Source organism: Periophthalmus magnuspinnatus, chromosome 17 (assembly GCF_009829125.3).
Source record: "Periophthalmus magnuspinnatus isolate fPerMag1 chromosome 17, fPerMag1.2.pri, whole genome shotgun sequence".
NCBI lineage: Eukaryota > Metazoa > Chordata > Actinopteri > Gobiiformes > Gobiidae > Periophthalmus > Periophthalmus magnuspinnatus.
In genome coordinates, this window is record NC_047142.1 from 25599351 (window position 1) to 25743529 (window position 144179).

At 42.2% G+C, this 144179-nt stretch overlaps 4 protein-coding genes and 1 pseudogene across 6 annotated transcripts; 1 reads left to right on the top strand and 4 right to left on the bottom strand.

Annotated features, from left to right (window-relative positions):
- Nucleotides 1-11988: 11988 nt before the first annotated feature.
- On the bottom strand, nt 11989-13492 carry LOC129457006 (NACHT, LRR and PYD domains-containing protein 14-like). Its single transcript, XM_055228460.1, has 5 exons — nt 13054-13492; nt 12818-12985; nt 12592-12752; nt 12456-12502; nt 11989-12224 (listed from the first exon to the last, which is right to left on the bottom strand). The coding sequence occupies exons 1-4, from the start codon at nt 13224-13226 to the stop codon at nt 12462-12464; spliced, it is 543 nt and encodes a 180-aa protein (XP_055084435.1). The 5' UTR covers nt 13227-13492; the 3' UTR covers nt 11989-12224; nt 12456-12461.
- Nucleotides 13493-13553: 61 nt separating this feature from the next.
- LOC117385171 (NLR family CARD domain-containing protein 3-like) lies at nt 13554-92549 on the bottom strand. 2 transcript variants are annotated; one of them, XM_055228458.1, is made up of 5 exons: nt 92504-92549; nt 16497-16639; nt 15613-15650; nt 15325-15517; nt 13554-14841 (listed from the first exon to the last, which is right to left on the bottom strand). In XM_055228458.1, exons 2-5 carry the CDS (start codon nt 16627-16629, stop codon nt 13766-13768), a joined length of 1440 nt encoding a protein of 479 aa, XP_055084433.1. In that variant the 5' UTR covers nt 16630-16639; nt 92504-92549; the 3' UTR covers nt 13554-13765. The 2 variants fall into 2 exon arrangements, with proteins under 2 accessions (XP_055084433.1, XP_055084434.1); XM_055228459.1 differs by lacking the exon at nt 92504-92549 and adding an exon at nt 17305-17381.
- LOC117385165 (NACHT, LRR and PYD domains-containing protein 12-like) lies at nt 23818-54301 on the bottom strand. Its single transcript, XM_055228453.1, has 12 exons — nt 54262-54301; nt 52846-52980; nt 50515-50652; nt 46970-47107; nt 43424-43564; nt 30788-30827; nt 30423-30615; nt 27971-29858; nt 27737-27904; nt 25808-25978; nt 25678-25724; nt 23818-24447 (listed from the first exon to the last, which is right to left on the bottom strand). The coding sequence occupies exons 2-12, from the start codon at nt 52968-52970 to the stop codon at nt 23894-23896; spliced, it is 3603 nt and encodes a 1200-aa protein (XP_055084428.1). The 5' UTR covers nt 52971-52980; nt 54262-54301; the 3' UTR covers nt 23818-23893.
- On the bottom strand, nt 86015-93978 carry LOC117384807 (NLR family CARD domain-containing protein 3-like). 2 transcript variants are annotated; one of them, XM_055228454.1, is made up of 10 exons: nt 93943-93978; nt 93307-93556; nt 91807-91908; nt 90541-90580; nt 90252-90444; nt 87934-89719; nt 87698-87865; nt 86946-87116; nt 86810-86856; nt 86015-86739 (listed from the first exon to the last, which is right to left on the bottom strand). In XM_055228454.1, exons 2-10 carry the CDS (start codon nt 93552-93554, stop codon nt 86102-86104), a joined length of 3393 nt encoding a protein of 1130 aa, XP_055084429.1. In that variant the 5' UTR covers nt 93555-93556; nt 93943-93978; the 3' UTR covers nt 86015-86101. The 2 variants fall into 2 exon arrangements, with proteins under 2 accessions (XP_055084429.1, XP_055084430.1); XM_055228455.1 differs by lacking the exons at nt 91807-91908; nt 93307-93556; nt 93943-93978 and adding an exon at nt 90735-90835 and having other exon boundaries at nt 86092-86739.
- Nucleotides 93979-117561: 23583 nt separating this feature from the next.
- Nucleotides 117562-117660, top strand: LOC117385864 (U6 spliceosomal RNA; annotated as a pseudogene).
- Nucleotides 117661-144179: the final 26519 nt, after the last annotated feature.

Sequence of the window (144179 nt, forward strand, 5' to 3'; positions counted from 1 at the left end):
CATGTATGACTTTTTATTTACATTAATCATTGTCATGTGAAAGGAAAAAAATATATATTTACAATATATTAATGTAAGAAGTTTAAACACTAAAGTAACAGTCAAAGTGCAAATGAATAAACCTGAGTGTGCCACTGCCAGGTTTTAATCATGAAGACACACCAGGGACCTTGGCAGTGCTAATCAACCTTCTCTGCCTGGACTGACTCGAGAGTGTTGAGACTGAGGTCTTCCATGTTCTGGCTGGTATGTGGGGCTGTCACACCGGGTGCTAATCCACTGTCAACCGCATCGTTCATGGACTGGGTTTGCAGGGCTGGCTGGGGCAATAGGTGCCTGGCATGTCACTTTAGAGAAATCGGAAAGAATATTGATAGTACTGCTCATGTTACATCACATCTATTTACAGTTGCAGTGATTACAGGTAATCACCATGAAACACTTTCTATAACAATGAAAAAGATGGCCCTGAATTTTGTTTTCATCATTCCAAAGGCACGCTCAATAATTGAACGTGCCTTGGAATGATGAAAATTGAAGCGCTGGGCTCCCACACCGTGCACTGGCCGCTTGTAGGGAGTGATGAGGGGGAGTGGATGCTGGAGACAGGGTCTCCAGCGTCCTCTGGTACAGAGGACTGTATCGAAGGACTCTTGCATCATGGACAGAACCAGGCCACCCCACGTAGGTGTCTATGAAGCGGCCCTGATGGTCACAGACAGCCTGAAGGATGATGCTGGGAAACAGTTTCCTGTTTCTGTAGCTCTGACCATCAGGGCCACTGGGTGGCCTGATTCTTACATGGCAGCCATCTATTGCCCCAGCTGTTCTTCTAAAGGCCGAGTGCCTCGCCAGCCGTGCAAACCCAAGGGTCACTGCCTCAAAGTCATCATTGGTAGGGAGGTGGATGACTTTGTGACGCAGGGCCACCACCTCCCCAGTGACCCTGTGGACAATGCGGTGGACAGTGGAGCGTGGTATCCCAAACACTCGGGAGACCACCCGGTATGATGTCCCACTTGCCACCCAGAAGAAGAAGACCAACACCTCAAGCTCAGCACCCCATCTGTGCCGTCGGTCCAGCTCCAGAAGGCGCATTAGCACTGCCAAGGATTCCCTGCTCAGCTGAAAGTCAGGCCATGTGTCTTCATGATTATAGAACCTTTCCAGCACTGGCACACTCAGGTTAATTTTGCAGTATATTCTACGGGGCTGGTTTGGGGTTACATTCAATAAAGGTATGTGCAGTTATTCCCTGATAAAAAAACAGAAAAATCATACATTATTATCATTATAACTTATTATTGCAGTAATAACAACAATAAGATGACATTAACTGGCGCGGCACAGAAGGTAAACAGCGCCCTGTACTGGTATTAAGGTGATTTAGCCATGGATCAAATCAAACCTGCCCCAAATACCGGAGCATCAAACTACACAACATCCCACTTTGTACAACTAATAAGTGTTGGTTTATAAACTATGAATGTAAAAATTATCTTGGTTACCTCTGTCTCTGTTACAACATTTTAACAAGGTATATTTGGTTAAAGTTATGAAGTAGCTACAGTTGGGAAAACAATCACCTGGAACCTTAGATTTACCTATTGATATTCCACAGAATACATGATTTACTTACTTCATTCAATCTAAAAAGAACTGAACGCCTGCGACGACGACGCCTTAACTCTTCTTCAATTAAATTATGAACAATTAAAAATAAGAATATCGTTAATTTAGTGTCCATTTTACACCTTTCGTCACACATCAACAGCGTATAGCTAATTCATCACCAGCCGTCACCTTTTGTAGGCGTTACGTAAGCTACGTATCGTACGCTCAAAGACAGCGTGGAAGTGCGGTCCGTGGTGTGGGCCTGTGCCATTTCTGCAAGATGGCGGCTACACTGAGGATTACCCATTCTTGCCCGGAAGTTTCAAACTACACTTAGAGGAGTACTTCGAAGGGTCACTTCAAATGGTGCATTTGGCGAATTGAGACACGGCCATGGTGTGTTGTATCAGGCGCCTTTTATACCGTCCCACTAACTGGATAAAACTAGTGTTATGCAAAAGTGATGTTTAAAAAAAACATTTGCTCTTTAAAACTCTTAAACCTCCATAAAACAAAATAAATCCATATACCAAATTAACTTCATATATATATATATATATATATATATATATATATATATATATATATATATATATATATATATATATATATATATATATATATCTGTGTCGTCTCGCCCTCAGCTGATAAATGTAAACAATACAGAGTATTTATACCACCAAAACAATCTTGCCAGTTTAGTCCAATCAAAGCGGCTGGAGGCCGCTAGACACACAGAAAAGACATAACATCATAACATACATAACAGATAGTATTACAAAGGTTAGGTCAAAATGATCCATAATAATACAAATAAAGATTTATGCTAAAGAAAGCCATAACAATTTATATATAGCCATATACAATATATATATATGTACATACACACACATAAACCAAACATCAAATATGTTTAAAACCTATAAACCCTGACTTGGTCCTCCCACAACACACAAACACTTAAAAACTTTCTTAAACAAGCATTGCACTAATATCGCACATATCCAAGTCATTAATTAATTATTAGCAGTTAACTTTAAGTTTGTCTTCTCTTCCCTCCAGGAAGACTGGGTAAAAGCAGACAAGTTAAATAAACATTTTAAAATCCTTTATATGCAATTGTCTTTTTTAAATTGCAAATAATGTTCAAAGTGCTGTGTGCTATTAAAGTGTAAGTGCAATTTTTAAAGTGCATTTAGTGAAGGGGGTAAAGTGCTGTTATTTTTGTAACAAATGGGTTGTTTGTTACAGGTTCCATACTACACATCTTCGTAAAGTATTTTAAAATCGTGGAGTCTTGGCTGGCCAGGCAACCAACATGTTTAACTGGACAAAATGGGGCCAGCATAGCTTTTTACTATATGGTTCCCAAATAAAATGTCTACAATGCTTAGGTGATATCATTCAGGCTCATTTGGCTCTTTACTATCACTACTAGAAGAAATTAAACAGTATTACACTTCTATGGGGTATTAATTGCTAACATGTAACATATTTAGATCACCATGTCACGTTTTATTGTTTTACAAATGCTAAACTCGCCAAAAATAACAGATTAACATGTTAAATAAGTTCAGTTTTTATTTGGAGCTCTGAATCCCCACCTCCTTTGCTCTCTGTGCTAAATCGCTCCCCCTTCAGAGTGCTACCGACGTGCGTTCTGCTAATAAAACTACTGCACATCGGTTCAGGTTTGTGAAGTTGTAGTGTATTATTTTGTATCATGCTTTTGTATTGTATGATTTTGTATTTGTGGAGAATTGTAGTGTCAGACAGGATGATGTCGCACTCACTTAGTCCACTTCTTTATACAGTCTATGGCGCAAGAGCATGGGAGACGCAGGCTTTTGGAATAAGCTGTGGGCAGGATCTTACAGCTAACAGTGAGGAAGATTCAAACATGCATGGATGACAGCTAAAACCTCTTCATTAGAACATGGTAGAACGCTCAAAAAAGCCAATTTTGCGTAATAATCCCTGTTTAAAGTTCTCCACATGCTCAAACACTTTGTCTATAGAAAGGCTTCCGGTATATATGAGTCCACTTTCCTCAAATAGTCATTATACCGTAGTCAAAAGTGGGACTGGATTTCCGTAACAATGGTTTGGTTGCTGCATGAAACCTGGTTGGATTGAAGTTGGAAGTGTGGATTTGTTTACACAGCTAAGGAGGAGCAGGGACAGAGGGAAGGATGTGTGTGCAACAGGGGTCAATCATGCTAGCTCTGTCGTAAACGTGGGCGCAGTCAGTATCTCGGGTATATTTCAAAATTCCTTGTGATTCTGAATCTCTTTTACAGGTGAGTAATTTGTTTTTTCCTATTTTGTTTGCCTTTTTTTATTGATACTCTGTAGCCGATGTAGTCAACATGCTCTGGGGGTGTGATGCTAACTATAGGCACTGCTCTGTCTGAAGCTGTTACTCAAGTTGAGATTCATCTGAGTTTAGTTTTAGCCTAATCTGATGAGAAGGAACTGATTTAGCTGGAGCCGCTCTCACCTTTTTGTTGAAAATCAAACCTCAGTGAATGAATATGTGTCATTTAAATCCACTTTGTATGTTTTTAGGCATGTCCCACCGGGAGGAGCCAAGCAAGGTGTATTCATATAAACATGGGGACTGTTGGGTCCTGGCTCCTCTTATCCACCGCAGATGTAGCTGATTGTGATTGCTTTCAGGTGCACATGGGAGGAGCCAAGTTCTTAGCAAACAAGGGACACCTCCAGGTGGACCCCCAGGCTTATACGGATGGGCGTGGTGAAAGTCCCTGACTAATTCAGGGTCAGGAATGCGTGCCCTAGGCACCCAAGAACGCTCTTCAGGACCATACCCCTCCCAGTCCACCAGGTATTGAAGTCCCCTGCCCCGGACGGTAAAAGCCGGGTGACCATCCACGACCCGGGAGGGAGGAAGGGGATTGGCAGGAGGTCACTGGTACGGACAGGCTTGATTTGGGATACGAGGAAAGTAGGGTGGATGTGGAGAGACAGAGGAAGTTGCAGTTATAGGGCGGCTGGATTAATGATCTTGGTGATCTTGAATGGCCCCAGGAAGCGGAGGAAGAGTCTGTCTTGAGTGGGATGGTCTTGGATGACAGCCAAACCGATTGGGGAGGTTGGTATCTGGGAGCAGGAGTGCAGTGCAGCTGCAGCTGTCTTGGTATGATCCCCCGATTGGAGTAGTGCGGCTCTGGTCTTCCCCCAGACTCTGTGACAGCGTTGAAGGTGATGATGTACAGACAGTACCGCCAGGTCTTTTTCCTCCAACGGAAAGAGCAGGGGGTGGTAGCCAAGGGAGGCTTGGAATGGGGATATACCCGTGGCCGAAATCACTAAGGAATTGTGTGCGTATTCGATCCAATGTAAGAATGTGCTCCAGGCAGAAGGGTTTGAAGATACCACACATCGCAATGCTGTCTCCAAGTCCTGGTTTGCCCGCTCAATCTGTGTTGGACTGGGGATGGAAACTGGACGTGAGACTGACAGATGCACCCAGACCCTTGCAGAAAGCACGCCACACCTGGGAGGTAAACTGGGGAGGTAAACTCCGAGACAATATCTGAGGGAATTCCATACAGCCGGAACACGTGATTAATAATCTGGTCAGCTGTTTCCTTGGCGGTCGGAAGCTTTGGTAGGGCGATGAAATAGGCTGCCTGGGAGAAATGGTCGACGATGATGAGGATGACTGTGTTGCCTTGGGACGGCGGGAGGCCTGTGGCAAAGTCTACTGCCACATGGGGCCAAGGCGGCTTCAGGACCGGAAGAGGATGCAGCAGGCTGGACGGTGGCGAATGGGAGGCCTTACCCCTGGCATACACCTGGCACGCGGAGACGTAAGCCTTGGAGTCATTTCAACAGTGAGAGGATGCGATTGGCTCCTGGATGACAGGCAAACCGAGAGCTATTCCAGTACCTTGGAGGGAACAGCATCTGGAACGAGTGCCAGGTGGGCCATTACCTGGATCAGGGTCATTGCGTTGAGCCTCCAAGTCTACCAAGACCAAGTCTTTGATCTCCTAGTGGATGGCTGCAACAACACACTTAGGTGGAATGATGGGTTCTGGATCGGTGGTGGGCTCCTCCTGAGTGAACTGACAAGAAAGGGCGTCTGGCTTGACATTACGGTATCCCACATGTCTGGGGAAGGATTAAGGACAGAGTTCGTGCCCCCTGCAGGAGACAAGGTTGGGTATAAGAAGTGGGCGTGACAAGAGAAACTCCATTCCGAGATCTTTTCCCGGACCCAGTCCATGACAGGGTTGTGAGCCACAAACCACGGGTAGCCCAAGACAAGTGGAGAGGAAGGGGTGGAGATGACGTGAAAACATTGGGTCTCGTAGTGATTGCCAAACAAAACAAGAGTGATGGGTTCCGTGATGTGCGTAACTCTGGCTAAAAGCCGCCCATTCAAAGCAAGAGCTGTAAGGGGTTGTTCAAGTGGCTCCAGCCTAATCCCTGACTGCTCGACTACCTGCTGATCAATAAAATCCTCCTCTGCTCCAGAGTCTATGAGGGCTAGGACGGATAAGGTAGCTGAACAAAAGCACAGTGTAGCCTCAAGCTGAAATTTATTGTTTTTCTCTGGGATAAGATGCTTCCCCACCAGTCCTCCCAGTGCTACTGGTGGGCGCCCCCTTTTGGCCGAACCGGGCACGTGGCAAGAAAGTTCAATTCAATTCATTTTATTTTTGTAATGTCCAAAATCACAACAACAGTTTTCTCGAAGGGCGTTCATGTTTTGGTTGATGGGGGAAACCGGAGTACCCAGAGGAAACCCATCCAGACACGGGGAGAAACATGAAAAACTCCACACAGAAAGGCCTGGGCAACCCGGGGATCAAACCAAACCTTCTTGCTGTGAGGCATGAGTGTTGCCACTCAGCCACCGTGCTGCCTACACACAAAAACAAACAGGAAAAATCAAACAACAGACAAAACCAGGAAAATCGACAAGGTGAGGAGGAGGGAGGGGGGCGGAGGAGGGCCAGGCGAGAAGGAGGAAGACCAGGTGAGGTGAAGGAGAGCCGGGCGAGGAGGAGGAGAGCCAGGCGAGGAGGAGAGGGAGGCGGGTGGAGGAGGGCCAGGCGGGGAGGAGGAGAGGGTCCAGCTGTCATCGGGGCATCTGAAAGAGTTACACTCCACAGGGGGAGTGGGACAGGGGACAACATGTGAATAGCATTGCTGATGAGAAAATAGGAGGAAGCAGAGGATAGTGCTCAGGTTGCCATACTTCCTCCAGCTTGTTATCTCCTACTGCAGCCTATCTTATCCCGGGTTTTAATGTCACTCCCTAACTCCCTCACTAAGTAACCCGGTCATAAGCTATACCGAAGAGGAAGGTTTTAAGCCTGGTCTTAAATACAGAGACTGTGGGGGCCTGTTTAACATCAGCAGGGAGTTGATTCCATAGCACAGGAGCTTGGTAACTGAATGCTCTCCCTCCCACTGTACTTTTGGACACTCTAAGAACCACTAATAGTCCTGCATTCTGAGAGCGGAGTGCTCTGTTTGGCTGGTACGGGACAATAGCATCTTGCAGATAGGATGGGGCCATACCGTTTAGGGCTTTGTATGTCAGGAGGAGGACTTTAAATTTGATTCTAAGCTCGACAGGAAACCATTGCAGAAATTTTAGTACAGGACTGATGTGGTCTCTTCTTTTAGTTCCTGTTAGGATTCTGGCCGTTGCATTTTGGACCAACTGGAGGCTCCTTATAGTACTTTTGGGGCAGGCGGCGAGCAGAGAATTACAGTAATCAAGTCTGGAAGTAACAAATGCATGGATGAGTTTTTCAGCATTGTTTTTAGGTAAAATATTTCAAATTTTAGTTATATTTCGCAGGTGAAAGTATGCGGTTTTACAAGGTGTACAGAGTAAATAGGATTGGACCAAGCACAGATCTTTGTCACAGGCTACTGTAGAACAGGGAGAGGTGCACTGGTTTATACTAACAAACTGGTCCTATCTGATAGATAAGATTTAAACCATTTGAGGGCGGTCCCTCTGATTCCAATGTCACATTCTAACCTCTGCAGTAGAATGTTGTGATCAATGGTGTCAAACGCTGCACTGAGGTCCAGTAGGACCAGGACTGAAGCCAGCCCATTATCAGCAGCTAGTAGTAAGTCATTTGTTACTTTAAGCAGTGCAGTCTCTGTGCTGTGGTGAGCTCTGAATCCAGATTGAATTTTTTCAAATATATTATTGTCCTGCAGGTGGTGGCAGAGCTGTTTCACCACCACTCGTTCTAGAATTTTTGAGAGGAAGGGAAGATTAGAGATAGGTCTGTAATTGGCTAGTTCATCAGGATTTAGGTTAGGTTTTTTCAAAAGGGGTTTAATCACAGCATACGTAAAGGACTGAGGAACGTAGCCATTTTCTAATGACATATTTATTATGTTATGGATGGAATCTATTATTAGGGGGAGGGCTTCTTTGAGGAGTCTGATTGGAATATGGTCGAGCAAACAGGTTGATGGTTTGGACGACATGATGGCTGAGGTAATCTTCACTTAAATTATTATAAATATAACAGCTTTTTGGTTTTTCCAATTGGGGCATGTAATGGAGAGTGCAAGGATTTCAAAGGAGAGGTAAGTATAGTTGGGTTTGGGGCTGAGAATTAGACTGGAATGAGAGATGATGGCCACACCACCACCTCGACCTGTGCTCCGGGCACTCTGAAAGTTCATGTGACTTGATGGTGTAGATTCGTTTAGTCTAACATAATCATTTTCCCGAAGCCCTGTTTCAGTTAGGGCTAACAGATCAATATTACGGTCGCCAATTAGTTAATTTATTAAAAGAGATTTGGAGGAAAGAGACCTGATATTTAGCAGTCCACATTTTACACACTTATCATTTTGTTTATTTGCGGCACATTTATTTATTTTTATTAAGTTATGAGATCTGACAGCTTCCTTGTCAGAGTTTAGAGGTGTTTTTTTTTTTTTTTTTTTTGTGCTTTTTGTACGTGGGGCACATGGGGCACACACAGTCTCTGTCTGTTTGGAGCTGTTCTCGCTGACTGAGCTGTGCCTCACTGGTCTAAACTGCTCCCTAATGTCACTATAACTGTGCTTCCCTGAGCTATTTTGCGTGCTAGTCTTACCTGGTCAATCTAGACTAGCAATCATATTCTGAGCTAACAGGGCGTAGCCAGCCTGCGTGGGATGGATGCCGTCTCTACGTATAAGCCTAGGCTTCCCCTCAAATGCCCTCCAATTATCTATGAAGACGACACCATTCTGCGGGCACCAATTGGTCAACCACTGGTTGACTGCTGAAAAGCAGCTGTACATTTCACAATTGGCGTAGGTTGGGAGGGGGCCAGAGAAGTACACGGACTCCGACATCGACTTAGCCAATTGACAGACTGCAGCTATCTGTAACTTTCTTCTGTCACAAGCCTGTCCTGGTCTGATCCCGGCTGCACGGGTTGCGCTGGGGGGCTAGTCTCGCTAGCTAGGCTACAGCTACTGCGGTCCGCGGTCCCTACTGCTGCTACCTGACTGTAACTTGGGGTCAGAGCCTCCAATGAGCGGATCCGCGTTTCTAACTCTGAAACCGTGGCCTGCAGGACTGCCACTACACTACACTTAACACAGCTGTCCCTATCATCGTCAAATAAGCCAGGGTCATCACTCCACATATGGCAACCAGGGCAGGGAAGAGCGAGAGAAGAGGAGGAAGGTTTAGCCATGATGCTAGTCAGCTAGGCTAGTTCAGGCTGAACCGAGAGATAGAGGGGCTTAATCCAAGTGCGGAGCAATAGATGCTGAATGAAACTTCGGTGGTTTAGCGAAGTATTCAGGCACTAGTGTAGATGTTAGAAACTGCTTTTAAAACTGTAAGGATTCGTGGATTAACAATTTCAGGAGAGAGACGCTAGATATACAACTCGCAAAACAGAATGCACTCACCCGGAAATGACATATCCGTCTGGAAATCAGCCAGAACGAAATCAGCCAGATACGTATTGTGGCAAAGTGTCCCCCTCTGCCACAATACAAGCATTCCCCCGCCAGACAAATGTACTCCACCCAGCTGCATAGGCTCCTCGGCGGGCGGTGAAGAGGAGCATATTTTGGTCCGAAACTGACGAATGGTGTATCTCTCTCTGACGCATCTGCAAGCGGTTGTCAATTCAGTTGGCTAGCGAAATTAAGAATCTCAGGTCAGGGGGTTCATCGCGAGAAACCAGTTAATCTTTTAATCGATCACTGATTCCCTTTAAAAAGACAGCCTTTAACGCACTGTCGGTCCAGTCCACCTTCGCAGCCAATGTCCAGAACTCAACTGTATAATCTGCCACAGACTTGGATCCTTGAGCAAAACTCAACAGGCGGGAAGCGGCGTCAGCCTGATAAACTCACTCACAAAACTATCAAAGGTTATCTGGTCTAATGCAGTGTTCAAGAACTTAGCCTCTGCCCATTGGAGTGCTCTCCCCCTCAGCAATCCACAAATATAACGTGTCTTGGCAGCGTCAAATGTAAAACAGGCTGGACGTTGTTGGAACATGGACAAGCATTGGAAGAGAAAGCCCCGACAGAGGTTAGGCTGACCTGAATATAGATCTGGATCTGTGCCCCTCGACTCCAGAGGACCCGGCGGCGCCATGGTCCCGGTGGCGGCAGCGACGGCGGGAGCCGAGGGCGGGAGTGCGAGTAGTATGGCAACCTGGTTGGTAATGTTAGACAGGTGGGTGCTGGGTGAGGGTCTGGTTACACTAGAGCAGGGTCCAGATTGTCTGTTCGTGTTGTCCGATTATCACTCTGTGATGCGTAAACACCTGCGTTTGATTCGGTCCTGAGTCTGATTGGTCCATATTGGCCAGATTGTTCTGTCGTAACGTTAGGCACGAGGGACCAAAAAGACATAACTTGGGGAAATTTTAGCAGTGTTTATTTACAATAGTGCAAAAAGGCAAATGACAGTAGATCAGACGGTGAACTGGGAGCTAGGAGTTTGCGTGAGTAGCTGAGTCAGAGATGGGGAGAACAGTACAGTAAGCAAGGTAAAAAGCGGGAAAAACATGAACAGAGCCAAGCAAGGTATATTCACGTGAACACGCTGACGATCTGGCACCGAGTGTTGGGTCCTGGCTCCTCTTATCCACCGCAGGTGCAGCTGATTGTGATTACATCCAGGTGCCCACGGGAGGAGCCAAGATCTCCACCCAGCTCCAGAACACGTGAGAGAGGGAAAAGGACAGCAATCAAGGCAGGACAGAGAGGGATCGTGACACAATCAAACCTGTTGCTTAGGGAGCGACCTCAGGGAAAGAATTTGCAGCTAATTTGTCTTTTTTTAATGTTCATATCTTGAGTTACGGACACAATAGCAGAAGAAAAATACTAGGATCATGTAGAGGGGGTTAAGACAAACATTTTAAGACCAAAGTAACAAGCCTGAAAGCAGCAATTACAGAGAGAGGGGCCATAGTTTTTGAACGTAATGTGAAGTGGAGCCAGAGTCAGTGGAGCCGGAAACATGCCCATGATCACTTTCTATTTGGAACGTGGCGGCTAGCAGGTTAGCTATGTCCATTTACAGTATATATACAGTCAATGGACAAAACCAGGACCAGTGCACCATGTGCGATATATTGTCCATGGTGCAAGTAATCAAACGTGAGCAGCCTCATCGTGCTCAGGGCTGTTAGTTGGGAAAAACTGGTTGCTGTTCGAGCATTGAAGTACACAGGACGATTTGATCCGTTTGAAGGAAACTCTCTAATGCTCAGTCTGATCACATTCTGTATATTTTTAAGTGAAGAAACATTAGACTCATTTAGCACATTAATTTCTGTTCCCCAATTTGTTTGTGGATTAAAAAAAAAAAAAAAAAAAAAAAAAAAAAGACAAATGTTTATATAGTTGTTTTTTTGTTTTGTTTTTTGTTAATTGTTCTGTAATTTTAAAGCCATTAAGGACAGATACATGTAGGACCGACGCATATAATTATTTTTTTCTTTAGGACAGATGGATGTGCAGAATCATTAGATCATACAAGAGTCACTTTTGTCCACCAGGGAGCACTCTACTCAGATCCACCACAGACACAGAGGAACTTTTCTTCCACTCTCCAAACCCAAACCCAGGAAACAGAGGCTCAGTGAAGGTGTGGCTGAAGGTGTGGAGGTGGAACAGTTCTCCATCAGAGTGGATGTCATAGAAGGACAGAGATCCAGCCTCAGAGTCCAGGAACACAGACACTCGACCTGAGCGACGTAAGGAGAAGGAGAAGGAAGAGGAGGAGAGGTTTGTGCATCTGTTGTTGTGACAGAAATGATAATGTCCATAATACACCATCAGACTCCAGGACTGATCATTGTTTTTAAATCCACACTCTTCTCTCTCTCCTCTCCGTCTGATTCCTTTGTTACTCACTGATATATCAACCACCTCTCCACGCCAATCCACCTCCCAGTAACAGCGCCCCCTCAGGCCAGTGCAGCTCAGGACCTGACGATAGTCTGTAAATCTGTCCTCATGATCTGAATACTGCTGCTCCTCTCTCACACAGGTCACTGTCCGTGTGTTCTCAGACAGTTTGAGTTTTCTGTGAGCTGTGTTTGGATCCAGAGAAAACTCACCGGAATCTGAGGACACAAACATGTGACATCACTTCCTGTTCCTGTGAATATGAAAGTTCTTTGTTTTATTTTAATTATATTGTGAGCTGTAATAATACATACATGTACAAATACTGTCAAATCTCAAGTCTATATAAATATTTTGCAGCTCAAATCACTCACAAATGTTTCATCTACAACTGTGAAGACTTGAAGCCTGTTAAAGTTACATAATGTTAATGTCCTTATGAGACTCACACTTCCTCAGACCTGGGACCATCCACTGTTCTCCAGCAGGATCCAACCTGAAACACACAAATCCAGTTTAGACCAGACCAGAGACCAAGACCTGGACCAAGCCTGGACCAGAGACCCACTGAACCAGGACCCACACCTGAGAGACTGCAGGGGGCAGTGGGGGTCGTCCCATAGAGCGCAGCTGAGGGTCCTGGATGGTTGTAGCTCAGGTCTAACTCTCTCAGATGGGAGGAGGCGGAGCCCAGAGCTGAGGCCAGAGCAGCCCTGCCCCTCTCTGAGACCAGACATCCAGACAGCCTAAAGACCCAACATTACACTCATGTGGACACAAGGGAGAAGAATAAATCATGGGAGAGCCTAACCTGAGAGTCTCCAGTTTGCTGGTTGTGCTCTTCAGCCCAGAACACAGCAGCTCCACTCCTGAGCCCTGGAGGTTGTTGTGACTGAGATCCAGGTGTGTGAGACTGGAGGAGCTGAGGACTGAGGCCAGAGGACCACAGCTGTGAGCGGACAGGCCACAGCCACAAAGACTGAGGAGAGAGAGGGACATTAGATAGTGGAACCATGACACAAGAAATTAAACATAATCTGCGGTCACAGGGCTTTGGTGGAGGCTTTCACCACCAGCAGCAGACCCAGGAGAGCTGTCTCTGAGGAACAGTATTTCCTCAGGTCAAACTTCTCCAGGTCTGAGTCTGAGGACAGTAACAGGAAGGACAGAGCCGACCATTGAGCAGGAGAATTTAACTTGGAGATATGTCCTTTTCTCATGTATCTCTGTATCTGCTCCACCAGACTGTGGTCATTCAGCTCGATCAAACAGTGGAGCAGGTTCAGGCTTCTCTCTGCAGAGAGACGCTTTTCATTCAACTTCTGTTTGAGGTGTTTTACTGTCTCCTGATTGGTCTGGTCACTTCCTGTCTGAGTCAGCAGACCCTGCAGCAGTCTCTGATTGGTCGGTAGAGACAGCCCCAGGAGGAAGCGCAGGAACAGGTCCAGGTGTCCATTTTGACTCTGCAAAGCCTGGTCCACAGCAGGGCAGTGTAGAAAACTCAGTTCAGTCTTTTTCTTAAACAATCAATCAAAAAGGGAAGTTTGTTGGACCTCCAGCAGGTTGACTCCAGACTCTGTGAAGGTCTGATGGACGTGAAGAGCAGCCAGAAACTCCTGCACACTCAGATGGATGAAGCAGTAGACATTGTCCTGGCACAGGCCTGGCTCCTCTCTAAAGACCTGTGTGAACACTCCGGAGTACACTGAGGCCACTGCAGTGTCCAGCCCACACTCGCTCAGGTCAGACTCGTAGAAGATCAGGTTTCCTTTCTGCAGCTGCTCAAAGGCCAGTTTTCGCAGAGATCGCACCATCTCCCTGGTCTCTGGAGTCCAGTGAAGATCTGCCCCTGATCCCTGGTGATACTTGATGTTGACTTGACTTTGGCCTGAACCACCAGGAAAAGGATGTACATCTGTGTGAGAGTCCGGGGCAGCTCTGGTTTCTCTGTTTGTTCCAGAAGCTTCTGTATAACTGTGGAGAGGATCCAGCAGAAGATCGGGATGTGGCACATCATGTGGCGGCTGCGGATGCTCTTGATGTGGGAGATAACGGCTGTGGCCTGGTCTCTAAACCTCTTCCTAAAGTACTGTTCCTTCTGCAGGTCAGCGAAACCTCGTACCTCTGTCACCATGGAGATGTATTCAGCAGGGATCTGATTGACTGCAGCAGGGCACATGGTTATCCAGAGATGAGCGGAGGGAAGCAGGGTCCCCCGGATGAGGTTCACCAGCAGCACATGGACTGAGGTGGACTCTGAGGGGTCGGTCAGGACCTGAGTACGGCTGAAGTCCAGAGGAAGTCTGCACTCGTCCAGACCGCCAAAGATGAAGAGCACCTGAAGCTGCTGGAAGCTGCAGAGACTTTTGGATAGACTGAAGAAGTGGTGCATCAGTCCCACCAGGCTAAACTGTGTGTCTCTCAGCACATTGAGCTCTCTGAAAGTGAACGGGAACAGCAGCTGGAGGTTCTGGTTGGCTCTGCCTTCAGCCCAGTCCAGACAGAACTTCTGAGTCAGCACTGTTTTCCCTGCACCGGCCACGCCCTTCGTCAGCACCACTTTGATTGGCTCTGGTGAATGTGGGCGGGCTTTAAAGAGGTCTTCACATGTGATGATGGTCTCCGGTGAAGCCGGTCTCTTGGACGCAGTCTCCATGTGTCTGACCTCATGTTCCTGGTTGACCTCTGAGGCTCTGCCCTCTGTGATGTAGAGCTCTGTGTAGATCTGGGTCAGGGGGGCGGAGTCTCCTGCTTTAGCCACACCTTCAAACACTCGACTGAACCTCTGCTGCAGATGCCTCTTCAGTTTATCTCCACAAACTCCAACATTGTTTCCTGAATAAAACACAAACAACTGTCAACTCAAGCTTCTTCTGAAAAGTTCTTTACTTCAACTTTTTCTGAACAAGAAGTTCAAACTGAAAATTAACTACTTTTAATTGTGAAGTTGAAGAGGCAGAATGTGACTTTTCTGGTGGAGTTTCTGAGACCTGCTTGGAAATATAATTTTAGAAAGTTTCACAGTATCCCATTAAACTTCATGGAGACAAAAATAGGACGCCAACAGAGGAAGATACAGCTCACATCTGTGGAGAGAAGAAAAAAGCAATGGAAACACATATAAATTAATAATTGCTAGAATGTTTAATACTGTAGAACATTCCAGGCAAAGCCACAACATCTCCATGTAAGTGACAGACCCTCTTTTCCACCAGAGAAGTGACACAATAAAACTTCAGGTTAAAGAGATTATAGCCAGCAGATGCTCCTCAGAAGGAAAAAGCACCCACCTAATATCATAAGTAACTGAGTTCTTACTGTCCTGCAGGCGCTGAGCCAGCTGCTCCTGGTCCATCCTCCTCAGGAAGTCCAGGGTGATGTTCAGAACCGCCTCTCTGCTGCTCTGCTCCTCCTCCTCACTCTCAGAGCATTCTGGGTAATCTAAGGCCAGGAGCCTGTGGAGCCTCTGCAGCTGCTCTTTGACAAAAGTCAGGACGTCCTCCTCCAGAAGCTGGAACAGAACAATAAGAGAAGAGTTTAGTCAAAGAGGGTACCTGAGGAGCACCCCAAAGAACCCCACACATGCTGCACTCGTGTGGTACTCACCCTGAATATGGCGTCCAGCTGCTCCTTTGGGCCTGGCTCCCTGTCAAACAATAAATTCATCATCATTTATTTATTCCAGACTCATCGTCCATAAAAGAACACAATAAGAGACAACAGTAAAACAGGGTTATAAAAGACAGTCAGTGTTTCCATAAAGAGCAGTGGTTCTGCACAGAACTAAACCTGGGACTCACCAGCATCACCACCACAGAGTTCAGACACTCATTTAGGCCACACATGAATTTATAGATCAGGTTTGTCATGAGAGACTGAAAAGTGTTCAGACAAGCCTGACAGAACAGGAGACTGGCTCTACTGGCCCTGGACTTTTTCAGCAGCATTCTGAGGGCATCATGAGAAGATACTCTGAGCTTTTGCAGCGTGACCTTATATTTGCACCACAGCAGGGCTGTGTACAACAATGTACAGGAGGTTCACACACAGAGACAGTGAACAGGACAGTCCCACAGCTCTTAGCAGGGACCAGCTGTCTTTGGGTGCATTTAGACTCATCAGGTCTGAGGTAGAATGAGTTTAGCCTTAGATCTGCTGAGGTCTAAAATCTGTGTGTACTGTTGGTAAAATATGTTAGAAATGTTGATCTTTGGTTAAATGCAAGTGAAGAGTTAACTGAATAAAAATTAAAGTCCCCAATATACTGTAGCACAGAAGTTTCACATTGGCGATGTACTCAGGTTTTGATCCTGGTTCAAAACAGTACAATCTGTAGAAGACCCTGTGATCCTGTCCCACCTGAACTCGTCCGTCTCACACTGAAAGTAGCTCCATTAAAACACAGGATCACTGTTTGCACTGATGAAGGATGAACAGTGGGTGGCGCTGTCCTGAGAACATGTCCAGACCTCTGGTTTAAGAAGGTCTTACCCTCTGGTCTTCAGGAGGAGCTTCTCTAAAGTCTGGAACATAACCTATGGAGTGGTCACTTTTCAGAGACACAGAGCTGGGAGCAGGTTTAGGTCTGGGTTTAGACCCGGGGCCAGGTCCAGGTGGCTCCATGTTGTAGGAGCTGGAATCAGAAGAAGAGTCCATTTGAACAGAACATACAGAGATGTGTCCTGTTTAGAAGCTCTGTTCTCCAGATGTGGAGTCACTGTGAAATGTGTCTATGTCCTGCACCCAGAGGTCTGATCATCTGTGTTTTCCTCTGCTGGACACATGATGAAATAAGACTTAACTGGGTGCGACTATGTTGAAAATGTTCTACTTCCTCATTAGTTTGGGTTTGGATTAGACCGTGATTAAACCAGGATCATAAAGGTCCAAACAGAAACTAAACTGGACTAAACTATTTCCAAGGAAATAATTAATCTGGTATCAACCAAAACCAACCATGTTTAAAAGAGGTCCAAACGAGGCCCCATTAGAGGAGCAGCTGTACTTGTACTTTTAATTGAGTGTATTTTTTAGCCATGTTACTGCACTTTTACATGAGTACAAATACTCTTTCCATCACTGTTAGAGTAGTTCAGAATTAGATCAGGTTAAAACCAGGACTAAGAGTATCAAAACAGAACTAAACTAGGACTAAGGAAATACTTGATCTGGTCTTAACTGAAACCAACCGTGTATAAAATAGATCAACACCAGGTCCCAGTCAGAGGACTAAAGCTAAGACAACTCATACAACTCACTGCTTCAATATTTGACATGTTAATCATGTGAAATAGTCACTGTGTCACCCTCTTCTCAAACACTTTTCAACAGCACATCTCTCAAACACTTTCAGTTTCAGTTGTGTGGCGGCTGTGGTCCTGCCTCTCACTGACAGTGACACTGAGCTCCAGCAGAGGGCGCCACTCTCCAGGTCTCTGAGACAGCAGATAAATGTTTGAACAATTTTACTGGAGAAATTGAAGAGAATTTTTTCATTTATTTTATTTTATTTTTATTTGAGTAGAGAAATCACAGAAAATGGAACACAACGCAGAGTAAATAAACTGCACAAATAGAATCCTTTGAAAAAAAAATAAAAATGAAATAACTGCACATTTTATAGCGAATGACTTCCTTTTAGTCCAGAGTTTACCAACAAGGTTCATTTTAAAATTAACTCCGAACATATTTTTTCCATTTTTCGAATATGAATTTTAACATTTCTCCATAATGGCCTCTTTTCTGATGCGAAGAGTCAGCTCCAAAGATATCCAACTATTGTTTCCATGGCAGGTGTTTTAGGCTCAGATACACATTTTCAACCAAGTCAACTGGGCAGTGTTAAAAACAGCTTGCAGTGCTTTGTTAATGTCAGCCGAGTCATTACAAATCACAAGACAGTCCCAAAACATGATTGTGGTGGGCCACTAGGCAGATACAGTTTCTCCAGCACACAGTGTTTCTCTGTGAATATTCTGTGGTCCTCCATTGGGACGTACATATATATATATATATATTCCCATTCTTCATCTGTTGCTTCATGTTCTGGATCACCGCAGTACAGTAGAGCTCTGAGTTGAGCTGAGATAAAGTCTTTCTTAAGACAGCGTAAACCCCAGCCACCTTTTTCTTTTGTTGTATTTTCTAAAGTTTGGAGTCAGACTCAAGGTTTTTTGCTTTGCCATATAAATCTTGAGATTGTTTTGTCCCACTCATCAAATAATTGGTTGGGGGTGAAATTGGAAAAGTCTCGAATAGACAAAGAAATATGAACAGAACAGTCATTTTTATAGTTTCAATCCTTTGACTTAGACTTCAGTTTGGAATAAAAGTGAATTTTTCAAGGTCTTTGATTGGTTTATATGAGGCACAGTCCACTTCATCTTTCCTTCTCTAGGTGTTAAATTTATGACGGCCTCTTTCCAGCTCAGAGGAATCTAAGTTTTTATTTGAGTGTCCAGGTGAATGCTGTTAAAAGCAAAGTAGTAATTGTTTCTTTTAAAGCCTTAAACAACTCTGAGGTGAACCCATCGCTCCCTGGAGTTCTGTAATCTCTTGATTACTGTACACCCCTTATTGCAGCCAAGCAGACTCGGGGTTCATCGGACAACATGACCTGCCTACCCTGCTTACCTGTCTGTCTCCTGCTCACGGGCCTGTTCCCCGCCTGCTGTCCTGTCCCGACCGGTCCACTCCCAACCTGTCCTATCCTCGTCAGGACCGTTGTAGCTCCGCTGGACACCGTTTTCCATCCAGGGACCTCCTCGTGTCATCTGCCCCTCTTCTGGACCGTTGTAACTCCACTGGACACCGTTTCCCGTCCAGGGACCTCCTCGTTTCATCTGTCCCCCTTCTGGACCGTCGCAGCTCCGCTGGACACTGTTCTCTGTCCAGGGACCTCCTCGTGTCCTCTGCTCCTTTGCAGGACTGTTGCAGCTCCGCTGGACACTGTTCTCTGTCCAGGGACCTCCTCGTGTCCTCTGCCCCCTCGGTGGGAACCTTGCAGCTCCGCTGGACACAGCTTTCCGTCTAGGGACCTCGTTGTGTCGTACGCCCATTGCCTGGACCATTGTTGCCCCACTGGACAGTCTACCGGCCCGCACCAGTGACATTTTTTTACGAACTATTGACTATTAACTTTGCACAAATTGTAAATAAACTCCGTAAATCTGCCCCGAGTCTGCACTCTTTGGTCCGCTACACCCACCGTTACGACAGAGAGCAAGATAAACAGAGAGAGGGGCCACAATTTTCAACTCAAATTAGAATTTGACTTGATGGAGCTGGAAACGCCCCCATGATTAGTTCCTGTTTGGAACGTGGCAGTTAGCTATTTCCATTTATATATACAATGGACCAAACCAGGACCAGCGCTCCTTGGGCCATATCCGGGATCTGGTTTGTGAAGTTTTCCTTTTTTTCTTATCTCTTTATCACTTGAGATTTTTCTTGTTAAAACAGAACCACTGCCATAATCTGATGAGTTGTTGTGTTTTTTTTTTTTGGTTTTAGATTAAAGTATTTTTTTAATCTGCCCTTTTTAATAAAAAAAATTTCTCTCCTTAAAAATGAGGTTCTTTCATCATGTCAAAATGAGACACATCAGTCCAGTCATAGTGCAGGAAGCTCTCCTCCATCATCTGAGGCCCAGTTCAATGCAGTGTGTATTTGAAATGCAACAATTCACTGGACATGACTGTTGAACACGTGTGCAGTCAGAGGACTGCACTAAATTGAGAACTTTGACCTATTCTAGAAACTAAAGGTGGAGTGAGAGTGCTGACGGATAACTTCCTCCACGCTCTGAGGCACCGGCCTGGACAGGGTCCTGGGCCAGTGAGAGAAAAGAGCAATGAGAGAAGCATTCCTGCTGCATCAGCCAGAGACCGAGCCAATGTGTCAGCACCACCAGCAGCACCACAACTACAACCACCACCTCCCCCAGAGAAGGAGTCACCACCAACACTACAACCATCTCCCCCAGCATAGGACTCATCACCAGCATCACAACTATCTCCCCCAGCGAGGGATTCAGGAGCACCACCACCTCCCCCCGAGAACACGTGAGCTGCACCACCACCTTCCCAAGTGAAGGATTTATCTCCAGGGTCACTTCCCCCAGGCCCCTCATCACAGGCCTTGAACCTGTCTGTGACAGCCCCAACAGAGGTTTCAGTCTGAGCAGCACATACAGCCCTGGGTCCCCTTTACTACATTTACTCCCTCTAGGGACTCCTCACTCTCCTTTTCCTACCCACCTTCACTCATGGCCCTTCCCAACCATCTAGAAAGCCTCATCAGATCAGGAAATAAGATGGCTCCTCTCACACCTAATATAGCGTATAGCTGTTTTATCCCACTATTGTTTTATTTTACTAAGTGTATATGGGCCTATAATTTATCATTCTTGCACCTTGGCACTTTATATAGTTTAATAAAATTCGGGCAATGGTGCAATACGGCGTAGTATAGTGAAGTGCCAAACTATTCTAACATTTTAATTGGATTTGCTGTGTTTTATATTGGATGATATTGATTAGTGTGTACTCTGATGTGGAATAGCACTGGACACTTTACCTGCCTTTACTGAATGGCCGATTGCTTGCCTTAAGTGTTTTAGGGGTGCCACCTTGTTAAATAAATTTGTTAAATTTATGTCCAGCCTCTCTCCAGTTTATTCTGGTACGTGCTCGTCCTGAATACTACATTGACTTTATGTTTTTAACCGAAACATGGCCCGCAAAAACACAGGTAATGCAATTTTAGTGGAATCATCTCCACCCAACCTCAAATTTGAATCTGAAACATCAGCAAACAAAAAGGGTGGAGGTATGTGCACGTTTTTCTAGAGAACATTTAATTGCTCACAGATTGTCATTTGGAGTCTTTTCATCATTTGAGTATGTTCCCATTAAAATGGAGCTGAAACAATCCCCCTCCATACTCTACTTAGTCATATACAAACCTCCCCAGCACTGTCTGAGTTTTATTGATTTTACTGAGGTGCTTTCAGTCATGTGCACAGACTTTGATGGTTTAATCATCACAGGTGATTTTAATGTACATGTGGATAATGGGTTTGACAGAAACGCTAAAGAGCTCAGTTCTGTCCTTGAAACCTTTGGTCTGACTCAGCATGTCAGCGAGCCCACCCACAAAAGAGGGCACACTCTGGACCTGCTCATCACAAAAGGAGTAAATATTTCAAATGTCAATGTGGTGGATGTTGCTTTCTCTGATCATTTGTCTGTGTGTTTTTTGACTTGTTTGTTATTTCCAAACCAGCGGCTGGTCCTGCAGTTGTTCGAAGGAGACACATAAATGATAAAACAGCTGCACTGTTCATGGAAATGATACACTTTGAAAATGCTTCATGTTCTAATGTTGATGATTTGTTGAACTCTGTGACTTCGAGTGTTTTGAAAGTTCTAGACACTGTTAGGAAAAATATTGGTGCTTAGCTATTCTGCGTAACCATTGCCATAGTTAATTATTGTATTGCTATAGTCCATTATTGTAGCGGTGCTTATGGGAAGACGAGGACTTGATTTCAGCTGTGTGACGCAGATATATGTTCAGGACATGTACAACATATTCTACATCTATCGATAAATCTAATCAAATAACTAAGCAGGGAAATGACTTATTGATAGGCATGTACTGACTCATGACACTTGCCTAGCCTATGCACCAATGAAAGTCTAAACCATGGTTGCCTCCCACTATAGTATGCGTATAAAAACTCATTGTATAGGCGTAAACATTTAGTCTCTGCCTGGGAATGTCAGTTGCACAGACTCCGTGTAAAACTGAGTGTTGGAGGGCCGAGCGGGAATGGAGCAAGTCAAAGCTCCAGGTTCATTATGAGATTTACAGAGAAAAGATGCACATGTACAACCACAGTTTATGTAGAACAAGGCAAAGGTATTTTTCTGACATTATTAGAAGTTGTAATAACAACTCTCGTGTCCTGTTTGCAACAGTAAACAGATTAACAAACCCTCCAGCTCCACTGTCGTTACAACTAATTTCCACATCTAAGTGAAATGAGTTTTGCAGTATTCTTTAATGACAAGGTTCAGGGAATTAAAAATGCTATCAATTCCTCAATGCAAATAACAACCCAGCACCCACCTAGACACTTAGAACTGACTCACTTTGCACCTGTAACTGACAAAACTGTCCAAGAGATTGTCACCAATCTGAGTTCATCTACATGCTGCCTCAATGCCACTTAAATCTGGAACATTCCCAAGAACTTTGAAAACTGCGGTTATCAAGCCTCTCCTAAAGAAGAGCAGTATGCCACAATACTGAAAAAGTTGTTTACCAACAGCTTATTAACTTTCTCCAAATGAACAACTTCTTTGAAGTTTTCCAGTCAGCTTTTATGTCCCACCACAGTAGTAAAACTGCTCTTATCAAGGTGACAAATGACATCTGCTTGAACACCAATGCAGGCAAAGTCTCAGTCTTGATCCTGTTAGATCGGAGTGCTGCATTTGACACTGTGATCCTCTTATAGAGACTAGAGGAATGGTAGGACATCTCTGGTATGGCACTAAACTGGTTCAAGTCAAGAAAGTAACTTTCTCCAGCTAAACTCAGAGAAGACTGAAGTCAAAGAGAAAGTGTCAGTAGTCACCTCCAGTCTCTCTCTCTAAAACCTTCAAATCAGGTTAGAAATTTAGGGATAATAATGGATTCAGACTTGAACTTTAACAGCCACATCAAATCAACATCTGCAGCTTTTTACCACCTAAAAAACATTGCAAAAGCTATACTGTCAAAGCCAGACTTGGAACGAGTCCATGCATTTGTCTCCAGTAGGTTAGACGACTGTAACATCCTGCTCACTGGCCTCTCCAAACTGATGCAGTACATTCAGAACACTGCTGCTCAGGTCCTGACTTCAACCAGGAAGTACTTCACACATGTGTCCTGTGCTCAGGTCTCTGGCTCCTGTGGCTCAGAGAATAGACTTTAAAGCAGCTCTGCTTCTGAATAAGTCTCTCCATGGACCAGCACCAAAGAACATCTCCCACATGTTAGAGCCACATGAACCATCTCACACTCTGAGGACTTCAGGGACCGGCCTCCTGCTGGTGCCCAGAGTCAGGACGAAACATGGAGAATCAGTGTTTCAGTTTTATGCAGCTAAAACCTGGAACAGTCTTCCTGAAGATGTGAGACAGGCCTCTACTTTGACAATGTTTAAATCCAGGCTCAAAACGGTTCTGTTTATCTGTGCATACGACTGAAAAGTTTTTTATTCTGCACTCTTCTGTTTTAATGTTAATTTTATGATGATTATTTGTGATTATTTATGTTTTGATTTGTGTGATTTTAATGTCTTTCTTGTTCTGTAAAGCACTTTGAATTACTGTGTGTATGAATTGTGTTATACAAATAAACTTGCCTTGCCTTGCCTATTTTAGCTGTTATCAAAGTTAAAAAAGTCAGTTTTACAGGCTTAAGTGATCAAACGTGAGCAGCCTCAGTGTGCTCGGGGCTAGTAGTTGGGATAAAATGGCTGCTGTTCCCAGCATTGAAGCACACAGGACACTTTGACCAGCCTGAAGGAAACTCTCTAATGCTCAGTCTGATCACACTGTATATTTTTAACTGAAGAAATATTTGACTAATTTAAGACATTTTCCTATATTTTGTGTTGCACATTTCCCCTGTTATTTGAATTTGGATTTAAATAAAAAGACTTTTTATATAGTTTTTCTGCATATTTGTGCTGTAATTTTAAAGTAATTTAGGACAGACACTTAGAACAAGCTCATATATTTGTTTTTTATTTACATTTTTACTGATTTAGAACAGATAGATGGACAGGATCATTATATCATAAAAGTCACATATGTCCACCACAGGGCACTCACCACAGATCCACCACAGACACAGAGTCACCTTCAAACATCACTCCAAACCCAGGAAACAGAGGCTCAGTGAAGGAAGAGCTGCAGGTGTGGAGATGGAACAGTTTTCCATCAGAGTGGACCTCATAGAAGGACAGAGATCCAGCCTCAGAGTCCAGGAACACAGACACTCGACCTGAGCCACGTAAAGAGGAAAAGAAGGAGGAGGAGAGCAGGTCTGTTTGCCCGTGGTTGTGATAGAGAGAGTAACGCCCAAAAGAGACCTTCAGACTCCACGACTGGTCATTCCCTCCAAACTCACACTGCTCCCTCTTTCCTCTCCGTCTGATTCCTTTGTAACTCACTGCTATTTCAGCACAATTGCTCCACTGCACCTCCCAGTAACAGCGCCCCCTCAGGCCAGTGGAGCTCAGGACCTGACGATAGTCTGCAAATCTGTCCTCATGATCTGGATACTGCTGCTCCTCTCTCACACAGGTCACTGTCTGTTTGTCCTCAGACAGTTTGAGTTTTCTGTGCGTTGTGTTTGGATCCAGAGAAAACTCACAGGAATCTGAGAACACAAACATATCACATCACTTCCTCTTCCTGTGAATCTAAAAGTTTTTTTAGGCCTGAGCCCCTACAGGGCGTAGGGCCTATTGCTTCCGCAATTGCAGACTGCAGTTGCAGACTGTCTTCACAAAGTTGCGCGCTTCGTGGCAGCGCCGCCCCCTGCACAGACTCCTGTATCCTAGCAACCCATGCCGTAGGCATGGGACATGCATATTTGTTCTTGCTAGCATGTCAGTGTCAAGCGCTCATGTCCCCAAACAAACTCCTGGCATCGAGCCCTATCCAAGGCCCCATGCCACAGTCACAGCCCCCTGCAAAAGTCAAAATACATCGTGTCAATGGGAGACGTCCCAATGTCAACTTTGGCGTAGAGCTACGAAATTCGGTACACACATTCTTCATGTGTGATGCCAAACAAAAAATATTATTATGCCCACGCCCTCTGACACACCGGAAGTCGGCCACCTTGGATTGAAAATTCCAAAATGCCGAGTCAGCGTTTTCGCTGACCTCGCATTTTCATCAACTCCTCTGAAGGCGCTTCACCTGCAGGGCTGAAAATCACTGTACATCAACATCTAGTTGCCATGGCGATGCGCCAAACTGTCAATGTTATCCTAATGGGAAACCTCCCAATTTTTCCCATTCATGGGAACAATATTAGTTTCATGGAATAATGTGAAATTTGGCACCATGACTCTTCATGTCATCCTGATCAAAAAAGTCAATCAGACCCAAGTCATATTTTTCACTGGGTTGCCATGGCGATGCGCGAAAGCGCCTATGTTATCCTAATGGGAAAATTTCCAATTTTTCGTACATTTCAGGTCGTCCCCGTCAAAAAAGTCCAGGGGGACAAGTTTATATTCTGCACGGTGTTGCCATGGCGATGCCTGGAAAACCCACGTTTTTGCATTTTGTGCATCAGCACTTCCAATGTGTTTTGACTTGTTTGGTGACAAGTGCAGCCCAAAGCCGCAATACAAAAGGGACAAGTGGCACGTCAGCGCCACCCACAGGGAGTGCCGGGTCGGCCGAGTGCAAAGCACGGCCCGCGAGGGCCATTCGATGCCGCTTGCGGCTTTAATTGTATTTATTTATTCATTTGTTTTTATATTATATTGTGAGATGTAATAATATACACATTAACAAAAACAGTCCCATCTCAAGTCTATAAAGTTACACAATGTTACTTTCCTCATGAAATGAATGAAATACAGAGACTCACACTTCCTCAGACCTGGGACCATCCACTGTTCTCCAGCAGGATCCAACCTGAAACACACAAGTCCAGTTTAGACCAGACTAGGATATGGACCAAGCATGGACCAGAGGACCCAATTAACTAAGACCCACACCTGAGAGACTGCAGGGGGCAGTGGGGGTCGTCCCGTAGAGTGGTCAGGAGCTCAGCTGAGGGTCCTGGATGGTTGTAGCTCAGGTCTAACTCTCTCAGATGGGAGGGGGCGGAGCTCAGAGCTGAGGCCAGAGAGGCCCCGCCCCTCTCTGAGACCAGACATCCAGACAGTCTAAAGACACACAGCATTATACTTGTGGACACAAGGGGGCAGCATTACTCTCATGTGGACACTAGGGGGTAGAGCTCCACTCCTGGGCACTGGAGGTCATTGACTGTGTCTCAATTCGCCAAATGCACCCTTTGAAGGGTCCCTTCAAAGTACTCTTCAAAGTATAGTTTTAAGGTTCTGGTCGAGAATCTGCCCTCCTCAGTGTAGTGAAATGGGACAGGCCTGCACCACGGACCGCACTTCCACCGCTGTCTTTGAGCATACGATACGTACATTATGTACGTTATTTTTAATTACTTATTATTTAATAGAAAAAAGGTGAAGATATTGTTCTCTTTTTTGCATGGGCGCAGTGCATGATGGGATATAGCAGTGCGTGAAGTGTGCATGGATGCACACTTCAGTTACGTCCGATCTCCATGGAAACGCTGGAAAGGGCAGGGCACGTTTGTCGGGCGCATTCAGTCGGGTGCATTGAAATGGGACAACCCTTGTCACGCCGGAAATTACGTAACTGCCCTTCAAAGCACACTTTGAATGGTGATTCTAAGACCATTTTGGCGAATTGAGACACGACAGACAGTTAATGTGACTGAGATCCAGTTGTGTGAGACTGGAGGAGTGGAGGACTGAGGCCAGAGGACCACAACTGTGAGGGGACAGGCCACAGCCACAAAGACTGAGGAGAGATAATGTTACAATCACTGTATCACCCTACCTGATAATGCACAGGTCCATCTGTACACAGAGGAGACAGAACTACACTACCAGCAAGTGCAGCTCAGATGACAGACAGCCTGTCCATAGAGGGTGGGGTTCTGATTTTATTTTGAAATGTAGAGCACTATAAACTATAAGTTTATTGATCTCTTTGACAAAGTGGGCCTCTGTCCCATTAACATGACCTTAATTTTGTTTTGTATTCACCCATTTGTTCACTTCCTATAATTTTTCAATATGTAATTAAACATTAAACATAACTATCCCGGGTTTGTTTTGTTTTAGTTACTCCACCTTTAATTTAAACGCCACACATACACCCGTTACATTTAGGCAATTCAGTTTAACACATGCATCAATTTTTACCTGAATCTCCACATGGTCCAGACCAAGAGGGGGCCATTTGTCAGCCATTTTTAAAGGCTTGGGTGTGGTCGTGGGCCAGACCATGTGAAGGGGAGAACTTTATTATTTTTTTTATTTTTATGTCATGTATTTTATTTCTATGTTTAATTGTTTATAGTTTATTTTTAAACACGTTTGAGTTAAAGGGACTTAGAACCTGAAAGGATACAGTTGTTGGGGAGATTCTGCTAAAAGTTATACCTACAGCACCTGTAAAGTAGATGGTATATACCTGGGGGAGATGCTTCCTGCAGGAGGGTATTTAGGCCAGCCAGTCAGTCTTTAAGAACATCAGTGTAACCTGGTACACGTGGGGTTTTCCTTAGTTTAGTAATTTCTGTGGCTTTTGCTTTAGTTGAGCACTGTTAATTTTTGTGAATATGTTTTATTTTTCCATGGTAGACCCAGTAAACTGCAATACATTTTGGTAACTTGGAATTTTTCTGAGTCTGACTCCTGCTTTGATCAGATTGGCCAGCTTCCCCATAATGCAAAACATCAGAGTAAAACATTAATGCATGTGAACAGTAAAGAAGTTTTAACATCAGGCTATAAATCTTTAACTCTAGATTCAAATAGGTTTCTCTCTTTATCTGTAAGGTGAGTCTAATCTTGCGCTTCTTCAAAAATCACCTGAGAGTCTCCAGTCTGCAGGGGGCCCTCTTCAGTCCAGAACACAGCTGCTCCACTCCTGAGTCCTGGAGGTCGTTGTGACTGAGATCCAGGTGTGTGAGACTGGAGGAGCTGAGGACTGAGGCCAGAGGACCACAGCTGTGAGCGGACAGGCCACAGCCAATCAGACTGAGGAGAGATAGGGACATTAAAGACTAAAACCACGACACGAGTTTAAATACAATCTGCACTCACAGGGCTTTGGTGGAGGCTTTGACCACCGGCAGTAAACCCAGGAGAGCTGTCTCTGAGGCCTGGTATTTCTTCAGGTCAAACTCCTCCAGGTCTGACTCTGAGGACAGTAAGAGGAAGGACAGAGCCGACCAAAGAGCAGGAGAACTTAATGTGGAAATTCGTCCTTCTCTCATGTATCTAAGCATCTCATCCACCAGACTGTGGTCATTCAGCTCGTTCAGACAGTGGAGCAGGTTCAGGCTTCTCTCTGCGGACAGACCCTTTTCATTCAGCTTCTCTTTGATGTGTTTTACTGTCTCCTGATTGGTCCGGTCACTTCCCGTCTGAGTCAGCAGACCCCGAAGTAGGCACTGATTGGTTAGCAGAGAAAGTCCCAGGAGAAAGCGAAGAAAGAGGTCAAGGTGTCCGTTTGGACTCTGTAAGGCCTGGTCTACAGCAGAATGATAGAAGACTGACTCAGACTCAGGATGCTGAGAGCAGTGTGGTGTCTTCAGCAGGTTCTCTCCAGAGCTGAAGAAGGTCTGATGGACGTGAAGCGCAGCCAGAAACTCCTGCACACTCAGATGGATGAAGCAGTAGACCTTGTCTTGGTACAGGCCTGGCTCCTCTCTAAAGACCTGTGTGAACACTCCGGAGTACACTGAGGCTGCTGCAGCGTCCAGGCCACACTCGCTCAGGTCAGACTCGTAGAAGATCAGGTTTCCTTTCTTCAGCTGCTCAAAGGCCAGTTTTCCCAGAGACCAGATCATCTCCCTGGTCTCTGGAGTCCAGTGAAGGTCCACCTCTGATCCCTGGTGGTACTTGATGTTCTGAACTTTGGCCTGCACCACCAGGAAGTGGATGTACATCTGTGTGAGATTCCGGGGAAGCTCTAGTTTCTCTGTTTGTTCCAGAAGCTTCTGTATAACTGTGGAGAGGATCCAGCAGAAGATCGGGATGTGACTCATGATGTGGAGGCTGCGGATGCTCTTAATGTGGGAGATGACGGCTGTGGCCTGGTCTCTGAACCTCTTCCTGAAGTACTGTTCTTTCTGCACGTCAGCGAACCCTCGCACCTCTGTCACCATGGAAATGCATTCAGCAGGGATCTGATTGGCTACAGCAGGGCGTGTGGTTATCCAGACATGAGCAGAGGGAAGCAGGCTCCCCCTGATGAGATTCACCAGCAGCACATGCACTGAGGTGGACTCTGTGGGGTCGGTCAGGACCTGAGTACTGCTGAAGTCCAGAGGAAGTCTGCACTCGTCCAGACCGTCAAAGATGAACAGCACCTGGAGCTGTTGGAAGCTGCGGAGACTTTTGGATGAACTGAAGAAGTGGTGCATCAGTCCCACCAGGCTGAACTGTGTGTCTCTCAGCACATTGAGCTCTCTGAAAGTGAACGGGAACAGCAGCTGGAGGTCCTGGTTGGCTCTGCCTTCAGCCCAGTCCAGACAGAACTTCTGAGTTAGCACTGTTTTCCCTACACCGGCCACACCCTTCGTCAGCACTGTCTGGATTGGTGCCTTTGCCTGTGTTCTCACTGATTGCTTTGTCTGCTCTGTTTTAATTGGTCCAGGAAGAGTATTTGTAACTATTGTTGAAAGTGTGCTCTTTTTCATAGTCTCCTCAACTCTGATATTTTTGTGTCTGTCTTCAGGCTGTTTAAAGAGGTCTTCACATGTGATGGTGGTCTCTGGAACAGCTGGTCTCCTGGATGCAGTCTCCATGTGTCTGACCTCATGTTCCTGGTTGACCTCTGAGGCTCCGCCCTCTGTGATGTAGAGCTCTGTGTAGATCTGGGTCAGGGGGGTGGAGTCTCCTGCTTTAGCCACGCCCTCAAACACTCGACTGAACCTCTGCTGCAGATGCCTCTTCAGTTTATCTTTACAAACTCCAACAGTGTTTCCTGAATAAAACACAACCAACTGTCAACTCAAGCTTCTGAAAACTTCTTCTGAACTAGAAGTTCAAATAGAATATGAGCTACTTTTGATTGTAAAGCTAAAGATACAGAATGTGTTTTTCTGATGGAGGGTCTGCAACCTGCTTATTTCGATGGAGATATAATTTTAGAAAGTTCCACAGTGCACAGTCATTAAACTTCATGTAGACAAACAACAGACCAAGTTACAGGTCACATTTGTGGAGAGATGACCTTACATAAACAACAGATGTTTTTCAAAGACCAATAAAAACACATAAAAATAAAATAAAACATATAAATAAATGGTAGAATACTTAATACTGTGGAACATTCTAGGCAAATAACATCTCCATGGAGGTGATGGACCCTCCACGAGAAAAGTGACACAGTGCACCTTTAGGTTATAGCCAGATTATAGCCAGCAGGTGTTCCTCAGATGGCTAAAGCACCCGGGTCTGTGAGCCTAAAACACCTGTAGACTTTTGTTACTGTGAAGTCCAGTCTGGTGTGGTCTGTTCCTCAGATGGACAGTAACAGAGTTCTTACTGTCCTGCAGGCGCTGGGCCAGCTGCTCCTGGTCCATCCTCCTCAGGAAGTCCAGGGTGATGTTCAGAACCGCCTCTCTGCTGCTCTGCTCCTCCTCCTCACTCTCAGAGCATTCTGGGTAATCTGAGGCCAGGAGCCTGTGGAGCCTCTGCAGCTGCTCTTTGACAAAAGTCAGGACGTCCTCCTCCAGATGCTGGAACAGAACAATAAGAGAAGAGTTTTAGTCAAAGAGAGTACCTGAGGAGCACCTATCTGGGGGACAGATAAAATGAATATTGTTTAAATACATTTTTTTTGTTGTGATAGCGAGTTCAGTGGTCCAGTCATTAATAGAAATAATCAGGTTCACCATTTGGTGTACTCACCTTGAATATGGCATCCAGCTGCTCCTTTGGGCCTGGCTCCCTGTCAAACAATACCATTCATCATCATTTATTTATTCCAGACTCATGGTCCATAAAAGAACACAATAAGAGACAACAGTAAAACAGGGTTATGAAAGACAGTCAGTGTTTCCATAGAGAGCAGTGGGTCTGCACAGCACTAAACCTGGGACTCACCAGCATCACCACCACAGAGTTCAGACACTCATTTAGGCCACACAGGAATTTATACATCAGGTTTGTCATGAGTCTGAAAAGTGTTCACACAAACCTGACAGAACAGGAGACTGGCTCTACTGGCCCTGGGCTTTTTCAGCAGCATTCTGAGGGCATCATTAGGAGATACTTTGAGCTTTTGCAGTATGATCTCATATTAGCACCAGAGTGGGGCTGTATACAAGTGTGGGAAAATGGACATTTGCATGGGGTTGAATTTGGACCCCCCACGACAGTGTTTTGTTTTACTGCATTTTGATTTGAGATTGATGTGTTTTATTTACTTGAAATGTCTGTAAAGACTGTTTTCAAATTGTAAACTGTAATATACTGGCGCCACCAGGTGGCGGTGGCTGTTTTTGTGAGCAATAGAGAGGGAGCGTGCGCGCGAACGAGAGGAGAACAGAGAGATTAAACCACTGAAAATTCACAAAACCTGCCTCTTCATTTGAAGTGAAACATTTGGTAGCAGAGGATGGTTCAGCTGTGTTTTAAAAGAAGGTGAGTCAAGACGAAAAAAACGGAATGGAGTTTGAGCTGCTACAGCATAAGCTAAGTGAGGCTTTGGTGCAACTACAGCTTGAACAGCTACAGGATGTGTGTTCTTTTGCCAAGTTAGACCCGATAAAGCCATAAAAAAACACATGCTGATAAGATTGGTAAGTGAGCAAGTTGAAAAGATCATTGAAAGTGAAGAAGAGGACGTAGCACGCACGTTTCTGCTAAAGGTAATCGCGTATGCTAACGATGCTACACCAGCCGAACTGCCGCCACAGAACACAGCGGCAGACGTGAGCACCAGTTGTTTGAAAAACAAGCATCCCAACAGGCCCACAAGGGCACCCCTAACGAACATTGTCACTACCTACCCATTTGAACTAGTGTCTGTTGATTTTATACACATAGAAAGATGTAAAGGAGGATATGAGTATATCCTAGTTATAATGGACCACTTCACCCGTTTTGCTCAGGCCTACCCCTGCCGCAACAAAGCTGCCCACACTGCTGCTGAAAAGATCTTTGGGGACTTTGCTCTTAAGTTTGGTTTCCCTACTCGTCTTCACCATGACCAGGGAAAAGAGTTCCAAAACAAACTGTTTGCAAAGTTGCACGAATACAGTGGGGTTCAGGGGTCACGGACACCGTACCACCCCCAAGGAAACAGGCAGGTAGAACGGTTTAATCGCACTTTGTTAGCTATGCTCCGAAATTTGCCTGAAGCAGCAAAGAATGACTGGAAGTCCTTTCTCACTAAGGTGGTCCATTCCTTTAACTGCACACGCAGTGAAGCAACAGGGTAGAGCATGCATTCGAATGGTGCATTTAATGGCTTACATAACTTCAAGTGCGATAAGTGATGTCCCATTTCAATACGACAATCCGATGAATGCGAAAATGTAGAGGTAATAACACACAATCAAGACGTAATCAACATGGGAAACACAGCTTCTGTATGGCACAAAAAAGGAGCACCCCATAACTAGACCACAAAACCAAAAATAAAACAAAAGGACCTGAGACATCAAATACAAAATTTTCTTGGCACAGACAGATTTAAGCAGTTTCATGGAGAAGTAAAATACTTTCAATTCATTCATAAAATGTTGAAAGCAGGGGGTAGAGTCTCTCCATTTACAACAATGAATATGGTACTTAGCCAATAAGAAAACAATATTCACAGAATCAATTACATTTCTATCCACATTGTTCACACAATATAAAATATGATTAACATTTAAATTTGGGAATTTATAGGATAACCACTCTCTAATATCATGCTAGAATTCCTTGGACACAGAACAGGTAAAAAAAAGAGATGCTCTATGGTTTTTACAGAGAAATCGCAAAAGGCACAGCCTGATTTCTCAAATTTAAACCGCTTATTAAGGAAATTGGACAGTGGATACATTTTATTACAAATCTTTAGGTGGAACTGCCAATTGAATGCAATTTGCCTTTTCCGGCATATTGTTTTTCTTATAATCATAGAAAAGTATGGACTTGATGCATCTGTAATAAATTTGTAGTTACACACTTTCTCTAACAATTTCAGATGGTCAGTTTTTAAGCTTGGCGGAGATTATTTAACATTTTCTTTTGGATCAGGCGTATTAATGCTGCTGGAATGGAGCTTTAAATTTTGTGATATTCTCTGTTTGTACAAGCAAAATTTAATCGGTCAGTAAAACACATATAATCCCGTAACACCCCATTACAGTCCATTAAATCAGTTACAAACAGAATTCCATTTTTAACCCAATAAGGCTTGGATATTGATTTTAATATTGACCTGTTGTTCCATAGGACCGGCCCATGTGGAGTGAAATTATGTGTGAATATCATTTTCCAATAACATAATATTTGACTGTGATATTTTGACAGAGCAAATGGAATCTTGGTTATTTCGTACTCGCCCCTCAATAAGAAATCTAGACCACCAAATGTATCAAAAATGCCCCTGGGAATGTGAAACCACATGGAATTGGGTGACGCAAAAAAGTCCTTTAACCAATTGACTCTGAGTGATCCAATCAAGGCCTCAAAATCTAAAGCTTTTACGCTTCCATTTTTATATTCTTTAACCAATTGGGATCTCTTAAATAGTGTGTTGTTTTTTTTCTTCATATAAATTGAAAAATTACTGAACTGGCCTGTTTAATGTTGTTATTTGAGATATCAAGAGAATGACAAGGGTATATTAACTTTGACACACACAACTGTTCCAAAAAATTGTGAGATCTCTTATGAGCTACTGATCAAAAGCCCTCTTCATATCACCAACACACTTACCTTCCACCATTTTTATAGGATCTTTAGAAATCCTTAAGCCCAAATATTTGACCTTTGATTTAACACTAATGGAGTCTATAGTGCTTTCCAGACAGGAATGAATTGGGAGCAGTTCACACTTGTTAAGATTAAAAGATAGACCTGAAATCTTAGAGAAGACAAAGATTAGTTTTAATGCAGTTCTAACCCTAGATTTGTCTTTTTAAAACACTAGGCAAATCAAAGGCAAATTGACTAATCTTAAATTATTTTCCAAAAACTTGAATGCCTTGTAAATTTGGATTATTCATTAATGATAATGTGGGTAGTCAAAATAAATCACTTTGGTGAAATTGGACACCCTTGGCAAATACCTCTTGACATCTTGAAGCGAAGAGTCATACCTGATCCCAAAGAGACAAAACTATATCTGTAGAGAACATTTTAATTATATTACAAAAATTGTTACCAAAGCCCAAACCCCCTTTTTAAAGCCAGCCCAGTGCTTAAACGACTGGCAAAAATAAGACCCAATAATTCATAGTCTGTACACAAAAGGGTTATAGGCTGTCAATTGTCAATACAAAGTGGATCTTTGTTGGCTTTAGGAATCAGGGTAATGAAACCACACTTCATGGTAGGAGAGAGATTATGGTTTGCAATAATTTCACCAAAGGCTTCAAATAACAGTTGGCAGATTGTATTCCAAAAAAATAAAATAAAAATCAGGTGACTTGCCTTTAGCCATCTGATGAATTGCTTCATCTAACTCTCTGATGATTAAATCATCGTTCATTTTACATTTAAATTCATCATTAATTTTTTTGAGATTTTTTTGTGACTCAAAAAAGGGCTTACAATTTGCTTCTGAGTAGTTAGAACTATATAATTTATTCTGTGGCTAAACCCCTTTACCTTCCATGCCCTGCCAGGTCATTAGGCCCAAGCCTGGGACAACGTCCGAGCGAGGGACTTATTCAGCCCAGAAAATGGCAAAAATCAAGTAGTAAACATGTCCCGACATGGCAGTGAGTGGTATCAAAAATTAGAACTCGATGAGCTCTAATTGTCACTGAAGATCCTGAGAAAAAATAACGAAAGATGACTCAGTAGCGCCCCCTCAAACTTTGATTTTCATGTGGCCAATGGGAGCCCTATTCGGAAAAAAGTCAACATAAAAATCTGAAACTTGCATCAAAAAATAGAACATGTCACAACTTGAAAAAAATTATATTATGATCCCACCCTAAAATGTACAGGAAGTTGGCCATATTGGATCAAATGAATGACAAAAGCGCACACCCTCGCATTTAGGACATCTCCTCACATCACGTTTTCATCGTGAACACTTCAAATTTGGCCAAATCCCACTAAACTCATGTGTGATTAAAGATTATCACTTACATTTTGAATATGACTTTGGGTGTGGTCATGGTGAATTTTCAACAAAATCACATTTGAATTTTTTATGCTGTGGATTTTTGTACAAGAAAGTTGCAAATTGATCAAAATAAACTAGACACAGGTAGGATTAAAGGCTACCCTCTTGAATTTTGCCAAGTCATAAATGTGGGTGTGGCCAGCCTGCAAAGAAAAAAGTAATTTTCTGAAGATTTAAATTGTGCATAACACAGACGTGCAGTGTCCTTTTGCCTGGCATTAATAGACTTTTTGTTCAAAATCTTGATCTGAACGCCATGATAAATAATTTACATTAGTCAGTTATTACATTGCTCCACAGTGCCCCCTTGAACATTTGAATGGGGCCAAAAAAATTTACTTTGTCACAAACTTTAGAAATTTGGCATGGGCATCCCTATTACCATACTGAATAAAAAAGACAATGAGAACATACCTCTATTTGCAAGCGTGTTGCCATGGCAACGTCCAATATTTCTCATTGAAATACAAGGGTTTTGGTTAACTGGAATGAAAACAATCAGTTTGTCATAGACAGTTGAAATTTGGTACACGCATTCCACACATCATACTGAACAAAAAAAGTCAATGAAGACATAAGTCTATTTCCAACCATGCAAGCGTAACAAAGTCAGAAATGCTATCATTGGAATGAAGGGAGTAGTATTACATAGATGCTGTTTTGGGGGTCTGGGCAATGTAAGTGGGAACGAAAGGCAGATGAAAAAAATGAAACTTAGCATGAAAATAGCCCATGTCATGACAAGTAAAAAACTCTATTATGACCGCATCCTAAACCGAACAAGAAGTCGGCCATATTGGGCGGAATCCGATTTTTACAAAATTGCCCTTATCTTACTTTTTATATCTCCCTCTTGGTATGTATTTCAAAATACTGGAAAAGACTCATGTGCAATTAATTATTGTTGCTTATATTTTTTTATGAATTATAAAATGTGGGTGTGACTAATCCACAAATCAGTGGGAATTTTGACAAGCATAAAAACGGGTGTATTTCTCACAGCAAATTGAATTGGTCCCCATGAAGCATTTGTGTGCATTGACAACCGGAACACAGTGACGTACAAGTTTGATAGCTATAATATAAAACTGCCCTACAGTGCCCCCTTGAATATTTAAATAGAACCCAAAATAATTACTTTGTCATAAACATTTGAAATTTGGCATGAACATCCCTATTCCCGTGCTGAACAAAAAAGAATTGTGGAAAAAACAGCCATGTCCCATGTAGCACAGAAAAATAAATGTCACCTGCCTTCTCTTTTAGTGTCCACTTTTTATGTAAGGGGCCCTAAGAGAGACTCTAATGACACTTCCTCTCTGTTATTAGAACCAGGCAACACCTACCTGGTGGGGTTATTGTGGTGCCCAACTTCTTACAAGATGATGAGTGGCTCCCAGGAAAAGCTAGGTTAGGTGTTCTGAGCCCATGTGAGTGCCTTGAAAGTGACCCTTATGAAGTTAAATTCCAGCGCATGTCAGTGACCCATGAGGAAGTAACTGTCAGTCAGAAGGGCACAGATAAGCTAGACAAAGACCTGAAGGTTCTGTTTGATTGGCTACAGTTAGGTGGCACCTGTGAGCAGCAAGCAGAGTTAAAGGCACTGTTACATAAGTATTGTGATGTTTTTATAGTATAGAAGGATTCCACCAAATCAGTACAAAGAGGTGAGAGAACACATCTCAGAACTGTTGAGGAAAGGCATTATCAAAGAAATTTCAAGTTCATATGCATTACCAATAGTCCTAGTCCACAAGCCAGATGGTAGTTTAAGACTATGCGTAAACTACAGGAAGCTGAACTTAAACACCAGATGTGATGTATTTCCGTTACCACAAAGTGATGAAAGTCTGGATGCTTTAAGTGGTGAGGAGTTCTTCTAAAGCATTGACTTTGCTAGCAGTTACCATCAAGTTGTAGTCCATGAAAAAGACAGGCACAAAACAGCCTTTACAACTCCCTTCAGCCTTTATGAATATACGCGGATGCTGTTTGGATTATGCAACGTGCCTGCAACCTTTCAGCTTTTAAGGAAAGCAACAATGAGTGACCTTTTTTTCCAGATTGTTCTCCTGTACTTGGAGGACCTTTTTGTGTTTTCAAAAACCTTTGAAGAACACCTTGAGAGACTTGAAACGGTCCTTTAGAGGCTCAAAATCACAGGTCTAAAAGTAACAGTTGAAAAGTGTTGCTTTCTCCAGTCCTAAGTTAAGTTTTTAGGTCATCAGGTTTCGGCTCAGGGGATAAGCACAGATCCCCAGAAAATTAGCGTTGTAAAGACTTGGCCCACTCCAAGCTCAGTAAAAGAGCTTGTAGAGGGCTTTTCCTGGTTTCTGTAATTATTTCAAGAGGTTTATTGAGGGGTTTTCGCAAGTTCCAGGGCCGCTTCATGATGTTGTCAATGTCTGTATCAGGAAGTGTAGTCCAGTTAAGACCAAGCAGTTGTTCCAGTAAGCCTGGACTCCAGAATGCTCTGAGGCATTTGAAGTGCTCAAATCGAATTTAATCAATGAGCCCATACTAGGTTATGCTGACTTTCAGTTACCATTTATCTTAGAGACAAATGCTAGCAACCTTTGTTTAGGTGCAGTATTATATCAGGTACAGGGTGGAAAGAAAAACGTCATAGATTATGCTTAGAGGGGCAGAGAAAAACGACAAGAACTACAGTAGTATGAAGCTGGAGCTTCTCGCATTAAAATGGGCAGTAACAGAGAAGTTTCATAGCTACCTTCCTGGTTCCAAGTTCACAGTCCTGACCAACAATAACGCACTTTGCCACCTGTCCACAGCCCTGTTAGGGGTTATTCAACAGCAGTGGGTTGCACAGTTAGCTGTGTTTGATTTTGAGGTTAAGTACCAGCCTGGTTGTTGTAACTCGACAGCCGATGCCCTTTCCAGACAGCCAGCTTTATCAGAGTTCAATTCAGATTCAGTGGACTCAGAGTTTGATGGTTGTGTAGCTATATGTGACAGTCTTAGGCAAGGCACTGCTTTAGATCCAGAGATGCAAGGGCTGAGCATTGTTAGGTGAGCTAAGTGTTGTAGACACAGCTAACAGGGACAGTGATTTAGTGCAGAGCAATACACCCAGGGGAGGGGGGGAGGGGTTTTGATTTATGTGAAGAACAATATCTAAAGTAAAGAAATTGATCTAAAAAACAAAGCATTAGAATGTGTAGGAGTTACAATTACACTATCTACTGAAATGTCCTTTGTTGTAATTGCAATTTACCGCCCCCCAAATGCCACAAATACATTTTATTCAGAGTTATTTAAAATGCTTAAAATGTTTGAAGGGAAAGAAGTACTACTTATGGGTGATTTCAATGTCAATTGGCTAAATAAAGCGCAAAAGAGAAAACTCAAAGAAACTATGAAATCATTCCAAATGAGGCAAATGATAAATAAACCTACAAGATTATCAAAAACCTCTCAAACACTTATAGACCTAATCTTTACTAATAAACCGGAAAGGATAATCAAAACATATAACTTGGTAACTGGATTATCAGATCATAACTTTACATTAGTTGTAAGAAAGTTGAATAAAACAAGATATAGGGAACAACAACAAAAAAATAATAATAATCAAAATGTGTTTTTTGTTCCAAAAAAGGATTTGTCTCTTTTGGAAGACGATGTAAAACAAATCAACTGCAATGATATAGTGGATAACAAGTCGTGTGAACAAGCATGCAATGATTTAACATTAACTTAAAAAAATATCTTTATAAAGTATACAATGACAAAAAAAATAAAACAAAATAAAAAACGGCATTTGCCATGGTTCAATAGTGAACTCTGGGAATTAATAATTAATAAATTAATTAACAACTGATCACTTAATCTATCGAAGTCTGCGAAACAAGGTCACAACATTACTTAGGAAAACAAAGGCTAATTTCCTCCTCAATCTCATCAAAGATGCAAAAGGAAATAGCAAATTGTTGTGGAAAAATATTGACAAACTTCTTGGAAAATAAAATAAAACTGACCATGAAATGCAATTAAACGTAGAGGGCAAAACTCAAAACAATAGTGAAATTTTAGCTATAAATTTTAATGAATATTTTATAAATGCTGTTCAAAGGCTGACCCAGTTGTTTCCAACACCTTGCATTCCCCATAACTTACTGTGTGATGAATCAGGCTTTAGTTTAACATCTGTTAATAATGTAAAAGTGGAAAATATTTTGGGAAAATTGAATAACAGTAAAGCAAAGGACCTGTATGGAATGGAGAGTGTATTTCTAAAAAGCCATCAAGAAAGCCTGAGCAACTATTTTACTTATTTAGGTGTTACTCTTGATCCAAACCTAACCTTTAAGAATCATGTAAAAAAAACTGTGTAATTCCTTAAAATTTAATATGGCAAATTTTAGATACATACGAGTGTCTCTTACAACTGAGGCATCAAACATGTATTTAAATTCTATGATTTTGTCACGTTTTCTTTACTGCATAACAAGCTGGTCGCATGCTTGCAAAACAGCTTTAAAGCCTCTTGAATCAATGTATAAATGTGCGCTAAAGATTCATGACAAAAAATCCAGACAGTATCACTGTCAGATCCTCTCCAAATATGGTTTTCTAAACTTTGATAATCTGTTAACATATGCAAACATCTGTCTACTTTTTAAAATTATTCATGGTATTGCTAGTCCTCCTCTAAGAAGGTTTGTCTCACTGAGCTCAGAAAAAACAACTCGAGTCACTAGGGCGACCTCTAGAGGAGAGTGCAGTGTTCCAAAACGTAGGACTTCTTTTGCTAAATCGGCTTTCTCGATTGTTGCTGTGAGTCAGTGGAATAGTTTGCCAAATGAGATTATAGCATGCACAAGTTTTCAAAGGTTTGCACAGGTGACAAAGGAATGGCTAATATCAAAGCAAATTTGCACTCATTAGTGAATGTGTATGAAAGAAAGAGTATTTGCATATTTGAAACTCAGTGTTTGTGTGTGTGAATAATTTGGTATGGAAGTGTGTGTGTGAGCTGAATGTTTTTAGAAATGTCGTATTTGAATGTGAGATGTGTTGTATTTGATATATGTATCATAGATTTACAGGTTTCTCATCCATCTACACCAAACTTATTTTTAGTAAACATCAGCCTGTCCAGGGACTACAGGTGGAAATTAGTATTTATGCTATAACCTGGCACCAGACATCTTTCCTGTTTTTAAGGTCAATGTAATGTTGTACACTGTCCCTGTTTCAAATAAAAGTATACCATACCATACCAAGTGTGAGAGGTTTAACAGAACCTTACAATATCTTCTGAAAACTTTGCTCCCTGAAAAAAAGCACCATTGGCCTGAATACCTAGCTCAGGGGTGGCGAACACGCGGCTCTCGAGCCGCATGCGGCTCTCTGCCAATAGGAATGCGGCTCTTTGCCTCGTATAATATTTTCTATATACTGCGGCTCTTTGCATTGTCTCATGTTTCACTTATTTTTTTCTCTCTTAAAACACATTCAAATCCACCAGAGCTTATTAAAACAAATAATAAACAATATATAAAAAACTGATTTATCAGCTTTTTTTACGCTGCATCTGACACGTGACCGCTCGTCATCTGCGCGGGTCACGTCTAATGCTGTGAAAATAAGTAAACATTTCATGCGCGTGCAGACTGTTGCCCTCGAGTCAAAATGGCAAAATGCAAAACTAAACGAAAATATGAGGATGAACACGGGACATTTCTGGAAGAATGGGAAGATGCTTACTTTTTTATTGAACAGAATGGCAAATCACTCTGTTTAATCTGCAATACTACAGTATCACATTTCAAGGCTTCAAATCTTCAGCGTCATTTTAGCCTCTCCAGGCTCATATGGACAAGGAATTCCCCAAAGGTTCTGAACTACACAAGCACAAACTGAGCACCTTGAAAAGCCAGGTAAAAAGACAGTTTCAAATGTTTCAGCAATTGAACAAGCGTGAAGAAACTGTGACACTTGCATCCTATAAAGTGGCCTGGAAGATTGCCCGTGCTAAAAAAAGAGAGAGAGTTTTTAAAACAGTGTTTTGTGGATGTAATTGAAACCTTGGCTCCAGATAATTAAAAAAATCCCACTGAGATTATCATCCCATCACTCCAACAAGGTAAGAAAATCTGTGATGTGGTTTGGAAATAACACCTGACTTATGCTTGTGTTAATATTTTAATAAGGTAAGATAAGATAAGCCTTTATTAGTCTCACAGTGGGGAAATTCCAGTATTGCACCGCACAGTTAAAGAACAGAAGGAAAGTGGTACATGCAATAAAACAAGATAACAGATGAATAGCTTAGAATAATAAAAAAATAGACTTAAAAAATAAACTAAAAATATTCCATCAGTTTATATTATACAGGCCCTGTGTTTCTGAAGTGTGTTCAGTAGTTGTGTGTGTCAGAGAGAGACAGAGATGAAGATAAAGAGAAAATGTGTGTGTGTTTGACAGAGTGAGAGAAAGAGAGAGAGGAAGAGATGCCTGTGTGTGTGTTTATGTGTGTGTATGTGGGGGGTATCTGACCTCTGGGTAGGTGCTGTGCTAACTCTGACTAAGCTGCATTTGATGTGTGTGTTGAGGGTGGACACTTACCTTGAAATGAACAGAAGTACAATGCTTGCTGTTGTTTTGTAAGGAGAGGAGTGTTTTATGGGAAGTAATGTGTGTGTGTGTGTGTGTGTCTGTCTGTCTTGGCAGGTCAGTGCGTCATGTGGCTCTTTGAGTCTTACGGTTGAAAATTTTGGCTCTTTGTACCTAACTTGTTCGCTGCCCCTGACCTAGCTGAACTTGTTTATACCTACAATGTGACCCTACACTCATCGCCTCCCAGGCAAGAGCTTCATGCAGTTCCTCTTGTTCATGAGCCTGAAGCTGGTCTAGACTCAGACACTGAATCCACAGACTCAGAACCTGAATACCTCTTGGTGGAACACGTTAATGAATGTGTTGGTCCAAAGTTGGAGGATCTTGAAAGTCACTTGGAGGATGATGACGAGAATGAAATGGAAAGTGACCAAGTGTTGGATGTTGACATGAGTGACAGGCCCAATGAAGACTTATGTCTTCACATAGAATCCATTGTTTAAAATCTGGGTTTGTCTGAAGAGCTAGAGGAGCGACCTGCTCCACATTAACACCTGGGACAGTATGATAGAAAACAGTGCATGTAAGTGGTAAAATGTTCTTTTAAATGTGTTTTGAGTACAAAAATAATCTTTCATACTGATAAACAATGCTGTAATGAGCGTCATACCTTAAGGATATTGTTCATTTAATTTGTAGGACCAAGAATTGACATAGACCATCCTGTGAAAACTGTAATGCCTCACGTAGGGGAAAGACTGAGCTACGTCACACCCTGAGTGTTAAATACAAATCAGATGCAGCTACTGAGACTGTTTAAGAATGCATTATTGTTTTGTGACCAATTTTGTACATTTTGTTAAACAATGTAATTGCATTTTTATTGTACATTTGCAATTTGAATGGAAACGAAGTAGTGTTTATTCTCTGTTTTGTTAAAGGATAAGCCCACTACAGTTGTCTTTAGTTTTTAGTCCTTTAGTCTTTTATCTTTTATTATTACTATTTTTTTTATTTTTTTTTAAGAGAAACATTTGATTATTACAAAGAGGCTGGAAAAGACTGTGAATCCTAAAATAGGTCCAATACTTGGAATCTGGGGCATTTGTTTATGGATTGTTCTGCTGGGGACAGTTGGGAAATAAAGACTCACATTACTCTTTGGAGTTACTGTTATCAGGTCTATTTATTCTACACCTTCACACATTAATATTCCAACTATTATCTAACATGAGTTCAGAGTCAGCAGACATGATTTTCAAGCGCATGGCAGTAGGGAGTAGGTGATTACAAAAAATTTGGTAACCACTGTTTTAGAAGAATATGATGATGTCACATGAACCTCACCCATTCTCAGCTCAAAGAGAGTGTGCTGTCAGTGCTAGCCCACAGGGGGCAGTGTAGATCCAATGGACCTCAAGTGTTCTGCAGTAATTTAAACTCATGTCTGTGTAAGTCTTACCCTCTGGAGCACATGGCCATGACAAAGCAGGACAGAAGATAAAGAGTGAATAAGGTGTTTGAGTGAGGAGGGAGTCACACAGTAACAGCCCGACTCAGTCTGGTCTCTGTTTATCAGTGTGAAAAGACCAGTTCAGTGACAGACTTACCTCTTGACTTTAGCAGGAATATCTCTAAACTCTTGAAAAAAGTCCTTAGAGTGGTCACTTTTCAGACACAGAGAGTTGGGAGCAGGAGTAGGACTGGGTTTAAACCCGTGACCAGATGCAGGAGGCTCCATGTTGTAGGAGCTGGAATCAAAAGAAGAGTCCATTTGAACAGAACATACAGAGATGTCTCTTGTTTAGATGCTCTGTTCTGCAGATGTGGAATTCCTGTGAAATGTGTCTATGCCCCACACCCAGAGGTCTGATTGGTCTGCGTCTCCCTCTGCTGGACACATGGCAACATAACACTGGGTGTTACTTTGTTTAAAATATTCTACTTCCTCAATACTGTGGGTTAGGATTAAACAATTATTAAACCAGGACCATATGGATCCAAACAGAACTAAACTAGGATAAAACAATTTCAAAGCAAATACTTCACCTGGTATTAACCAAAACCAAGCATGTTTAAAAGAGGTCTACAGGCCCCATTAGAGGGTCGACTGTATTTGTACTTTTAATTGAGACTGGAGGTGACTGCTGACACTTTCTCTTTGTCTCTGTGGGCCAAAGACTATGACTTCAGTCTTGTTTGAGTTTAGCTGTAGAAAGTTGTTTTGCATCCACACACTGATCTGTTGGATGCAGTGGCAGAGTGAATCTGCTGGTCCATATTCACCTGCTGCCAGTGCAAAATAGAGCTGAGTGTCACCTACATATTTATCATAGGGCACATTATTGCTGTGCAATAACTGGCCTAACAGCAGCATATAGGGATTGAACAACAGGGGTCTCAGGGTTGACCCCTGGGGCACCTCACAGGTAAGGGGCATTTTATCTGAGACAGATTTTCCAATTTCAACAAAGTACTCCCTGTCTTCTAGATATGATTTGAACCTGTTTAGTGCAGGACCAGAGATGCTCGTCCAGTCCTCTAGTCTCTGTAAGAGGATCCCATGATCCACAGTGTCAAATGCAGCACTCTGATTTAACAGGATCAAGACTGAGACTTTGCCTGCATCAGTGTTCAAGCAGATGTCACTTGTCACCTTGATAAGAGCAGCCTTACTACTGTGGTGGGATGTAAAAGCTGACTGGAAAACATCAGAGGAGTTGTTCATTTGGAGAAAGTTATTATGCTGCTGGTAAACAACTTTTTCAAGGACTTTGCCTAAAAATGGCAGATTTGAGATGGGTCTGTAATTGTTAAAAATTGTGGCATCAAGGCTCCTCTTCTTTAGGAGAGGCTTGATAAAAAGTTTTCAAAGCTCTTGGGAATGCTCCAGATTGAAGTGACATGTTAACTATGCAAGCAAGTGGTGATAGCAAACTGTTTAGCACAGACTTTAGAAATCTAGTAACACATCGAGGCAACATGTAGATGAACTCAGACTAGTTCAAAACAGAACTTAACTAGGAATAAACTAATTCTAAGGAAATACTTGAACTGTACTGCACAGTACTAAACCTGGGACTCACCCGCATCATCACCACAGAGTTCAGACACTCATTTAGGCCACACATGAATTTATACATCAGGTTTGCCATGAGAGCCTGAAAAGTGTTCACACGACAGAACAGGAGACTGGCACTACTAGCTCTGGACTTTTTCAGCAGCATTCTGAGGACATCATGAGAAGATACTTTGAGCTTTTGCAGTGTGACCTTATGTTTGGATCGCAGGGGGGCTGTATCCAAGGTTATACAGGAGGTTCACACACAGAGACAGTGAACAGGAGAGTCCCACAGCTCTGAGCAGGGATCAGCTGTCTTTAGGTGCATTTAGACTCATCAGGTCTGAGGTAGAATGAGTTTAGCCTTAGATCTGCTGAGGTCAAAAGTCGGTGGGTGCTGTTGGTAAAATATGTTAAAAATGCTGATCTTTGTTCAAATGCAGTTGAACAGTTAAATAAATACAAATAAAAGTCCTCTATATACTGCAGTGCAGTTGCTGTAAACAATCAAACATTTGGCTTTTCTGAATCTTGGAGAGAAGGAGCTACAACGCTGACCTAGTATATCCCACTATTCTGTATCAGATTGCTATTGTGATGTCACATGAACCTCACCCATTCTCAGCTCAGAGAGAGTGTGCAGTCAGTGCTAGCCCACAGGGGGCAGTATAGATCCAATGGACCTCATGTGTTCTGCAGTAGTTTACACTTACACTCACCTGAAGGATTATTAGGAACACCATACTAATACGGTGTTTGACCCTCTTTCGCCTTCAGAACTGCCTTAATTCTACATGGCATTGATTCAACAAGGTGCTGATTCATTCTTTAGAAATGTTGGCCCATATTGATAGGAGCATCTTGCAGTTGATGGAGATTTGTGGGATGCACATCCAGGGCACGAAGCTCCCGTTCCACCACATCCCAAAGATGCTCTATCGGGTTGAGATCTGTTGACTGTGGGGGCCATTGTAGTACAGTGAACTCATTGTCATGTCCAAGAAACCAATTTGAAATGATTCGAGCTGTATGACATGGTGCATTATCCTGCTGGAAGTAGCCATCAGGGGATGGGTACATGGTGGTCATGAAGGGATGGACGTGGTCAGAAACAATGTTCAGGTAGCCCGTGGCATTTAAACGATGCCCAATTGGCACTAAGGGACCTAAAGTGTGCCAAGAAAACATACCCCACACCATTACACCACCACCAGCAGCCTGCACAGTGGTAACAAGGCATGATGGATCCATGTTCTCATTCTGTTTACGCCAAATTCTGACTCTGCCATTTGAATGTCTCAACAGAAATCGAGACTCATAGACCGGCAACATTTTTCCAGTCTTCAACTGTCCAATTTTGGTGAGCTCGTGCAAATTGTAGCCTCTTTTTCCTATTTGTAGTGGAGATGAGTGGTACCCGGTGGGGTCTTCTGCTGTTGTAGCCCATCCGGCTCAAGGCTGTGCGTGTTGTGGCTTCACAAATGCTTTGCTGCATTCCTTGGTTGTAACGAGTGGTTATTTCAGTCAACGTTGCTCTTCTATCAGCTTGAATCACTCGGCCCATTCTCCTCTGACCTCTAGCATCAACAAGGCATTTTCGCCCACAGGACTGGGCAGACTGGAAGTTTTTCCCTTTTCACACCATTCTTTGTAAACCCTAGAAATGGTTGTGCATGAAAATCCCAGTAACTGAGCAGATTGTGAAATACTCAGACCGGCCCGTCTGGCACCAACAACCATGCCACGCTCAAAATTGCTTAAATCACCTTTCTTTCCCATTCTGACCTTCAGTTTGGAGTTCAGGAGATTGTCTTGACCAGGACCACACCCCTACATGCATTGAAGCAACCGCCATGTGATTGGTTGATTAGATAATTGCATTAAGGAGAAATTGAACAGGTGTTCCTAATAATCCTTTAGGTGAGTGTATGTCTGTGTAAGTCTTACCCTCTGGAGCACATGGCCATGACAAAGCAGGAAAGAAGATAAAGAGTGAATAAGGTGTTTGAGTGAGGAGGGAGTCACACAGTAACAGCCCGACTCAGTCCGGTCTCTGTTTATCAGTGTGAAAAGACCAGTTCAATGACAGTCTTACCTGTGGTCTTTAGCAGGAGTGTCTGTATACTCTTCATCATCGGAGGATTCCCATCTCTCAAATGAAGTTCTATCAACAGGTTCAGACCTGGGTTTAGACCCGGGACCAGATTCAGGTCTCATCGCCGTGTTGTAGGAGCTGGAATCAGAAGAAGAGTCCATTTGAACAGAACATACAGAGATGTATCTTGTTTAGATGCTCTGTTCTGCAGATGTGGAATTCCTGTGAAATGTGTCTATGCCCCACACCCAGAGGTCTGATTGGTCTGCGTCTCCCTCTGCTGGACACATGGCAACATAACACTGGGTGTTACTTTGTTTAAAATATTCTACTTCCTCAATACTGTGGGTTAGGATTAAACCATTATTAAACCAGGACCATATGGATCCAAACAGAACTAAACTAGGATAAAACAATTTCAAAGCAAATACTTCACCTGGTATTAACCAAAACCAAGCATGTTTAAAAGAGGTCTACAGGCCCCATTAGAGGGTCGACTGTATTTGTACTTTTAATTGAGACTGGAGGTGACTGCTGACACTTTCTCTTTGTCTCTGTGGGCCAAAGACTATGACTTCAGTCTTGTTTGAGTTTAGCTGTAGAAAGTTGTTTTGCATCCACACACTGATCTGTTGGATGCAGTGGCAGAGTGAATCTGCTGGTCCATATTCACCTGCTGCCAGTGCAAAATAGAGCTGAGTGTCATCTACATATTTATCATAGGGCACATTATTGCTGTGCAATAACTGGCCTAACAGCAGCATGTAGGGATTGAACAACAGGGGTCTCAGGATTGACCCCTGGGGCACCTCACAGGTAAGGGGCATTTTATCTGAGACAGATTTTCCAATTTCAACAAAGTACTCCCTGTCTTCTAGATATGATTTGAACCTGTTTAGTGCAGGACCAGAGATGCTCGTCCAGTCCTCTAATCTCTGTAAGAGGATCCCATGATCCACAGTGTCAAATGCAGCACTCTGATTTAACAGGATCAAGACTGAGACTTTGCCTGCATCAGTGTTCAAGCAGATGTCACTTGTCACCTTGATAAGAGCAGCCTTACTACTGTGGTGGGATGTAAAAGCTGACTGGAAAACATCAGAGGAGTTGTTCATTTGGAGAAAGTTATTATGCTGCTGGTAAACAACTTTTTCAAGGACTTTGCCTAAAAATGGCAGATTTGAGATGGGTCTGTAATTGTTAAAAATTGTGGCATCAAGGCTCCTCTTCTTTAGGAGAGGCTTGATAAAAAGTTTTCAAAGCTCTTGGGAATGCTCCAGATTGAAGTGACATGTTAACTATGCAAGCAAGTGGTGATAGCAAACTGTTTAGCACAGACTTTAGAAATCTAGTAACACATCGAGGCAACATGTAGATGAACTCAGACTAGTTCAAAACAGAACTTAACTAGGAATAAACTAATTCTAAGGAAATACTTGAACTGTACTGCACAGTACTAAACCTGGGACTCACCCGCATCATCACCACAGAGTTCAGACACTCATTTAGGCCACACATGAATTTATACATCAGGTTTGCCATGAGAGCCTGAAAAGTGTTCACACGACAGAACAGGAGACTGGCACTACTAGCTCTGGACTTTTTCAGCAGCATTCTGAAGGACATCATGAGAAGATACTTTGAGCTTTTGCAGTGTGACCTTATGTTTGGATCGCAGGGGGGCTGTATCCAAGGTTATACAGGAGGTTCACACACAGAGACAGTGAACAGGAGAGTCCCACAGCTCTGAGCAGGGATCAGCTGTCTTTAGGTGCATTTAGACTCATCAGGTCTGAGGTAGAATGAGTTTAGCCTTAGATCTGCTGAGGTCAAAAGTCGGTGGGTGCTGTTGGTAAAATATGTTAAAAATGCTGATCTTTAGTTCAAATGCAGTTGAACAGTTAAATAAATACAAATAAAAGTCCTCTATATACTGCAGTGCAGTTGCTGTAAACAATCAAACATTTGGCTTTTCTGAATCTTGGAGAGAAGGAGCTACAACGCTGACCTAGTATATCCCACTATTCTGTATCAGATTGCTATTGTGATGTCACATGAACCTCACCCATTCTCAGCTCAGAGAGAGTGTGCAGTCAGTGCTAGCCCACAGGGGGCAGTATAGATCCAATGGACCTCATGTGTTCTGCAGTAGTTTACACTTACACTCACCTGAAGGATTATTAGGAACACCATACTAATACGGTGTTTGACCCTCTTTCGCCTTCAGAACTGCCTTAATTCTACATGGCATTGATTCAACAAGGTGCTGATTCATTCTTTAGAAATGTTGGCCCATATTGATAGGAGCATCTTGCAGTTGATGGAGATTTGTGGGATGCACATCCAGGGCACGAAGCTCCCGTTCCACCACATCCCAAAGATGCTCTATCGGGTTGAGATCTGTTGACTGTGGGGGCCATTGTAGTACAGTGAACTCATTGTCATGTCCAAGAAACCAATTTGAAATGATTCAAGCTGTATGACATGGTGCATTATCCTGCTGGAAGTAGCCATCAGGGGATGGGTACATGGTGGTCATGAAGGGATGGACGTGGTCAGAAACAATGTTCAGGTAGCCCGTGGCATTTAAACGATGCCCAATTGGCACTAAGGGACCTAAAGTGTGCCAAGAAAACATACCCCACACCATTACACCACCACCAGCAGCCTGCACAGTGGTAACAAGGCATGATGGATCCATGTTCTCATTCTGTTTACGCCAAATTCTGACTCTGCCATTTGAATGTCTCAACAGAAATCGAGACTCATAGACCGGCAACATTTTTCCAGTCTTCTACTGTCCAATTTTGGTGAGCTCGTGCAAATTGTAGCCTCTTTTTCCTATTTGTAGTGGAGATGAGTGGTACCCGGTGGGGTCTTCTGCTGTTGTAGCCCATCCGGCTCAAGGCTGTGCGTGTTGTGGCTTCACAAATGCTTTGCTGCATTCCTTGGTTGTAACGAGTGGTTATTTCAGTCAACGTTGCTCTTCTATCAGCTTGAATCACTCGGCCCATTCTCCTCTGACCTCTAGCATCAACAAGGCATTTTCGCCCACAGGACTGGGCAGACTGGAAGTTTTTCCCTTTTCACACCATTCTTTGTAAACCCTAGAAATGGTTGTGCATGAAAATCCCAGTAACTGAGCAGATTGTGAAATACTCAGACCGGCCCATCTGGCACCAACAACCATGCCACGCTCAAAATTGCTTAAATCACCTTTCTTTCCCATTCTGACCTTCAGTTTGGAGTTCAGGAGATTGTCTTGACCAGGACCACACCCCTACATGCATTGAAGCAACCGCCATGTGATTGGTTGATTAGATAATTGCATTAAGGAGAAATTGAACAGGTGTTCCTAATAATCCTTTAGGTGAGTGTATGTCTGTGTAAGTCTTACCCTCTGGAGCACATGGCCATGACAAAGCAGGAAAGAAGATAAAGAGTGAATAAGGTGTTTGAGTGAGGAGGGAGTCACACAGTAACAGCCCGACTCAGTCCGGTCTCTGTTTATCAGTGTGAAAAGACCAGTTCAATGACAGTCTTACCTGTGGTCTTTAGCAGGAGTGTCTGTATACTCTTCATCATCGGAGGATTCCCCTCTCTCAAATGAAGTTCTATCAACAGGTTCAGACCTGGGTTTAGACCCGGGACCAGATTCAGGTCTCATCGCCGTGTTGTAGGAGCTGGAATCAGAAGAAGAGTCCATTTGAACAGAACATACAGAGATGTCTCTTGTTTAGATGCTCTGTTCTGCAGATGTGGAATTCCTGTGAAATGTGTCTATGCCCCACACCCAGAGGTCTGATTGGTCTGCGTCTCCCTCTGCTGGACACATGGCAACATAACACTGGGTGTTACTTTGTTTAAAATATTCTACTTCCTCAATACTGTGGGTTAGGATTAAACCATTATTAAACCAGGACCATATGGATCCAAACAGAACTAAACTAGGATAAAACCATTTCAAAGCAAATACTTCACCTGGTATTAACCAAAACCAAGCATGTTTAAAAGAGGTCTACAGGCCCCATTAGAGGGTCGACTGTATTTGTACTTTTAATTGAGACTGGAGGTGACTGCTGACACTTTCTCTTTGTCTCTGTGGGCCAAAGACTATGACTTCAGTCTTGTTTGAGTTTAGCTGTAGAAAGTTGTTTTGCATCCACACACTGATCTGTTGGATGCAGTGGCAGAGTGAATCTGCTGGTCCATATTCACCTGCTGCCAGTGCAAAATAGAGCTGAGTGTCACCTACATATTTATCATAGGGCACATTATTGCTGTGCAATAACTGGCCTAACAGCAGCATATAGGGATTGAACAACAGGGGTCTCAGGGTTGACCCCTGGGGCACCTCACAGGTAAGGGGCATTTTATCTGAGACAGATTTTCCAATTTCAACAAAGTACTCCCTGTCTTCTAGATATGATTTGAACCTGTTTAGTGCAGGACCAGAGATGCTCGTCCAGTCCTCTAGTCTCTGTAAGAGGATCCCATGATCCACAGTGTCAAATGCAGCACTCTGATTTAACAGGATCAAGACTGAGACTTTGCCTGCATCAGTGTTCAAGCAGATGTCACTTGTCACCTTGATAAGAGCAGCCTTACTACTGTGGTGGGATGTAAAAGCTGACTGGAAAACATCAGAGGAGTTGTTCATTTGGAGAAAGTTATTATGCTGCTGGTAAACAACTTTTTCAAGGACTTTGCCTAAAAATGGCAGATTTGAGATGGGTCTGTAATTGTTAAAAATTGTGGCATCAAGGCTCCTCTTCTTTAGGAGAGGCTTGATAAAAAGTTTTCAAAGCTCTTGGGAATGCTCCAGATTGAAGTGACATGTTAACTATGCAAGCAAGTGGTGATAGCAAACTGTTTAGCACAGACTTTAGAAATCTAGTAACACATCGAGGCAACATGTAGATGAACTCAGACTAGTTCAAAACAGAACTTAACTAGGAATAAACTAATTCTAAGGAAATACTTGAACTGTACTGCACAGTACTAAACCTGGGACTCACCCGCATCATCACCACAGAGTTCAGACACTCATTTAGGCCACACATGAATTTATACATCAGGTTTGCCATGAGAGCCTGAAAAGTGTTCACACGACAGAACAGGAGACTGGCACTACTAGCTCTGGACTTTTTCAGCAGCATTCTGAGGACATCATGAGAAGATACTTTGAGCTTTTGCAGTGTGACCTTATGTTTGGATCGCAGGGGGGCTGTATCCAAGGTTATACAGGAGGTTCACACACAGAGACAGTGAACAGGAGAGTCCCACAGCTCTGAGCAGGGACCAGCTGTCTTTAGGTGCATTTAGACTCATCAGGTCTGAGGTAGAATGAGTTTAGCCTTAGATCTGCTGAGGTCAAAAGTCGGTGGGTGCTGTTGGTAAAATATGTTAGAAATGCTGATCTTTGTTCAAATGCAGTTGAACAGTTAAATAAATACAAATAAAAGTCCTCTATATACTGCAGTGCAGTTGCTGTAAACAATCAAACATTTGGCTTTTCTGAATCTTGGAGAGAAGGAGCTACAACGCTGACCTAATATATCCCACTATTCTGTATCAGATTGCTATTGTGATGTCACATGAACCTCACCCATTCTCAGCTCAGAGAGAGTGTGCAGTCAGTGCTAGCCCACAGGGGGCAGTATAGATCCAATGGACATCATGTTTTCTGCAGTAGTTTATACTTACTGTATGTCTGTGTAAGTCTAACCCTCTGGAGCACATGGCCATGACAAAGCAGGAAAGAAGATAAAGAGTGAATAAGGTGTTTGAGTGAGGAGGGAGTCACACAGTAACAGCCCGACTCAGTCCGGTCTCTGTTTATCAGTGTGAAAAGACCAGTTCAATGACAGTCTTACCTGTGGTCTTTAGCAGGAGTGTCTGTATACTCTTCATCATCGGAGGATTCACATCTCTCAAATGAAGTTCTATCAACAGGTTCAGACCTGGGTTTAGACCCGTGACCAGATGCAGGTGGCTCCATGTTCTAGGAGCTGGAATCAGAAGAAGAGTCCATTTGAACAGAACATACAGAGATGTCTCTTGTTTAGAAGCTCTGTTCTGCAGATGTGGAATTCCTGTGAAATGTGTCTATGCCCCACACCCAGAGGTCTGATTGGTCTGCGTCTCCCTCTGCTGGACACATGGCAACATAACACTGGGTGTTACTTTGTTTAAAATATTCTACTTCCTCAATACTGTGGGTTAGGATTAAACAATTATTAAACCAGGACCATATGGATCCAAACAGAACTAAACTAGGATAAAACAATTTCAAAGCAAATACTTCACCTGGTATTAACCAAAACCAAGCATGTTTAAAAGAGGTCTACAGGCCCCATTAGAGGGTCGACTGTATTTGTACTTTTAATTGAGACTGGAGGTGACTGCTGACACTTTCTCTTTGTCTCTGTGGGCCAAAGACTATGACTTCAGTCTTGTTTGAGTTTAGCTGTAGAAAGTTGTTTTGCATCCACACACTGATCTGTTGGATGCAGTGGCAGAGTGAATCTGCTGGTCCATATTCACCTTCATTTGGACAAAGTTAATATACTTCTATTCTTTAGGAGAGGCTTGATAAATACAGTTTTCGAAGCTCTTGGAAACGTTCCAGATTGAAGTGACATTAACAATGTAAGCAAATGTTTAGTGCAGTAGATGTCTCCTGTTCAGAAGCTCTGTTCCCCAGTGATATCTGTCTATGCCCTGTATACAGATGTATGATTGTCTGTGTGTCACTCTGCTGAACACAAGGCAACGTACCTGGATGTGACTATATTTACAATGTGCTACTACCTCAATAGTGTGGGTTAGGAGTTGACAATGATTAAACCAGGACCATAAAGGTCCAAAACTGAAACTAAACTAGGACTAAACTATTTTGAAACAAATACTTAACCTGGTATTAACCAAAACCAAGCATGTTTAAAAGAGGTCTACAACAGGCCCCATTAGAGGGTTGACTGTATTTGTACTTTTAATTGAATATATTTTTAGCCATGTTACTGTACTTTTACTTGAGTACAAATATTTTCTTCACCACTATTAGCGTAGTTCAGGATTAGATGAGGTTAAAACCAGGACTAAATGCATCAAAATAGAAGTAAACTAGGAATAAACTATTTCTACAGCAATACTTGACCTGGTCTTCACTGAAACCAACCATGTATAAAATAGATCAACACCAGGTCCCAATCAGAGGACTTAAGTTAGCCTAAACTTGGTCTAAACCAGTGTTTCATCTTTTTTCTCTGTTTATGATAAGAAATACTCACTGCGTCACCACCGTCTCAAACAAGTCTTAAATACACAGCTCTCAAATACTTCCACATTGAACTTTAGACTTTAACATTTTATTGTCCCCAAGGATCAGAGGTGGAAAGAGAACTAAAAAAAAAAAAAATTCTCAGATAAACGTACGGTTGCATGGTTAACATGTACACAACTGTAAGTACTGGTCCCAAATGTGTAATTATAAAAAGTACAAAGTGCACAGTACAGTTAATTTCCCATGTACAAAGTAAATGTACTGTGAGTAGTGTGTTTCAGTCTTATTTCTGAAACTTCATTAAACCATTTAAAGCTGACTGAATTTGCTTTAAATCATAGTCTACATATTCTCTGAGCTCTGGTCAATCAGAGCAGGTGATGAGGTGCTGTTATGTGTATTTTAAATGTGACAACCGTGTGCTGTACTAACTGCCATGCTTTTAATTGTAAAAGTACATTATTAGAATTATTCTCAAGTATAAATACATGTTTACGTCTAAAAGTATGCTCAAAAAAGTACAATTACCCCCCAGACATCTACTCAGATACAATATGGTGAGTATTTGTTATGAGCCTAGTTACTTTTCCCTGCCAAAAGCACACTGTTTTCCATAAACACAGCTCTCTTTTGACAAATACACAAACAGGTAAACAACATTAGACACATTACAGCAGACATTAGAGTGCACTCAGCGGAGCCTGGTGTTCAGACATGTAATGGATGAAATGATCAGGCTTTACAGAGGTGAGGGCACAGGGGATATTTGATACTCCACATAATGGCTAATCTGTGCATGGAGGGTGTTGAGGGTTTTGGCCTCATTGTCAGGTACTACCCTCTGGCATTGGTGGAGGTAGTGGATAGCTACCTGGATAAAAATGCGGCCGTCTTAGAAGAGCATATTGATTCCATGGGAAAAAGGTGCTCAACCTTTTTCTGTCCCCATAACAACAACCGTTATAATTTGTGATTTCCCAAGGCGGCCCACATCATTATAAATTACCCTATGTCTAATTCTTGTGTTTTTTTATGACACAGATAAAGTTATTTGGTAGGCCGACCAAAAGGTGTCTACAGGTTCTATATGACAAGTACTTTATACTATTGATAGTAATATTTTATTGTTTCTACTGTTATTATTGTGTGTGTTTGTGCAAGTGTGTGTTTGCTGCCGGACACCTGAATTTCTCCCTTGGAGATTAATAAAGTTTTTATCTATCTATCTATCTATCTATCTATCTATCTATCTATCTATCTATCTATCTATCTATCTATCTATCTATCTATCTATCTATCTCTCTATCTCTCTATCTATCTATCTATCTATCTATCTATCTATCTATCTATCTATCTATCTATCTATCTATCTATCTACATGAACCACTGCACTGAAGTATGTTGTAAGAGCCAGAGTTGGATCTTCCTCAGCGTAATTATCACTTTCTGATTGTTTAAACGTGTTTGTACAATACAGCACACTCCAGAGGCCCGGCCCCTCCCTCCTCCCTTACTCATAACACATCCCTGTGACAGCACAAGGGCAGTATGATGTAAGTTTATTACATGTTTATCAGTTGCCTTGACTTTGGTTCACATCACTGTTGCATTCACCCTGCGGATATGACTAATTATATTATTAACTTATAATAAGCACACAATATATAACTTCGGGTATGTATTTTACTCAGCAAAAAAAAAACAAAAAAACATCAAATCACATACATGAGTCTCTAGACACATAGTACATTTCATTACATTACGATATAGCACCTCTAGCGTCAGTATGTTCCCTCCCCCCTCCTAAAAATACAGTCACCATGTAGGTACACAATAAAACCATCCCTGCTGTGTTGAATGAGGTAATTGTAAATGTATGTCTTACAGGCAATACATGATCAAGTAATCTGAACCTTTGAAATCAATGTAAGGTTGGTAAACGACATAACGGCTTAATTAAGTAAGTGCAGAGGAACATTAGTCAAATGCCGCTTTACTTTAGCTTTTATTATTAATGCACTGAGGTCAGACTCAGTTTCGAAATGTTTTTGGGTTTTTTTTCAGGAGGAGCAGTGTGGTTTTCGTCCTGGTCGTGGAACACTGGACCAGCTCTATACTCTCCATCGGGTCCTCGAGGGTTCATGGGAGTTTGCCCAACCAGTCCACATGTGTTTTGTGGATCTGGAGAAGGCATTCGACCGTGTCCCTCGTGGTGTCCTTTGGGGGATGTGAGGGAAGGATGGAGCGTGAGATTGACAGGCGGATCGGTGCAGCGTCAGCTGTAATGCGGTCGCTGTATCGGTTCGTTGCGGTAAAGAAGGAGCTGAGCCCAAAGGCGAAGCTCTCGATTTACCGGTCAATCTATGTTCCTACCCTCACCTATGGTCATGAGCTCTGGGTAATGACCGAAAGGACAAGATCGCAGATACAAGCGGCTGAAATGGGTTTCCTCCGCAGAGTGGCCGGGCGCACCCTTAGGGATAGGGTGAGGAGCTCGGTCACACGGGAGGAGCTCGGAGTAGAGCCGCTGCTCCTACACGTCGAGAGGAGCCAGTTGAGGTGGCTCAGGCATCTGCTCAGGATGCCTCCTGGACGCCTCCCTAGGGAGGTGTTCTGGGCATGTCCCACTGGGAAGAGGCCCCGGGGAAGACCCAGGACACGCTGGAGGGACTATGTCTCTCGGCTGGCCTGGGAACGCCTTGGGGTCCCACCGGAGGAGCTGGAGGACGTGTCCGGGGTGAGGGGAGTCTGGGAGTCCCTGCCCCGGATAAGCGGAAGAAAATGGATGGATGGATGTTTTTGTTTTTTTCTTAGCTTATTAGAATAGGCAATGAAATTCATAAACAATATGTTAACAAGGTGCCTATTATGCAATAATGAAAACAACTCTTAGCATTTATAGAACATGTACCTCTCTAGGCTTAATGACACAGCCTGATCTGGTGGTGTAACCAGGCTGCTGATGTGGCTAGTTCGAGCTGGGACAGGTTCAGTGTCACTGGACTGAGGCACCGGTTCGTCACATCTTTGGTTGTTTTTGTGTGTGCCTGGAGTCTCTTTGGATTCACGAAGGTGGCGTATGTTGCGCCATAAAGTTAATGCTTCCTCTGTTTTGATGTGGTAGCTCCTGTTGATTTGAGCAGGTTGTGTCAGTGTTGTGAGTCTTCACAATCCATCCTCCTGATGCAAATGGATGTGTACACCTGTTGGTAAAGGTGGAAGATTTTTGGCTGACCTGTTGTAGTACAGTTGCTGTTGGTGTTTGCACACTTCTCTGTGTTGCTTCTTGATGCGTTGAGGGGTAACATACCATCAGCTTTAGCTTTGTCTAGGATGCATTTGGCTGTCTGGACTGTCTTTTCAATGAGACCATTATTTTGTGGGTATCTCAGGCTCGTGGTGTGTTTAAAGTCCCAGACTTCTGCAAAGTGCTTAAAGTTGTAACAGGGGCTATTGGCATTGATGATGCGTTTCGTAATGCCTTGGCATGCAAAGACTGCTTTGAGTTTTAAGATTATGGCAGATGCAGTGCTATTACTGAGTCTCTCCATTTCAACATATTGACTGTAGTAGTCCACAATTGTAATGTAGTCTTGTCCATCCCATGTGAATAAGTTTGTTCCTACCACTTGCCATAGTCTTTGAGGAATGGCGTGTGACAGGAGTGGCTACTGCACTGTCCAACCAGAGTTTCTATCTGCTGTCCATTCCTGGCTGAAACAGTAGGCCACATGCTCTAATCTCATCTCTGTGATTCCAGTGTGCATATGTTTTTTATTCTGCACTCTTCTCTTTTGATGTTAATTTTATGATGATTATTTGTGATTATATATGTTTTGATTTGTTTGTATTGTGATTTTAATGTATTTCTTATTCTGTAAAGTACTTTGAATTACTAGTGCAACACAAATAAATTTGCCTTACCTTACTCCTGTACTAGTGAGACCTGACTTTGTGATTTTTTTTTTTTTTTTTGTGATTTGTTTTCACTTTTGTGAGCTGAGTGTCCTGTGCAGTAGCTGTTTAAAAAAAAAATCAATTTATGTTTTTTTTTTATTTGGAGCAGCAGTATCATCCTTTGGAGGTGGGGTGGTGCAGTGGCAAGTGGTTTCTTAAGTATCGCCAGTATCCAGTGGTCTATGGCCGGATCCCACAGTTACTTCCCTGCCATACATGAAATTGCGTTTACACCTAAAGAGCACAGCTCTTTACAGCTCCTTTTCAATCTGGGTGTAGTTTTGTTCTGTGCTGTTGAGTGATTTGGATGCCTTTGGATCCTCCTTGGAGCTATGCCACGCCTTCTTTCTGAGGATTGTCAGTTCTTTATGACGGTCAGAGTAACACTAACTAACACTGGGTGGTTCTGTAATGTACAGCATCCCAAATGAACTCACTGTCTTGTTTAGTAACAGTCTTAATTGTGTGTTTACCTCTAAAATATGTGGAGTGAACCTGGCCAGGTATTTGATCATGCCTAATATTGTCTGTAGTTCAGACTTGGAATGTGGTAGCTGCATATCTTGTATGGCCTTCACTTTTTGCAGCTTAAGACCTTTGTTGGTGAGCTTGTAGCCAAAATAACTCACTAAGTGCTTGAGAACAGATTTTGCACTTGTCTGGGTTTAACTTTAATCCCCTTTCTCTTGTGTATTGGAGCATAGCGTTGAAGTGCTCCTTTTTGGTTTTGCCAAAAACGAGGATATCTACAATAACAGTGGCACCTCTAAGTTCTTCTTCTCTCTCGTGCACACGTCTCTGAAACTCATCTTGTGCTGAGCTAATACCAAAGGACAGTCTGAGGAATTGGTATCTGCCAAATTGCATGCTAAAGGTGGTCAGCAGTGATGATTTATCACTCAGTTTAATGGCCCAGTAGCTTGATCAAGGGTAGTGTGGTCTATGAATAGCCATGTTAAGGTCTCTTGAGTCTAGGCCAGTCATGCCCAAACTACTTTACTTCTGAAGATCTACTTTAACAAGCCCATATCAAATATTGAATGTGTCCCATTGATGATGTAAACATGAATAAAGGTCTTGTTGTTCAGTTTAACTTGTAATAATGACACAGATTTGAAGTATTCACTGTATTGATGACCAGTCTATAGCCCTCAATCGGCCCTCAGCTTTGTCTGTGTTTCTATATGTGGCCCTTAATGAGAAAGGTTTGGACACCCCTGGTCTAGGCATATGCGGAGTTTAGGTTTTTGAGGTTTTCCAACAACTAGAGCAATGACCCATTCAATAGGCTTGATTTCCTTTCTGATGATTTTGTCATCCTGCATTTTGTCTAGGTGTTGAATGAATGAATTTTATTTTATTTTGGTTGTGTACTTTTTTTTTATTCTTTGGAAAAAAGACAGAAAAAAACATTTTCTTCATTAATTACAACCAAAAAAGGATTGGGCTGAAGCCGTGCACTTATGTAAGCCCATCCTGACCAACACATAACTCCACAATACAGCAACATAGCAAAATCCATTTACTTAAATCAGTTTCTTAAACACATATGTCTTGGCTCATACAACCTACGGCAATATATAATTATGAATGAATTCATGTTTTAAAGTTTTTAGTTTTTTTTTTTTATTTAGAGAGTTTTAATTAACTTATATTCATCACTGAGATCATTCCAAAGTCTTATTCCTAAAACAGACACATATTTTATTAGATTTAAACTGAAGCAAACCTCAGCAGGTAGCAAATTATAGTAACTACTTTTTAATTTAAAGAAGGACTGAATTCCTGCAGGAATATCCTTGTTCACAACACAAAACAGAATTGTCAAGATTTTTGACTTAACTATGTCCGTAAACTTTATTATATTTGATTTTATAAATAGTTCATTAGTAGAATAACGGAATCCTGCTTTATTAATTATTCTTATTGCCCTTTTCTGTAGTTTAATTATAGGATCTATGTATGTTTTACAGGCATTTCCCCAAATTTCCAAACATTAAGATAAAGCACAAGTGATGAATATAATGTATGCAGGCATTTCTTATTCAATACAGATTTGGTTTTATAAAGTAAACCAACAGTTGTTTTTTTTTTTTTAATATTTTATTCCTGATGTACTGTATATGAGATTTCCAACATATCTGATGATCTATGATCACTCCCAAGAACCTGGAATCACGTTCTATTTCGATTCCATTACAAAACAATTTTATATTAGAATTTGCCTTGCTGAATTCAAAAATCATGAATTTTGCCTTTTTTCTCGTTCAAAGATAACATATTTAAATCAAATCTTTTTTTTTAAATTCATTTTTAAAATTGTATCAACTCTGTTTCAACTTGTGAAATCAAGTGATCAACTGATTTGACCTCTTAATAATAATAATAATAATAATAATAATAATAATAATAATAATAATAATAATAATAATAATAATTAAAACTGCAAGCAGTGATAAAGGCCCTCGCCACCCCTTGCGACCGCGGGGTACACGCCACCGCGGAGATCCTGCCTTTCGTTCCCGCTTACATCGTTCCCCCCCCAAAATCAGCGACTGAGTAATACTACTCCATTCATTCCAATGACACCATTTATCACATTTTCACGCCTGAACGGTTGTAAATAGAGGTATGTGTTCATTGGCTTTTTTGTTCAGTATGATGAGAGGAATATGTGTACCACATTTCAATGGTCTATGAGAAAGTAATTATTTTTCATCCTTGTTGACCAAAACCCATGTATTTCAATGAGAAATGTCAGATGTTGTCATGGCAACACCTTTGAAAATAGAGGTATAGTGTCATTGACTTTTTTGTTCAGTATCGGAATAGGGATGTCCATGCCAAATTTCAAATGTTTGTGACAAAGTAATTTTTTTGTGTACCATTTAAAATTTCAAGGGGGCGCTGTGGAGCAATGTAATATTTGATATGTGTAAATTGCATATCTATGCACTCAAAATAAGATTTTAAACAAAACGTATATTAATGCCGGAAAATAGGACACAGCATGTTCAAGTTACGGACAATTTAGAATTTCAAAAAACGTCTTTTTTCTTTGAAGGCTGGCCACACCCACATTTTATAACTTAAAAAAATTTAGGAGAGTAGCCTATAATCCCACATGTGTCTAATTTTTTTTGACCAATTCGCAAGTTTCTTGAATGAATATCCAATGCGCAAAAAATTCAAATGTGTGAGGTAAAATTTTGAAAAAATTGGGTTCCGCCCACAATGGCCGACTTCCTGTAGGGTTTAGGGTGGGGTCATAATATAATTTTTTACGTGTCTTGACATGTTCTATGTTTGTACCAAATTTCATTTGTCTACGATGAAAAAGATCTCTCATTGCCGCAATGTATTTCAAATTTTGAGGTGGCGCTATTGAGTCATTTTGTTACGTAAATTTTTTTGCACATCAAAATACAACATTTCTTGCCAATCTTGAATTTTAGGCCATAGTTTGATGAGTGTAGAGCAGGGGTGCCCACACTTTTTCAGCATGGGATCTACTTATAAAGTGACCAAGTCAAAAAGATCTACCACCTTCTATAAAAAATGTTAAACATATTTAATTATATTTTTTATACTGAACAATGAAACTTACATTTTTGTCACTCTGATGACTGGCACTGAATGGAATCAGCCAGGGATCCATAGTCCGGAGAATAGCTGCTGATAACCAGCCTCAGGCACGCTTCCAAATGATCATCTGTCAATGTGGAACGGTATTTGGACTTAATAATCTTCATGTGAGAAAAGGCTGACTCGCACAAATAAGTGGAGCCGAATAATGCAGTCAAGGAGGATGCGCACTTCCTCATGTTGGGGTACTTTTCCTCTGTGAGTAAGTTCCAGAACTGTCCATGAGCCCTGGACTTAAGATGAATGTCAGCTTGTAGTGTCAGAATCTCCTCCTCCACTCCAGAAGAGTTCAGGTGAAAAAGTGATGCAATTTTTGTTGACAGCGAATAAACATCAGCATCTTCCAGAAAAGGGTAACACATGAATGTAGCGATTGGCTCCAATAAAACAAAGTCTTGAAAGCGTTTGTCAAACTCCGATAGACAGTTCTCAATCTGCTCTGTGTAGCGTGCACTGTCAAGTTGCACGCACGCCCTGCGTCTCCAACTCTGATGCGAGGTTCTGGAAGTTACCCAAATCATGGCGCTTCATCTTTGACAATAGATGCAGCATTTTCCGTTTGAAAGCATTAACAGAGCTGATCATATTGATCACAGTTTTGTCTTTTCCTTGTAACTCGACATTAAGGTCGTTCAACATGTTGGTCAGATCGGTTAAAAATGCTAAGTCTAGCAGCCACTGGTCGTCATTTAGTTGCGTGTATTCCGCATGTTTAGCAACACGGAAAAACTCCTTAATCTCCGGACAGAGCTCTCGAAATCTTTGCAGGAATTTCCCTCGACTAAGCCATCTCACGTCAGTGTGTAGCAACAACTCCGAGTGGTTGCAGTCAGCCTTGTCCAGATGTGCGCGGAATAGCCGTCTTTGGAGCGATCTAGCGCGAATAGAACAGGCAATCTTCGTTGTTATGTCCATTATCTCTCTCATTTTGAGCATTTTTGCGCATAACGCTTGTTGGTGTATTATGCAGTGGTAATTGAGGAAGTCCGGGAAAGCATCATCGTCCCTGCACCTGGCAATAAATCCATTTGAACGGCCAACCATCGCGGGCGCTCCGTCCGTGGTGACGGACACCAGTTTGCACACTGGGAGTTGGGTTTTCTCAATAAAGTTTTTGAAAGACTGAAAAATGTCCTCTCCTCGCGTATGTTCAGTCATGGACAGTAATGTTAACAGCTCCTCTTTTGCAGTCATATCGGAAAATACCATCCTAATAAATACACACAGCTGGGCTGTGTCACTCACATCTGTAGACTCGTCCAGTTGCAGTGAAAAACACTCGCAGGCCGCGATATCCTTCCAAAGTTGCTGGGTCAAATCCTCGGCCATAGCCTCACTGCGCCGTGTAACTGTATTTCTTGATAGCTGGATAGCTTTAATTGAAGATAATATTTCTGGTTTGTTTTTAAAGTCTCGAAACAACGTGTTAGCTGCTTCAACGAATGCCTCTTTTATCATCTCTCCGTCTTGGAAGGCCTTCTTGTGCTTAACAATTAAGTGGCTCACCCGAAATGATGCCTCGGTGGCTGCCTTTGCTTTTGTGGTCGGATGTGTAAACAATAACTGCTGTCCGGACAACTGGGATTTTAGATCCTTCACCTTTCTCTTTCTCAGCTCACTATTTGGAGGAAAGTTAGTGTCATAGCTTTTGTGAACAGTCCGAAAATGCCGCTCCACATTTCCTTTCTTTGGAATAGCGACAGTACACTGGCAAATGAGGCAAACGCACTTCGAATATGACATTGTGAAAAAATAGTCCTCCTCCCATTCCGTATGAAAGTGGTAGATTTTTGGCTTCTTACTTGGTCCAGCTCCCGCACTCATTTTATATAATTTATTAAGTTTAGATAGAAAAACAAATTGGAGCTAACTAGATAATGCGATAGCTTGATTTTGTTTGGCCACATTTGGCGCGTTTGTAGACGCATGCGTGTACAAACGCCTGGCGTCTACTTTTTGGGGAATGTCTCGCGACCTACTCGTACTACCTTTGCGATCGACCGGTAGATCGCGATCGACGTATTAGGCACCCCTGGTGTAGAGCATCTATTTAGTCTACAACAAAGTCCAGTACTCTGAACCCCATTCATTTCAATGACACATTTATTATGTTACCACGGTAACATAGTTGCAAATAGAGGTATGTTGTCATTGACTTTTTTGTTCAGTTTGCCAAGCCAAATGTCCATGTCGAATTTCAAATGTTTACGTCAAAGTAATTTTTTTGGTCCAATTCAAAAGTTCAAGGGGGCGCTGTGGAGCAATATAATGTCTGACCTATGCAAATTGTATATGTATGTGTTCAGATCCACATTTTGAAAAAAATGTATATTAATGCCGGGAATTAGCAAACTGCATGTGTGAGTTATGTGCACTTTAAAACTTCAAAATATTGCTTTTTTCTTTGCAGGCTGGCCACACCCACATTTTATGATATAGAAAAATCCAAGACAGTTCCCTATAATCCCACATGGGTCTAGTTCATTTTGACCAATTTGCAAGATTCTTGAATGAAAATCCAAGGCGTAAAAAATCCAAATGTGAGAGGTAAAATTTTGAAAAAATCGGGTTCCGCCCACAATGGCCGACTTCCTGTAGGGTTTAGGGTGGGGTCATAATATAATTTTTTACTTGTCTTGACATGTTCTATGTTTGTACCAAATTTCATTTGCCTACGATAAAAAAGATCTCTCATTTCCGCAATGTATTTCAAATTTTGAGGTGGCGGTATTGAGTCATTTTGATACGTTAATTTTTTTGAACATCAAAATACAAACTTTTTTGCCAATCTTGAATTTTAGGCTATAGTTTGATGAGTGTAGAGCATCTATTTAGTCTACAACAAAGTCCAATACTCTGAACCCCATTTATTTCAATGACACATTTATTATGTTACCACGGTAAAATAGTTGAAAATAGAGATATGTTCTCATTGTCTTTTTTGATCCGTATGATGAGAGGAATATGTGTACCAAATTTCAATGGTCTATGACAAAGTAATAATTTTTCATCCCAGTTATCCAAAACCCATGTATTTCAATGAGAAATGTCAGACGTTGCCATGGCAACACCTTTGAAAATAGAGGTATGGTGTCATTGACTTTTTTGTTCAGTATAGCAATAGGGATGTCCACGCCAAATTTCAAATGTTTATGTCAAAGTAATTTTTTTGGTCCAATTCAAAAGTTCAAGGGGGCGCTGTGGAGCAATTTATTGTCTGACCTGTGTAAATTGTATATCTATGTGTTCAGATCAACAGTTTGAATAAAAAAGTATATTCATGCCGGAACGTAGGACACTAACTGTGTGAGTTACATGCAATTTAAAACTGTACAAAATGGCTTTTTTCTTTGCAGGCTGACCACACCCACATTTTATAACTTAGAAAATTCCAAAAGAGTTGCTTATAATCCCACATGGGTGTAGTTCATTTTGACCAATTTTCATGTTTCTCGAATGAAAATTCGAGGCGTAAAAAATTTAAATGTGAGAGGTAAAATTTGGGGAAAATGGGGTTCCGCCCACAATGGCCGACTTCCTGTAGGGTTTAGGGTGGGGTCATAATATAATTTTTTACTTGTCTTGACATGTTCTATGTTTGTACCAAATTTCATTTGTCTACGATGAAAAAGGTCTCTCATTGCCGTAATGTATTTCAAATTTTGAGGTGGCGCTATTGAGTCATTTTGAAACAATTTTTTTTTAACATCAAAATAATAAATTTTTCACCAACCTTGAATTTTGGGTGCAATAAAATTGACTTTTCGTTAACGTTCAGGGGGTCAAAAGTGACTTCAATCCGGCCACCAAAATAATAAAGAATAAAATAATAATAATAATTAAAACTGCAAGCAGTGATAAAGGCCCTCGCCACCCCTTGCGACCGCGGGGTACACGCCACCGCGGAGATCCTGCCTTTCGTTCCCGCTTACATGGCCCCTCCCCCCAAAATCAGCGTCTCAGTAATACTACTCCATTCATTCCAATGAGACCATTTATGACATTGTCACGCCTGAACGGTTGGAAATAGGGGTATGTCTTCATTGGCTTTTTTGTTCAGTATGATGTGAGGAATATGTGTACCAAATTTCAATGGTCTATGACAAAGTAATTATTTTTCATCCCAGTTAACCAAAACCTATGTATTTCAATGAGAAATGTCAGACGTTGCCATGGCAACACCTTTGAAAATAGAGATATGGTTTCTTTGACTTTTTTGTTCAGTATAGCAATAGCAAAGTCCATGGCAAATTTCAAATGTTTGTGACAAAGTAATTTTTTTACGTGCCATTTAAAATTTCAAGGGGGCGCTGTGGAGCTATGTAATATTTGACATGTGAATTGCATGTCTATGCACTCAGATGAATATTTTGAACAAAACGTATATTAATGCCGGGAATTAGGACACTGCATGTTTGAGTTACGGGCCATTTAAAACTTCAAAAAACATACTTTTTCTTTGCAGGCTGGCCACACCCATATTTTATAATTTAGGAAAATCCAAAAGAGTTCCCTATAATCCCACATGGGTTTAGTTTATTTTTACCAATTTGTAAGTTTCTTGAAAGAAAATCCAAGGCACCAAAAATACAAATGTGAGAGGTAAAATTTGGGAAAAATGGGGTTCCGCCCACAATGGCCGACTTCCTGTAGGGTTTAGGGTGGGGCCATAATAATTTTTTACTTGTCTTGACATGTTCTATGTCTGTACCAAATTTCATTTGTCTACGATGAAAAAGGTCTCTCATTGCCGCAATGTATTTCAAATTTTGAGGTGGCGCTATTGAGTCATTTTGTTACGTTAATTTTTTTGCGACATGAAAATACAAAATTTTTTGCTAATCTTGAATTTTAGGCCATAGTTTGATGAATGTAGAGCATCTATTTAGTCTACAACAAAGTCCAGTACTCTGAACCCCATTCATTTCAATGACACATTTATTTTGTTACCACGGTAACATAGTTGAAAATAGAGGTATGTTGTCATTGGCTTTTTTGTTCAGTTTGCCAAGCCAAATGTTCATGTCGAATTTCAAATGTTTACGTCAAAGTAATTTTTTTGGTACAATTCAAAATGTCAAGGGGGCGCTGTGGAGCAATATCATGTCTGACCGATGTAAATTGTATATGTATGTGTTCAGATCCACATTTTAAAAAAAATGTATATTAATGCCAGGAAATAGGACACTGCATGTGTGAGTTATGTGCAATGTAATACTTCAAAATTTTGCTTTTTTATTTGCAGGCTGGCCACACTCACATTTTATGATGTAGAAAAATCCAAGACAGTTCCCTATAATCCCATATGGGTCTAGTTCATTTTGACCAATGTGCAAGTTTTTTGAATGAAAATCCAAGGCGCAAAAAATCCAAATATGAGAGGTAAAATTTTGAAAAAATTGGGTTCCGCCCACAATGGTCGACTTCCTGTAGGGTTTAGGGTGGGGTCATAATATAATTTTTTACTTGTATTGACATGTTCTATGTTTGTACCAAATTTAATTTGTCTACGATGAAAAAGGTCTCTCATTGCCGTAATGTATTTCAAATTTTGAGGTGGCGCTATTGAGTCATTTTGATACATTAATTTTTTTCCAGATGAAAATACAACTTGTTTTGCCAATCTTGAATTTTAGGCCATAGTTTGATGAGTGTAGAGCATCTATTTAGTCTACAACAAAGTCCAGTACTCTGAACCCCATTCATTTCAATGACACATTTATTATGTTACCACGGTAACATAGTTGCAGACAGAGGTATGTTTTCTTTGGCTTTTTTGTTCAGTGTGCCAAGCCAAATGCCCATGCCGAATTTCAAATGTTTATGTCAAAGTAATTTTTTTGGCCCAATTCAAAAGTTCAAGAGGGCGCTGTGGAGGAAAAAAAAAAAATCTGACATATGTAAATTGTATATGTATGTGTTCAAATCCACATTTTGAAAAAAATGTATATTAATGCCGGGAAATAGGACACTGCATGTGTGAGTTACGCGCACTTTAACACTTCAAAATATTGTTTTTTTCTTTGAAGGCTGGCCACACCCACATTTTATGATGTAGAAAAATCGAACACAGTTTCCTATAATCCCACATGGGTCTAGTTCATTTTGACCAATTTGCAAGTGTCTTGAATGGAAATCCACGGCGTAAAAAATCCAAATTTGAGAGGTAAAATTTGGAAAAAATGGGGTTCCGCCCACAATGGCCGACTTCCTGTAGGGTTTAGGGTGGAGTCATAATATAATTTTTTACTTGTCTTGGCATGTTCTATTTTTGTCCCAAATTTCATTTGTCTACGATGAAAAAGGTCTCTCATTGCCGTAATGTATTTCAAATTTTGAGGTGGCGCTATTGAGTCATTTTGATACGTAAATTTTTTTGAACATCAAAACACAACATTTTTTCCTAATCTTGAATTTTAGGCCATACTTTGATGAGTGTAGAGCATCTATTTATTCTACAACAAAGTCCAGTACTCTGAACCCCATTCATTTCAATGACACATTTATTATGTTACCACGGCAACATAGTTTAAAATAGAGGTATGTTCTCATTGGCTTTTTTGTTCAGTTTGCCAAGCCAAATGTCCATGCCAAATTTCAGATGTTTATGTCAAAGTAATTTTTTTGGTACAATTCAAAAGTTCAAGGGGGCGCTGTGGAGCAGAAAAAAATCTGACATATGTAAATTGTATATCATTTTGTGTAGATCAAGATTTTAAACAAAATGTATATTAATGCCGGGAAATAGAACACTGCATGTGTGAGTGATGCACATTTTAACACTTCAAATTATTGATTTTTTTTTTGCAGGCTGGCCACACCCACATTTTATGATGTAGAAAAATCAAAGGCAGCTCCGTATAATCCCACATGGGTCTAGTTCATTTTGACCAATTTGCATGTTTCTTGAATGAAAATCCAAGGCGCAAAAAATCCAAATGTGAGAGGTAAAATTTTGAAAAAATGGGGTTCCGCCCACAATGGCCGACTTCCTGTAGGGTTTAGGGTGGGGTCATAATATAATTTTTTTCTTGTCTTGACATGTTCTATGTTTGTACCAAATTTCATTTGTCTACGATGAAAAAGGTCTCTCATTGCCGTAATGTATTTCAAATTTTGAGGTGGCGCTATTGAGTCATTTTGACACATTAATTTTTTTCCACATGAAAATACTACTTGTTTTGCCAATCTTGAATTTTAGGCCATAGTTTGATGAGTGTAGAGCATCTATTTAGTCTACAACAAAGTCCAGTACTCTGAACCCCATTCATTTCAATGACACATTTATTATGTTACCACGGTGACATAGTTGCAGACAGAGGTATGTTTTCATTGGCTTTTTTGTTCAGTTTGCCAAGCCAAATGTCCCTGCCAAATTTCAGATGTTTACGTCAAAGTAATTTTTTTGGTCCAATTCAAAAGTTCAAGGGGGCGCTGTGGAGCAGAAAAAAATCTGACATATGTAAATTGTATATCATTTTGTGTAGATAAAGATTTTAAACAAAATGTATATTAATGCCGGGAAATAGGACACTGCATGTGTGAGTGATGCACATTTTAACACTTCAAATTATTGATTTTTTTTTTGCAGGCTGGCCACACCCACATTTTATGATGTAGAAAAATCAAAGGCAGCTCCCTATAATCCCACATGGGTCTAGTTCATTTTGACCAATTTGCATGTTTCTTGAATGAAAATCCAAGGCGCAAAAAATCCAAATGTGAGAGGTAAAATTTTGAAAAAATGGGGTTCCGCCCACAATGGCCGACTTCCTGTAGGGTTTAGGGTGGGGTCATAATATAATTTTTTACTTGTCTTGACATGTTCTATGTTTGTACCAAATTTCATTTGTCTACGATGAAAAAGGTCTCTCATTGACGTAATGCATTTTGATTTTTGAGGTGGCGCTAATGAGTCATTTTGAAAGAATAATTTTTTTGAACATCAAAATAATAAATTTTTCACCAAACTTGAATTTTGGGTCCAATAAATTTGAGTTTTCGTTAACGTTCAGGGGGTCAAAAATGACTTCAAAGCGGTAAGTATAATAATAATAATAATAATAATAATAATAATGGAAATTTTTTTTCCACCCATTATTTTTCTCCTAAACCATAACAGCTACAGTCATGTGACTTTCTCACATTGTGCCCCATCACAAATAAGGCCCCTGTGATTTTTTTCACACGTCCACGTCAAAGCGTTTGTCTTCTACGAATTTTTGAAAATGAAATTTGAAGAGGGCGCTAGAGAGCCATTTTGTGAGAGAGTGCCTTGATTTGCATATCATTGCGTTCAGCTCATAAATGTGCATAATTGCTGTATTAGCGTTTTCCCAACAAAAAATGTGTGAAAGAGAAATATTTTTTTGAAATATTCCAAAAATTATGATTTTGTTGAAAATTCACCCTGACCACACCCAAAGTCATAATCAAAATGTAATTGATAATCTTTAATCACACATGTGTTTAGTGAGATTTGGCCAAATTTGACGTGTTTGTGATGAAAACTGGGCGAGAAAATGTCCTGAATGCGAGGGTGTGCACTTTTGTCGTTCCCGGGTTTGATCCAATATGGCCGACGTCCTGTACATTTTAGGGCGGGGCCATAATATCATTTTTGTCATGTCCCGACATGCACTATTTTTTTATGTAAGTTTCGGATTTTTACGTTGACTTTTTTACGAGTCGGGCTCCCATTGGCCCCATGAAAATCAAAGTTTGAGGTGGCGCTACCGAGTCATCTTTCGTTATTTTTTCTCGGGGTCTTTTGTGACAATTAGAGCTCGTCGAGTTCTAATTTTTGACACCACTCACTGCCATGTCGGGGCGTGTTTACTACTTGATTTTTGCCATTTTCCGGGTTTCGGACGCGGTTTTAATGAGTCCCTCGCCGGGACGGAGTCCCAGGCTCGGGCCTAATAATGGAAATTTTTTTTCCACCCATTATTTTTCTCCTAAACCATAACAGCTACAGTCATGTGACTTTCTCACATTGTGCCCCATCACAAATAAGGCCCCTGTGATTTTTTTCACACGTCCACGTCAAAGCGTTTGTCTTCTACGAATTTTTGAAAATGAAATTTGAAGAGGGCGCTAGAGAGCCATTTTGTGAGAGAGTGCCTTGATTTGCATATCATTGCGTTCAGCTCACAAATGTGCATAAACGCTGTATTAGCGTTTTCCCAACAAAAAATGTGTGAAAGAGAAATATTTTTTTGAAATATTCCAAAATTTGCGATTTTGTTGAAAATTCACCCTGACCACACCCAAAGTCATAATCAAAATGTAATTGTTAATCTTTAATCACACATGGGTTTAGTGGGATTTGGCCAAATTTGAAGTGTTTGTGATTAAAACTGGGCGAGAAAATGTCCTGAATGCGAGGGTGTGCACTTTTGTCGTTCCCGGGTTTGATCCAATATGGCCGACTTCCTGTACATTTTAGGGCGGGGCCATAATATCATTTTTGTCATGTCCCGACATGTTCTATTTTTTGATGTGAGTTTCGGATTTTTACGTCGACTTTTTTCCGAGTCGGGCTCCCATTGGCCCCATGAAAATCAAAGTTTGAGGTGGCGCTACCGAGTCGTCTTTCGATTATTTTTTCTCGGGGTCTTTTGTGACAATTAGAGCTCGTCGAGTTCTAATTTTTGACACCACTCACTGCCATGTCGGGGCGTGTTTACTACTTGATTTTTGCCATTTTCCACGCTCCGGACGCGGTTTTAATGAGTCCCTCGCCGGGACGGAGTCCCAGGCTCGGGCCTAATAATAATGGAAAATTTTTTCCACCCATTATTTTTCTCCTAAACCATAACAGCTACAGTCATGTGACTTTCTCACATTGTGCCCCATCACAAATAAGGCCCCTGTGATTTTTTTCACACGTCCACGATCAAATCGATTGTCTTCTACGAATTTTTGAAAATGAAATTTGAAGAGGGCGCTAGAGAGCCATTTTGTGAGAGAGTGCCTTGATTTGCATATCATTGCGTTCAGCTCACAAATGTGCATAAACGCTGTATTAGCGTTTTCCCAACAAAAAATGTGTGAAAGAGAAATATTTTTTTGAAATATTCCAAAATTTGCGATTTTGTTGAAAATTCACCCTGACCACACCCAAAGTCATAATCAAAATGTAATTGATAATCTTTAATCACACATGGGTTTAGTGGGATTTGGCTAAATTTGAAGTGTTTGTGATGAAAACTGTGCGAGAAAATGTCCTGAATGCGAGGGTGTGCACTTTTGTCGTTCCCGGGTTTGATCCAATATGGCCGGCGTCCTGTACATTTTAGGGCGGGGCCATAATATCATTTTTGTCATGTCCCGACATGTACTATTTTTTGATGTGAGTTTCGGATTTTTACGTCGACTTTTTTCCGAGTCGGGCTCCCATTGGCCCCATGAAAATCAAAGTTTGAGGTGGCGCTACCGAGTCGTCTTTCGATTATTTTTTCTCGGGGTCTTTTGTGACAATTAGAGCTCGTCGAGTTCTAATTTTTGACACCACTCACTGCCATGTCGGGGCGTGTTTACTACTTGATTTTTGCCATTTTCCACGCTCCGGACGCGGTTTTAATGAGTCCCTCGCCGGGACGGAGTCCCAGGCTCGGGCCTAATAATAATAATAATGGAAATTTTTTTTCCACCCATTATTTTTCTCCTAAACCATAACAGCTACAGTCATGTGACTTTGTCACATTGTGCCCCATCACAAATAAGGCCCCTGTGATTTTTTTCACACGTCCACGACAAATCGATTGTCCTCTACGAATTTTTGAAAATGAAATTTGAAGAGGGCGCTAGAGAGCCATTTTGTGAGAGAGTGCCTTGATTTGCATATCATTGCGTTCAGCTCACAAATGTGCATAAACGCTGTATTAGCGTTTTCCCAACAAAAAATGTGTGAAAGACAAATATTTTTTTGAAATATTCCAAAATTTGCGATTTTGTTGAAAATTCACCCTGACCACACCCGAAGTCATAATCAAAATGTAATTGTTAATCTTTAATCACACATGTGTTTAGAGGGATTTGGCCAAATTTGAAGTGTTTGTGATTAAAACTGTGTGAGAAAATGTCCTGAATGCGAGGGTGTCCACTTTTGTCGTTCCCGGGTTTGATCCAATATGGCCGACGTCCTGTACATTTTAGGGCGGGGCCATAATATCATTTTTGTCATGTCCTGACATGTTCTATTTTTTGCTGTGAGTTTCAGATTTTTACGTTGACTTTTGTCCGAGTCGGGCTCCCATTGGCCCCATGAAAATCAAAGTTTGAGGTGGCGCTACCGAGTCGTCTTTCGTTATTTTTTCTCGGGGTCTTTTGTGACAATTAGAGCTCGTCGAGTTCTAATTTTTGACACCACTCACTGCCATGTCGGGGCGTGTTTACTACTTGATTTTTGCCATTTTCCACGCTCCGGACGCGGTTTTAATGAGTCCCTCGCCGGGACGGAGTCCCAGGCTCGGGCCTAATAATAGTTGCCGATAGAGGTATGTTGTCATTGGCTTTTTTGTTCAGTATGATGAGAGGAATATGTGTAGCAAATTTCAATGGTCTATGACAAAGTAATTATTTTTCATCCCAGTTAACCAAAACCCATGTATTTCAATGAGAAAAGTCAGACGTTGCCATGGCAACACCTTTGAAATTAGAGATATGTTCTTATTGACTTTTTTGTTCAGTTTACCAAGCCAAATGTCCATGCCCAATTTCAAATGTTTACGTCAAAGTAATTTTTTTGGCCCAATTCAAAAGTTCAAGGGGCCGCTGTGGAGCAAAAAAAATTCTGACATATGTAAATTGTGTATCATTTCGTGTAGACCAAGATTTTAAACAAAATGTATATTAATGCCGGGAAATAGGACACTGCATGTGTGAGTTATGCACACTTTAACACTTCAAAATATTGCTTTTTTCTTTGCAGGCTGGCCACACCCACATTTTATGATGTAGAAAAATCCAAGACAGTTCCCTATAATCCCACATGGGTCTAGTTCATTTTCACCAATTTGCAAGTTTCTTGAATGAAAATCCAAGGCGCAAAAAATCCAAATGTGAGAGGTAAAATTTTGAAAAATTGGGGTTCCGCCCACAATGGCCGACTTCCTGTAGGTTTTAGGGTGGGGTCATAATATAATTTTTTACTTATCTTGACATGTTCTATGTTTGTACCAATTTTCATTTGTCTACGATGAAAAAGGTCTGTCATTGACGTAATGCATTTTGATTTTTGAGGTGGCGCTATTGAGTCATTTTTAAACATTAATTTTTTTAAAGATCAAAATAATAAATTTTTCACCAACCTTGAATTTTGGGTCCAATAAAATTGACTTTTCGTTAACGTTCAGGGGGTCAAAAGTGGCTTCAATTCGGCCACCAAAATAATAATAATAATAATAATAATAATAATGGAAATTTTTTTTCCACCCATTATTTTTCTCCTAAACCATAACAGCTACAGTCATGTGACTTTCTCACATTGTGCTCAATCACAAATAAGGCCCCTGTGAATTTTTTCACACATCCTCGACAACTCGATTGTCTTTTATGAATTTTTCAAAATGAAATCTGAAGAGGGCGCTAGAGAGCCATTTTGTGAGAGAGTACCTTGATTTGCATATCATTGCGTTCAGCTCACAAATGTGCATAAACGCTGTATTTGCGTTTTCCCAACAAAAAATGTGTGAAAGAGAAATATTTTTTTGAAATATTCCAAAATTTGCGATTTCGTTGAAAATTCACCCTGACCACACCCAAAGTCATAATCAAAATGTAATTGTTAATCTTTAATCACACATGGGTTTAGTGGGATTTGGCCAAATTTGAAGTGTTTGTGATGAAAACTGTGCGAGAAAATGTCCTGAATGCGAGGGTGTGCACTTTTGTCGTTCCCGGGTTTGATCCAATATGGCCGACGTCCTGTACATTTTAGGGCGGGGCCATAATATCATTTTTGTCATGTCCCGACATGTTCTATTTTTTTATGTGAGTTTCGGATTTTTACGTCGACTTTTTTCCGAGTCGGGCTCCCATTGGCCCCATGAAAATCAAAGTTTGAGGTGGCGCTACCGAGTCGTCTTGCGATATTTTTTCTCGGGGTCTTTTGTGACAATTAGAGCTTGTTGAGTTCTAATTTTTGACACCACTCACTGCCATGTCGGGGCGTGTTTATTACTTGATTTTTTCCATTTTCCACGCTCCGGACGCGGTTTTAATGAGTCCCTCGCCGGGACGGAGTCCCAGGCTCGGGCCTAATAATAGCTTACACTTGTAATGCGCTTTTTACAAGGCCTCTCAACGCGCTACACTATAGTCATTATTCATTCATTTCCACACTTGGTGATGGTAAGCTACTACTGTAGCCACAGCTGCCCTGGCTGACGGAAGCAAGGCTGCCAATCTGCACCATCAGCCCCTCCGACCACCACCTATCATTCGCGCACACACCACTTTCATACTAGGCAATGTGGGTGAAGTCTTGCCTAAAGACACAACCACAGAACTTGGTCTGAGCCGGACTCTTATTATGTCTACGTTTATGTTTAAGTTTGACTCTATTCACTGGACAATAATAGTTATACAATGACATAAATGTGTCAAAAAATGTGTAACCCCTTCCATCTAGGGTTACCCTTACCTAGTCAGTGTTTGACCCTGATTGGCTCACTTCCAATTGGTTGGTGAATAAATGACTGGAGCAGCTCTGTACCTGTCTGCTCCTCCGCCCCTCCCACTCCGCTCTCACTGTGTCTGTGCAACTGGCGTTTGGACTGGATGAAAACTACTCGGCTTTAAACATTACTTTCCACATTCTTCTCACACACGACTCAATGGTGAGTTTTGCCAAAACGTTTTCGATCTTAAATAATCATTGAAATCCCCCAAATTCAAAGCCAGTGCCGAGTTTGGCGTAAATTAAGTCGCGGTTTGTTTCCGCATATCCGCGTGTTGAATCCCGCTAAGAATGTGAGTATTTTTGTGTTTGTTTTGAATTACGGCAATCATTAACTAAAATTTATGAATGAAACATCATGTTCTAATTAACTTTGATGTGTTAACTTTAATTCGGCAGCACTGCTATGCTCTTTTGATACATTCTGTTAATGTAATTGATATATATTGTTAATCTAATTGCTCACTGCTGGCGGTATTGTCGGTGTAATGTGTAGTCTTGATTTGTTGCGCAACTGTTTTTATTAGGAATGTTGAAATGTTACGGTAACTGAATTGAGATCCTGTTTTGACCTTGTTTTTAGGTCAGGTTTTTTTCATGGGACCAAACAGAGATTCTCTACTGATGGCGAGCTGGTAGGACTAATATATTTTGTTTTGCTCCGCGAACTGTGGATTACGGATTTGCGTGATTACAAACTGAACCTGAACTGAATCCTAAAAAAAGGGATAAACTGAACTCTTACACAAAGTCACACAACTTTAAAAAAAACTGAACTGAACTCTCACACAAAGTCAAAATCTTTGACAAAGAACTGCCTTCTTTTTTTTTTTGTTGTTGTTTAAAACCGTTAATTTTGTTCATTGTAATTTGATTAAATGGTATGCCACTTTGTTTTGACTTTCACCAAATATATTTTACTTTATTCCAATCTGTTCTGTGTGTGTCATTCATGCACAAGCTCCCTGAGCAGCCTGTTCTTCTGTCGTCTTAATGCGTTAATTGCCATAAACAATAGCCCAACCAACTAAATATTCTATAGTGGTTACAAATGCATTATAGGAAATATTTGTATCATCAACATAGACCTCATCCCATCCTGGGTACCAAGTTTTGCCTTAAACAGCTCAATTGTCTCTGGCAGCCCAGCTCTCTGTAACTTATGAGTCTACTTTATTTTTCTTTAACTTAATATCAAACACCATAAAAATTGGCAAATGATTTCTTATATCTGTAAGAAAGGGTATTAAAGGGCAGATACCCAAACAAAATCAATCATCTTAATATGTTCACAGGATTTTAACAAATCAGTATTAAAATTCCCACAAACCAAAAGACCCTTACTACTTTGTTTAGAATATAACTCAAAACGTTTCCTGTTAAATTCATCAATACATGACCACTGGGCCCTATAAATACAGCTAATCAATATACTTTTGTATTGATTCATTTGTTATTTCAACAGTAACACACTCCATCAACTCATTAACCGAAAGTCATTCCTTCCACAATCCTATATTTTATACCCTTTTTTACAAATAAAGCAACTGCCCCTCACCTTCTGTTTTTCCTATTTTGATTAAATAAATTATAACCTTCTAATTCATTATCCAGTTCTTTATTGTCACATAGTCAAGTCTCTGAGAGTGCTACAATGCAAAATTTGAACTTACAATTATTTAAATAATCTTTTGTTTTGTCTATTTTTATAGACTCCTGCTGTTAAAGTTGACCACAGAAATTGTTCAGTTGATGCTTTAATATCATGTTGAGAATAATATCCACAGTCCAAAGTTAAATTCTCAGACAAACAGCCATCAGGATCATTGTCTGTTTCTGCATCATAAGACTTGTAATCCTGATGTTCAAATGTATTCAAGTGTGTAATGCTCTTGCTTTTGCTTGGTAAGTTTCTTCTTTTTGGTGAGCCTACTAGGTTTGACAGTACCATGCAGTTCATTTTCATTCTTACTTAAATTTGTCCAAGTCTTTGATTTCTCATATTGAGATTATTTTAGCTTGTTCTGGTGTTCCATTGAGTTTGATCATAACTTTACACTTCCTCGTCCCTGTATCCTGGATCTTCTTCTGTTTCTTTAGGACTCTTGCCATTTTTTTTTTTCTTGTGAAGTGTTCATTTACATTACACCTGAGCCCGTTTTTTTTATTTTTTTTTTTTTTTTTTTTTTTAGTTAACTTTAGCACTTCAACTTTATGTTTGTGGTTTGCAAATCTCAAAATGATCTTGGGTCTATTCTCTTGTTTCAGAGGGATAGAGGGACAAGCAGAGATGTTCATACTTTCTAGAGCACATGTGTCAAAGTCAAGGCCCGTGGGCAAAATATGGCCCTCCACATCATTTTATGTGGCCCTCAACAGGGTAAATTAAAAGGTAAAAGGTCTTAAAATCTCAATTTATCAGGAGATACGCAGTTACACAGCCATATTTTTACATCTAGGAAAATGCATATGCAATATTTGTAACTTGAATAAGTAATAAATACAGAAATGGTTAACAAGTTGAAAAATGAGATAGATTTATTTTACATCTGGCCCTTTGAGAGCAGACATTTTGCTGATGTGGCCCTCAGTGAAAATGTGTTTGACACCCCTGTTCTAGAGCGATGTCTTTGCTGTGAAAGAAGTCAATGACTTGTTGTTCAAGTGTGTAGTTCACCTGGTGGAGCGTCTTCACCCTCCTTGTCTCCTGCTGTAGTCCTGGCATAAGTGCAGTGTCTTGTCACCAATCCAGATATCACCAAGTCATCCATCCTTGTGTATTCCTTCAAGTCACCCACTCTTTTTGTAATTCGTTAATCTTCTTGTCCTTTTCCAGTTGTCACACTTCATCAATTAATTTCAATATATCTTTTTGCTTAACCACGTTACTCAACTCTTCTGTCATTGAGTTGAGTGATTTTTTCACTTCTTCCATGTCCTCTGTCATCTTCTTTGCCATTGTTCTGTATCTTTTGGTTAAGTTATATTACTAAATTGTATTGTTGATGCTGCCAATACATATCATTCAAGTGACTCCCAGATTTGTGCCTTGCCAAAAAAATAAATAAATAAAAAATCCCCAAATAGGAGAAAAAAGTGTTCGATTCACAAATGCTTTGGATGGCACATCCTTTGGGTGATATTTAGTGGATTGCTAGAGCTGAACAAACTAGCGTGTCACAGCAGCAGCCATCTTGGATTCATTCTCAGTCAACATTGGTGTTCTTTTGCTCATAGTACGTTGGAGTAAAAGGGTACACTACTGGCATTGTATCTAGATTTATGTGGAATGTGCACTCTCCTTGAAACTCTCCAATACCCTGAAAAACATTTACATAACTACATCTACATATCTACTATTTTAAGATTTCTTTTGTGTCATTGTCTGCTTTGCTTTCACTCACCCCCATAAGCATGAAATGATGATGTGAAAATCCAGCTGTTTTGTTTGGTCATTACATATTATAATAGAGTTACAAATGCCATGTACCTTTAGTGCTTTGCCTCCGTGGGCTGTGATGGATTATGCAGGTGGCATTCTGGGTACAGTCTTAAACAGTGTATTGCAGATGGGATTTATTGCTGCACCTATGTCTGTTTTGAATTTCACCGTTTGTTGGCCTGGTCCTACTTTTATGTCTGCTTAGGCTTGTACGTTGTTCGTGTTTGTGTTTACAGTTGTGATGCTGTCAATAAAGAGTTTACACTGCTCATCATCACTGTTTTGCTCCAGTGCATGTACATGTCTGTTTTGTGGCTTAGCTGGGGTAGACTCTGGATCTGCATGCTTTGGCAAAATGATCGTATCTTTTACATTCCATTTCTCTTGGCAGGGCATGGGTGTCTGCGCATCTCTCACATACTCAGTTACTTTGTCTTTGGTCTTTCACTTTTACTTTCACTTTTTTTGCAAACCTTTTTTTATTATTTGTATAATAACAAAATCAAGATAACAAAAAATAAGATTCCCCCATCCCCCACAAAAGTAAAATAAACATTTTATTAAAGAAACCCCAGTGCCGAGCTCATGGTGCCACACTACTCTAATGTTTATACTGATTTGTGCGTTCTCTGATGTAGAATACCACTAGACATTTTACCTGCCTTTACTAAATTGCCTATTGCTTTCCAAGTGTTTTAACGGTGCCATGCTTGTTAAATAACTTGGCTTAACTTTTTTCCAGCAGCCTCTCTCCAGTTTATTCTGGTATCTGCACCTCCTGAATACTACAGTATTGGCGTTGCTGGCAGGACTGGCTGTTGTTTTTGTTTTTTGGCCCTTGATGTTACTCGGCTAAATACAGTAACAGGTTGACGGTGCGGAGGGACCACAGTACTACAGTGTCACATCCCATCTCTAGTCTAAGGCAGAACATGGAGGACCTGCAGGCCCTTATGGAGCAGTTTCAACTTAGAGCCTATATTGAACAGTTGAAAGCGCAAGTACAAGCTCAACAAGCTCAAATACAAGCTCAACAAACACAAAGTAGTGAGTCTGACCCAAGGCCTAGACCCTCTAGTGCAAACATGACTTTTACTGGTAACGTGTTTAAGAACACTGCAAATATACACACGTGAACAAACTTGTTGGTACCCATTGGTTAATGAAATAAAAACTCACAATGGTCAGAAAAATAACTTGAATCTGACAAAAGTAATAATAAATTAAAATTCAATGAAATTTAACCAGTGAAGGTCAGACAGGTCCCTTTTCCAGACGACATGTTTCAGCTCCTTCCAAAAATGCTCAATAGGATTTAGGTCAGGGCTCATAAAAGGCCACTTTAGAATAGTCCAATGTTTTCCTCCAGCCATTCTTAAGTGTTTTTAGCTGTGTGTTTTGGGTCATTGTCCTGTTGCAAGACCCATGACCTGTGATTGAGACCAAGCTTTCTGACACTGGCCAGCACATTTCTCTCTAGAATCCCTTGATAATCTTGAGATTTCATTGTACCTGCACAGATTCAAGACACCCTGTGCCAGATGCAGCAAAGAAAATAACAGAGCCTCCTCCATGTTTCACAGTAGGGACATTGTTCTTTTCTTGATATGCTTCATTTTTCCGTCTGTGAACATAGAGCTGATGTACTTTGGAAAAGTTCCATTTTTGTCTCATCTGTCCATAGGACATTCTCCCAGAAGCTTTGTGGCTTGTCAACATGTAGTTTGGCAAATTCCAATCTGGCTTTTTTATCATTTGTTTTCAACAATGGTGTCCTCCTTGGTCATCTCCCTTTAAGTCCACTTTGGCTCAAACAACAACAGATGGTGTGATCTGACTGATCAATTTTCCTCCTGAGGCCTTGTCCAGGGAGGTTGGCTACAGTCCCATGGATCTTAAATGTCTGAATAATATGTGCAACTGTAGTCACAGGAACATCAAGCTGCTTGGAGATGATTTTATAGCCTTTACCTTTAACATGTTTGTCTATAATTTTCTTTCTAATCTCCTGAGAAAACTCTTTCGTTTGCTTCCTCTGGTCCATGTTGAGTGTGGGACATGTCACCAAACAGCACAGTGACGACCTGTAGCTCTATATATAGACCCACTGACTGAGTACAAGACTGTAGACACCTGTGATGCTAATTAGTGGACACACCTTATTAACATGTCCTTTTGGTCACATTATTTTCAGTCTTTTCTAGGGGTACCATCATTTTTGTCCAGGCCTGTTTCATGAGTTTATTTTTTTCAAGTAATTTTTTTTGAAGCCTGGTTGAAAAGCAATGTCTGACTTTCATTGGTTAAATTTTATAGATTTTTATTTATTATTACTTTTGTCAGATTCAAGTTATTTCTGTGACCATTGTGAGTTTTTATTTCATTAACCGAAGGGACCAACAATTTTCTTCACGTGTGTCTGTTATGTATATGTGCCTAAAGAGCGAAAGTGTCCTCGATGGTGGTGCAAAAGCAGAGGTGAAATTTTACCCAGATGCTACACAGGATACACCAGATAAGATATTTTCTATTTTGATGGAAAACTATAGCTGTAAGCAGTCATATGTGGCTGCTCAGCTCCAATTGCTCCAGCGCACACAGAGGGAAGGCGATTATTCTCATGCCCTGAAATCTTTAATGGATGTAGCTTTATGCAAAACTACTGGTAATATCCCTAATCATGATAGAACCTTGCACAACCAGTTTATCGAACACATTTTAGATGATACTTTATGCAGAGAGTTAAAGCAATGTGTGCTTGAAAATCCAACTATGTCTTTTATTGACCTCTGTGCACTTGCCATTAGGTGGGCTGAAGTGAGTAGAGCAAGCAGTAAGAATCGGCCTCATGCGTTTTCTTGTGACTATCAGCGGGCTGAAGTGGTTGAGGCGACTGTAAATTTGGTTACAACAGAGCCTATTGATGAGAAGGCAGAAATAAAAGTCCCAAGTCCCAGTCTCAATTAGATACAATAATGCAAAATTTAACTGCGCAGGTCCTTCAAGCTAACAGTAATGACATACCTCAGAGTTTCATAAAATGCCCTTGCATCCAGGCAGATAATAAAATTAACTGTCATCTCTGCAATGGACCCGGTCATTTTGCGCAATTTTGTAGGGTAAATCTAAACACTGGCAATCATTGTGCACTGTCTAGCTCCGAAGTTTCTTCATGCAGTCAAGTAGTGGGAGAGGGCAGAGACATTCAGCTGTCGGAAAATGAGGCCCTATGGTGCAGAGAGCCAGGGGTCAGAAAAGGAGTCTGTGGGCTCAAATGAAGATGCGCTTGGAAGAACCCTCTCAAAAATGGGTCTCCTTGTTGTTAAAGATAAGAATGAGTCTACAGAGCAAAAATCAACAGTACCTGGCCTCTTGGGAATGAATATCATTCAATGCTGTTATAACTTTCTTTTTGAGGAGTTTGGTCCCAGTCTTTTTCAGTCACCGGTTAAGGGATGGAGAGTAGTACTGGTAAAATGCCAACACATTGAAACAGCGACTACGCAAGGGCATCTGGGTAAGGTCCAAGGCCAAGCAGTGCGCATTCCAGCGGGCTCCTTAACCTGTGTCCAAACAGTCTGTCCAGTCAACCTCACCCTGCCATCTGTGTTGCTGGAAGCACTGTCTGGGACCAGCCAACTGCCAGCAGGTCTTCTTGTCTCCCCTACCTTCCTCTCTGTCCATCAAGGGGACAATGTAGGCTCAGAGGACGTGTGGCTCCAGTCTCTCACACAGCTCGGCGATTTGCATGTGGTGGATACCAAGCAGTCCGGGAATACTGTCATTCTGGAGGAGAGTGTAGATCAAGAGGCAATTGCCGTTATCCACCATGTGTCAATATATTGTGCTCCATCACTTGGCCTGTCTAATATTTCCTGGTCAAGTCTGTCACCCAAACAAAGCAAACAAGCAGGTGAACTTTTAAAGACTCAGTGCAGTGTTCAGCCAAGGGGACAGTGAAATAGGATGTACACCATTGGTAGAACATGAAGTGAAGGCCCATATACAAGAGCTGCCCCAGCTCAAGTCCATTTTCATCACCTATTGTCATTGTGCTCAAGAAAAATGGTGAAATGAGACTCTGTGTGGACTACAGGTTGCTTAACGCGAAGACAAGAAAGGATACTTACCCACTTCCCAGGATTGAGGAGACTTTGGACGCCCTTCAGGTGCACGGTGGTCTCAACTCTAAATCTTGCAAGTGGTTACAACCAGGTACCTGTGGCAGAGAATGACAAAGCAAAAACTGCCTTTTGCACGCCCTGGGCTTTTTGAATTTAGCCGCATGCCATTTGGATTGAGCAATGCACCAAGCACTTTTCAAAGGTTAAATGCAGATTTGGAGACCAAACTTTCCAATCTTTGTTATAGTATTTAGATATAATTTTCTCCTCAACATTTGAACAACACCTTCAATGCCTTGATCTGGTGCTGACTCGCCTGCAGCAACACAAACTAAAGCTAAATTGCAAAAATGGCACCTTTTTTCAACCTGAGGTGCAGTAACTGGATCATGTCATATCAACCACTGGAATAGCAACAGATCCATCAAAAATAAGCGCAGTTGCTGAATGGGCCAGGCCTAGTACCTGTACCGAGCTTCACTCCTTTCTAGGCTTTGCATCTTATTACTGGTGTTTTGTGCAAGGATTTGCAAAATACGCAGCACCACTTCTTAGGCTGGTGGCAGTGCTAGGTGGCAATGGAAAGAGGAGATTTGTAGGGAAAATGGCAATTGCCAATTTGTGGACAGAGGGCTGTGAAGATGCATTTCAGACACTTAAACAAATGTTAATCAGCGCTCCAGTGCTTGGGTATGCAGATTTCAAAAAGCCATTTATACTTGAAATTGATGCAAGTCTTGCAGAGCTTGGGGCAGTGCTGTCACAAGACCAGGAGGGTGGACGAAGACCAGTCGCTTTTGCCAGACCCACAGAGAAACGTATGTCTAATTACAGCTCCCAAAAGCTTGAATTTCTAGCTGTCACTCAAAAGTTTTGAGAATACTTGCTGGGGAACAAGTTTGTTGTCTTCGCTGACAATAATCTACTACTCCTTAAATTAACATCTTCAAAAGTAAAGATGCCTAATCAGTCTGTTTTAGGCTTTAGGTTTTTGATGTGTTTGCAGCACTGTAAAAAAACATGTTGCTCCAGCCGCTTCTTCTTAATTTTCAACAAAGTTCAAGAACAGCAATTCTTCACATATAATTACGTGAGACAACAGGTAGGCAGTAGTGCACCCCCTAATGTACAAATCATGTATCAAATTTCTCTTTTTTGAAATCAACATTAAATCATGTGCAGACATTTTTTTTAAAGAAAATATAAATGATTTATTATCAACTGAATTACTAAATTATGTAAATGAATAAACTTTATTTAAGCCTCATTTAAAACTGTTGCACAATTTTCAAATGTTCTCCACATCATCTGAGCCCCTGAAATAAAAATAATAACAGTACTAACTTAGTCATATGGCATTTATGTTTTTATTTGGTCTATTTTTATTTGATTTTAAAACTGAATAATTGTGTTATTGTCAAGATCCCAGTCTGCCTTGTGTTTTTGTGCTGTTTTCCCGCCTCTTTTCTGTGTTTGCAACTAAGAACAAAGGGAGCCATCAGGTCTAAGTTGAATGTTTTTGCTTCTCATCAGATCCCACTCCCTGGACCCATTCAGCTCCTCTGGCTCCGTCCCAGCACTCCACGACTGGTACAAACCTCACACCCTCCGACCCAGTTCACCTCTACCAGCACTGCTCACCTCATCTCTGACCCTGCTGCCCATGATCTACTCCTGGACTACTGCAAACAACCCTGCTCTCATCTAGTTGATCTATGCACCTTCATTTGCACATTTCAAAACTGTAAAATAAACATTGTTAAACTGTTCCCTGAGTTCTGTCTCTTTGGTCCCCCTATCAGTTGTTGCGACATTTATTTACTATTTGTATGAATTCATGACTGAAATGTTCATGTTCATGGCAAGGACTAAACAGATCAAAATTAGACTAGGAATAAACTAGTTTTCAGGAAATACTTGACCTGGTCTTACCTGGAAGCAGCTGCGTATAACTAGATCAAGACCAGGTCTCAGTCGGAGGACTAAAGTTAAACTAAATTCAGTCCAAGCCAAAACTAATCAACTCACTGTTGAATATTGTTTCAATATTTGAACAGATCGTAATAATTTACATGTGCCTTCTTCACACAAAAAAAAAAACTGCACAATCCCATATTGTAGCACAGGACCTATACCAGAGGCCTGGGAGCTTGAGTGTTCTGTGCAGTATCTTTACTCTTCCTAGCACCTTGCTTTTCTGGACTGAGATGTCTGCTGTAGCCCCTGGTATTTCTCTAGTTTGTCCTGTTCCTTTTTCCTGATGTTCCCATCACTTGGTACTGCGATGTCGACCACAACGGCTTTGCTCTGTTTATCCACCACAATGTCCGGTTGGTTCACCATCACCATTCTGTGAGTCTTATTCTGGAAGTCCCACAGGATCTGGGCTTGATCATTCTCCACTACCTTTGGAGGTGCTTCTCACCTTGATCTTGGGGTCTCCAGTCTGTACTCTGCACAGATGTTTCTGTACACTATGGTTAAGCCGCTCCATGTATGCTTTCCCTGCCAGCATCTTAGAACCTGCAGTTATGTGCTGGATTGTCTCAGCAGCCTCTTTGCACAGCCTACACCTTGGGTCTTGTCTGGTGTGGTAGATCTGGGCCTCTATCACTCGGGTGCTCAAGGCCTGCTCCTGTACAGCCAGGATGAGTGCCTCTGTGCCGTCCTTCAGACCAGCTTTCTCAAGCCATTGGTAGGATTTCTTGATATCAGCCACTTCAATTATGTTCCGGTGGTACATCCCGTGCAGGAGTTTATCGTCCCATTAGCCTCTTCCTATTTCACTCCACTCCACATATATGTATATATATATATAATATGCGGCCGCTTAGGGTCCGCAAACGTGGAGGAGCACACAATCAAAAATTGGCCTTCTGAATAATTGTTCTGTAACTCATGTAGGACAGACTCATGTATTTATTTATTTATTTTCAATATTTTTTTTACTGATTTAGGACAGACTGATTGACAGAAAAATTACATCATAAAAGTGTCACATATGTCCACCAAGGGGTGCTCTCCTCAGATCCACCACAGACACAGAGGAACCTTCAAACATCACTCCAAACCCAGGAAACAGAGGCTCAGTGAAGGAGGAGCTGAAGGTGTGGAGGTGGAACAGTTCTCCATCAGAGCGAACATCATAGAAGGACAGAGATCCAGCCTCAGAGTCCAGGAACACAGACACTCGACCTGAGGGACGGAAGAAGGATGAGGAGGAGGAGGAGGTGGAAGGGGAAGGGGAGACAGAAGAGGAGGAGAAGGAGGAGGAGAGGTCTGTTTCTCTGTTGTTGTGATAGAAAGAGTAACGTCCATATAAGACCCTCAGACTCCAGGACTGATCATTGCCTCCAAACTTAGACTCCTTTCTCTCTCCTCTCCGTCTGATTCCTCTGTAACTCACTGATATTTTAATGTCCCACCCGCTCCACTGCACCTCCCAGTAACAGCGCCCCCTCAGGCCAGTGCAGCTCAGGACCTGATAGTAGTGTGTAAATCTGTCCTCATGATCTGGATACTGCTGCTCCTCTCTCACACAGGTCACTGTCACACAGGTCACTGTCCGTTTGTCCTCAGACAGTTTCAGTTTGCTGTGAGCTGTGTTTGGATCCAGAGAAAACTCACAGGAATCTGAGGACACAAACACATCACATCACTTCCTGTTTCTGTCAATCTAAAAGTTAATTGTTTTGAGACTCACACTTCCTCAGACCTGGGACCATCCACTGTTCTCCAGCAGGATCCATCCTGAAACACACAAGTCCAGTTTAGACCAGACCAGAGACCAAGACCTGGACCAAGCCTGGACCAGAGACCCACTGAACCAGGACCCACACCTGAGAGACTGCAGGGGGCAGTGGGGGTCGTCCCGTAGAGTGGTCAGGAGCTCAGCTAAGGGTCCTGGATGGTTGTAGCTCAGGTCTAATGCTCTCAAATGGGAGGAGGCAGAGCTCAGAACTGAGGCCAGAGCAGCCCCGCCCCTCTCTGAGACCAGACATCCAGACAGCCTAAAGACACACAGGATTATACTCATGTGGACATAAGGGGACAACACTACACTCATGTTGACCCTGGCGGGAAGAACTCCACTCTTGAGCACTGGAGTTTTTTTTTGGATAAGGCCAGAGACCACACCTATGGGGGGAAATGTTGCAGCCACAAAGACTGAGGAAAGATAGTACTACAATCACTGATCCTATCTGACAATGCACAGATCCAGCTGTACGCTGAGAAGGAGACAGAACTACACCATAAGCAAGTGCAACTCAGATGACAGCCTCTCTATTTAGGGGCATCTGAAGCAAAGCATTGAAAAAGCTGTACTATGTTACAGAATCAGATCGCTACATTTAATTATGATGTATTCTATTGATTGCGAACACAGGAGGAAAAAATTAATGCTTGTGAACACTAGCAAATTGCAAAGGGGATTGTGAGAGCCAGAAAGTAGTTACATTTATTGAATCACCTGCTTCCTCCTACCACATTTTAACATCAGGTTATGAATAATTAACTCTAGATTCAAACAGGTCTCTCTCTGTGTCTGTTTGGAATGGTGAATCTAGTCCTAGGCTGTTTCAACAACTACCTGAGAGTCTCCAGTTTGCTGGTTGCGCTCTTCAGCCCAGAACACAGCAGCTCCACTCCTGAGTCCTGGAGGTCGTTGTGACTGAGATCCAGGTGTGTGAGACTGGAGGAGCTGAGGACTGAGGCCAGAGGACCACAGCTGTGAGGGGACAGGCCACAGCCACAAAGACTGAGGAGAGAGAGGGACATTAGATACTAGGACTATGACACAAGAGTTTAAATATAGTTTGGACTCACAGAGCTTTGGTGGAGGCTTTGACCACTGGCAGCAGACCCAGGAGAGCTGTCTCTGAGGCCTGGTATTTCCTCAGGTCAAACTCCTCCAGGTTTGAGTCTGAGGACAGTAACAGGAAGGACAGAGCCGACCACAGAGCAGGAGAATTTAACCAGGAGATCTGTCCTCTTCTCATGTACTCTTGTATCTCCTTCACCAGACTGTGATCGTTCAGTTCATTCAGGCAGTGAAGCAGGTTCAGTCTTCTCTCTCCAGACAGACCCTCTTCATTAAGCTTCTCTTTGATATACTTTACTGTCTCCTGATTGGTCCGATCACTTCCTGTTTGAGTCAGCAGACCCTGCAGCAGGCTCTGATTGATCGGAATAGTTAGCCCCAGAAGGAAGCGCAAGAACAGATCCAAGTGTCCATTTGGACTCTGTAAGGCCTGGTCCACAGCGGAACGGTATAACAATTTCAGTTCAGTCTTGTTTTTAAACAACTGAGGAAGAAAAGAAGTTTGTTGGACTCCCAGCAGGTTGACTCCAGACTCTGTGAAGATCTGATGGACGTGAAGAGCAGCCAGAAACTCCTGCACACTCAGATGGATGAAGCAGTAGACCTTGTCCTGGTACAGGCCTGGCTCCTCTCTAAAGACCTGTGTGAACACTCCGGAGTACACTGAGGCCACTGCAGTGTCCAGCCCACACTCGCTCAGGTCAGACTCGTAGAAGATCAGGTTTCCTTTCCGCAGCTGCTCAAAGGCCAGTTTTCCCAGAGACCTCACCATCTCCCTGGTCTCTGGAGTCCAGTGAAGGTCCGCCCCTGATCCCTGGTGATACTTGATGTTCTGGACTTTGGCCTGAACCACCAGGAAGTGGATGTACATCTGTGTGAGAGTCCGGGGCAGCTCTGGTGTCTTTGTTTGTTCCAGAAGCTTCTGTATAACTGTGGAGAGGATCCAGCAGAAGATCGGGATGTGGCTCATGATGTAGAGGCTGCGGATGCTCTTGATGTGGGAGATGACGGCTGTGGCCTCTTCTCTGAACCTCTTCTTGAAGTACTGCTCCTTCTGCTGATCAGTGAACCCTCGCACTTCTGTCACCATGGAGACGCACTCAGCAGGGATGTGACTGGCTGCGGCAGCGCGTGTGGTTATCCAGAGGTGAGCAAAGGGAAGCAGGCTCCCCCTGATGAGGTTCACCAGCAGCACATGCACTGAGGTGGACTCTGTGGGGTCATTCAGGACAGGGGTTTGGGTGAAGTCCAGAGGAAGTCTGCACTCGTCCAGACCGTCAAAGATGAAGAGCACCTGGAGCTGTTGGAAGCTGTAGAGACTTTTGGATGGACTGAAGAAGTGGTGCATCAGTCCCACCAGGCTGAACTGTGTGTCTCTGAGCACATTGAGCTCTCTGAAAGCGAACGGGAACAGCAGCTGGAGGTCCTGGTTGGCTCTGCCTTCAGCCCAGTCCAGACAGAACTTCTGAGTCAGCACTGTTTTCCCTACACCGGCCACGCCCTTTGTTAGCACCGTTCTGATTGGCTCTGGTGAATGTGGGCGGGCTTTAAAGAGGTCTTCACATGTGATGGTGGTCTCTGGAGAAGCTGGTCTCCTGGATGCAGTCTCCATGTGTCTGACCTCATGTTCCTGGTTGACCTCTGAGGCTCCGCCCTCTGTGATGTAGAGCTCTGTGTAGATCTGGTTCAGGGGGGTGGAGTCTCCTGCTTTAGCCACGCCCTCAAACACTCGGCTGAATCTCTGTTGCAGATGCCTCTTCAGTTTATCTTTACAAACTCCAACACTGTTTCCTGAATAAAACACAAACAACTGTCAACTCAACCTACTTCTGAAAACGTCTTCATTTCAACTTCTTCTGAACTAGATGTGTAAATAGAAAATATGCTACTTTTAATTGTAAAGTTAAAGACCCAGAATGTGACTTTTTTAGTGGAGGGTCTGAAACCTGCTTGTTTCCGTGAAGATTTTTTTTTTTTAAATTGCACTTCAAGGAGACAGAGCATGTTACAGGTAACAAGTTACAAATCACATCTGTTAAGAGATAAACCTCACAAAAAGAGTGCATTTTTTGAAAGAGCAATAAAACACATATAAGTGAATAAATGGTAGACACATGTGTTTAATACTGTGGAACATTCGGTGGACAGCCTTTAGCTTAAACAGATCATAGCCAGCAGCTGTTCCTCAGATGGATAAATCTTCCACCTAATGTACCCGGGTCATAGTACTTTCTGTGAGCCTAAAACACCTGTAGACTTTTGTTACTGTGAAGTCCAGTCTGGTGTGGTCTGTTCCTCAAATGGACAGTAACAGAGTTCTTACTGTCCTGCAGGTGCTGAGCCAGCTGCTCCTGGTCCATCCTCCTCAGGAAGTCCAGGGTGATGTTCAGAACCGCCTCTCTGCTGCTCTGCTCCTCCTCCTCACTCTCAGAGCATTCTGGGTAATCTGAGGCCAGGAGCCTGTGGAGCCTCTGCAGCTGCTCTTTGACAAAAGTCAGGACGTCCTCCTCCAGACGCTGGAACAGAACAATAAGAGAAGAGTTTTGGTCAAAGAGAGTACCTGAGGAGCACCCCACAGAACCCAATACATGCTGCACTCGTGGGGTACTCACCCTGAATATGGCGTCCAGCTGCTCCTTTGGGCCTGGCTCCCTGTCAAACAATACATTCATCATCATTTATTTATTCCAGACTCATGGTCCATAAAAGAACACAATAAGAGACAACAGTAAAACAGGGTTATAAAAGACAGTCAGTGTTTCCATAAAGAGCAGTGGTTCTGCACAGAACTAAACCTGGGACTCACCAGCATCACCACCACAGAGTTCAGACACTCATTTAGGCCACACAGGAATTTATAGATCAGGTTTGTCATGAGAGTCTGAAAAGTGTTCAGACAAGCCTGACAGAACAGGAGACTGGCATTTCTGGCCCTGGACTTTTTCAGCAGCATTCTGAGGGTATCATGAGCATATACTTTGAGGTTTTGCAGTGGGACCTTATATTTGCACCAGAGTGGGGCTGTGTACTACAGTGTACAGGAGGTTCACACACAGAGACAGTGAACAGGAGAGTCCCACAGCTCTGAGCAGGGACCAGCTGTCTTTGGGTGCATTTAGACTCATCAGGTCTGAGGTAGAATGAGTTTAGCCTTAGGTCTGCTGAGGTCTAAAATCTGTGGGTACTGTTGGTAAAATATGTTAGAAAGGTTTATCTTTGGTTAAATGCAGTCCAGTCTAGTTATTATTCAGGGCAGTCCTGAACAATTCAGAACAGCTGATTCTGAAACCTCTGTACAATCTGTAGAAGACCCTGTGATCCTGTCCCACCTGAACTCATCTGTCTCACACTGAGAGCAGCTCCATTAAAACACAGGATCACTGTTTGCACTGATGAAGGATGAACAGCAGGTGGCGCTGTCCTGAGAACATGTCCAGAGCTCTGGATTAAGCAGGGTTTACCTATGCTCTTCATCAGTCACTTTTCTGGGATCTGGGAGTTTAGTCTAAACTTGGTTTAAGACAAAACTAATTTGCACATGTCTGAACCAAATAAAGAGCAAAGTCTAACACATTACATTTTACATGTGCCTCCTTTACAAAACCTGTATAATCCCATATGTAATTTCATTTCATGCACGATGTGAATGTTTCAGATTATTTTAAATAGTTTCTTTCATAAATAGGGTATTTTCTACAGCTAAATTTTTCTGTCTGTGGAGAACAGTTGTTGGCATCAATATTATATATATTGGCAGATAATTCTTTACATAAGATAAAAGTCTCCCCAAACCTGCCCATTGTTCTCAAGCATATAAATGTAAGTATTAATAACCTCCTTCTTACATTTTTTTGAAAATACCAAATAAAATGACTCACTTCTGGTCTTCAGGATAGACTTCTTTGGAGTGGTCTCTTTTCTGAGGTCTAGGAGGAGGTTTAGGTCTGGGTTTAGGTCCAGGTGGCTTCATGTTGAAGGAGCTGGAATCAGAAGAAGAGTCCATTTGACAAGAACATACAAAGATGTCTCGTGCTGCACCCAGAGGATTGATCAGCCTCTGTCTCCCTCTGTTGGTCACAGGCTGACATTACATTTAACTGGATATTATGATGATGAATTATTATTATTATTATTATTATTATTATTAGCTTTTTTTTACGTCTTCTACTTGTTTACTGGGTTAACAGGACTAATTAAAATTAAGACTAAACTACTTCTAAACAAACATTTAAAGACGCATTATGTTACTTTTTTGGTGGAGGGTCCATCACCTGCTTGTGTCCACACTATACCACAGTGTGATTAACAGGCCACGTTACAGGTAACATTTACCTTCTAATGGTATTTTTAGTATTGAAAAACTCAGGCATTAAGCTTAAGTAATATCATCGCTAGGGAGACAAGAGTTTGGCTTATCCTCCTCCAGAAAAGTTACAAAGTTATAAAGAATATCAGAAGCTACTTTTGAGCAGTAAATTCAATCTATGAAATTTAGAAATATTAACTACTGACCAATAAAATATTAAACCAAATGTTATGTTTGATTTCTTGTGAAAAATACTCAGATACACTTACTGCGTCAGTGTCGTCTCTAAATACTTTGTCTCTCACCTGTCGGACCTGTTCTACCTGGAGTCATGTGACCACTCCATATGTGGCCAGGCTGAATGTCTCTACTCTTATGCTGCAGATCAAATTTAGCACTGCTTTTTTCTAGCCTTGGTCACTGTTTTGTCAGTTAAGTCCATGGGTATCTAACTCAAAAGCATTTGATTAAAAATGTTTATTTCACTCATGGCCTCCAGAGGGCACTCCACCACTGTTAATCCCACCATTACACATGGACACTGAAGACCAAAGGGTCAGATGGAGTAGAGGATTCATTTTGCGATGGAAAATAAACAGTCCTCCCCAAACAAGGATTCTAAAATAAATGTAGCCTTAAAATATAAAGCTTTTGAAAGACTGAAATGTAAGTTTCAATATTTCCAATAAACAAAATGTGAGCCGTAAAACAGGAAGAAGCAAATGGAACACAGATATTCAACTGTCTGAATCAAATCTAGTCGGGGCAGTTATGAAATGACTTTTAACAAACAGTAGTTTCCATCACTTTGTTCTGTTATTATGTATAGTTAATATGCAGAGATGTACAATGGTATATTTTACCATTCTAATGGAGTTTTCTTATCAACAACCTGGAGCTGCTAAGATTAAGATACACTTTATTGTCTCCATAGGGAAATATGATGTCTGCATTTGACCCATCCTTCAAAACCTGTTTGTTTTTCTGGGGTTTTTTTTAGTGAGGAAGGAGTCACACAGTAACAGCCTGACTCAGTTTTGGTCCCAGTTTATCATTTCAACGGCAGTCTTACCTCTGGTCTTCAGGAGGAGCTTCTCTAAAGTTTGGAACATTGCCTTTGGAGCGGTCACTGTTCATAAACTGAGCTCTGGGAGCAGGTTTAGGTCTGGGTTCAGACCCGGGGCCAGGTCCAGGTGGTTTCATGTTGTAGAGGTAAGAATCAGAAGAAGAGTCCATTTGAACAGAACATACAGACTTGCTGCACCCAGAGGTCTGATCTGTCTCCCTCTGCTGGCCACATGCTGACGTTACATTCACCATCTCTGTTGGACGTTTTAAACTAGGATTAAACCAGGACTACCAAACACTAAAGACTACACAAGCAAAACAAAGCAAAAAGTTACTTTTCTGGTGGAGGGTCCACCACCTGCTTGTGTCCACAGTAACAGGCCACCTTACAGGTAACATTTATCTTCTAAAAGTATTTTTAGTACTAAAAAACTCAGCATTAAGTTTAAGTAATATCATCTCTAGGGAGACAAGAGTTTGGCATATCCTCCTCCAGAAAAGTTACAAAATGTACCTTTAGAAGCTACTTTTGAGCAGTAAATTCAATCTATGAAATTTAGAAATATTAACTACTGACCAATAAAATATTAAACCACATGTTATGTTTGATTTCTTGTGAAAAATACTCAGATACACTTACTCTGTCAGTGTCGTCTCTAAATACTTTCAGTCTCTCACCTGTCGGACCTGTTCTACCTGGAGTCATGTGACCACTCCATATGTGGCCAGGCTGAATGTCTCTACTCTTATGCTGCAGATCAAATTTAGCACTGCTTTTTTCTAGCCTTGGTCACTGTTTTGTCAATTATTCAAAAGTATTTGATTAAAAATGGCAATTTCACCTATGACCTTGAGAGGGCACTCCAACACTGTTAATAACAGAATAATAATAATAATAATAATAATAATAATGCCTTAAATGCGCTTTACAGACTTGTCAAAGTCTCTCAAAGTGCTGCACTAAAGTCATTATTCATTCATTTCCACACTTGGTGATGGTAAGCTATTATTGTAGCCACAGCTGCCCTGGGGCAAACTGACAAAAGTCATTGCAGTCAAAGCAATGACAAAAACTCTCTGTTATTCTAATGATAAAATCAGCAAATCACACAAAATAAGGCTGAGAAAAATGGCAGGGTTAAGTTAGGGTTAGGTGTTAGGATTAGGGTTGAGGGTAGAAATTGGGGTAGGGTTAGGTTAGCAGTTAGGGTCCCTGAGGATCTCTCGCTTTGTGAAAGCCAGGGACTAGTTGGATGTCAAGGTTTGAAAATGAGATAGACCAGCTCTATTGAGATAGACCAGCTCTATTGTACATGAGTTGTGCATACTTCTGCACAGACTGATTGCAGAGCATAAGTGGGCAAGGAGAAGATGGCAGAGTGGTTGTCCTGCCTCCTCCAGTGAGAAGGTTGTGGGTTAGACTCCTGCCCAGAGTAAACAGGGACTCCCAGGACTTCCCTCACCCCAGACACTTCCTCTAGCTCCTCCGATGGGACCTCAAGGTGTTCCCAGGCCAGCCGAGAGACATAGTCCCTTCAATGTGTCCTGGGTCTTCCCCAGGGCCTATTCCCGGTGGGACATGCCTGGAACATCTCTCATCCAGAACAGATGCCCGAGCCACCTCAGCTGGCTCCTCCCGTGTGACTGAGCTCTTCACTCTTTCTCTGAGGAAGTGCTCCGTCACCCTGTGGAGGAAACTCATTTCAGCCGCTTATATCTGCGATCTTCTCCATTTGGTCATTACCCAGAGCTCATGACCATAGGTATTTTGGAATCCATCCATCCATTTTCTTCCGCTTATCCGGGGCCGGGTCGCGGGGGCAGCAGTCTAAGCAGGGACTCCCAGACTTCCCTCACCCCGGACAGGTCCTCCAGCTCCTCCGGTGGGATCCCAAGGCGTTCCCAGGCCAGCCGAGAGACATAGTCCCTCCAGCGTGTCCTGGTTCTTCCCCGGGGCCTCCTCCTGGTGGGACATGCCCAGAACACCTCCCTCGGGAGGCGTCCAGGAGGCATCCTGAGCAGATGCCCGAGCCACCTCAGCTGGTTCCTCTCAACGTGTAGGAGCAGCGGCTCTACTCCGAGCTCCTCCCGTGTGACCGAGCTCCTCACCCTATCCCTAAGGGTGCGCCCAGCCACTCTGCGGAGGAAGCCCATTTCGACCGCTTGTATCTGCGACCTTGTCCTTTCGGTCATTACCCAGAGCTCATGACCATAGGTGAGGGTAGGAACGTAGATTGACCAGTAAATCGAGAGCTTCGCCTTTGGGCTCAGCTCCTTCTTCACCACAACGGACCGATACAGCAACCGCATCACAGCAGACGCTGCACCGATCCGCCTGTCAATCTCCCGCTCCATCCTTCCCTCACTCGTGAACAAGACCCCGAGATACTTGAACTCTTGGGGCAGAGACTCACCACCCACCCGGAGAGAGCAAACCACCTTTTTCCGGTCGAGAACCATGGCCTCAGATTTGGAGGAGCTGATTCTCATCCCAGCCGCTTCACACTCGGCTGCAAACCGCCCCAGTGCCTGCTGCAGGTCCTGGCTCGATGAAGCCATCAGGACAACATCATCTGCAAACAGCAGAGATGAAATCCTGTGGTTCCCAAACCAGACCCCCTCCGGCCCCTGACTGCGCCTAGAAATTCTGTCCATAAATATAATGAACAGAACCAGTGACAAAGGGCAGCCCTGGCGGAGTCCAACATGCACCGGGAACAGGTCTGACTTACTGCCGGCAATGCGAACACAACTCCTGCTCCGGTCATACAGGGACCGGATAGCCCTTAGCAAAGGGCCCCGGACCCCATACTCCCAGAGCACCCCCCAAAGGACACCACGAGGGACACAGTCGAATGCCTTCTCCAGATCCACAAAACACATGTGGACTGGTTGGGCAAACTCCCATGAGCCCTCGAGGACCCGATGGAGAGTATAGAGCTGGTCCATCTTTATTAATTCAACATAACATCATTCTGATGAACAAATGTTTTACAAATGAGTAGTTTTGAAATATTGTTACTTTTTAAGTTCATATAATTATCCCAATAATAGCTTATCAGCCTCTGTTGTTTTGTGTTTTTTGAAATATTCAGTTTATTCAGTTATTCAGATGGAGTACAAGAGACACTTTTTTAAAAATTGAAAAAAAAAATTAGAAAAAAGTCATAACATTAAAGTAATTTAATGAGAATAAAGATGTGATTTTTTTTTTTTTTTTTTCTATCCAGATATAGGGGTTGACATGTCAAAACACAGAAGAGCAACTCACCATCATGACCAGAGTACAAAAGAATGGCCCTTATTTGAGTTAAAAGCTTAAATTAAAATCTACGTAGGATGGACGTACAACTTTTTTATTGCTGGCTTTTTAAACATGAACATCTGTTAAATCAGGAGTGACCCCCATGTGCCTCTGCTGGTAGCTGAGCGCTCCTAGGCTCTGAACCACAGACAAATACAGGTGTAGAAGTCTCAAGATTCTCCAAATCTTCACCAAAACACTTGTTTACACTTGTTTATGGGCCTGTGGAGCTATGTGCAATGAGGCAGCTCATGTTCACACAGTCTACCTGGGACATCCAGGACGCAGTGGACACAATGGTCCAGGGCCTCACAGTGTTCCTCAAGGGGAACAGCGAGGACTGTATGCTGTGGTCGATTTCACATAATTTGGGATCAGGGCCTGAAACCAGCCTCAGCTCTGTGTTTTGAACTATACTATTCACATTTGGAGACAAACAGGACAGTGGCCACAGGGATGGAGCTATATTATTCTCGGTGCATAAACCTAGAGCTGCTCAGTGCACACGGCTCCACACGGCCATCATGAGGGGCTGAATTATCCACAACGAGCACATCAGTGAGCAGTGATTGTGTAAAGTGCACATGTTTAGAACAGTAGAGAAGTAAAGCTGAGAGGAGAATAGATCACACTGAGACTCCTCCACCTGTTTGCAGCTGGAGCACAGCCTGTGTCCTGCCCAATGAGCACCACGGGGCGCCACGCTCTGCAGCAGGAGTCCAGTCACTCGAGGACAAAATGTAGCCTGTTCAGCAGTTTGTGTTGTATGTGCACGAGCGGAGCAGTGGCAGCAACTGTGGTACAGATCTGTCTAATAACGTACACACACACTGGACGTGTAAATGTCAGTATTTCACAGTTTGACCTCCTTTATGAGCATTTGTGTAAGATTTAACTCAAAGCCCAGTCTTTTGAAGTCTTTGTTCACTTTGAACACTCTTAAACACTCCTGAACACTTCTGAGCACTGCTGAACATTGCTGAACACTCCTAAACACTCCTGAACACAGCTGAACACACTGAAGACTCCTGAACACTCCTGAACGCTGCTGAACAATGAACACTCCAGAACACTGCTGAACACTCCTGAACACTTCTGAGCACTGAACATTCCTGAATACTGCTGAACACCGAACACTCCTGAACAGTGCCAAACAGTACTGAACACTCCTGAACAGTGCCAAACAGTACTGAACACTCCTGAACAGTGCTGAACACTCCTGAACAGTGCCAAACAGTACTGAACACTCCTGAACAGTGCCAAACAGTACTGAACACTCCTGAACACTACTGAACAGTGCTGAACACTACTGAACACTACTGAACAGTGCTGAGCATTGCTGAACACTGCACACAACTGCACATAGCTTCAAACAATCAAGTCTGTTGTGTTTAAAACATTTGTGTCGTTCTTGAGCTCTGAATTGCACACTGTCTTTTAGGCTACATAATGACAGACCTGAGTGAGGAATCCAGGTGACCACACTTGCACACACACATACACACAAACATGCAAACATACACACACATACACACACACTTACACACACACATCCACAGAGGGATCCACACAAACGCTGCATGGACACAGGACAGGTCATGTTTATGGACATTCATGAGGTACATGCTGTAAACAGATTGTCTCTATGGGCTCATCCTTTGTGCCTTGGCCTGAAGACTCTGCCTGCTTCTGCCTTCATCCCTGTGCAGTTATTTAAAGCACTGAGTCTGTTATTGACACGTGACTGTTACAATGACGTGGCCCTCTCCAACATGGCCGTCCATCTGTCACACCGACATCTTTAGACTGTCACATGACCCAGTGGAGGATGAATAAATCCAAACCCACAGGAGTCTGTTTGCTATAGTAGCTGGCCTTGTTGATGTGTTTGTGTGATTGGTGATGGTAACAGTGGCCAAAGAGATGCCTGCCTCTCTCTGTCACATTGAAGGTATATAGTAATACTATAGTTTAGGAAAATACACACAATTTAACATATAGTTACATGTTACTGATTTCCACAGTTGGACAAAAGTTTAGATCTCATGTACAGCTCTGTAAAGAGCGTCTCATTTTCACCAAAAACTGTTAGTTACCAGTGAACAGTGGTGGAGGGTAACCAAGTAAAAGTAGTAAAGTACTGTACTTATATAGAATTTTTAGGTATCTGTACATTACTTCAGTACATTTTATAGTGGATACTTTTACTTCACTACATTTGAGAGCAGGTATCTGTACTTTCTGCTCCACTACATTTTTTAACTGGACTGAAAAGTAAAAAGTACATATGATTTGAGGGGTTATTTTTACTGTGTTCATGGTAACATACTGACTAAAGTTTTCAAGTTGAAGCTTTAGCTTTAAGCAACAAAAATAACTACAATGGTCCCTCACCACTGTTCCCTCTAAGCTGTGCGCGTGCGCAATTGCGCACTGCTGACACGGTCTCCGCGCACAGAAAATCTGTGCTGCGTACAAAAAAATCGAACCGGAGTTGAAAATAAAATAAACACACAACAATTCATTCTGCGCTATTTTTCAATGTGAGTCAGTGAGTGTGACCGGGGACGAGCTGCTCCAGACAGTGATGTGATTCACACACGTGTTTGCTCAGCTTATCCACGTCATTGACAGACGTCCTCATGCGCCGCTATCAGAGTTTTAGCCGATGTGGCCGACGTGGAGTGAAAACTCGCTAATGATGCTAAGTGTTTAACCCCTTAACGTTCCGACGGCCCGCCCTCGGGCGCACTGTTACGCACTATTTTGCAGCAGTTTTGCGTTTTAAACATGACGAAACGGACAAAACAAAGGAAGAACGTGACCGAGGACACTGTGGATGTTTGTACAAGTTAAACTAGAGGCATCTCGGACCCGGAGCGGTTCGTGGAACCGAGTGAAGACACATGGATGTGATGCAGCATGACCACAGTGCGCACGTCTGATGTTGCTCACAGTGGTCCATGGGACGCTCAGGGAGTTTGTGTGTTTGTTCAGACTCATGAAAAATTAGAGGGAACATTGTCCCTCACTATATCTCGGTTCATCTTTCGCGGTCTCGCTGTTTAGCGGATTTTTTTATTGTAAATTTGCATCCATTTTTTACAGTGTGTGAGTGTGCATTGTGTTCTGCATCCTGATTGGTTAAGGAACTGTAGATCATTGTCCATCAGTCTCGTCCGTCCCGTGTCTCCTGTACAGTACAGAATGCACCAGGACGAAGAGGCAGGGTCAGAGGAACTGTGAAATACACGTCACTATTAATTAATTAAACAAGAGAAATCTTGTTTAATTAATCTTAATTAAATCTTGAGAAATCTCACAAGAAATGAGAGAAAATGTTAATGCCTGTCTGAAAAATGTGTGTAAATGTGTGGTGAGCGGTTTTACAGCTGCAAAACATATAGAGTAATTGTAAAAAATAAAGCTGATACTTTGTGGATTTCGCCAATTGCGGATTATTTTTAGAATGAAACACAAAATTCATAAGAAAAATTAAGACATTGATTCGTCTTGTTACTGCATCATATTTAATCAGTATCATTACATTTACACTTTAAGAAATGAACCACACTTGTGTGAAATACTTTTTACTCCTAGTAGTACCTTTTTAAACAGTTACTTAAACACTCTTACTTAAGTAGATTTTTTTTATGTGCAACTTAATCTGTATCTGTACTTTTACACAGTGGAGTACTTCATCCACCACTGCCAGTGAAAGTGACAGTGCAGAAGTATGATGTGCATGTTTTCTCTGGGAGTGACACCAGCTGTGCACATTAGACGGGGTAATCCTCAATAAGACGATTGTAATGAATTTATTGATTTTAACAGATCAATATCAGAAAAAAATCATGTTTTTTGTTTTTTTTTTTAAGGCAGAAAAATGAAACTATCAGATTTAACCTTGCAATAAAAACAGCCTCTCTGAGTTCTCCATACGCCTGGGGACTGTGTGCTCTGAAGATTTCAAGATCCTCTCAAAATGTATTTGTTTTTAATATAACTCAACAGCCTAGTGACCATGTAATTCTTCTACTGATTTAACCAAACACAGAACAGTGAACAAAATGTATACTTTAGATATGACAAACTCTCTCACGCACACATGTAGAGAGGACATGCACACTCCACTCACAGACATCAGGAGTCTAACCCACAACCTCCTGGTGAGAGGGAGGAGACGGATGTTTGTTTTGTTTTTTGTTTTTTTCTTTTATAAAGTGCACTCTTGTGGTTCTGACTTCCTGCTGCTTGAGGCCCTAAGTGTTTAAGTGTCCGGCCCCTCACTCTAAAATGGCCGTTGCTTTTGTTTATTAGCTCCATCCTTCATTTCCTCATGACAAACACTTCCACCATTAATCCCCGATCGATACCCACACCCTCCAACAGAAGCCGCTCTTCAGTTCGGCCGTTTCAGTCCTAATTAGTGTGAGGCATTCAAAACACTACAGACTTATTTCACTGTAAATCGACCCAGTCACCATGGTAACCAACCTGGTTCCTCTAACCCCGAGTTTAACCAGAGTCTGCCCCTGAAGGAGAGCTCTGATTGGTCATTTTACAAGTTTAATGATGTGAATTTCCTTTGCTTTTTATGCATTTTGTTTCAGTTTGTCGTCAGATCCACACACATGTTGACAGGGTGTGCGAAAGTTTGGTCACGCTGAAGAGGGATGAGGAGATGGAATCTATTTTAAAAACTTTTAATGATGAAAAACACTTTCCAGCATGGACAGGTGGGAAATATGTGAGCTCCCATACCCATCTCATACCCATCCCATACACATCCCATACCTCTACCCATCCCATACCCAGCTCATGCCCATCCCATACTCATTCCATTCTCACCCCACACACATCCCATAACTCTACCCATCCCACACTCATCCTATACCCATCCCATACCCAGCTCATACCCATCCCATACTCATTGCATTCTCATCCCACACACATCCCATGCACATCCTATGCCCATCCCATACCTATCCTATATACATGCCATACATATGCCACACCCATCCCATAAACATTCTGCACCCACCCTATACACATTCTATACCCATCCTATAAACATGCCCGTACACATCCTATACACACCCCTTCCACATTTCATAACCTTCCTATACCCATACCCATCCAATACACATTCCATACCCATTCCATACCTATCCCATACCCAGGTCATACCCATCCTATACCCATCCCATACCCATCTCATACTCACCCTATACTCATCCCATACTCCTCCCATACACATCCCATACTGGGTGTTACTCAGTGAACACATGATGTAATCTCACGTCTTATAAAGAAGCCCTAGCAACAACGTGTGTGTGAATGTGTGTGTGAATGTGTGTGAATGTGTGTGTGAATGGGTAATCACGAGTACGGCTCTCACAGGGTCGGCCATTTTTCCTGATAAATAAACAAATAAACAAAAATAAAACAACATATATTTTAATGGCTAATTATGTAAAGCTAAATCTTTGCAAAACTGTTCGAAATGTCTCAAACTATCTCCGTAACAAACGACACAAATATCACAGATAGCGATTTCGGTCTTAATATTGTCCTGTTTGAAATATGAGTGCGTTTATGGACCCGGGCGCTCGTGCTGCCGTCTGAGCGTCTGCTTTCTTCATGGAGCCTGTTCACTTCATTTGGCAAACTGCACTTTGGGGCCTTTTATTTGTTTATGGGCAAATATAAAAAGCAGTTATTAGAAATGAGCTGAAATATGTGGCCTCCATTATGGAACAATGCAATCATATTAACGCACATAAATATCCTCGGAGGTGAGAGAGGAAATCCAATAATCTGATGGATCAACGGCACCGCGGTCACTGCGACACAACCACATCCCGGAGTGAACACGCCGTTAAAGCTGCTGCATTACGCAAACATGAGTCTCCTGAGCTTTAAGACATGTTATAATGTCGTTACCGCCTCAAAAACAGACCTGGAGTTATGTTTTGTTTCATTCACACCTGTTGAAGCAACACTTTATTATTAGTCTGTCTACATCTCCAAAGCTCAAAATGCTCCATTCCACTTTGTGATGTCATTAAGTGCTGTTTTTCCAAGTTAACAGCTACTTTTTATCTTTTGCTCAACAGAGATTGCCAAATTCAGGTCTGAAATGATCCAAATGATTCTAGTGAAGGTGTGTGGAGTTTAAAAACACAGTGGAGCACTTCCTGTATTACCACATCATGACATCACAAGGTGGAACAGCATGTTTTCTGTTTGAGAGAAGAACTCAGCCTAAATATGCTGGGTTTGTTCAAAACAAAACACAACTCCAGGTCTGTGATGATGAAACTACATTAGAACATAAATCAGAAAATAGTGTAATATGGGCCCTTTAAAGTGGAGGTATTATGTAAAATTGACTTTTTTGAGCTTGCTTCCGTGTTATAACGTTCTTCCCTCATCATAAACATGTCTGAAGAGGTTTTAGATGTCATCCATATATGTTATTGAGTAATTTAGAGATCTCTCCCGGACCCTGTTTGAACCCTGCTTATGGTTCACTGTAAGATCCTGTGTAAAGCTCCGCCCACAAGCCTATATCACCCATGCTCCCGCACGACAAATCTCCATCTCTTTAATACCCCATAGAAATAAAATACTTCCTCTTTAATACCCCATAGAAGTAAAATACACCCCTTTAATACCCCATAGAAGTAAAATACTTCCTCTTTAATACCCCATAGAAGTAAAATACCCCCTCTTTAAATTGGAATACTGTTTTGAGTAGTTCTTTTTAGTTTTAGATTCATTTATTTATTTTGTAAATTCTTTATATCCAGCATTACTATTATGTCCCATATTGGGGAAATCACAGTTTCAACAGCAAAGTACAACTAGTAGTAGCAGTAAAAGAAATATTATTAAGGATATACACGACCAGTCACAAGTTTGGACATGCCCTTTCATTCAAGTTTTTTTTTTTTTTTTTTTACTACTTTCTACATTTTATATGAACACAGAGACATGAAATATATGAGGTAAGATATATGGAATTATGTAACAAATAAAAAAGTGAAGTAACTACTAAATAGAATCAGATAGAGTGATACAAGGCTTTAAATGTATGACTAAAAAGTCCTGGACGTGGTCACTCTGAGCCTACACTACGTCCACATTACTCCCTACAGTGAGCTGTACGCTGGGGTCACACTGTGTAGTTTTCCAAATGACCAGCAGGTGTAGAAGTAGTGCACTCAACATTAACAACACTGCACCTTGAAAAGCAGTGTGCAAGAACTGCACCAGTCAGTACAGGGCCACAGCTCAGCTGGTGGAGTGTTTGTCCAGTCACCTGAAGGTTAGTGGTTTGAATCCTACTATTTTGTTTTATTATTGTGATATTAGAGACAATACAAATAATAAAAGACATTAGACATTTTGACTTGAGGGAAAAGGGAGTGCATACATCCAGGTTTGAAGGGAAGTTTGTGTGTGTGTGTGTGTGTGTGTGTGTGTGTGTGTGTGTGTGTGTGTGTGTTCTTAAGAAGGAAAGGGCGGAACATTTATCAAGAGAAAAAGAAATAATTCAGTGAGCTTTTTCACCCTTTTATTTCCTTATTATTATTATTATTAGTAGTAGTAGTAGTAGTATTAATAATAATATTATTATTATTATTATTATTATTATTATTATTATTATTATTATTATTATTATTATTATTATTATTATTATTATTATTAATGTATTTATTTATTTATTTTTATCCTGAATCCCACTGTTGACATAAACATCATTGGTTGAGAGATTAGATCCACTGACCCACAGGTTGGCGGTGTGATTCCAGCTTCCACAGATGAATGCTGTTGTTGTGTCCTTGGGCAAGACACTGGTGTATGAATATGTGTGTGTGTGTGTGTGTGTGTGTGCGTGTGACTGGGTGAGTGGCTCCTTGATGTAGAACAAAGCAATATGATTTCCTGAATGTGTGTTATTTATTTTTTTATTTTTTTTCTTGCAGTGCAGACATGTTCTGGGAGTGATCATTTCCATCATTTAAAAGCAATAGTGTTATGTGAAATCAATACAGGATCATACCCAGAGCAGAGACATGCGTGTTGTATAGATTTTATAATAAATATTTAGCCTGAGCACTTACACCAAGGTCATTTACACTGAAGAATGTAGGGAAAGACATAACTGCAGTATCCATATGTTACGAGATTTACAACATTTATACAAAGAATGAAGGGTCTGGATTAAAAGAGGAGCAGACATGTTCAGACTGTGCAGAAGAGGGACAGTGGTACAGAGGAGGGGCAGTGAATATATGGTGCAGAGAAGGAATCAGAGGATGCAGAGGGTCAGAAGGGTGCAGAGGATGCAGAGGAGAGGGTCAGATGAGCAGCGGATGTTAGAGGAAAGGATCAGAGGATGCAGACGACAGGGTCAGAGGAGCAGAGGATGCAGAGGGTCAGAGGATGCAGAGGATCATAGGAGCAGAGGGTCAGAGGATGCAGTGGGTCAGAGGGTGCAGAGGATGCAGGGGGTCACATGTGTGGCAGCAGCTCTCCTTGTCTCAGTGTGGGGCCTAAACGTTAACGCTTTGATTGTGTCTATTCCAAAGGCTGAGCTCAGTGATAAAGCAGCAGGACACTCCTCTGTAATGACTCCTTTAATCTGAGTCTGAGCCAAACGAGCTAAACGAGCCAACCGCCGCGCCGATGGAGAGATGCCGTTCCTCACCAGCAGGGGGCCAATCACCTCCGAGCGCCGCGGGAGACGGAGAACGTATGCACACGACAAAGACTATTTATTTAATGACACAGCCAATCGCACCAAAGTGATCAGAGCTCAGAGACGGACCGTTTGGAAGTGTAGTTAATGATGAGCAACAGCTGCTTTCAGGTCGCCGGGGAAACTTTAACACTCTGGAACATGGCAGGAGTTCATTATGTCAGAAGGTTGGGCAAATGTGTGTGAAATTTAAAATAGATTCAAAACGACAACATAGTTTTTATAAAATTGATCTGTGCGTGACCTGTCCTCTGCTGCATCTGACCCTCTCCTCTGCATCCTCTGACCCTCACCTCTGAATCCTCTTCTCCACCTGACCCTCTCCTCTGCATCCTTTTTTCCATCTGACCCTCTCCTCTGCATCCTCTGACCCTCACCTCTGCATCCTCTGACCCTCACCTCTGCATCCTCTGTTCCTCTGACCCCCATCTCTGCATCCTCTTCTCCATCTGACCCTCTCCTCTACATCCTCTGACCCTCACCTCTGCATCCTCTGACCCTCACCTCTGCATCCTCTGTTCCTCTGACCCTCACCTCTGCATCCTCTTCTCCATCTGACCCTCACCTCTGCATTCTCTGTTCCTCTGACCATCAACTCTGCATCCTCTTCTCCATCTGACCCTCACCTCTGCATTCTCTGTTCCTCTGACCCTCTCCTCCTCTGCATCCTATTTTTCATCTGACCCTGTCCTCTACATTCTCTGTTCCTCTGACCTTCTCTTCTGGACCCTTTGCTCCATCTGACCCTCTCCTTTGCATCCTCTGTTCCTCTGACTCTCTCCTCTTCCTCTTCTGCTCCTCTGACCCTCTCCTACATCCTTTGTTTCATCTGACCCGCAGAGGTCACAGGTCAGTGTAACAGGGCGTGTTTGTTTTAATGACTTTGTCTGTCAGCGTACACCCGTCGTTAGTCTGAAGAGGAAAACTGGAGGAACCCATGCAGCCACAGAGAGCAAATACAAACCCCACAGCCCCTGAATGGACCGGAGAGCGTGAACGGGACCCTCTGCGCTCGGGCCCATGATGTGAACGCTGTGGTAAAAGCTGTTTGTGAAGTACAGGCTGCAGGCGACAGGCAGGGAGCAGGAGAACTCTTCAGCTGATTAAATTCACGGGGGTCCAGTTCAGTCTGAGCACCTAAACATCACATTACACCCTCCATTACCCTCACAGATGAGCTCAGAGCTACAGGCTTTTGTCTTCTGATCTCAACTTTCTGAAGAGACTAACCCAGGATAAAGAATTCCTCCCATTAATAGTGTTAAAAGCGAATACTTGCCACAACACAATTCTGACACTACGGCTTGTTTTGGGGTCGTTTATATTACAATGGTCCATAATTCCATCCAACCACATCTTCTCCAGGAATGCAGGAGGGAGGGCATCTGACACACAGGGATATGGAACAGTGGTAGGGCATCTGGCACGTAAAGCTATAGGAGGATAAGTGCATCTGAAACACAGCAAATGGCTTACCCAAATTGAACTTAATCTGTATAATTCTTAGTAAATCAGATTACAGATTAAAATGACATATAACCGATGAACTATTTGTCCCGGGACTCTGTGTGTTGTAATAAAAGCCCAATCCATCCCATAATAATCTGAAACATAACACTAAAGTATAAGAATTACAGAGATTTTTATTTTTTTTTTAGCTTTCTACCATGTTATAACATTGTTCCCTCATCAAAAACATGCTTGAAGTGGTTTTATTTGTCATCTGTGCATGTTTGAGCAATCTAGCAATCTCTGTACAAGGCTCCGCCCACAAACCTACATCACCACTCCTCCCACGCGATAATTCTCAAAAAAAAAAAAAACATGATTCAAAACTGTACAACACAACAACTTGACAAATCTGATGTGATGTGCAGTAGTTTCGTTAGCTGATTGCGTTGTGGTAGCGCTCTGAAGGGGGAGTGACTTAGCGTGGAGAGCACATTGTTTTCAGCGAGTGTAGCATGTTATATGTTAGCAGTTAATACCTCACAGTAGTAACATTCTCCCTTTTTAACTATAAATGAGGTCAAACAATCTAATAGTTAAGCAGCAAATTCAAGCTGAGGATTCTGTTTGTCTCCAGCTCAGAGTAAAAGTATGTGCTCCGTAGGACGCTCTGAGGCCACCTGGATTCAGTTACTGATAAAGACTTTCTGTGTTTATGTATGTGGCCTTACAAAGTGTCGTAGAAGACACTGTTGACATTGTGTTATAGTGATGCCTGTTTAATGAAGCACACTAAGAGCAGCAGTTTGATATTTTTCATAGGGATGGTGTTTTGTAGTGATTCTGTCCTCTCCATTCAACAAGTTTATTTGTACAGCGGAATTGATACATAAAGTAATTCAAAGTGTTTTACAGAGACTTACACAACAAAGCACTTTTACATTAACAGTTATAATCTATGACCCCGTGGATCATTGCGTTAACATTTGCACATTTTCCATCCATTCATTTTATTCCGCTTATCCGGGGCGAGGTCACGGGGGCAGCAGTCTGAGCAGGGACTCCCAGATTTCCCTCACCCCGGACATGTCCTCCAGCTCCTCTAGTGGGACCCTAAGGTGTTCCCAGGCCAGCCGAGAGACATAGTTCCTCTTCTCCATGGCCTCCTCCTGGTAGGACTTGCCTTGACATCTCCCTCGGAAGGTGTCCAGGGGGCATCCAGAACAGATAAGCAGCGGCTTTACTCCGAGCTCCTGTATGACCGAGCTCCTCACCCCCTGCGGAAGAAACTCATTTAAACGCTTGTACAGTGGTCCCTTGTTTATAGCGGGGGTTACGTTCTGAAAATCACCTGCAAGAGGCGAAATCCACGAAGTATCAGCTTTAGTTTTTACACTTACTCTATATGTTTTTTGCTGTAAATCCCCTCACCACACACTTTATACACTTTTCTCACACAGGCGTTAACATTTTCTCACATTTCTCTCTTGTTTAAACTCTTTCAAAGCTCAAACCTTCGTCGGCGCCTTTGTCGGTGCAGAACTTTTCATCGACATTGTGGGTTTTGTCGGGGAGAAAACAAATTGCAAACATACAGCACTTCAGAGTCACACTGCGATCCAACATTATGTAAATTTGTCTGAACACATTCTGTACTGTACAGGAGACACGGCACGGAGGAGACTGATGGACAATGGTCTACATTCCAACAGCCAATCAGGACGCACAACACAATGCACATTCAGACGCTGTAAAAAAGCAAGTAAAACTGCACTAAAAAAATCCGCAAAACAGCAAGACCGCGAAAGAAGAACCGCGATATACTGAGGGACAACTGTATCTTTTTTTTTTCTTTCAGTCATTACCCAAAGCTCATGGCCATCTGTGAGGGTAGGACCAGAGATCTAAACTAGGACTAAACCAAGACTAAACCTGGACTAAACCAGGACTAAACCAGGACTAAACCAGGACTAAACCAGTTCTAAACCAGGACCATAGCTGAGGGTGAGAACAGAGATTGACCAATAAATCAAGACTTTACCTTTGACTCAGCTCGCTCTTGTCCTTCTTCTTCTTAAAAAGTGCAAATTGAGCTCAGCTGAATTTGACCTAAATTTGGTGTAAGAAAACTATGGTGCCCAATGGAAGCTGACATCGCCGCAAGCGTCATCACAACTGTACCTCCTCTGGATCTCTGCATCGCTGTTTTCATTTGTGCCAAACTGACTGTAGAAAGTGTGCGATCCTTCAGACATAAGGAGCGAGTTAAATGGTATTTGTATGTTTCTATTGTTGAGTAACTGGCCCATTGAGGCATCTGTTTCTGCTCTTGCACAGATGAAGCAGGGGTCAGGGGGAGCGGGGGGGTTTGATCAGTTCATCGTGTGCAGCCCGCTCATGACACCAGCGCGGGGGGGTTCCACAGACCTGCTACGTCACCGCTGCTTTTCACTCACAAACAAACACAAGTAGAGTGTTTATGAGCTTGTTCTCGCAGCAGAAGTGGGAAGAACTTAGGTCAGTTTACATAAAAAGTGTTGAAGGGTCTTAAACTCGCGGCCCGGGGGCCAATTGCGGCCCGCGAGATGATATTTTGAGACCCGCAGGACAATATGAAAGTTTAATGTTAGTGTGGCATTACCATGTTTCAATAAAGATTCAACAAATAATAAAGTATATCCATAAAATCCACAAGAATTGTCATGTTTCCTCGCGTATATTGAAAGCAAATGACGTTTGAGAAGATTTTAACAAAGCTTTTTTTTGTGGAATACCTGATAAGCCCAGCTTCACCCAGACTCTGCCTCCTGCGGCCCCCAGATAATTTGAGTTTGAGACCCCTGCTCTATAGTATCACTATTGTAATATCTGAAGTATAATATTTTGGATCTTGAAAGTTATCAGATATTTATGGATGCTTGCCTTATTTTTAAAGTTTTAAATGGACTCGCTCCTCCACCATGAATGGATTTTATAAGTAAAAAAAACTACTGACCGAATTAACACAAGAGCATTGACCAGAGGAGACTGTAACAAACAGAGACGCAGGACTGAATTTGGCCAAATGGCAACGTCTATCAGAGGATCACAGTCATGGAACACATTACCAGCCCATGTCAGGAACTGTGGGTCCTTTTCAACCTTCAAGAACACTCTGAAACAACGGTTGAAAAATAATCAAACATGCTCACACAGGTAGATTATCTTTTTCTTGGGGCGTCTTAAACTCAGAGAGTGGTCTGTTGTGGTTCACTTGGTGTCATGTCTATGTGCACTTTTGTCTCGTCTGTGTGTTTCTTTAAATGTTCTGTTTTTGACCTGCCTTAGGACAACGGATGTAAAGTAGCTATTGTGCTAATTCTGGCATATTTACATTGGTGCTGTTTGTTGACATGTTGAATAATATGCACTGTCCTAATTAAAATAAATAAATAAATAAATAAAAGATCTGCTGTTATCATGGTGTTTCCTAATTAAAAGAAAAAAAAATCATATCTGTGTTTTGTTCATAGACGGTGTTTATAAATGGACATAGCTAATTTTATTTTCTTAATCGGTGATACTCATAGGATTCTGCAGTGTCGCATGACAAATGAAAAAAAAAAAAAAATGGGCTGCTTGCTAGTGTGATGTGCAGCTGTCCATAGGGGGCGCCGACAGTGTGAAGCGCTTTGTTGTGATGATGTTTACGCCAACGTCAGCTCCCACTGGACACCGCATTTTTCTAACAAGTAAAAACAAGTAAAAGCAAGAAATCTGTGGATTTGTTTCTTTTATTAAGTCGTTTTAGATGAATATTGTGATTTAAAATGTCCAAATTACAACATAATGATCCACACGAGTTATAGATTAGAAATATAGAGCGACACAAGCACGATGTGCCTTCTATAACCTTTTAAGCAAGATGTACTTTTAAAATAAAGCACACATTATCACCTTAAACCAAATCAGTGCATGAACATTGATCAAATACGTTTAGAAGAAAATACAAATGATAAAACCAAAACAAACCAAACTAACCAAAAGAAAGTTAAGTCAGACACATCGTGCTTGTGTCGCTCTGTAGTTATAATCTATGACACCTGTGGATCAATATGTTGTAATTTGGACATTTTAAAGCACAATATTCATCTAAAATGACTTAATAAAAGAAAGAAATCTGCTGACTTCTGCGTTAGAAAACAGCTGTGCAAATAAAATTGGAGAAGGAAGTGCTTATGTCACAGTGGCCGTGTATCGGTGGAGGTGAAAATGAGTTGATCGGCAAAATGGCGTCTTGAGAATAAGTGATTAAAGATTTCTCAAACATGAATCACTCCAAATCCAACTTGAGGTGAGTAAATGATGAGTAGAAACAATTGTAACATGGTTAAAAGCTCTGAAAAGTCCATTTTACAGAACAGGTCTGATTTAAGGTGCTGCATGTCGTCTGGCAGCTCTTCTTTACTCCTCATTAATTCTTGAGTCTAATGAACACAGAAGCTTTAAATGACCCATTCCAAAGTTCACAGCTGTGGTAAAATGATCTTCAGCTGATTAATTTCTAATAAGTTGTAAGGTTTCTAAAGGCGGTCTGTAAAAACACCGGAGCAGACAATGTCAACATGATGAACGAGAGCTTAGCGATGAACAAATCACCTCCTAAATGAGCAAACCTGTTTCATATTAGCGACACTATGATTCCATTAGCCCGCTGTTAGCATGCGGCGCTAACCTAGACCACACCAAACGTTAGCGAGGCGTTGTGTGTTATTCTGAGGAGTGTTACAGAGTCTGGTTCAACACCTCCCAGTGACCTTTGATCATCTGGAAAGAGGAGGGGCCTCTCTCTGTATTATATATCAGACACATTCATATTCATTTTCATGTTTTATGAGTTGTTAAAACGTTTAGATAAATATGTTCATGGAATGGAGTGTAATTATGTTCAGATTTATGTTTTCTGCAAACATTCAAAACAAAAAAAACAGAAAAGAATATTAGTTTTTGAGTAAGTTTGTCTGTTTATTTATGTCACTGTGACAATTATGATCCATTAATATTTTTTTGATAATGAAACTTTTTGAACTAGTTAATTAAATGATGATTTTACAAAAGCAGAATTTGAATTTTGCAAAATTAGTGTGAGATATTTTCAGTGGGAGGTGTGTGATGTGGAGATGGTGAGGAGATAGTTTGGTCTGGAGGGACTGTGGTATTGTCCTTCTGTTGTATTGTAACCTTTGATTTATTTGACTTATTTTATATATTAACATTTATTTGGGTCATTAGTATTTTGTTTATTAGTTTGTACTTATTTTATTAACAATGAACATTATCTATTATATTATTTTGGATACATTATTTACTTTCTTCATAATAATATTGGTTCCTAGTTATTGTTCCGGTACAGCACATTTGAGGAGCGCACCAATAAAATGTAACAAGTGTGAACGCACGAATGAGATGAGTTGAGTTAAGTTGTTGAATAAAAAGATGAGCTGTAACTGTCTTAAGAGCCTTAAGAGACTGGAGAGGACAATATATTAAGGTTACACTATGAACAGGCCTAAACTGTTATATTTTTGGACGTTTTATGTTGTATTTTATGGTGTAAGTTGAGATAAGGCTGTTACAGTTACATGTTAACTACCCTAAAACATTTCGATTTTCATCAACTCAATCCTAAACTTTACCAAACCCAAACATGAACCTAAACTATAACTCATTTCCTCATTTTAAAGCAGAAATATTGTGCTTGTGTCGCTCTATAGTTATAATCTATGACACCCGTGGATCATTATGTTATAATTTGGACATTTTAAGTTGACTTTTGCTTTAGTCATTTTGTACAAAAGTGGCTATAAAAAATAATCGGTCAAAGATGTACGAATAACTCAAACACAACTGTGAGTGTAAATGAGAAGAGAAAACAACTAGAACATGGTTAAAAGTGTATTTTGCACAACAGGAATGATTTACCTTCACTTCGAATGACCAATCAGAGCGGAGCGTCCCTCCCGGTCGCACATTCTGGCGTTCACCTCTGGAGCGAGCGGGGCAGGTAGAGAAGAGGAGTAACTTTATTTGTTTTATCGACACTTCTGGATGGCACAGACGGGGCCAGGACTTTGAAGATGGAGGTTTGTCTTTCACACAGTTCAGAGGAGCTCGTGAAAAGAAAATATTTTACCTGGACTTTGGCTTGGAGGGGATCTATCTGCTCAAAATATAAACATGACCCACCCGCTGACTCAAAGGTTTGTGGTTCAATCCCTGCTCTGTCCAGGTCCTGCTGTTCTTCTAGCCTAACGCAGCACCCTTGACTCACTGCAAGAACATCCCAGGGTGGACTTCTGGACGTCTTGAGGCTTTATCTCCAGAGTATCCACCATCAAACTAAAACACGCACAATGAACAAAAACCTCCAGCTAGGATCTCATCATATCTCATCCAAATCTGAATCTTGTGTTGTGATGTGAAGGGAGAGTGACCTAATGTGGGGAGCAAAGAGAAGAGGGACGTGATGAAGTAAAAGTAGTAAAGTACTAAAGTAATAATTTTAGATGGAGATACTTTACTTCATTACATTTGAAAGCAGGTATCTGTACTTTCTACTCCACTACATTTTTGAACTGGACTGTAATTGCCCAGATAGCAACCTTAGATATTTAACAAGGAACGGAACAGAGCTGAGACGAGACCATTTGTCCAGTGCAGACCCAAGTGCAGTGCAACCAACACTAAAAATATTTACAAGAACAGGAAAACTTAAAATCTGCATGGCAATATCCTCCTGTACACACAGCACCCTCACTTTAGCAGACTGAGGTTTGCTCCTTTCATATAGCACTTCCCTAATTGTTTGTGCGCAACTGCAGCACAGGTAAGTTCTAGTACAACTCATAATCTTGTTTAAACTTATTGCTAACAAAATGGTGTACATCTTTATTCAATCAAATTGGTTGTTAAACATAGAGCTCTACATTAATTTATCTGTTATAACTAAAAAAAACCAACAACAAGATACAATAAGCTAAAATATTTGGACTCCCCTCCTCCTCAGCACACAGTGGTCTGCCCCAGGAACTTCTTAAGGCGCTTCTCTGGCTCCCTGGGGAATCATTTGGCCGTAACACCTAAGAAAGGTAAGTAAGGTAAGTAGAAATTCCAAACAATTCAATTACAATTACTTTGCTAATACACAACTGCTTCAATCAATAAAACATTTTAAGTTTGTTTGAGTGCTGTCATTTTTTCCTGTGAGCTTTAAGGTTAGGCCCCTGTAATGGACAAGCTGCATTACATGGACCAAAAAGTAAAAAGTATTTTGTTGTACTCTGTTATTGTATAAGACCAAAATATACAAATAAAAACAGCTAGAAAAAGCGATTCAGTTATTTCTGTTGAACAAAATTCAGCACAAATCTTTATCAAAATCACTCAAATTGAAGCTTTATAAGACCTAAAAATATGAGTGAAATATATTTATTTTTTCTTCTTTAAGTACATTTTTAAATGGGTACTTTAATGCTTTTAATTAAATATATTTATTTATTTTTTTAATGTCATACTTTTACTTGAGTACTTTTCGCTCCGATATCTGTACTTTTACTTAAGTAACAACATTTAGTACTACCACTGGGACTCAGAGTATCAAAAACAAAAGTGAAACTAATATGTTGTTTAAACAATATAAGCTAACATGGAGATCTAAATATGTTATGTGTTAGCAGTTACACCCCATAGAAGTAAAATACCCCCTCTTTAATACCTCATAAAAGTAAAATAAGATTTGCAGATGGGCCCCTGGGTGCTATTCTGCTTCTGGGACAGTGGGCACATTTCCTGGTCATGGGTAAATCTCCCCAAGTTCATAGGTGTGATTGACAGGTGGATTAGCCAATCAGGGACACACACAGTCCGGTCTATCTGTATCAAAACACATATGGCTGTTTACAAGAAAAAAAGAAAGCACAAAAACATTACAGGGGACTGAAAAACATGGCATTTCTACAGAATCAATGAGCGAAAGACTAAACTTTGGGCGACCGATGAGCTTCTTCGTTTCACATGCGTCACTGATATAAAAAAATCTGATTGGACGGTCGTGTGCGTTTCTGGCTAGAGATGCAATGGAGGGAATGGCTGCCAGACTGATCTTATACGTTCCTTTAACATCTGCTGTCATGTGTTCTGCAGATCCATAAACTCCAGGAGACGCAGTAGAGGGCGAAAGTGCTGAGAACATGTTTGAGGAGGATCTGCTGCAGATACAAGTAGTGCCAGTTTTTGTTTCATTTAGATAGGCCCAGTACAGAGATACATGTGTGTTTTCATATTTAATAGAACCGTGACCCGTCCTCCAGCTCAGTGTTGTAATACGGCCAATTTAAAATGTTGTGACATCGTGAACACGGCTCATTTACTTCAGTCTGTGCTGGAGCGAGATCTGAACCTCTCACCCTGTGGTTAGTGGCTGAATCCTCGTCCCTGTGTGTTAGTCTGTGGGAAACACTGCAGCTGAGCCCCGAGCAGAGATTAACAGCTGTGTCATAACCTGCCCCTCTTACATAACTCCCAAACAGACTTCTTCCTACTACTATTGCTACTACTACTACAACTGTTACTGTTACTATTTAGAGGAGTGTTTTCTTTTTCTTCTTTCATATCTTTCCTCTCAAATTTCCTTTCTTTTGGCTCTTTCTCTCATATCTCCCTCTGTCTCTTTTTTCTCTCTGCACTTTTCTCTCTTTCCCTTCTTCCATAGTTCTCCACCCTCTCTCTCTCTACACTCCCTCTCTCCTCTTCTTTATGTTGTGTCCTCCCTCTCTCTATCCCATCCCCCTCTCTCCTTTCTTCCTCCACCTCCATGTCCTCTTTTCTCTTCTTACATATGTTGATGTCAGTTTAATTAAAAGTGCAGATTGACAGTGACATGATCAGAGCAGAGATCTGTCTACACGTCTGCCCCACCTCCACCCTCCATCGCTCCTCCCTCTTTGTCTCTCTCTCTCTCTCTCTCTCTCTCTCTCTATATATATATATATATATATATATATATATATATATATATATATATATATATATATATATATATATATATATATATATATATATATATATATATATATATATCTCCTTCTCTCTCCCTGTCCTTTTCTCCCTCGATCCCTCGTTCCCTCTCTCTCTCTCCCCTCCCTCTCCCTGTTTATCTCTTTACCTCTCTTTCTATCTGTATAACCTTTTGTCTCTCTATCCTTCACTCACTCCCCCCTTGCTCTCTCTCTCTATCCTTGTTTCTCTCACTCTCCCTCTCTCTGTATCCTTCTTTCTTTCATTCTCTCTCTCTCTGTCCCTCTCTCTCTGTCCCTCTATCCTTCTCTCCCCCTCTCTCCCATCTCTCTCCATCTCTCTCTCCCCCTCTCTTTCTGTGTCTCTAACCTTTTCTTTCCCTCTATCCTTTTGTCTCTCTGTATCCTTCTCTCCCTGTCTCTCTCCCATCTCTATCCATCTCTCTTTCTCTCTCTATCCTTCTCTCTCTATCGTCTCCCTCACTCCCATCTCTCTCCATTTCTCTCGCTCTCTGTCCTCTCTCTCCCCCTATGCTTCTCTCTCTCCTCCCCTCTCTCTCTATCCTTCTCTACCTCTCTCTCCCTCTCTCTCTATCCTTCTCTCCATCTCTCCCTCTATCTCCCTCTCTATCCTCTTCTCCCTCCTCCTCTGTTTTTTCTGTCTCTCCATCTCTCTCCATCTCTCTCTCTCTCTCTCTATCCCCCTCTCCCTAACTCTCCATCTCTCTCCTTTTCTCCCTCTATCTCTCCCTCTATCTCCCTCTCTATCCTCCTCTCTATCCCTCTCCAACTCTCTCTCTCGCTATCCACCACTCCTTCTCTCTCCATCTGTCTCCTTCTCTCTCTCTCCCTCTATCTCCCTCCCTATCCTCCTCTCTCTCCCCCTCTGTTTTTCTCTGCCTCACCCATCTCTCTCTCTCCTTCTCTCTCTCCATCTCTCTCTCTCTCCTCCTCTCTTTCTCTCTTTCTCTTCTCTTTGCACATATCTGTGTCTCTTCTGGTTCCGTCACTTCATGTTGAATGTCGTATCATTCACTCTCTCTTCTCTCGTTCCTTATGGCCTGTTGATCGTTGCTCCTCTGTATTTCTAAAGTCCTGGTGTTGTTCTCCTTTGGCCATTTCAAAGATAAACTCATCTAAAGCACTTGAGCCTAATCATTTCTACTCATCACAGTGCTCTTTATCAGCAGAGAGGGGTTAGGACTTGGATGGGAGACCGCAGGGAATACCAGGTGCTAAAGTAGGGCAGCAGTGCATACTGTCGTTATGTCCTTGGGCAAGACACTTCCCCCAGCGTGCCTCCAGTGCTGAAGTGCTCTGGTGCAGGAAAGAGAGCGTGAATGTGGGACAGAGATGGAAATGAGCTGATGGCTGCAGTCTGTTTACAGCATGTGCAGAGTGTGTTTATTAATGACCACTGTCCCCTACAAATAAAATAATAATAATTAAAAATAAATAAATAAATAAATAAATAAATAAATAAATAAATAAATAAATAAATAAATAAATAAATAAATAAATAAATAAATAAATAAATAAATAAATAAATAAATAAATAAATAAATAATCTGCACATTTGATATTATAAATGTGCGACCCAGCTTCCGAAACAGTGAAACATATTTTAAACTAAAAGACTTAAGGCCAATAACACTGATTTTGTGTCTTTATTTTAACATTACCAACATTAGCAGATGTTACACTTATTTAACGACACAGATAAGATCATCATGGCCCGTGCAAAAGGCTGACACAAACATAGACAAAATGTTCCTCATTTCCTCATCTCCAGTTATATTATGTTAAAACAGACTTATTCTGCAAAATGGACTTTTCAGTAGGTTTTAACCATTTTATAATTGGTTCCGCTCATCATTTACTCACCTGAAGTTGGATTTGGAGTGATTCATGTTTGAGCAATCTTTAATCTCTTATTTTCAAGGCGCCATTTTGAAGATCAATCCACTTTTTCACCTCCACTGTGATGCACGGTCTTCAACTTTATTTTCTTAGTGGGTGATACTCTTAAGATTCAGCAGCAGCGCATTGTTATTTTGGCACAAATTTAAAAAAATCCGCTGCTCGATAGTGTGATGTGCAGCTGTCTATAGGGGGCGCCGACAGATTCGCAGCTCTTTGTTGTGATGACGTTTACTTTGACGTCAGCTCCCATTGGACACCGCAGTTTTCTAGTGATCAATAATGTCTAAATTCTAACATAATGATCCACAGGTGTCATGGATTATAACTATAAAAAGAACCTACTTTGTTAAAAAAAAAAACCTGAGTATACAGTGTCATACCGAGCCGCAGAGGCCCACAGACGTGCGCACGTCCCACACGCACGTTCACATATCACAGTGCACTTGTATCAGACGAGGCTCCGGTTACAGACATAACTCACTCCTTTAACACATTACTGTAACAGCGGCTCTGGGAACATGACTCTACACTAACTCTGATTTCACTCGGCACACTTACAATAAACTGAGCCGTGAACTTTGACCTCGTGACCTACAGTAATGCTTCACCACTTTTATCTTTGGGTTTGATCCGGGCGTAAAAGCGTCGCAAATCAATTTTATTCTCGACGTTTACAACATGAGCTGTTATGTCTTTTGTCAGACTCAATGGTCTGAGATTACACAAAATGGACTTGTTGTTAGCTTCTAGAAAACATGCCTGGAGTTGTGTTTTGTCCACATCTCCAAAGCTCAAAACGCTCTGTTCCACTTTGTGATGTCATGAAGTGGTAGTTTTCAAGCTATCAGCTCCTTTTGCCGTTAGTTTAGTAGAGATTAGTAATTCCAGGTCTGAAATGATCCAAATGATTCTAGTGAATGTGAATGCAGTTCAAAAACACAGTGGAGCACTTCCTGTATTACCATATGATGACATCACAAGGTGGAACAGAGTGTTTTCTGTTTGAAAGAAGAACTCAGTCTAAATATGCAGAGTGTGTGCGTTAAACATGTGTGAATGAAACAAAACACAACTCCAGATCTGTTTGTGATGAGGAAACATTAGAATGGTGATCAGAAAATAGCATATGAAATGGGCCTTTAAAGTTGCATTACGTGACTTTTCTCCCATAAATTTGAGAAAAAAATCAGACCTGCACACTCTCCTCCTTTAAATATGAAACGTTTTATAGATCCCAAACTACAGAAAGAGCCATGTGAGTCGCTACATGACGCTAAACGGTTTGTGACAGCTAGAGACCAGTACAATACATTCCCTGAGGTGTGATGTTAACTGGAGGCACTGCTCTGTCTGACTCAAATTAGACTTTAATCTGAGCTGTGTTTTAACAGAACTGACTTATCTGAACTACAACAGGTGAGCTGATTTGTGCTGTTAAACAAGTCCCTCTCATATAACGTTACGGTCATGAGCTAGCTAGCATTAGCCGACAGTTTTTCTGTGAGTCACTCTCATCGTTTTGTTTAAAATCAAACTCGTAAACATTTCCGGTTTGTATTTTTTCTTGAGTTTTCAGACTGAAAACTCACCTGCATATTGTGTCGTCATGGAAACTGCTGAACATTCCACCATAGAGATACATGTAGAATACCCTCAGCGGGATGTCAATGCATAGTATCAATACAAATTCTCCTTTTGCGGCTTGAATATCAGGTACCGCAAATGCATCCACAAATGTACTAGCAAAAACATGTTAACTTCTCATGTTCCCAGACGGATATGGTTTATTTTGGACAAGAACCTGGCAACATGTGACCGTCTGGGTGCGGCTGGGGTGACCAGACGTTCTGAAAGTGCACTGCCCAGAGACACAACAACAGGATGTGCTTAAAGTCTACATTTACAGTGAGTCTAATGTGTCTATTTTACTTCTATGGGCTAATAACACATAACATACTTAGATCATTCTTTTGAAAATGCGATAATCACTGAAAATAACATATTAGCATGTATTTCACTTTGTAATGTCATGGATAACAGATCAAACCTCTGCAGGCATGTTTTTGATGAGGGAACAACATTATAACCTGCAGAACACCCCGTCTTTAAAGATCCATGTACGTCATCGGTAAAATCAAATCTATGCAGAGGATTAGAACATGTCTGTGTGTAATATATTATAATGTAAAGTCAATAGTGTCCGCTCCCCGAAGGCTTCTGCTGATGGAGTTCACATGCGCCACAAAACACTTATGAAATTCAAACATGTTTCTAATCAAATGTGTTTTTCTACCATAGTGTCGCAGTGTGAGCAGAACTGTGGATCTGGCCCAAAGCAAATCTGACTTCAATATATGAAAATGAACCAGGGCTGAAACAACATTCAAAACTGGGCTTCGGCTACGCTTTCACACGGAGAACTATGGAGAGTGAACAAAGCATGTACATTCAAAGCATTAACGTTACACAATATTCGGTTTGTAAACTAATAATACGTCATTAAAGAGCATTTGAATAACAGTGCTGTTCTGGACACTGGGGGGCGCTCTGCTTTGCTGGTTTCATTCAAGTGAGGCTGTTATTCATTAACTCAACACGCCTCTGTGATCATGAACTCACTCACTATGTAAATACTATTAAATGTGAAGTGTCTTGCCTAAGGACACAAAAACAGTATGACTAAAGGAGTGTGACATCAACCACAGCGTTCGACTTCAGTCAAATGAAGCTCATCGAGGCTAGAGCACTTGTAAGGCCAAATTTGGAGCTAAATTTCAAATTAGCAACCAAAGAGCCAATCTGGAGTGAAGCTGTTGAAGGTAACGCTCCTTCCTTAGCAACGCTGTCAATCAAACCTGTTGCTACGCTAGCGGGAGTGACGTTCGGGAAGGAAGGCGCCTGATTTGTCTCTTATTAATGTTCATAAAGTAAATTGGAGCCAAAGAAGAAGCGTACCCATGTTCACTTCCTACTTGGAACACAGCGGCTAGCAGGTTAGCTACGTCTGTTTATATGTACAGTCTATGATTAAGACGGCGTTCAGCTCCAGTCAAATGAAGCTCATCGAGGCTAGCAGTTATAGCGACGGATTTGGAGCTAAGTTTAAAATTTTGACTTCCAACCGCGAGCATCATAGCAACCAAAGAGCGAATCTGGAGCGAAGCTGTTGAAAGTAACGTCTTGGTCGCTGGTCGATGGAGCCGGAAGCACGCCCGCGATCACTTCCTGTTTGGAACGCAGCGGCTAGCAGGTTGGCTATGCTCATTTACATATACAATCTATGATACACGTGCATAACCGCTAGGCTAGTACGTTGATTTGCGTTTAGTGAAAGAAATGTGAGCTTCCATGAGCAAAGTCTGGTGTAGTTGGATGGACTTTATAAACCACAGTGAAGCTTTAGGCGTTACCATGACGATACACCAGCGAGACAATGTTCGGAGCTCTGCAGAGGGAGACAGAAAGTTGCGCACTTTGAACTAAATCTAGGTGCCTCGTAACCTTAAAAAAGTGACAAATGCTTTTCAAGACATAAAGTTCTGAGGAAACAATATTATGAAATGGTCCGTGACAAAGTAAGTATAACAAAAGTTCAAAATATCAGGGAGTGAGTAAACCTGTCGAGTCCAACCTGAGCTCTTCACATGTGGAGAGCTCAGAGACACACATGGTTTGGATTGGGGCCCAAAGCCGCAGGTCACGACCCCCTGTATCAGAAAACCTAGGGCCCCTCCAGTGTCCCCAGGGGCCGCTCCAGGGGCCACCCCCGCAGTGTGACCCACTTTCAGCCTCTCTCTCTCTGGGTTAGCAGGAGCAGTAATGTCAGCGCTGCTCTGGAGGATTATGTAACAGCCATGTACAGTACGAAGAGGAGGAGGAGGAGGAGGAGGGCTGTAAATCACACATGTGTCCAACTGTTCTTCACCTGCAGCTCTGCGTGTCAGCGAACGCTCAGATCAGGTCTTATGTTTTTGGTCGGCAACACAATTCTTTTCGAAGTTGATTTGTGACTTGGCTTTCTTTTCGATAAGCGATTCCTGATTTGGTCCTGCCTTACAGTGGTTTTATTCTGCTTTAGTCTTGGTTTAGTCCTGCTTCAGACCTGGTTTAGTCCTGGTTTACTCCTGCTTCAGACCTGCTTTAGTCCTGGTTTAGTCCTGCTCCAGACCTGCTTTAGTCCTGGTTTAGTCCTGGTTTACTACTGCTTCAGACCTGCTTTAGTCCTGGTTTAGTCCTGGTTTACTCCTGCTTCAGACCTGCTTTAGTCCTGGTTTAGTCCTGCTTCAGACCTGCTTTAGTCCTGGTTTAGTCCAGGTTTACTCCTGCTTCAGACCTGCTTTAGTCCTGGTTTAGTCCTGGTTTACTCCTGCTTCAGACCTGCTTTAGTCCTGGTTTGGTCCTGCTTCAGACCTGCTTTAGTCCTGGTTTAGTCCAGGTTTACTCCTGCTTCAGACCTGCTTTAGTCCTGGTTCACACCTGCTTCAGACCTGCTTCAGACCTGCTTTAGTCCTGGTTTAGTCCTGCTTCAGATCTGCTTTAGCCCTTGTTTAGTCCTGCTTCAGACCTGCTTCAAACCTACTTTAGTCTTGTTTTAGACCTGCTTTAGTCCTAGTTTAGTCCTGCTTCAGACCTGCTTCAGACCTGCTTCAGACATGCTTCAGTCCTGCTTCCGCCCAGGTGTTACATATATGAAACGGTGTTAAACTGGCGACAGGTGCTTCACATGGGGACTCTAAACTCTGGGTTTTGTGCACTCAGCTCGATGGAGGATATTGTTCTGAGACGTACAGCGGCGTTTGCATTTCCGTCTCATTTACCTGAACAGCTCCTGTGTGCCGACGGTCCTGATGATGTCATCTAATGAAGCTCTCGTGTGCGGGCCAGAGCACAGGGGCCGTATAATCTAATGAAGCCTCCTCACCAGCCAGGGCCAGTCCAGTCAAACTCTGAGTGAGAGGCCAATAAGCTCAGATGGTACAGACACACTAACTCAACAGTTGGCGGTTAGATCCCCACTACTGGAGAGTGCAGTTTTATTACTTCGTGCAGCAGTAAATCCATTTTGTACTGCTCCTACTGTTGCTGTTGGACCTGACCTCGCCTGAGCAGCCAGTCCCTTCTACATTCTGATCGAATCCAGAAGGGTCTGGAACCGGACAATAGTAAATCCTCCATCCTAATCATAAACTTTAAATACGTACAGACATAGACAACCTGGGCTCTATCTTCTCTGGTTCCAATTTACTTTACATTGAAAAACAGTCCGTCCTCTCATTTTGGTCTTAAAATGTTCGTGTTAACCCGTTTTACATGTTCCTGATCCTATTTTTATTTTGTTGTTGTGTAACTCAAGATATGAACATTAATAAGAAACGAATCAGGCGCCTTCTTTCCCCAACGTCACTCCCGCTAGCGTTAGCAACAGGTTCGACTGACAGCGTTGCTAAGGAAGAGACGTTACCTTCAACAGCCTTGCTCCGGATTGGCTCTTTGGTTGCTATGATACACACAGTCAGAATTCCTAAAATGGAACTTGGCTCCAAATTCGACGCTATAACTGCTAGCCTCGATTAGCTTCATTTAACTGGAACTGAATGTTATGGGTGACGTCACATTCACTTAGTCCACTTCTTTGTACAGTCTATGGTCGTAACTTCAGACGGTCCAACCACAGTCGCAAATTTGTTTCAAGTGTTTCTCAGTCCTTTACTTTGTTTTTTTAACACGTAAGCAGCCATATTTGTTTTGACCCGGATCATGCGTCTCTCTGATTGGTTAATCCATGTCCTCTGGAATCGGGGAGACAGGACACGTCAAAGGGTGCGGTTCTGGCTGGACAGTTAAAACCTGCCGCGCCTGTGGTTCTGAAACTGGACCAATCACAGGACAGCGCTGCGAACCCAAACAAAGATGGCGACGTAAACAGGCGTACTTCAAACTATTTTCACAGAAATACTGAAAAACATGCGGAGGGAAGCACTGTCGCGACACTTTGACCAATCAGATTCAAACATTTATCACGACGTTCCACCTTTTCACGATCTTTTTCAGCGACCGCCTTTCCAGATCATGCTCAGGTGTAGATGGGATAGGTCCGAGGTTCATACTGTTGTTGTATCCTTGGGCAAGACACTTCTACCTGATATTGCAGAGTGATCGCGGTGGTCAGAAGCACAAAGCGTCTGAAACAATATGAAACTCTCGTCCTTGTCCGCGTGTGTTTTATAAGGGCGTCTGCGTTTACGTTTATCGATTGAGCGAAACACGATCGCCTTGTTCTTCTCTAAATCCTCGTTATGGTTTCGGGTTTCTGTCTTCGCAGATATGACAGTGTTAGTGAGGCTGAATCGCTCTGTTTGCTGTCACGGAGATAGAACAAAAGAGAGGAAGAAAATGAAAGAGAAGGAGAGAAAATATGAGGATGTTTCTCTGATCTCGTTTGAAACTCGTCTGATCTGTGAAACGTCTCATATTACGCTATTTTTTGATCTATGTTCTAATGTTGTTTCCTCATCACAAACTTGAGTTGTGTTTTGTTTCATTCACACATGTTTAACACACAAACTCTGCATATTTAGGCTTAATTCTTCTCTCAGACTGAAAACACCCTGTTCCACCTTGTGATGTCATCATGTGGTAATACAGGAAGTGCTCCACTGTGTTTTTAAAGTCCATACACCTTCACTAGAATCATTTGGATCATTTCAGCTCTGGATTTGAGAATCTCTACTGAAGAAAAGATTTAAAAAAGTATCTGTTAACTTAAAAAAGAACTACCACTTCATGACATCACAAGGTTGAACAGAGTGTTTTGAGCCTTGGAGATGTAGACAGACAGACTCTAGGTGTGTTTGAGGAGATAACAGCATTATAACATGATTTAAAGCTCACAAGAGTCAATTTTGCATAATATAGGAGCTTTAAGAAAACACTCTGGTGCATGAGACTATTACTACTATCACTACTATACCATACAGTAGGATGAGTATTCACAAAAACGTGTAATAAAAACAGTGTCATGCTTAAACCTCCTGTTTCCAGTGTATAGTAGGCTGTGGCTCTTGTGTTCCCCTGTGTGTTCTGGTTCATGTTGTTGGTGTGTTTTAATAAAGTGTCTGCTGCTGCCAGAGTCTGAGCAAACACAGGACATCTCCTTTAATACAGTCTACAAATACAAAGTGCTCATATAGAAACACCCGCTCCTCCTCCTCCTCCTCTTCTCCTCTCTCTCTCTTCCCCCCTCATCTGTCGCTCTTCTCCTCTCTCTTTACTCTCTTTATTAACCCTGTACTACTATATACTGTCTTATTGACCCTTCGTCTCCTCAGACCTGTCTTTCGTCCAATCGTTGTCCAGCTCTGAGCAGAAGAGACACAGGGACAGTGAGGACGTCTGTCAGTCCTGTGATTATCACTGTCATTATATCTGAGATGTGTTCAACAGTTTACTGCACTACCATCTGAGACTGAAATGTGCATTTGAACTCATACAAGAAGGATTAGTGCTGGTAACAGTAGTAGTAGTAGTTAGTAGTAGTAGTAGTATTAGCAGTAGTAGCAGTAACAGTAGTAACAGTAGTAACAGTAATAGCAGTAAGTAGTAAAGTAGTAGTAGTAGTAGTAATTAGTAGTCGTAGTAGTAGTAGTAGTAGCAGTAATAGTAGTAGCAGTAAGGAGGAGTAGTAGTAGTAGTAGTTAGAAGTAGTAGTAGTAGTAGTAGTAGTAGTAGTAGTAGTAGTAGTAGTAGTGAATGAATGAAGTTTATTTGAGCAGGTACAAGAAAGAAAGTAAGTGATCTCAAACTATCACATTTATCATATAAGATTTGCACAAAAGGAGCTCAAAAGGAGTGAGCAGAAGTAGATACTTATATAGTAACAGTACTGCTTCAACTACTACTACTACTATAGTAGTAGTAGTTGTAGCAGTAACAGTAGTGACAGTAGCAGTAACAGTAATAGCAGTAAGTAGTAAAGTAGTAGTAGTAGTAGTAGTAGTAGTAGTAGTAGTAGTAGTACTAGTAGTAGTAATAGCAGTAGCAGCAGTAGCAGACCCGCCCTCTCACCGGGGGGCTGTTACCTCAGTGGTGCTGTGATTTCTGCCTGGCCGTGTATAAGCCTCAGAGAGACATGACTTTTATGGGTGTAATATATGAAGAGGGGGCGGCTCTGGCTCAGCGTGGCCCAGTCCCAGAGCTCGAGTCTGGGGAGCCGTGAGAGCGGAGCCTGGGTGATCTCATGGAGCAGGACTCATTTCACACTCAGGATAATGCTGCCACACCCATGTCGCTTCTGGTAACATACATAGCCTACTTCAATTTGATCACATCTCATTCACTCTTATATGTTGACACTTTGCAGCAACATCCCGTGGGGGTCTGATTATAACTGGAGGCACTGCTCTGTCTGAAGCTTTGTTGCTTTAGTTAGACCATAATCTGCGCTTTGTTGTAACACAATTTGACCCAAGAGCTGAATTAGGATCTACAACAGGTGAGCTGATTTGTGCCGTTAAACAAGTCCCACTCAAGTAACGTTACGGTCACAAGCTAGCTAGCATTAGCCAAAGTCACTCACCTTTTTGTTGAAAATCAAACTCCTAAACGGGACCATGAACGCTCTTATTGATCATAGGCTCTTGAAACCGTTTTGTCTGTGTTTGCTAATTATGTCGCCATGGTAACTGCTGAACATCCGCCATAGATGTACATGTAAAACACTCTCAGCATGACATCACTGCAAAGTATCAAGTAGGAACGGACCAATAGGAGCAATAAATCTGCTGTTTTAAGTGCACATTATGCTACTTGCTGCTGTTGTGTCCTTGAACAAGACACTTTTCTCATCTCAGTCACATCATAGCGGTTGGTTAGCAGTAACAGTTACAGTAAGGCCTCATGAATATCACCGTTATCGCTGTAAAATAAAGCTATAACAGATTATAAATCGTCCAGAGCTTATCCCCTGTTCGTGCAGGTGAGCAGGTCAGGGATGAGTTCTGTAAAACACCATAAAAGTCTGTACTGAAATCTCCAAATCGATGAGAGATACTGTTTATGATCTGTTTTTATTGGTTTATGAACTTAAAGATGATCCTGGACATAACTCCTCCAGCTCAGAAGAGGGCACTCTGACACCACAGGGCCAGTCCAACTCAGCTTTTTAGTGCTTAAAGAGAGGTATTATGCAAAACTGATTTTTTTTTTTTTAACATGCTATAGCGTTATAGCAAAAACATGTCTGAAGAGGTTTTATATGTCATCCATGCATGTTGAGTAATCTAGCAATCTCTCCCACGCTCTACTCGAATCCTCCTTATGGTCAGCTGTAAGATTCTGTGCAAGGCTCCACCCACAATTTTCCCTAAATTTACAAAAACATGATACAAAACTGTACATCACAACTTAACAAACCTGATGTGATGTGCGGTAGTTGGTAGCAGGATGCAGCTGATTGTGTTGTGACAGCGCTCTGAAGGGGGAGTGACTTAGCATGGAGAGCAAAGCGAGGGGAGACTCCGAAAACAGAAATTTATGAAACTTATAAAACATTAACATGTTTTATAAGTTTCATAAATTTCTGTTTTACGATGTTTTCATCAAATATAGCATTTTCAGAACAATAAAAGGTAACATGGTGATCTAAATATGTTATCCTAGTTAAAAGAAGTATTTTTTGTACTGTATGCTTAAGACTTTAAAAAACTACATTATATCAATTATTTTAAAAAACTACGAAGTATATGTTCTAAATACTAGTACAGTTTTATTTAGGGTAGAGTGTTCATCCTCTAATCCAAATGGCGGCAGATCTAATCCCAATCTCTCAGGTGAATACTGTCATTGTGTCATTGGGCCAGACACTTAACCTGCCTCACGTCTAGTGCTGGTGAATGTGTGTGAATGTAAAGTACTTTGAGTGCTTATAATGTAGAAAACGGCTTTATCGACTCAAAGTGCTTCACAGAGTTCAACCCCAGCCATTTCTATCAACAAATCAATACATTTATCATGTGTTTTCAGTTCTACTCAGTAACTACGGCGACACTAGCAAACATGGCCGCCCTTTCTTCTCTGCGCTGGGCTCTGAGATGTGCCAGGCACTTCCACAAAAGCTCCTGAAACTAAGACCAAATTCATCCACAGTTTACCCCCTGTGCCCGCTTAATACCCCCAACAACCACCTCTCCACCCCCCTGTGTGCCTGGTGTTGTCCAAACCAGCTCCTGTGCCTGGTCAATGCCCCTCTAAACTGGCCCTTGTGCTCCCATCTATGCCCCTACAAACCAGTCCCTGCGCCCGGTCTGCGCCCCTACAAACAAGCCCCAGTACCCCCATCTGTGCCCAACCAAAGCAGCCCCAGTACCCCCATCTGTGCCCCTCCAAACCAGCCCCAGTACCCCATTTATGCCCCTCCAAACCAGCCCCTGCGCCCCATCTATGCCCCTACAAACAAGCCCCAGTACCCCCATCTGTGCCCCTCCAAACCAGCCCCAGTACCCCATTTATGCCCCTCCAAACCAGCCCCTGCGCCCCATCTATGCCTCTACAAACCAGCCCCGGTACCCCCATCTGTGCCCAACCAAACCAGCCCCAGTACCCTCATCTGTGCCCCTGTACCTCATGTGTGCCCCTCTAAACCAGCCCCAGTACCCCCATCTATGCCCCTCCAAACCAGCCCCTGCGCCCGGTCTGTGTCCCTACAAACCAGCCCCGGTATCCCCATCTGTAGTAAAAGTATTTAAGTACCTGTTTAAAAATGTACTTTAAGAGTAAAAAGTAAAAGTGTCGTTCATTTGTTAAACTGTAAATGTAGTGATATTGATTAAAAATGACACATATTTTAGTCACAGAAACAATACAAATCAGTTTGTTAATTTTTCCTATGAACTTTGTTTTTGTTTCTCGAAGCTGAAGCTTGAACTCAAAAACTTTAGTCAGGATGTTGACACAAACATGGTCAAAGTAATCCCTCAAATCATATGAAAAGTAGTTTTTACTTTTAAATCCAGTTCAAAAATGTAGTAGAGCAAAAAGTACTTCTTTACCTTCCACCACTGCTTAATTATGTACACACAATTTGAAGTCTTTGTCCCAGAATGAAATAAATTCTAGAATTCTGATACAACGTTTTGTTCCTGAACTAAATAACAACTTTTCCTTTAACAGAGCTGCACTATTAGAAAGCCCCGTCAGAACTCAAAATGTGAACTTTTATACAAAATATTACCAGCAAAACTCAGCTGTCTTGGAAGGAAAAAGTCATTAGATTGTTTTCATATTGATTTTTGATTTTGATGTCTCACCCATCCAGCCAGAACCACACACTTTGTCAAAACTTTACAAAGATGAGTGGGTCTGGAGCCATGTCCTGTCTCCTTGATTCCAGAGGATGTGATTGACAGACGGATTAACCAATCAGAGAGACGCATGGTATGTTCAGATCAAAACAAATATGGTGGTTTAGGTTTAAGTGTAACACAGAGGACTGAGAAGTGTTGGCCTGGTTCTGGTTAGGTTCTGGTTTAGTCCTGGTTAAGTCCCAGTTTAGCCCAGGTTTGGTCCGAGTTTAGTCCTAGTTTAGTTCTGGTTTAGTCCTGGTTCAGTCCTGGTTCAGTCCTGGTTTAGACCTGGTTTAGTCCTGGTTTAGTCCTAGTTTAGTCTTGGTTTAGTCCTGGTTCAGTCCTGGTTTAGACCTGGTTTAGACCTGGTTCACTCCTGGTTTAGACCTGGTTTAGACCTGGTTTAGACCTGGTTCACTCCTGGTTTAGACCTGGTTCAGTCCTGGTTCACTCCTGGTTCAGTCCTGGTTTAGTCCTGGTTTAGACCTGGTTCAGTCTTGGTTCAGTCCTGGCTTAGACCTGGTTCAGTCCTGGTTCAGTCCTAGTTCAGTTCTGGTTTAGTCCTGGTTTAGTCCTGGTTTAGTCCTAGTTCAGTCCTGGTTTAGTCCTGGTTTAGTCCTAGTTCAGTCCTGGTTTAGTCCTAGTCTAGACCTGGTTTAGTCCTAGTTCAGTCCTGGTCTAGACCTGGCTCAGTCCTGGTTTAGTCCTGGTTTAGAACTGGTTCAGTTCTGGTTCACTCCTGGTTTAGACCTGGTTCAGTCCTGGTTCAGTCCCTGGTTTAGTCCTAGTTCAGTCCTGGTCTAGACCTGGCTCAGTCCTGATTTAGTCCTGGTTCAGTCCCTGGTTTAGTCCTAGTTCAGTCCTGGTCTAGACCTGGCTCAGTCCTGGTTTAGTCCTGGCTCAGTCCTGGTTTACTGCAGGTTGGATCTCTGTGTGTCAAAGTCTGTAAAACACAAAGTCGCCCACATGTCCGTTCATTCCATCATGTGACAAAAGCCTTTTAATGGAGTGTGACTTAAATGTGCCGGTCTGAAACTTTTTTTCTCTAGTTTACTGCTGTTTCCATGACAACCCTGATCCTCCACAACAGCTTTTGTTTCTTTTCTTAAAGATCTGAGTCACCTTTGGATGGAGCTCCGGTGTCTGACTCAGCGTGTGATCCAGCGCTTCAGTGTCCACCAGAACTGACACGAGCCAAGACGCTAACTCCATATACAAACAGGATTATGCACAACCTGCTGCTGCTTCTTCTTGTCACTCAGATGTGACTACATTTTGATTGACAGCTGGGGCGGCACTAGACATTTTGAGTTGACCCACTACCATGTTTGCTGCTACGTTTAAATGCAGTTAGCCCCTGTAGAGATTTATAAATCATATTCTTTTTATTGTACATTAACATTTTTAGTTTAAATGTGCTAAGGAAACGGGGCAAAAATCTTTGGGGGAGCTATGGGGGTGCATTGGCCATTCTAGGGGAAGCTGGTGCCCCCTCAGGTCCCCCCTGGCCCCGCCCCAATTCATACATTCTCATTTAAAGTTCTCTTCGTTTTGTGATTTGACTTTTGAGGTTGCGCCCTGTTTTTATTTCATTAATTTGACAAAACTGCGTCTTATCTCTATGATACTCTGATATAATGATACTTCCAAATAAGGGACTCTAAATCGGCCCCTGTACCTGCTCTGGCCTCGATGAGCTTCATTTTACTGGAGCATTGTGGGTGACGTCACACTCCCTCAGTCCACTTTATACAGTCTGTGGTCACCGCCAAATAAATAATACATGAATAAGCTCATGTAAATCTGCTCTAGTTCCTCATTAAACCTTCAAAGTAAAAATGGTCATCCTACAAGTGTCATGTGACCAAACGCACATGTGCACTGGTCACTGTGTGTTCGATGTGTTTGATTAGATTTAGGGAGAATTCCTTATTTATTCTCTGGTTTATTGCAGGTTGCAGCTTTTACTTATGTGTCTCTCCTCCCCCTGTGCTCTGTCTCCCCTCCCCTCCCCCTCTCCTTCTCATCCTCTCTTCTTCTTCTTCTTCTTCTTCTCTCTTTCTCCTCTTCCTCTCCACTCCTCCCCTTTTTCTGTCTTTCTTTTCCTCCTGTCTCCTCTCCCCTCTCCTCCCCCTTTCCTCTGTCTCTCCTCTGTATAGCCTCTCTCCTCCCACTCTCCCCTCTCTCTCCTCTTCTCCCCCCTCCTCTCTTCCCCCTCTTCTCTCTCTCCTCTCTTTTTCTCCTGTGTCTTATCTTCCTCCTCTGTGTCTCCTATTGTCCTCCTCTCCTCTCCCTCTCCTCCTCCTCTCCTCTCCTTCTGTCCTCTCCCCTCCTCCTATCCTCACCTCTCCCTCTCCTCTCTCTTCTCTTTCTCCTCTCCTCCTCCCCCCTCTCCTCTCCTCTGTCTCTCCTCTCCCCCTCTCCTTTTCTCTCCTCCTCCTCTCCTCCCCTCCTCTCTCCCCTCCCCTCTTCTCTCCTCCTCCTCTCCTCTCTCCTCCTCTCCTCTCTCCTCCCCTCCTTTCTCCTCTCCTCTCCTCTCTCCTCTCCTCTCCTCTCCTCCTCCTCTCCTCTGTCTCTCCTCTCCCCCTCCCTTCTTCTCTCCTCCTCCTCTCTTCCCCTCCTCTCCTCCTCCTCTCCTCTCTCCTGTTCTCCGTCCCTCCTCCCCTCCTCTCCTCCTCCTCCTCCTCCCCCTCTCCCCTCTCCTCTCCTCTGTCTCTCTTCTCCCCTCCCCTCTTCTCTCCTCCTCCTCTCCTCCCCTCCTCTCTCCCCTCCTCTCTCCCCTCCCCTCTTCTCTCCTCCTCCTCTCCTCTCTCTTCTCCTCGTCTTCCCTCCTCTCCTCTCCTCTCTCCTCCCCTCCTCTCTCCTCTCCCCTCCTCTCCTCTCCTCCTCCTCCTCTTCTCTGTCTCTCCTCTCCCCCTCCCTTCTTCTCTCCTCCTCTCCTCCCCTCCTCTCCTCTCTCCTGCTCTCCGTCCCTCCTCCCCTCCTCTCCTCTCCTCTGTCTCTCCTCTCCCCCTCTCTTCTTCTCTCCTCATCCTCTCCTCCCCTCTTCTCTCCTCCTCCTCTCCTCTCTCTTCTCCTCCTCTTCCCTCCTCTCCTCCCCTCTCTCCTCCCCTCCTCTCTCCTCTCCCCTCCTCTCCTCCTCCTCCTCTCCTCTGTCTCTCCTCTCCCCCTCCCTTCTTCTCTCCTCTCCTCCTCTCCTCCTCTCCTCCCCTCCTCTCCTCTCTCTTCTGCTCTCCGTCCCTCCTCCCCTCCTCTCCTCTCCTCTGTCTCTCCTCTCCCCCTCTCTTCTTCTCTCCTCCTCCTCTCCTCCCCTCTTCTCTCCTCCTCCTCTCCTCTCTCTTCTCCTCCTCTTCCCTCCTCCCCTCTCTCCTCCCCTCCTCTCTCCTCTCCCCTCCTCTCCTCCTCCTCCTCTCCTCTGTCTCTCCTCTCCCCCTCCCTTCTTCTCTCCTCTCCTCCTCTCCTCCTCTCCTCCCCTCCTCTCCTCTCTCTTCTGCTCTCCGTCCCTCCTCCCCTCCTCTCCTCTCCTCTGTCTCTCCTCTCCCCCTCTCTTCTTCTCTCCTCCTCCTCTCCTCCCCTCTTCTCTCCTCCTCCTCTCCTCTCTCTTCTCCTCCTCTTCCCTCCTCTCCTCTCTCCTCCCCTCCTCTCTCCTCTCCCCTCCTCTCCTCCTCCTCCTCTCCTCTGTCTCTCCTCCTCCTCTCCTCTGTCTCTCCTCTCCCCCTCCCTTCTTCTCTCCTCTCCTCCTCTCCTCCCCTCTCTCCTGCTCTCCGTCCCTCCTCCCCTCCTCTCCTCTCCTCCTCTCTCCCTCCCCTCTCCTCTCTCCTCTCCTCTCCTCCGCCTCCCTCTCTCCTCTCCTTTCCCCTCTCCTCCTCCCTCTCTCCTCCTCTCCTCTCTCCTGCTCTCCTCCTCCCCTCCTCTCCTCTCCTCCTCCTCCCTCTCCTCTCCTCTGTGTTCAGTCTGTATTATGGCAGCTTTAGTGAGTCAGCTCTTCTCCAGTAAAAGCTGTGATCTCACATCGGCTCAGCTCAGTGCTCCTCTCTGAGTCCAGTCCTTTTCCAGTAAACCTCCCTCACACTGTATCTCCTGCAGCTGCTTTCACTTTCACTTTCCCAGAATCCCAAGCTCACAGTGTCACATGTGTTTGATGGAAATCCACATGACTGAAAGATCAATAACACTTAACAATAACCCCTTAAAGGTCCACAAAAGTGACTCATGTGAGCTTTAAATCATGTTATAATACTGTTACCTCCTCAAAACCAGACCTGGAGTTGTGTTTTCATTCACACATGTTTGAGTAACTCTTTATTATTAGTCTGTCTACATCTCCAAAGCTCAAAATGCTCTGTTCCACCTTGTGATGTCATGAAGTGGTAGCTTTTTAAGTTAACAGCTCCTTTTACCTTTATTACAGTTGCAGAGATCGACAATTCCAAGGCTGAAATGATCCAAGTGATTCTAGTGAAGGTGTGTGGAGTTTAATAACACAGTGGGGCACTTCCTGTATTACCACATGATGACATCACAAGGTGGAACAGTGTGTTTTCTGTTTGAGAAAAGAACTAATGATTGTGACAAGGAAACATTAGAACATAGATCAGATAACAGCGTAATACGGGCCCTTTAAAGCAGATATATTGTGCTTGTGTCTCTCTATATGACACCGGGGGGTCGTTATGTTATAATTTGCACATTTTAAATCACAATATTCATCTAAAACAAGTTAATAAAAGAAACGCGTCCTTTGATTTCCGTGTTAGAAAACAGGAGAACAAAGCTGACTCAAAAGTGAATCATTCCAAATATGACTTCAGAGGGACAATTTGACGGAAACAACTATAACAGGGATTTTGCAGAATAGGTCCACTTTAAAAAAATAAGTGTTGATTATGAATGAAGCCTTTGTTCATTTTTAATTAAAGCAAATGCCGGTGTACTTCTTATGTGGTACCAAAACGTCCTGTCCTGAAATACAGTGCAGTACAGTGTCAAAAACTAAATGACATGATCTTTATTTGAGCCGGTCACCCTCTGGCTAGTGGGTAAATACTCAACCAGCTGTACCTAACATAATTTTTAGCTACATTCTCTTTCGTTTTATTGATGTTAGCGTGAAATAGGAACGTTCAAAAATTCAAAGGGACATACTGGTGTCGTTATATGTCTTCTTTGGCTAACATCCAAGTACTGTCTGCTGTTTTGTTTTCTGATTGCGCTCATAATCTCAAAGTCCAGTCCTTTTCCAGTAAAACTCCTTCACTCTGTACCTCCCACTGCTGCTTTTACTTTCACTTTCCCAGAATCTCGCTTTTTTTTTTTTTTTTGCTTTCTTTTTCCATGTTATATTGTTGTTCCCTCATCCAAAACATGCCTGAAGAAGTTGTATCTGTCATCCATGCATGTTTGCGTAATTTAGCAATCTCTCCCAGACACTATTCAAACCCTCCTTATGGTTAGCAGGTACAAGGCTCCGCCCACAAATCTACATCACATACGCGCCCACACGACAATTCTCCAGAAACATGAATCAAAACTGTACACAAAACAGATGTGACGTGCAGTAGTTTCATTAGTGGGATGTAGCTGATTGTGTTGTGATCGCGCTCTGAAGTGGGAGTGGCTTAGCATGGGGAGCAAAGTCAGAGGAGACTCAGAGCGGCAAAAACGAAAGTGAAACATGTTAATATGTAGTTTTGGTCGGATATAGCATTTTCAAAACAGTAAAAGGAAACATGGTGATCTAAATATGTTGTGTGTTAGCAGTTAATACCCCACAGAAGTAAAATACCCTATTTAAGACTTGAAATCCAAATAAATGTCGTGATAAATGTTGCGTTCACCTCATAAAAGATTAGAACATGAGTTGTGAGTTTAAAGAGCAGAGACATAAACCAGAGGCCTGTTTGTGGAACTTCAAATGGTTTAGATATAAACTGTATAAAGGACTTTTTTATGAGAGATACAATCGCTCATCTCTCAGACAGACACTTATGGACCCTCAGACGCACACTGCACACACACATACATACACACATACATACATCCCCCCCCCCCCCCACACACACACACACACACACACACCCCCACACACCCCCACACACACACACACACACATACACACACAGAGGAGATAAGACAGAAACACAGATGTAATTAACTCATGAGAGAGAGACAGAGAGAAGAGACAGAGAAAGAAAGTGAGTGGGAGAGAGAGGGGGGTGGAAAGAAGAGGAGAGAAAGAGAAAGAGGGAGAGCAAGTGGAAAAAGCGAGAGAGAAAGAGAGAGTGAGTGAGAAAGAGATAGGGAGAGACAAAGAGAGAGAGACAGAAAGAGACAGAGGGGGTGGGAGAGAGAGACAAAGAGAGAGGGGGGAGAGAAAGAGGGAGAGAGGCTAGAAAAAGAGAGAGAAAAAGGGAGAGACAAAGAGAGAAGGGAGGGAGAGAAAGGAGGGGAGAGAGTGGAAAAAGAGAAAGAGGGAGGGAGATACAAAGAGAGAGGGGGAGAAAGAGGGAGAGAGGGTGGAAAAAGAAAGAGAGAGGGAAATACAAAGAGAGAGGGGGGGAGACAGAAAGAAGGTAGAAAAAGACAGAGAGAGGAAGGGAGAGAAAAGAAAGAGGGAGAGAGGGTAGAAAAACAGAGAGAGACAGAGAGAGAGAGAGAGATAAAGTGAGAGAGACAAAGACAGAGAGAGGTCTAGACATTAACTATAACTCCAAATGTATCTGTGAGAAACTGTGTGTAAAGTTTTCAGATAGAAGATGAGTTGATAAAAGCTTTTCAAAGGCTGGACTCTTTCATCTGAAGTGAGGGAATGTACAAAGTTATGATTTTTGAACAACTCAAATCAGACAAATAAAAGTCAAAGTGTGGGTTTAAAACAATGTGGTTTCAGCAGAGACGAGCAAGGATGGAAAACACTCTCATGCTCTGGGGTTGTACTGTTACTGCTTCAGCTTTAACAATTACGACTACAACTTCTGCTACTATTACTATGACTACTCCTAATACTACTACTGCTACTTTGTTTTGTTGTTGTTGTTGTTGTTTTTTTGAGATCGAGCATGGTTCCTCCTTGCTCACCTGTGCTGTGCCAGTGTGACAGGTGCAATGTGACAGGTGCAAGCTTCTACGCAGGTGGCCCAGAAGAAGGGAAGCGGCCTGGTGGAGGAGCGGGGTACTGCAGGACTACATTTAGTTTTATTCCCACTGGGTGCAGTATTTTAATCCAATAGGTCATTGTGGCTTTTTGTATCGTTAAGGTCTTCACTTGTTTAAGGTCTTCACTTGTATTAACATCTTGTTTTAGGTCCTGATAAAAATGCTTCCACTTAAACCGAGACGAGGGGGCCTTTTTACTCTCACACACCTGGGATACTGTCCTGAAGAGGTCGGACTGCAGATGGCGCTGTCGTCCTGCCTTTACTGATAGGAAGACAGCGCCAAAACTTCTTTAATTCAGCTGACTGGACACGTCACAGCAACATCACGTGACCACTCTGAGGAAGAGCGCTAGAGAACAGTCCAAACTGACAGGGATGAAAACAAACTCTTGCCTGGAAAAAGAGTCTATTTTTATTTTTTATTTTTTTTTAAGTATCATTATCAGCTGTAGAAAAGTGGTAATAATAATAAGTAATAATTATTGGATGATTGGATGATTTCAACGGCTAATGGAGTGACCAGTTTTATTAAAGATGAACTTGACTATGAAGAGAGCACCCCACCCCACCCACCATCTCCACCGACAGCTGGGTTTCAGATCACATCACAGCATTCTACAGGCCAATAACATTTACTACAGATGGAGGCAGCTAAAATTTTAATTGTTGACGTGCATTTTTTGTCCTGTCACAGGTTCAACATTTGTGAATTTACCTTTTAGATATTTCATGGCCAAGTACAATCAATCAGTGTAATCAATAGGGAAATCTGTCTTCTGCCCCCATCTGGGAGTATGACATCATCACATTTTCCACCTTCTAGGCACTCAAAGCACTTTACATCAACAAACCACACACCCATTCACACACACATTCATACACCAGTGTGCACAGACACTGGGGGCGAGGCTGGAATCGCACCACTAACCTGTAGTATCTGACTGCGCAACCAATGAACGTTTATGTCGAGAGCGAGAATCAAACTGCTAACCTTCAGATCAGTCGACAAACCAACTGTGCTCCTTGATCCTGTTAGATCTGAGTGCTGCCTTTGAGACTAGAGGACTGGGTGGGTATCTCTGGTACTGCACTGAATTGAAATATCTAAAAAGCTTTGTTGAAACTGGGAAATGTTTCTCAGATGAAATGTCTCTGACCTGTGGGGTGCCCCAGGGGTCAATTCTTGGACCCTTGTTGTTCAATTTCTACATGCTGTCGTTAGGCCAGTTAATACGCAGCAATAATGTGTCCTACCACAATGTGTCCAGAAATGAAAGGATTATTGATGTTTTGATTTGTTTGTGTTGTGATTTAATTGTCTTTCTTTGTGTACGAATTGTGCTATACAAATAATGCTTTACCTTGAAAACCATTTATACCCCATTTCCCCTTCCCCCATCCACCCCCTCCTCCATCTTCCCTATCCTCCATCTGCCTCCTAGTCCATCCCGCCCCACCTCCATCTCTTACTACCCACCCATCATCTACCCCCCCTGCCCCCTCCCCTCCACCCACCCCGGGGAGCCTCACCGCAGGCAGTGGCAGCAGGTACTCTTCTGGTGACAGCTCTCGGCTCGTAAAGTGACAAGCCCAGACCTGCCGGCTCACTTACACTTAACACCACCTTTGCACCGGCTCATTACGGGGCGCCTAACTGTGTGGATTTATGTTTAGAATGTTTAGAAGTTCGTTTCAGGAGCGTTCAGCTGGTCAACGTGGTTTCTCATCTGCACCCACGGGTTTCGGAATGACACAAAATTAAGACCATTGCCATAGCGATGAATACATTAAAACTAAATATACCTCTTGAATGGAAAAAAAACTGTGCCAGATAACAGGAAGCTGAAACCCACAAATACCACCTCCAGCCGTCACCATCAGATGAAGTGTCTTGCACTGATTGTAGTTAGGATCAGACTACCAACCTTTACTGCTTCTACTGGGTATTCATACAGTGACATAATATAGAAGCTTGTGTTTTGTTCGTTTTAAAAGTACTGATTCGGATGTTTGATATAATCTGTTAGTAGAAAAACTCCAGCATGTGTGTAGTGTGACAGGTCAAGCTTCTAGGCAGGTGGCCCAGAAGTATGAGAGCGACCTGGTGGATAGGTGGGGTACAGCAGGACTTGGCTTGGAGCTTAAAATGGCCTCACTGGAGCTCTATGGGCTTAGGCATGTGCTACAGCGCTTCAAAAAATGTGATAAATTCTTCATTTGTTAGATTTTGACAAGATGTTTAGTGACACATTTTGGACTTTGGTGTTCTTTTCACGTTGTTTTATCCATTGCTGTTTCTTCCCTTTTGGTTTCCAGTCAAGTCTGACTTCTTGAATCTTCAGTACTACTACTACTACTAATGTCTGCACTCTATGGGTCCTCTTTATTTGAAGGAGTTACTGCAGCCCTATAGAGCCTTTTCTGTGGCAGCGTCCATAGCAACTATAGAACAGCGCCCTCTACCTGTCAGATCCTTTTGGTCTTTAACGCAGTTTAAGACTAGACTGAAAACCCACCTCTTTTCCTTGGCATTTAATACTAGACAGGATATCTTGGTGTTTTATTGTACATACCCACTGTGGTAATTGTATTTTCTTGATCGGTGATACACGTAGGATTTGGCAGCGTTGTGTAGCCCCTTTGTGCCAATACCCGATATTAACTGATACCAGTGACTGAAAATAGCTTTTAGTATTAAGTAAGACAAAACTGATACAAATGTGTTTTGTAACTGTCATTTATCTCTTAGCAGCATTTGTGTAAATACAAAATAAACATTATGAGACTTTCTATCTGTATGTTTATTTTTTGTTGACTTTTGGTTGAAGCACTTTGGCCAGCTGAAGTTGTTTTTAAATGTGCTATAGAAATAAATGTGAACGGCTAACACCACCACCACCACCACTACTACTACTACTACTACTACTACCACTACTGCTACTGAACACTGAAATAAACAAAATATGACCTGGTAAAAAAAAAAAGAAAGCGAGAGATAGATAGATAGAATGTTTCAGCTTAATATCAGTGTTGACATAAACTTTATTACATTCTTTATTCTAATATAGAAACGTTGTTAGCCTTGTCGTCTTGTCAGTTCGTGGAGCAAATGGCACTATTGGACTATATTACCTTTTAAATGACCCTGAGACACTGAGAGACTCCTCCATGAACAGCAAAAAATGCATTTTCACTCTGCCAGTCTAAGGCCTTCATGTCTGTGGCCCCCCCTGTACGACCCTTCACTGTACAGCCCCGTTGAATCGCTAATAAAACTGTGTGTGCTCTGACCTCAGACATCAGCCGTCCATCTGCACTGGCCACAAACACATGCATTTTTAACCAGGAGCACTTAAGACACCAGTTTGGCTCCTTCACACTAAAACATGAGTGCGTCCAAAGTGATTCTGCAAACTGGACTTTACAGACCTTTAATCATGTTCTAGTTGTTTCTTCTCATTGACCCTCTGAAGTTGTGTTTGGACTGATTCATGCTTAAGTAATCTTTATACTCCTGTATTCAAGACGTCATTCCAATTTCATTTGGCTGGAGGAAGTGTCTGGAGCGAGGGAAGTCTGGGAGTCCCTGCCTAGACAGCTGCCCCCGCGACCCACCCCGGATAAGAGGAAGAAGATGGATGATCCAAATGTTTTATGTAGCTACAAGTTATCTCTCAAGTAACCACAGAACAGCTTTGTGTAAATGAAAGTTCAATCATTATGAGAGTTTCTGGGCCGACTACAACCAGAAAAGTCTTGTTATATTAATTGATGGAAGACAGTGTCCAGATTATAACATATTAATCCACAGGTGTCAGAGATTATAACTATAGAGCGACACAAGCACAAAATGTCTGCTTTAAGCTTCTTGAGTGCAGTAAACATGCTACAAGAACAACGATATAGATAAAAAGCTGAACTATACTTTTTAGGAGACAATAAACTGTGCAACTGTTATAAACCCCCCATGTAAAAAAAAAAAAATGCAAATGTGTGTTTAGCTGCTCGAGCCTCTGCTGAGTGTGTGTACAGATACTTGTGTCTGGCCATGTTTGGATTAGCCTAATACGAACGGCTAATGTTACTATGGACATCATGCAAAATATAAGTACAACATAATGAGTAATAGACCATAGAGTGTATATGTAAATGGACATAGCTTTAAATCAAGTTCAAATGTGTCAACTGAACAAATTGTTGTAGAAGTGAAGATGTTTTGCTGCTCAATCAAGTCGCTTCTTCAGTTCTGGTTCTAGTTCAGGCCGAATTGAAGAAGCTGATTGGATGAACAGCGAAACGTCTTCACGATTTGTCCAGTTGACAGATTTAAACTTTGTCTTTTGCTATGGATCAGACCTGGACGACTGAGGGATTACACAGACATCTTACTGTTTTCTACATTTTATTTACACACAATGGCATGGAATAACTTAATTAAAGAGCTTTTATATTTTACATTCACCCTTTGCTTTGTCGACAGATGCAAATCCTTGTCCTTCTCCCACTGAGTTTCATGATGAAGTCGCTGAAGTGTTTTTTATTGGAGTGAAAGAATGATAAAAATGCCACCCAGTGAACAAAGCAAAGGGTAAAGGCTATTTGGAAGAATTTGAAATTTAAAACAAACAACTACTGAGTTATTTTGAGTTTTTTGTTTGCTACGTTCCACATTTGTCATCCAGTTTTGATGCTTTCAGTGAGAATCTACAGTGGAAATAGTTATGGAAAAAAAGAAACATAAATGAAACAGTGTGTCCAGACTTTTGACTGGTCGTGTATATCGGTTTATTGTGCAACTATTTTATAAGAAAAGTGCAGCAGCCTGATGACATAAGGTTACGTGTGCATAGGTGTATGTGTGTGGGTGTGTGGGGGAGTGTGTGGTTCCCTGTTTCGTGAGAACTGCCAGAGGGACTGAAACACCGGCGTGTTCTCACAAAATGCATCACTGAAATAACTGATCTGTGAGCAGGCAACTCCCAAACCAAATATACAAAACAAAACTGAAAACTGCAAAGACACTAAAGACAGGAGTAGAAACAGAGGAGCAGAAACAGAGGAGCAGAGCAGAGGAGCAGAGCAGAGGAGCAGAAACAGAGGAGCAGAGACAGAGGAGTAGAGACAGAGGAGCAGAGCCAGAGGAGCAGAGACAGAGGAGCAGAGTCTCTATCAGAAAAGTTACATAGTGCATCTTTACTATGTCTACATTACTGGCTCTGCTCCGGGTATATTCTAGTATGTTCCACTGAATGTTAATATGATGATTATAAAACTCATCACTGGCCTCTGTTTACTCATGGGTTTCATTTTGCTGCTTATTGGACACATTTTTAGGACATTTAAAAGGTTTAATATTTGTATAATTGTGAGCAGTAAAATAGAATAATATTAGAAAAGCTCACACAAAAGTCTCAGAGCAGCTCGACAGGTAGAGTCATCGGATCCAGTGTCATAACAGCCCTCAGGACAAAAGTGCCCCTACTCTGTATGCTTTGTGTCCTGCAGTGTCACAGCAACCTCCAGGGGGCGCCAGGTGAACTCTAGATCCTCTGTCTCACTCCGCTCTGTTGTTTCGGTCGCTGATGAGACAAGCCATTTTCTCAAAGTGTTTTCTCTAGAAGGTCTTTTGCCATATTGTCATAATCCTGTTGCTTTGTTGTAAAAAGTCTGTAGCATTTCAGAGCTAGCTGGTTTGCATAGCTAGCTCCATGCAGAGTGGAGGAAAAACAAACTGTTCAAATCACACAATCACATCTGTCTTTAACTTCCACTGTTTGAACTGTGCATTCTGTACTTCTTAGTTTAAGATAAAAAATTGAAAAACTGCTCAGTGCACCAGCCAGTCAGCTACAAGAGCAACAACTGTGACCATGACAACCACGGAATAATACTACTCCCACTAATGCTAAAAAAACGTGCACATGTGTTTTACTACTATTTCTGTCATTAGAGCATAGTGAAATTGGTTCCCACTGTCTGTTTGTGTCGATGAAGGGTGTGGGTGAAATTCCCAAGATGAGCCAAACATTAAGTGGAGACAGTTGTGCAGTAAACATGTGAGGAGTAAACAGTTTGTCACACTGTCAGCGCTGAGATCCTTCATGAAGCTAAACTCTTATACAAAACGTGCTCAAAATAAAGATCAGACCTGCTGCTTGGTGTTTTAAGTATAACATATTATTTATTTGTATGTCAGTCCATGCGCCTCAAAGCAAGAAGGTCCCAGGTTCGATTTCCAAAACGTGTAAGGGCCTTTCACTGTGGAATCTGCATGTTCTTCCTGTGTCTGGGTGGGTTTCATCTGTTTTTTCCTCATCAACCAAAAACATGCACAATAACTCCTGATGTTAGTATCCTTGTTTTCATACTTTCAGTTGTGATAAAACAGGATCTAGTTTGGTTCTGTTTTAGTCCTGGACTGGGTTAAATTGATACTTTGCAGCTGATGTCATGAACATTCCCTGGTGGTGTGATGCTAACTGAAGTCACTGCTCTGTCTGAGGCTTTGTTTTAACCATAGACTGTGTGAAGAAGTGGACTAAGTGAGTGTGACGTCATCCATAGTGCTCGGCTCCAGTCAAATGAAGCTCATCGAGGATAGAGCAGTTATAAGGGCCAGTTTAAAGCAGAGTTTCATATTTGGAGCCTTGACCACGAGTATCATAGCAACGAAAAAGCCAATCCAGAGTGAGGCAGGGAATAAGCATTAATGTTCATATCTTGATTTAGAGACACAATAGTGAAATAAAAACACCAGATTAATGCAAATGCAAAGACTAAAATGACGAGTCTGACAGCAGCAGTTACAGCGAGAGGGGCCACAGTTTTTCAATAGAATGTGAATTGGAGCCAGAGGCGATGGAGCTGGAAGCACACCCAGTTAGAACACAATTTGATCAGAATGAGCTGGTTTACCTGGAATTACAACAGGTGAGCTGATGTGTGCTGTTAAACAAGTCCCTCTCACATAATGTTACAGTCACAAGTTAGCTAGCATTAGCCAATACTTTTTTGCTCTCACCATTTTGTTGAAAATCAAACTCCTAAACAGGACCAGGAACGTTCAGATTGACCACAGGCTCCTGAAAATGTGCTGTTTAAAACCATTTTGTATTTTTTCTTGAGTTTTCAGACAAACTTAAAACTTTCTGGCTGTGTTTGCTAACATCCGCATTGTGTTACCATGGTAACTGCTCTGCATTCCACCATAGAGATGCATGTAGAACGGCGCCAGCGTGATGTTACCACAATCAATTATTTTTTACACTGGCTCAAGAATCAAGGCAGCTGTCTTATAAACGGGAAGGTTGCCAGTTTGAATCCTGCATTACAGTTCACTTCTTTTCAGAGTTTAAGCAAGACACCTCACCGCCGTGTTTGTGTGGTGCAGACTGTGCCGTCAGATTTGGAAATTGGTACATTCATATTTTAAAACCAGCACTGTATACATTTAATTCTGTAAAAAAATAATGAAATGTCTGTAAAATATGTCTCTCACACTCAGACCTGTCCCATAAAACCTTTTCCCTGAAATAACCCCAATAATCAGTGAGATATGTGAGACAGACGCCTCCAGCGCTGCACAAAAACTACAGGACCAGACTTGACTCTGGAGTTTGACCTGCAGAGACGCGACAGATCCTGGGATTAGAGATCCTCAGAACATCTCAGTGAAAAGAACTGGAAATGATAATCACCATAATAATAATGACAATGAGACCAGCAGCCTGCTCAGTCCTACTCAGAACCAGGACTAAACCAGGACTAAAGTAGGTCTTTACCAGGACTTAAGTGGGTTTTACCAGGACTAAACCAGGACTAAAGCAGGTCTTTACCAGGACTAAAGTGGGCTTTACCAGGACTAAACCAGGACTAAAGCAGG

Bases quoted from the DNA above. Each gene is read 5' to 3' on its own strand.
- LOC129457006 (XM_055228460.1), bottom strand. From the start codon at position 13,226: ATGAGAAAAGGACATATCTCCAAGTTAAATTCTCCTGCTCAATGGTCG. The intron at 12,986-13,053 runs GTGACCGCAGAT...CTCTCTCCTCAG, and splicing joins AAAGCCTCCACCAAAGCCCT to TCTTTGTGGCTGTGGCCTGT. The intron at 12,503-12,591 runs GTGTGGGTCCTG...TGTGTGTTTCAG, and splicing joins TGCCCCCTGCAGTCTCTCAG to GTTGGATCCTGCTGGAGAAC.
- LOC117385171 (XM_055228458.1), bottom strand. From the start codon at position 16,629: ATGGAGCCACCTGGACCTGGCCCCGGGTCTAAACCCAGACCTAAACCT. The intron at 15,518-15,612 runs GTGAGTACCACA...GTTCTGTTCCAG, and splicing joins AGCTGGACGCCATATTCAGG to CTTCTGGAGGAGGACGTCCT. The intron at 14,842-15,324 runs GTAAGAACTCAG...TGTTTTATTCAG, and splicing joins GGCTCAGCGCCTGCAGGACA to GAAACAATGTTGGAGTTTGT.
- LOC117385165 (XM_055228453.1), bottom strand. From the start codon at position 52,970: ATGGAGCCACCTGCATCTGGTCACGGGTCTAAACCCAGGTCTGAACCT. The intron at 30,616-30,787 runs GTGAGTACACCA...GTTCTGTTCCAG, and splicing joins AGCTGGATGCCATATTCAAG to CATCTGGAGGAGGACGTCCT. The intron at 29,859-30,422 runs GTAAGAACTCTG...TGTTTTATTCAG, and splicing joins GGCCCAGCGCCTGCAGGACA to GAAACACTGTTGGAGTTTGT.
- LOC117384807 (XM_055228454.1), bottom strand. From the start codon at position 93,554: ATGGTGAATGTAACGTCAGCATGTGGCCAGCAGAGGGAGACAGATCAG. The intron at 87,866-87,933 runs GTGAGTCCAAAC...CTCTCTCCTCAG, and splicing joins AAAGCCTCCACCAAAGCTCT to TCTTTGTGGCTGTGGCCTGT. The intron at 87,117-87,697 runs GTAGTTGTTGAA...GTGTGTCTTTAG, and splicing joins AGCAAACTGGAGACTCTCAG to GCTGTCTGGATGTCTGGTCT.